At 40.3% G+C, this 121896-nt stretch overlaps 2 protein-coding genes and 1 pseudogene across 5 annotated transcripts; 2 read left to right on the top strand and 1 right to left on the bottom strand.

The window, feature by feature from the left end:
- Positions 1–4188: 4188 nt before the first annotated feature.
- On the top strand, positions 4189–5680 carry LOC309818612 (poly(rC)-binding protein 2-like; annotated as a pseudogene). The gene has a single exon. The product of its transcript is annotated as a poly(rC)-binding protein 2-like (transcript).
- A 5305-nt stretch (positions 5681–10985) lies between these two features.
- Positions 10986–48210, bottom strand: CHP1 (calcineurin like EF-hand protein 1; the record flags this gene model as incomplete). 2 transcript variants are annotated; one of them, XM_082648817.1, is made up of 7 exons in its annotated part: positions 47919–48210; positions 40045–40117; positions 29389–29469; positions 25686–25813; positions 17301–17362; positions 13081–13203; positions 10986–12937 (listed from the first exon to the last, which is right to left on the bottom strand). In XM_082648817.1, exons 1-7 carry the CDS (start codon positions 47983–47985, stop codon positions 12884–12886), a joined length of 588 nt encoding a protein of 195 aa, XP_082504943.1. In that variant the 5' UTR covers positions 47986–48210. The 2 variants fall into 2 exon arrangements, with proteins under 2 accessions (XP_082504943.1, XP_082504942.1); XM_082648816.1 differs by lacking the exon at positions 10986–12937 and having other exon boundaries at positions 13003–13203.
- A 3504-nt stretch (positions 48211–51714) lies between these two features.
- EXD1 (exonuclease 3'-5' domain containing 1) lies at positions 51715–87095 on the top strand (the record flags this gene model as incomplete). Of its 2 annotated transcripts, XM_082649333.1 has the most annotated exons (11): positions 51715–51847; positions 55189–55257; positions 58163–58220; positions 58491–58618; positions 62254–62312; positions 65094–65180; positions 78125–78229; positions 78312–78392; positions 80553–80696; positions 81390–81581; positions 86378–87095. In XM_082649333.1, the coding sequence occupies 11 exons, from the start codon at positions 51715–51717 to the stop codon at positions 87035–87037; spliced, it is 1716 nt and encodes a 571-aa protein (XP_082505459.1). In that variant the 3' UTR covers positions 87038–87095. The 2 variants fall into 2 exon arrangements, with proteins under 2 accessions (XP_082505459.1, XP_082505460.1); XM_082649334.1 differs by lacking the exon at positions 55189–55257.
- Positions 87096–121896: the final 34801 nt, after the last annotated feature.

Here is a 121896-nt window from a genome sequence, read left to right as displayed (position 1 = left end):
CTTCAGTGATTCTTCCAGGAAAGGCAGGGAGTGTAATTGGGAGCTCCTCTAACGGCGCGCGACAAGCGATGGGCAGTATAGGTCCTCAAACACCATCAAGGCTGTCATCTGAGCTGCTTCCTAGAAGTACAGATTCCCTACGACTGCAGCTCTCCGAGATCCACTTCCCTAAGTCTTCAGATGAGGCCAAGGAATCTTATTTTTACAGAAGCTTATGATAAAGGACATCTAAACCTACAGCTAATATCACATTTAATGGTGAGACAATACTTTGCCTTTAAGATCAGAAACAAGGTAAGGACGCAGTCTCCCACCACCTCTACTCTACATTGTACTGGAGGGTGTAGCCAGTGTGAAAAGGCAAATAAACAAAAGGCATCCAGATTGGAAGAAATAAAACTGCTTTCATTGGCAGATGACATGATCCTTTGTAGAAAGTCATAAGGAAAACACAGACACAGCAAAAACAAAAACAAAACAAACTACTAGAACTTACATGTTTAGCAAGGTTGTAGGATACAAGATTAGTATACAAAAAATCAACTTTATGCTCTACACTAATAACAAAAGTGAAATTAAGAAAACAACTGCGTTGGGGGACTTCCCTGGTGGTGCAGTGGATGGGACTCCACGCTCCCAATGCAGGGGGCCTGGGTTCGATCCCTGGTCAGGGAACTAGATGCCACATGCACGCTGCAACTAAAAGTTTGAATACCGGAACTAAGGAGCCCTCTTGCCGCAACTAAGACCCAGCGCAACCAAATAAATAAATATTTTTAAAAAAACTGCATTCACAATAGCATCAAAAACGATAAATTCTTAGGAAAAATTTAATAAGTCCTTTGTAGATATTTAAGTCCTTTGCAGATATTCTTATGTGTATTCCTAAAAACAAAAACAAATACAAAGGGAATTCCCTGGTGGTGCAGCAGTTAAGAATCCGCCTGCCAAAATAAATAAATAAATAAATAAATAATTAAAAAAAGAATCCGCCTGCCAATGCAGGGGACACGGGTTCGATGCCTTATCTGGGAAGATCCCACATGCCGCAGAGCAGCTAAGCCCGTGCACCACAACTACTGAGCCTGTGCTCTAGAGCCCGCGAGCCACAACTACTGAGCCCACGTGCCACAACTACTGAAGCCTGCAAGCCTAGAGCCCGAGCTCTGCAACAAGAGAAGCCACCTCAGTAAGCCTGCGTGTGGCAACGAAGAGTAGCCCCTGCTTGCCGCAACTGGAGAAAGCCCGTGCACAGCAACAAAGACCTCAACGCAGCCAAAAATAAATAAATAAATATTTATTTATTTAACAAAAAACAAATACAAAACATTTTCTGTAAAATACTGTTATAGCTACTTAGAGAACCTAGTAATCATATTATGAATTAACATGCAGGAATTCTAGATCATCTAGATAAACCTGTATTGTAATTTAGGGATTCTGCAAGATTGCTGACAGAAGTGTTCATTCAAGATTTTGCTTAAGCAGTTCTAGCAACTAAGGGCTAGGGAATGCACTAGTTTGAGGAACATCCTGTTCCTCATTTGAACAGTTATAATTATTAGGAAATTCTTCCTTAGAATAAGCTGGAATCTATCAACCTATCACTTCCACTCGTTAATAAAACTGATATAATGCTTAGCATGTGTCAGGCACTCATTTAATCCTCACAGCAACCTATGATGTTGGTAGTGTTATCATTATCATCATAATCCTCATTTTACAGTTAAGGAAGAAGACACAGAAGAATTACCCAAGTTCATGTGCCTGGTTAAGTGGTAATGCCAGATCTGAACCCACCCAATCTGTTTCCAAAGTCCATGCTTTCAAACTCTACATTAAACCACCTAATTCTGTCCTCCGGAAAAAAACAAAATAGAGCCTTTCAAGGACAGGTCCTTAGCTGTATGAATAATATAGATACTAAATATTTTAATATAACTACTTTCTTTTCTCTAGATTAAAGCCTTAGTTCCTATACTTGCACAAGGTAGTAAGTTGCCCTGAACACTTCACCATTTTGCTTCTTGGGGATACATCATTTTGACAATGTCCTTAAAAGATGATGGTCTTCAAATTTTTGATATCTTAAAATACACAGGTGTCTCTTGCTTGCCATCTCTTCTTTTTAGTTTAAATACAGGAATTTACATCTATCTTTGTTAAAAATAAAGGTTGTTGGAGAGTGAAATGATTAAGAGCATGGACTGTGCAGAGTTCCTGGGCTTGAATCCAGGCTCTACCACTAACTAGGTGTGACTTTGATCTTGGGAGAAAAAATCATATAGCCTCTCTGGGGCTTAATACCCTCACCTGTAAAATTGTGATAATAACTGTACCTGCCTCCTAAGGTTGCTGTGAGGATTAGAATTAATATTTGTCAAGCACACAAAACAGTGCCTTGCATATAGTAAATGCCACATAAATGTTAGCTATTATTGGGCTTCCCTGGTGGCGCAGTGGTTAAGAGTCTGCCTGCCAATGCAAGGGACACGGGTTCATAGCCCTGGCCTGGGAAGATCCCACATGCCTCAGAGTAGCTAAGCCCGTGCACCACAACTACTGAGCCTGAGCTCTAGAGCCTGCAAGCCACAACTACTGAGCCCACGTGCCACAACTGTGGAAGCCTGTGCACCTAGAGCCTGTGCTCCGCAGCAAGAGAAGCCACAACAATGAGAAGCCCACGCACCGCAACGAAGAGTAGCCCCCGCTCACCGCAACTAAAGAAAGCCTGTTCACAACAATGAAGACCCAACACAGCCAAAAATAAATAAAATTATTATTTTTTAATATTAGCTATTATTGATTGAACGCAAATTATTAAGATAATTTAGCCTCTATTCTCCCATGGAGGGACTACTATTAACTATTTTTATGGCATTATGTTACTTTAAAAAATTAATAAACACTACTTTTATGCTTTGTCTTGGGATGTTGAAAAGGACTGAATACTGACAGTAAATCCCTTGGCATGTCATGGAAGGTTTTCCTTAAGTCTGACACTGATCTTTTATTTTTTTAATTTTTATTTATTTTTATTTTTTATTTTTTGGCCACACTGCACAGCTGGCAGGATCTTAGTTCCCCTGACCAGTGATTGAACTCACAACCTCAGCAGTGAAAGTGTAGAGTCCTAACCACTGGACTGCCAGGGGATTCCCACTGATTTCCCCCCCCCCCCACTGATCTTTTATTTAAAGTTATATTGAGGGACTTCCCTGGTGGTCCAGAGGTTAAGAATCCGCCTTCCCATGCAGGGGACTCAGGTTCAATCCCTGGTGGGGGACCTAAGATCCCACGTGCTGTGGGGCAACTAAGCCCTTGGGCCACACACAGCTAGAGAGCCTGCATTCTGCAGCTACAGAGCCCACGCGCTCTGGAGCCGGCTGCCACAACTAGAGAGAAGCCAGCGCGCCGCAACAAAAAAAGATCCCGCATGCCACAGCTAAGACCTGATCCAGCCAAAGATTAAAATAAATAAATAAATAAATAAATAAATAAATAGTTATACTGAGGTATAATTCAAATGTCATATAATTCATCCATTTGATATGTACCATTCAATGGCTTTTGGTATAGTCACAAAATTATACATCCATCAACACGATTTTAGAACATTTCATTAATACAAAAAAAGAAACCTCACACCCCTTAGCTATCACTCCCTAATCTCCCATTCCTCCAGGCCCTGGAATCATACAGTATTTGTCCTTTAGTGATGGGCTTCTTTTACTTAGCATAATATCTTTAGGGTTCATTCATGTTGTAGCATGGGTCAAAATTTCCTTCCATTTTAAGGCTGAATGATATATCACTGTATGTATATACCACATTTTGGTTTTCCATTCATGTGTCAGTGGATGTTTAGGTTGCTTCCACCTTTGGCTATTGTGAACAGTGCTGCTATGAACATAGGTATACAAATACCTCTTTAAGACCCTACTCTCCCAGACCAGCTGAGGCAGCAGCCAGAGCATGCTCTCTCCCGCCTGCCCACCCTCCGCTGCCCTCCACTCGCCCCGGGGTCTCTTTCGCCCTTCCTCCCCACTATCCTCTCCCTCCCCCCTCCCCCTCCCCCTCCTCCTTCTCCCCCCCTCCCCCCACCCCCCCAACTCCCGCACCCACCCCCGCTCCGGAGGGGCCCCCTTGCCTTCCCGCCAGCCCCTATTGTTCCGCCCCAGCCTCCCGCCCTTCCCCTTCCCGAAGATTCCTTTTTTCCCCTCAGTCGTCTCGCGCCTGCAGTTTTTGGCTTTCACCCCCACCAGTGACCAAAGACTTGACCACTCAGAGTCCAGCTCCTCAGAACACTGCTCGACATGGACACCGGTGTGAATGAAGGTGGATTAAATGTCACTCTCACCATCTGGCTACTTATGCATGGAAAGGAAGTTGGCAGTATCATCGGGAAAGAAAGGAGAATCAGTTAGGAAGATGCGCGAGGAGAGTGGTGCACGTATCAACATCTCAGGAGGGAATTGTCCTGAGAGGATTATCACTTTGGCTGGACCCACTAATGCCATCTTCAAAGCCTTTGTTATGATCATTGACAAACTGGAAGAGGACATCAGCAGCTCTATGACCAGTAGCACAGCTGCCAGTAGAGCCCCAGTCACCCTGAGGCTGGTGGCCCCTGCTGGTCAATGTAGCTCTCATTGGGAAAGGTGGTTGCAAGATCAAGGAAATAGGAGAGAGTACAGGGGCTCAGGTCCAGGTGGCAGGGGATATGCTCCCCAGCTCGACTGAACAGGCCATCACTCTTATTGGCATTCCGCAATCCATCACTGAGGGTGTGAAACAGATCTGCGTGGTCATGTTGGAGACTCTCTCCCAGTCCCCCCCCACCAAAGGGTGTGACCATCCCATACTGGCCCAAGCCTCCAGTTCTCCGGTCATCTTTGCAGGTGGTCAGGACAGGTACAGCACAGACAGGGACAGTGTGAGCTCCCCACACCACCCCGTCCATGTGCCTCAACGCTGACCTAGAGGGACTGCCTCTAGAGGCCTATGCCATTCAAGGACAGTATGCCATTCCACAGCCAGATTTGACCAAGCTGCTCCAGTTGGCAATGCAACAGTCTCATTTTCCCATGACACATGGCAACACCGGATTCAGTGGTTTGGATGCATCTGCTCACACTACTTTTCATGAACTCACAGTTCCCAATGATTTGATTGGCTGCATAATCGGGCATCAAGGCGCCAAAATCAATGAGATCCGTCAGATATCTGGGGTGCAGATCAAAATTGTGAACCCAGTGGAAGGATCTACTGATAAGCAGGTTACCATCACTGGATCTGCTGCCAGCATTAGCCTGGCTCAATGTCTAATAAATGTCAGGCTTTCCTCGGAGACAGGTGGCATGAGGAGCATCTAGAACAATGCAGATTCATCCATAATCCCTTTCTACTGTTCATCACTACCCATGATCCATCTGAGTACAGTCAGCGATTCCAGGTTTTAAATAGTTTGTAAATTTTCAGTTTCTACACACTTTATCATCCACTCGTGATTTTTTAGTTAAAGCATTTAAATTCCTTTCTCTGTTCAGCTGCTAATGCTGAGATCCATATTTAGTTTTATAAGCTTCTCCTTGTTTTTTGTTTTTTGTGTTTTTTTGGCTCATGAACTTTTTGTCTGTTTGTCATGTAAATGTGAGTGGAATATTAATACATTTCAGTTTAGTTCTGTAATGTCAGGAATTTTTCAAAAAAAGTTTAAAAGATGGACTGGAGCTTTTTCTTTGTGAATAGAAACTGGATGCTACAGTGGTTAAAAAAAAAAAAAAAAGGACCCTGCTTTCAATTCTTTTGGGTGTATACCCAAAAGTGGGATTTCTGGATCATATGGTAATTCTATTTTTAATTTTTTGAGGAACAGCCATACTGTTTTCCACAGTGGCTCTACCATCTTACATACCCAGCAACAGTGCCCAAGGGTTGCATAATTGGGTTGTCTTTTTATTGTTGAGATGTAATTCATATAATGTGGGTACAAGTCCCTTAACAGGATATGATTTGCAAGTATTTTCTCCCACTCTATAGATTATCTTTTCACTTTCTTGAACAACAAAAGTTAAAATTTTTTTTCATGCCACGTGGCTTGTGGGATCTTTGTTCTCTGACCACGGATCGAACTCATGCCCCTGCAGTGGAAGTGCAGAGTCTTAACCACTGGACTGCCAGGGAAGTCCCAAAAGTTTTAAATTTTGATGATGTCCAGTTTACCTATTTTTTATTTTGTTGATTGTGCTTTTGGTATCATATTTAAGAAACCACTGCCTAACCCAAGGTCATGAAGATTTATGCCTATGTTTTCTTCTATAAGTTTTGTAACTTTAGCTCTTACATAGTCTTTCATACATTTTTAAAAGTCATTTGATTTTTTGTTGTTGTTGTTTGCATATGGTGTGAGGTAGGGGTCCAACTTCATTCGTTTGCATAAGGATATCCAATTGCCCCAGTTGTATCGAAAGACTACTGTTTCCCCCACCAGTTTGCTTTGGCATCCTTGTCAAAGATCAGCTGACCACAAATGTGAGGATTTATTTCTAGACTCATGATTCTAGTCCATTGCTCTATGGACTAGAGCATGAGGCAGTCTATCCTCATGCCTTGATTACCGTAGCTTTGTAGTAAGCAAATTTTGAAATTGGGAAGTGTGATTCCAATTCTGTCCCTCTTTTTCAAGACTGCTGATACTGATCTTTTAGATTTTTGGTGTATGGTTATTCAGCTACCATCCTCAAATACATCAACTGTAATCCAACACAATTTTCTCCATCTTAACCTTATGAATACTATGAGAGACCCAGTCATATGTTTTGCTGAAAACAACACTCTAGGGGACTTCCCTGGTGGCGCAGTGGTTAAGAATCTGCCTGCCAAGGCAGGCGACACGGGTTCGAGCCCTGGTCCAGGAAGATCCCACATGCCGCGGAGCAACTAAGCCCACGTGCCACAACTACTGAGCTGGTGCTCTAGAGCCCGTGAGCCACAACTACTGAGCCTGTGTGCCACAACTACTGAAGCCCGTGTGCCTAGAGCCTGTGCTCTGCAACAAGAGAAGCCACTGCAATGAGAAGCCTGCGCACCGCAAGGAAGAGTAGCCCCCGCTCGCTGCAACTAGAGAAAGCCCGCGCACACCAACGAAGACCCAACGCAGCCAAAAATAACTAAATGAATAAATAAATTTTAAAAAAGCAACACTCTGCCTATTTCACTGATCTGACACACAAATTTAATAAACCTTTGAAATAAGTGAGAGGAATTCTGCCTACTTAATTCTTTGCCAAAAACATCAGCATCCTGGTGATCATCAAATTCTTTTCCATGTCTTCACAACCATGTAGTGACTTATTCTAAAATTCTGCTGGGGAATAATGTCAAACAAATGAGTGGATCATTTCTGAAATTTGCCCTTTTCCCCTTTTGCAAACTTTGCTAGTATCTGCCTCTTTCTGTTCTCTAACCATCTCGCAATATCGATGATGTCTCTGTGACTACGAAGCTACCAGAATTGCCCCTAATTTCATGCGCACAGAGGAGGAGCTCACAGAATGCAGAGTCATGTTTTACAAACACGGATTGTATGCTATCTCAGGTTTGTGATTCGGCTCCACATCTGCCAGAAGGATGTAGGAGGCAGCACAAAATCATTTATAGTACAGCATGTGCATTCTGCGAAAGTTGAAAGTTTTTATACAGAGATTGAGTCTGTTCTGAGAAGATGTTTCATCAGATCATGAGGGTCTCCATGGCAGCCTTCTCCCCAAAGAGATATCCTGCAGAGGATAATTTAATAACAGCTAGAAATCTGCTATACCCAAGTTGACAGAGAAAAGCTAACACCTACCCGCAAGAAACATAGTGTCATAGAGAATAATGCTTTTTCTCTCCACAGCCCATAAGGTTGTTTGCAGATACGTCTCTAAGCCATGCCACCACTTGAAGTCACCATCAACCATTGCTTTTTACAAAATGCTAAGAAAAAAGATGTAGAAAAGGAAAAGGAAAAACCAGGCAGGAATTACTGAGATCGACCAGGACAAATAGTATTGAGTTACACAGATCTAGGTGCAGCCTGAATTACATGTAATAGCATTTAATTTTTTAGTATTATCAGGGATGTTTCACCTAAGTAAACTTCTATTTTATTGAAGCTTAAACTTATAAGCACCAGCACATTTTAGACCTTTTCTTGATGACTTGAGGTCTTTTCTATAAACACATGCTGTTGAAATGCCTTCAGGTTTAATGAACTGCTTAGGATTATCTGGTCTACACTAGAATGTCTACTGAGTTACTTGGTTTTTCATATTGTCTCCTCCTTTGTCAGCTGCCCTTCTTGGTTATCAGCATACCAGTTTCTAGTAGTGCCTGTTAATTTAACTACTTCCAATTTGTTATGGGCTGGATGACCATATCACGAGGTTTATTAGAATTTATCAGATTTATTTCTAAAGAATATCTGTGTGTGTGTGTGTGTGTGTGTGTGTGTGTTTTAGGGAATACGAGATTTTCTTGTGAATAAAACACAAACTCTGGTTAATGGTGCTTGATATCTACTGTGGTAGCCCGGAGACTTTCTTTGATCAATTCTTATTTCTCCAGCCACATTCAGGTACGAGATATAACAATTCACTTACCTGCTTCAGTTCTTGAATAGACTGCAAAGGTGGTTGGAAGTGTCAGGACCATGCCGCCTCCAAACAAACAGCCTTGCTAGTTTTGATGAGAGATCAGAATCTAGTGCTTGGAGACTTAAGAGCTTAGAGAAGAAAACTGAGTCTTGGCATCTCAAGACCATGTCCTTGATCAGCTTATACATTAGGTAAAGATGTCAGGCCAGTTACTTACTCCAAAAGCACTGAGTCCTAACCACTGGACTGCCAGGGAATTCCCTACTTACTCCATCTTAAAAGACACGAGACTCTTCATTGCTATCTGCTCCCTCTCAGTTCCCTCTCAGAAACAGCCTGCAGTACCTCACAAACTTACCAGGTAAATCTCTCATCACTGCTTGGCATAGAGGAAAAGAAAATGAAAATCTCAAAACTGGAGTTTCTATTAAGCTAGATGTTAAACGGTCTGTACTGGCAAATCAGCCATCTTCAGTTTTTTTTTTTTTTTTTTTTTTTTGCGGTACGCAGGCCTCTCACTGTTGTGGCCTCTCCCGTTGCAGAGCACAGGCTCCGGATGCGCAGGCTCAGTGGCCATGGCTCACGGGCCCAGCCACTCCGCGGCATATGGGATCTTCCCGGACTGGGGCACGAACCCGTGTCCCCTGCATTGGCAGGCAGACTCTCAATCACTGCACCACCAGGGAAGCCCAGCCATCTTCAGTTTGAATCACTAGTTGACTCAAATCTCAGTCAAAGGAATGTGAATTTAGGGAATTTCAGTCCAGTAATGATGACTTCCTTCCAAGCAATTCTGCTTTCAGTGTTTGGGGAACAGGATAAACACCTGGCTTGTAGCTTAAGAAATGCAGTTTGTAAAGACAGTCCTCCATGAGGCGTCTCTACAGTAAATACCTGCTCTAAATCCCAATCAAGACAATCTATTCTAATAGTGTTTTAAATACAAAATTTGACAGGATTCTATAATCAATTTGAAAAAATAGGTGACCATGAAGAACATTCTAAAAAGAATACTGAAGGTAAAAAGAGTAATTTGATTGCTTCCAGCATTCTCTTGAAGCCTATCAAAAGCTGTAAGTAAATGCCTAAAGTCTGCTCTAGTAATCCCACTCCCACAAAATTTTTTCAAAGAAAAAAGAAAGTTATATGCAAAAAGGCATTCATTGTACCATTATTTTATAACATAAAATTGGAAACAATGAGCAAATAAAGTAATGGGACTTCCCTGGTGGTCCAATGGTTAAGACTCTGTGCTTCCACCGCAGGCGGACGTGAGTTTGATCTCTGGTCGGGGAAGATCCCACATGCCACGTAAGGTAATGGTTAAGTAAATATTACATCAAGTTGGTAAAATATTATGTAACTGTTGATACAAACAAGGAAGAACAGTTAACATGGGGAAATATTACAATATGTTAATTTCTAAAAGCTGTTATCATCTCATGTTATGTTTCATTTACTTTAGAAATATGTAATGCATGGGTAGACCAGAAGGGAGCAAGGGAAATAAAATTAGTTAAGGGGATTCTCTTCAAACTGCAGGTAATGTTGTAATATTCTTAAATTTTTTTTTTTACAGTATCAATGAACGTCTTATTTTAGTCACAGACTGGTATACCTATGGCCATGGTCAGTAACATTAAGCTTCCTCCAAAACTGACAGCATGGTCACTCCATCTGTTTGTCACTTTCTCCAAATCCTAAAGTTACACTCAAAATGAAGCAAAGCTGAAACAGTGCAAGTCATTTTGAATGGACTTTTGAGGCACAGGGACCGGAAAAGAAGAGGGTATTGTGTTAGAATTCATAGGATGACTCTAGCTATTACTCTTTTGAGTCTTGTGGCGTGACACTAAACCTTAAAATAAGAAGAGGTACTCATACCCTACATAGCAGACTGAAACGTGAAGATGTGAAAAGCCATGTAACAATAGCTGGGTACAATATGTCATTGAGACTGTACGTACATGAGGGGGTAGACAACTTATTAACAAGCAATAGACAGATACCCTATTTTAGACCTCTTCTACATTTAAGGAGTCAGAGAGTCAAGAACAGAAATGGAATCCTACCTGGAGCAAGTGGGCAGTGGCTAAGGCTGTCAAAGTGTTAGTGTTGGCCCCTAAATGAACGCTTCCACCTGTTATGTCCAGGCAGCAGCAGATATGAAAGCCGATAGAATCTCATGTCACGTTCCAATTACGTTCAAATAAAGGCATTTGATAGCACAGACATAAACCCGAGTAAGTGAGACACACTGTGATTTCAAACTTGAAGAAGGGGACTGAGTTATGTAAAATTCTTGTAAAACAAAGGGACAAAAATCACCCAAGTTATTTTGTTTTAACCACAAGTATTTATGGATGGATCAAAGAATACAATTTTAATGAAACAATAAGGCACAACTGTGGATTAAAACAGATTGCTATACAGCCAAAAGGAGCAAAAAGCCGTAATCTTAGGAACTTTAAATATGCAGGTCAAGGAGCCTCTGAAGTACCTCTCTAACAGACCAGTGTCAGACAATTCTTCCCTTTTATACAATTCCTATATTACATCACTTGATCACAAAGTAAGACTGATACTTCACCAAGAATTCCTCAGTCATTTATACTTGAGTCATCCAGCCTGGCCACTCTTTCTTCTCCACTCTTCCTAATCCCTCTGCAGTGTTTTTTTTTTTTTTTTTTAAAGTAATTTCCTTCCTAAAGTATTGTGTATACATCTTGGATAGCCTTCCAAAGCAAGGAAACAGCAAGCAAGCAATGAGTCAGAGAAAGTCAGCCAAGGACAGATATGGATGAAGAGACTCATAAAGACAGATGTTAGGATAATAACAGCCTGATTCAATGAGGTCTATACTAAGCTGACTTAGGCAGAAAAGTTGCTCTGGTTCATGCAAAGGCCTATTATGCCACCTCAGGTCGTGCCACCAGTGCCAGAGCCCTTGTTCCTAAGGGATTAGCAGTGGTCTAAGAGAGGAGCTAGGATGTCATTGTAACCAGGCAGCTAATGATACGATACATTCAATGCTTTGGACCTGTATTAGGAGCTGACTATGGCTTCCAGCAGTAACATGTGCCAGGTGTAAAATTCATAGAGAATTCTGTGTAAAACCTCAAGACACTGAGGACAATCTTTAAATCTTGTGGACTGGGATAAGTTAGGCACTTATCTTTCTACTTGGAAATGTGAAGAGAAAAACATTCCAGGGCACACAGCACTGAGGCATAAACCATGCTGCAGAGGTGGGAATACTTTTAGGGTGCCCAGTCTCCTTGTTCAAGCAGCCATGAGAAACACCCCTGACAAGCATACTGTCAGAGCAGCTATTCTGGTGGTGACAGCATCCTCAAACTAAGCAAGCCTGCAGGCATATGGCTAATTTGTGGAGAGTCAACACTGTACTAACAGGAGCAGCCACGTAGGTATGTATGTTGAGAATCGGAGGCCAGAGGTAGAGCGACCTGGGCAAGCCACCCAGAAGACTTGTCTCTATAACCCTTATCTTTCAAGAACATCTCCAACCAACAGCCCTTTGGTGACAGAGCAGAGGGGACCAAGAGATGGTCAAGACATTCTTCCGAGAGAAGTATTGACCGAAAAGCTCCTGAAGAGGCAACATCCCAAAGACCCATTTAAGAGTAAAAGTAGATTAAAAACCGCCAGACCACTGAACTATACTGCCAAGTCAGAAATACATTTAACAGGCATAGCTTGGGGTGCCAAGTAGAACAGAGGGGACTGAAGCTTAATAAAAAGCAGGGACACTGAAAGATTAAGTGAATGGTAGATTGGGTGAAAGAGAAGTAGGAAGCAAAGGACGTATAAAAAAGGATGAAGGAGCATGCCAGACCCAAGCTGGGGGGAAGGCAGCATAGCTACGGTCCACATCCAGTCAAAGAGCTTTGCTGGCTGGTTCTTGGCATGAATCCCTCTCACTTCTCAGACTGGATGGACACGTGGCACTCAGCAGCAGAATAGGGGGAGATGATATTTAGAAATGGAGATATCCAGCGAATGATACTGAACAGAATTAGGCGGGGTGTACCATTCTGTAATGCCCTGTTTATACACCAAAGGCAGGTTTGTGTTGATGGAACATATTTGGGGTTGTCATGCAACAGCAGTAGTACTTTGGGAGAAGGGGAATGATGGGATGGAGGTGGGGCTGGTGTACAGGAGGACTTTCAAGTTCCAGTTCTTAAATACTAGAAAGCAAGGAACAGTTTGGTCTCAGTCCTTTAGTGAAGAAATCGGATGCTCATTTTCTGTTCTACGTCCACCTTCTCCAAAACCTGTTAAAAAGAACAAACCCAACGACAGTTATGAAGGTCACAACAGGAGATACTGTCTCAAGCTCTTATGTGAATAATGTTTTTCTCCCTCCCTCCTGTGTAGTAGGATTTAACTTCTTCAAACCAAGAGGTAAGTGACTGACCTTAACAAATTCTGTGAAAGATATGGCGCTGTCCCCATCCTGATCAGCCTCCTGGATGGTCCTGTCTGCGATGCTGCCCAGCTGCTCGTCTGAGATATTCACTCCGACCATCATGCGTAGCACCTGCAGGACCAACAGCCAGGAATTACTGGAGACTTGGGGGTGAGCAGGACTCTTCTGCTAAAATTAAAGATAAAAGCCACCCCCACCCTCCTTTCCTTTGATGTCCTCAAATATAACAGCCAAAAAGCTGAAACCCTTATCTTCTCACCTAGGCCATTCTAGACAATGATGTGAGCAGAACTCTCTGGCAAGGTCACTGAATAGGAAGGCAAAGCCTCATTTCAGGGAGAATCCTTTGCATTTTGGTCCTCCCCATTCTTCCTGCCCGGAACGTAGATATGATGCTTAGTGGTACAGCAGCCATCCTGGGACCGTGAGGTGAAAGTCAAATGTGCTATGGATGCCAGAGCAAGAAGAAGTCTGGCTCCTGGACATCATTTAGGTACTGTACCAACCTGGACAATCTATCCCCAGGCTTCTTGTTGCATGAGGCAAACTAGTCCCTTATAGGTTTAAGTCAGTTTGGTAGGGCTTTCTGGAATCTCACCCGAATGCAGTCCTCTTTGAGGCAGTGCATTAGCCCAGATATTCCTAAAGTATGGTCGAGAAACATAAAGATCCTTGAAGAGTTAAATACTAAATCCCCCCTTTTAGAAAAATGACAAGCACATTTAAAGGGTTGCGAGAACTGTGGAAAAAGAATTAAACACTGTTTCTCCAAATTTGTTCTCAGATTTAACAAAGAGATCGCCTGCTCCCCACTTATTCTGCTAACATCTTTAGGGTGTGAATATACATTGAAAACTGCTACCTTAAGCAAAACAAGCAACTCTAATGACATGGCTCTTAGACAATATGAAATGGGGGACAGGGTGCTTTTATGATGCCTTGCGTTGCCCTAGTTAACCACCTCTGTCTTCAACAGGTTAAGAGCTGAGCTTTACCCAAGGAAAGCAAGGCCTTCTAGCCCAGCTGTTCACAGGACTCCCTTTCCCCTATTCCTTTACATCCTTCCCCAATCTCTTGAAACAGATTTTTAAAAGTATATTATAGGATTTTCTGAAAAGAAAAAAAGAGCTGAAATATTGATCTGTATCAAGACTGTTCCCCCCACCCCTGACCCACAAATCAATTCTTGAAAATCGGAAGTTGTACATTTGGGTAGAAATGTATACAAACTGAAGGATAAATAAAAAGTGGCAATGCTAACAAAAATATTAAACGGCCAAGCCATTTGCCATCTTCCCTGACTGTGTGTGGCCAACTAGACAAATCCATCCTCAAACAGCAGCTTCTTCAGGTCCCAGTCTAATTATTCTCTGAAGTGTTTTATTTTTAGAATTATAGAACTAATTGTGCATGTGTGCTGTGTGTATACAGTGGGGTGGGGACAGGAGTGGTGGTGTCTTAAAAATCACTCATCCAGTCTGTCAATGAGGACATAAAGGTCCAGAAGTGCCTGGACACAGGTCCCAACAGCCACTAGCCCGAGCCACCTGCCCGGGCCTCCACACCTGGCCAATGCTCTTTCCACCTCTCCATGGTGTCACTTTTAGTTCCAGTCAGAAGTTTATTAGCAAATGGAACTTTTCTTATTACTATTTTTTTAATGCATGGTGAGGTTTTTTTATATATACCCTTCAATGGTTTAAGAAAGCTCCCGTCTCTATTTTTCTAAGACTTTAAAAAAAAATCATGAATTGGTTGGGGTGATAAATTGGGAGACTGGGATTGATATATACACACTACTATATATAAAACAGATAACTAATAAGGACCTACTGTACAGCACAGGGAACTCTAGTCAATACCCCGTAATGACCTATACGGGAAAAGAGTCTAATAAGAGTGGGCCTATGTGTATATATAACTGATTCACTTTGCTGTACAGCAGAAACTAACACAACATTGTAAATCAACTGTACTCCAATAAAAATTTAAAAAGTCAGGATGCAAGGGACACAGGTTCGTGCCCCGGTCCGGGAAGATCCTACATGCCGCGGAGCGGCTGGGCCCATGAGCCATGGCCACTGAGCCTGCGCGTCCGGAGCCTGTGCTCCGCAACGGGAGAGGCCACAACAGTGAGAGGCCCGCGTACCGCAAAAAAAAAAAAAAGTCAACATTGCTACCTTAAAAAAATCATGAATGGAAGATGAATTTTATTAAAATTCTATGGAAAAGACCATTCAACTTTTCTTCTTTAATCTGCTACCATGGAGAAATACTATTGATTGGTTTTCTAATTTGAATTCTTTGAATTCCTGGTATAAAGCCACTTGGCTATAATATAGTATCCTTTTTATATATTGCTGGATTCGACGTATTAATATTTTGTTTTGGATTTTTACATCTATGTGAGTGAAGGAGACCGCGCTGTAATTTTCTTACAGTCTTTAGAAGGTTTTCATGTCCGAGTTATGCTGGCCTCATAAAATGTGTATAGCAACTATCTTTATTGAAGTATAATTGATATACAGTAAAATGTACACATTTAAAATGTACAATCTGATAAGTTCTGACATCTGTTCACACTTGTAAAACCATCACCCCGATCAAGATAATAAACATATCCATGACCCCCAAAAGTTCAACCAGAATTTTTTTTTTTTTTTTTTGCAGTACGCGGGCCTCTCACTGCCGTGGTCTCTCCCACCACAGAGCACAGGCTCCGGATGCGCAGGCTCAGGGGCCATGGTTCACGGGCCCCGCCGCTCCGCGGCATGTGGGATCTTCCCGGACCAGGGCATGAACCCGTGTCCCCTGCATCGGCAGGCGGACTCTCAACCACTGCGCCACCAGGGAAGCCCCCAGATGTAGCAATTTTAAATAAAGTAAATTCTTCTTACTGAAGAAAGATGTCCCCGGGGCTTCCCTGGTGGCGCAATGCTTAAGAATCTGCCTGACAATGCAGGGGACACAGGTTCCAGCCCTGGTCCGGGAAGATCCCACATGCTGTGGAGCAGCTGAGCCCGTGTGCCACAACTACTGAAGCCCGCGCACCTAGAGCCCGTGCTCCACAACAAGAGAAGCCACCGCAGTGAGAAGCCCACACACCGCAACGAAGAGTAGCCCCCGCTCGCCGCAACTAGAGAAAGCCCGCGCACAGCAACAAAGACCCAACACAGCCAAAAATAAATAAATAAATTTATTTAAAAAAAAAAAAAAGAAAGATGCCCTCAATTCAAAAGCAAAGGACACTATCATTGACCTGCAGGCTGTTTTGGTTTTTACTCAGACACAGAAATGTAGGAGTACCCTGGGTTGGTCCTTAACCTCAACTTAGAAGACTTCTCAAGGCAATGAGTTCAGACTTACTTCAGGGTGAGTAGAAACCACTTTACTTTTTAGTTTTATCTTGAAATAGAGAAATCTCCCCATGGAAATTCCTGAATGTTTTTGCCCCCTAGGGTCCTCAAGATTCATAAATATTTTTTAATACCTTTAATTAATTAATTAACTTATTTATTTATTTATTGCCACACCGCGCAGCATGCGGGATCTTAGTTCCCTGATGAGGGATCGAACCTGTGTCCCTGCAGTGGAAGCGTGGATTCTTAACTACTGGACCGCCAGAAGTCCCTCAAGATTCATAAATATTAAAAGAAGAAAAGAAAAAAGGAGAATTTTCTCCCTACCTAAACTTGTATTTAGGGAAGGGGGAGCAGGGAGAAAGAGAACGGCAATGCTAATAGGATGAAATGCCAGTCACTGCTATTAGAACAGGGAATTATCTAGGGGGAGCAACAAAGGCGAGTGAGTAGTGGCTCAGCTACACTGTCCCAGAAGCAGTTCCTTGACCCTTACATCAGGCCTAAGGACATACAAAACAGCAGCATTAACTTTCGTGTCATCAGAATTACCAGTAAGCTGACAATAAATGAACTATCTGATCTAAATCATCTCACATATTTTAGTGCCAGTCTGCACTTAAATGACATTTAGTTAGCTTTCAAATAGTGGAGACATCTGTGAGAACTCAAGACGCCATTTCAAGTTTCCCCAGGTCATCTGCTCTGCTTTATATCTAGGACAGGACTCTGCATACAGCAGGTGTTAAATAAATGCTTACTCAAGGAAAGAACAATTCCTGCCCACAAAAATAAGCTGGCAGGGCCCAAACACAAGTTATTCGTGTGCATGGGAACTCTCCCACATACCTGTAACAGCTCATCACGGGAGATCTTGTCATCTTTATCCAAGTCATACAGTCGAAAAGCAACTGGTAGGAAAAAACAAGAATTTAGTGGAAATTTAAAAGTGTTTTGCCCCTTCTCAAGGAACTAAATATATAAAGGACACCTGACAGAAAACTGACAATGAATTAATAGTTTTTCCAAGAGCAACTGCAATTACTTGTAGAGCTTTTAAAGACATTGTAACATTTAAGAAACTGGGATGCATCTCATAATTGATGGCATCCTAGCTTGGATGAAGTATGGCCCCTTTATTGCACAAATCAATAACGTAATAAGTCGAATGTCCTTTTTCTTAACTTAGAATGTTTAAAAAAAAAAATCCAAAACCCGTAAGTGGCTCTGTCAGTTAGGCCATCTCACACAGCCCAAGTCTACCGTGCACCGCACTCAGGGGGAGCCAACAACAGGAGCCACAGAGGCAACCAAACAGCTGACTACACAAAGTATTACTCTGGAAAAATGATCACTTCAGCAAATTCATGTCAAATTTCAAATAATACTCAACTACTTGGGAATCCTGAAGGTAAAGAACTTCAGTGTCAAATAGAAATGCCAAGAATCTGATGGTGTCCTGGCCTTCTCATGCTTCTCCCTCTTTAACAATAGGTAAGTCTTTTAGAAACTAGGATATCTGAGAGAGAGAATTCAGAAGAGCAAAAATCATTCAGACAGTGCCATTTTCCTGAAGGGCCACCAAGTGAAAAGTATGGTAACACTGGATGATTTTTTGGCACTGTGACAAATCACACTGAGGAAGTGACTACCTTACACTTAGAGCTGAATATACTGTGGTTTTGAGGCTTTGAATCATTTCAAGTATGTCAGTAAGATTTTTGGTTTTCAGTAGGTACTGCCAATATTAAAAGGCCCAAATCCAGCTTTAGAGTTATTAAGATATACAGATTTAGATCTCGTCCTTGGAACCCACAGCCTAGTAGAGGAAAGCAACACACACTACGCACTTTAATACAGTCCAAGTGTTATCATACATATGAAATACCAGGGAACAAAGCAAATAGCAGACGTGCCTTTCTGGTTCAAGCAACATTTGAACAAGGTCTTGAAAGACAAACAGAAATCTGATGAAGGGTGGCATTCCAGGCAGAACTAATACTAGGTACAAGGGCAAGAGAACGTGGATGAATATCTAAAAGTTTAAACATCACTCCTTGCCTCCACCAAAAGAAAAAAAAGGTGGGGGGGGCGGCGTGCTGAGTTCACTAAAAGTCTAAGTAAAACTTTTAGAAAAATCTAATTTACTTTTTGTAAGGCACAATATTAAAATTCTGGAAGGGGGAGTAACTAGGAGAGACTTTCTCTGATGTTTGTCTGTTTTCTTTAATTTGGTTAGTTGAGTAACTAACTTTATCAAATTTGAGACTTTATATGCTTAGGAGGTTTGGATTCCAAGGGGAAGGAGACAAGGATCATAAGTGTTCCTAAAGGAATGTGTGTTTAATATATTCCCAATTTGAAAAAGAATAGGTATATGTATAATTGAATCACTTTGATGTACACCTGTACACTAACACAACATTGTAAATCAGCTACAGTCCAATATAAAATAAAAATAAAACAGATGAATGGAAAAAATATATATATATTCCCCAAACTAAACACACATACACACACACACACACACACTCTCTCTCTCTTCTGCATATGCTGTCATCTTTCTAATATACCATAAAATGTGTTATTTACTAAAGATTTTGCAATGGAAATCTGTTTGCTATATAACCCATAAATATCTGTTTCTGAATTTCTTAATTGGGGGGTAACTGTAATAAACACTTACATCCCTTTCTGCCAAAGTATTTACAGAAAGCTGAAAAGCTAATTTTTGAAACCTAACTGCAATGGACTGAATGTTTGTATCTCCCCCAGAATTCCTATGTTGGAACCATAACTTATCCACAATGTGCTATTAGGAGGTGGAATCTTTGGGAAGTAATTAGGGTTAGATTAGGTCATGAGGGTGAGGCCCTCATGATAGGATTAATGCCCTTATAAAAAGAGGAGACAGGAGATCTCTTTATCCTTCTCTCTTTCTGTTTCCACCTCCCTCCCAACGTGAGAATACAGCAAGAAGAAGACTGTGAACCTGAAGGGGGGCCCTCACCAAGAACCCGACCATGTTGGCACTCTGATCTCAGAGTCCAGTCTCCAGAACTGTGAGAAATGTCTGCTTAAGTCACCCAGTCTATGGTATCCTGTTATAGCAGCCTGAGCAGACTAAGACACCAGCAGAGCCATCACACGATAGGGTCTTTTAGAAAAAACTACAGCAACAGTAGTTATTTCTTAACTGACTTGGATTCCTGTCACTCAGCTCTGGTCCTGAACCAGTAGAAACCAGCATTTTCCCCGAGATAATGAATGGTCAAATGCCAAATGACTGAGCCATTCTGTTAGCTTCTCTCTCTTTCCTCTCCTCCTGTCCCTTTCCCCCCATTCTTAATCCAGGAGACTTGGACTCTCCTGTCTCCAGAGCTGTCATCTCTCATCTCCAGTCCCAGGGCTTTAAATGCCATCTAATGTTGATGACTCCCAAATGTGCATCTCCAGCTTGGACCCCTCCTCTGAGCTCCTGCTGTTGACGGCAGAGCAATACAGTACAGTGGTTAAGACTCTAACTCTGCCGAGTCCTGTCCGACCGCTTACTAGCTATGTCTACGTGAGCAAGTTACTTAATCTCTCTGTGCCTCAGTTGCCCAAGAGGTGCAAGATGAGAGTAACAGAATCCACCTCATAGGGTTGTGAGGACTGAATGAGTTAGTACACAAAAGGCACTTTAAACAGTGCCTGGCACACAGGAAGAGCTCGATCAGTGTCATCTACCCGCCGTCACCTCTCTGCCCTCCTCTCCTACCACTCACTTCTTTCTTGATAATGCTGCTTTGTTCTCTGAACACCAAGCACTCATTTCTACCCAAGGACCTTTACACCAGTCGTCCCCTCTGCCTAGAGCACTCTTCTGCTATTCTTGGCATGATTGGCTCATTCTTAGGGTTTCAACTCCTCAGAGAGGTTTCCCTGACCACTCATTCTAAAGCAGTGACACCCTCCCCCATCACTCTCTCATCTTACCTTATTCATTTCCTTCACAAAACTTGCCACGATCATAAGTCCTGTTTATTCGTCTTTTTCCATATAGTCTATCTCCCTTATTACATTGTAAGATCTCTGAAAGCAAAGACTTTATCTGATTTATGCACCATTGTATCCTGGGCCTAAAATAGTGCCTGGCATACAGGAGTTGCTCAAACATTTGCTTAATGAAAGACCAAATGAATGATCTCAGTCAAACCTTTACATTTTAATCACGGTTACTTCCTTAAAAAAAAACCAAAACACTATAGTGAAATAAACATAAAATTTAAGTGTACAGTTGAGTACTTTCACACTGTTGTGTAACCATCACCACCATCCATCTCCAGAACTTCTTCATCTTCCCCAGTTGAAATTTTGACCCATTAATAAGTCCCCATTTCCCCCTGCCTCTAGGCCCTGGCAACTTTCTATGAATTTGACTACTCTAGGAACCTCACAGAGGAGGAATCAAATAATATTCACCCTTTTGTGTCTGGCTTATTGTTATTTAGCATAAGTAAATTTTTCTATATTGTAGCATGTGACAGAATTTCCTTTTTTAAGGCCGAATAATATTTCATTGTATGTATATACCACATTTTGTGTATCCTTTCATGTTGACGGACACTTGGGTTGCTCCCACCTTTTGGCTGTTGTGAATAATGCTGCTCAGTTTCTTCTTGGCTACTCTCCCAAACTCCACATCACCAATATTCCTCATCGTCCAGATAAAATATCTTCATGCAGACTCATTTCCCACATTACTCATTATGTGTTATAAAAAACGTAAACTATTTAAGAGGACAATCAGAACATCAAAAAGGAAGCTTACCATGCCCTGGAGCATTCTAAGTTGGGTTGTACCTTCCACATCAGACTTTATAACCTCACTGACCTGAAGAGGAGAACAATAAGGAAACCACTCCTGGGAGACAAACAGAGCAGTAGTACTATGTGTGCTTGGGCCTGTGCCTACATAGGTACAGTTCAGCCTTGCTGATTGTCCTTGACATTCTTTCACTGTGGCATAAAAAAGAAATAGGACAAAGCATGCTCTCAGAGTCCCTGAAGAGACTGTTCTCTGAGGAAGATGGACTATAAACAAATTTGCCTTAGTGGCAAATGTGTTGCTAGGTGTATGATGTTCAGTTGCTCTCAGTCTACAACAAGAAGTGCTGTCTTACTGCTTCCACAGCTCTGTGGGAAATTCAGAGAAAACCAAAATACAGACAGAGAAGAAGACATCCAGGACTCCTCTGTAGCTCTGGTTTCACTGGTCTACTTACATGAATGTGATCCTAACATACAGGATGCAACAGAATTCGAATTCATGTTCAGCTTCCTATAAAAGTTGATCTGAAAGCCAAGACTAAAGTAATGGTAAAAACCATGCATAACTTGCACAGCACTTACTATTCTATCTCACCCTAAAGTCTGCCATTTCGGTGGCATTCAGGCCTTCTTTCTTCCTAAAAGAAGCTCATCCATGGCTTCAGGGGGCATTCTGTCTCTCTGCCTCTGTCTTTCTTTCCCCACTGTCAGATATGAATAGGGAAGCGCATAGCCCAGCTGCCACTGAAAGCCACCATGTGACCATGAGGAGCCACGCCTTTGGATGAAACAGACCCGAAGGATGGCAGAGCAGAGCAATAGGAAAAACCTGGGTCCTTGACAACACAATCAACCCTGACGCTTGCCCCACCTCACTCGTTAAGTGAGATAATACATCTCCTTACTGTTGAAGTCAGCTGAGTCAGCTGAAGGCATCCTCACTGATACACTAAGTAACTACCAAATCCCCTAATGTTACCTGGAATATTTTCTTTAGGGTCAATGTGAATTAATGAATTTGCTTATCCGTTCACTCATTGATGAACACTTGGGTTACTTTCTTGTTTTAGCTATTGTGAATAATGCCACCATGAACGTGGGTGTACAAATATCTCCTCAAGACTTTGCATATACCCTTCACCCCAGCCTCTCCTGATGGTAGCATCTTGCATAACTATAATACACCATCAAAACCAGGAAACTGACAGAGGTACAATCCACAGAGTTTATTCGGATTTCACCATGTGTGTATGTGCATGTGTGTGTAGTTCTATGCAATTTTATCACCTATGTAGTTTCATGTAACCACCACCACATTCAAGACACAGAGCTGCTCCATAGCCACAGGGATCCAATGTCATATCCTGTTATTTAGTGTATAATAAAGAAACACCTTTATTACTGTATCACAAAGTTGTTTTGACATTTTGTTCATTGTATTTCAATATAATTGGTTTCCTTTATAATCCTATGTATTTCATTTTATGCATTCACAAACATTCCGAGATGGGATCGACAGGATTCACCAGACTGCCAAGGGAATTCGTGACTTGAAAAAAGTAGAGCCCAGGCTGTAGAGGGAATTCAGGTAACAGGTCTGTGTTATACCTGATAACCTTTAAAGCCTCCTCTAATCCTCGATTAGAAAAGCAAGCATAGTTTCGTAGAGCACAGAATGTTGTCTTTTTTATAAATTTATTTATTTATTTATTTATTTATTTATTTATGGCTGCCTTGGGTCTTCGTTGCTGCGCACAGGCTTTCTCTAGTTGTGGCGAGCAGGGGCTACTCTTCGTTGCAATGTGCAGGCTCTAGGTGCACAGGCTCAGTAGTTCTGGTGCACAGGCTTAGTTGCTCTGCGGCATGTGGGATCTTCCCAGACCAGGGCTCAAACCCGTGTCCTCTGCATTAGCAGGCGGATTCTTAACCACTGCGCCACCAGGGAAGTCCCTAGCACACAATGTTTCTTAACTGTCTTCTTAACCGACTCACTGGATTCACAGATGCTCCCCCTCCCCTCTGCAAATCGTTCTAGCTGATATGGCAGCACACTGCATAGTTGTAGCCAATGGGCGACTCTGGAGTGCCTACTCCACCTGCTGAGTTGGATGCTTACCGAGAGTCAGGTGTGTCAACTGTCCTAGAACTGTGCTATTTGTACTTTTCATAAAACTACATAATTTTAGAAGAAATGAAATGTGTGAAAATAAAGTTATTTTTAAATGAATATTAGATTGACTGCTTTTGAAAGGCTCAATATTAAGGCACTGAAGAAAAAAACCCCACCAAACTGTTGCTAAAGTATGTGTGGCAGGACAACTGCAAAAGATCAAGGAAAAAATGTTAACAGCAGGAAGATTCTATTCTCAGAATGCTTTATAAGTACCTTTAAGTTCTCTTTCCACTGAAAAGAAACTGCAACTAGAAACCTTAGACTATACATTATAGATGTGTTCTACACAAAAATGTCACACACCTCCCATCAACAGAACTTTACCAAAACAAAACAAAACAACTCTTGGTCCTACATCTAAAGACTGGCCAGTGAATGTGTTTTTAAATAATATAAGGTAAATTAAAATGTTAAACCATGTATCCTTTTCTATGATTCTATGCTTTAGCTGACTTTTTCAATTACTGATCAACTCCTGGTCTGACAACATTTTAAATGAGAAAATTTCTACTACATTAATGCCAGCATCAGGCAAACATGTAATAAATATATACTAAAGCTCATAAAACATTAAGACACAAGGCTTTGTCTCAAACAGTATTTAGTCTTGAAAGAAGAAAGTGAAATTCACTAATAAACATAAAGTATCCAATAAATTTGAGAACAATTCATTAGAATTCTATTTTCTTTTATATTTAGTTTTCTTTGTACTTAAATTTTCCACTCTTCATTAAGGTATATGATATTGTGGTAAAGAAAAGCAGTGTTTTATTATTTTGGTTCAAAAATCTTCCCTGTCTTATAGAACAAAACTTATTTTAGTATTTCTCAAACTCTTTACCTGAAATACAGAGGAGTGAACTCACACTCCTATAAGCAAGGGAGATCTGTGGATATGGCCCAAGCGCTACAAATTAAAAGTTTAAGTTTCATGTACTATCTTTCAAATGTATGTAAATCTGGCATTATATTCTATAGTTTATCTATATTTGTTTCAATATTAAAAAGCCTTTTAATTTTTCTTTAAATCGTTCAGTAAAAACTTGATGGGCATAAATTAATTAATTAAAAAACAAAAACAAAAAAACTTGATGGGCCCCATTTATTCTGTGGCTTCATAGACTTCACTGTGCACCCAAGCAAGAGAAGCTAGGGCTCAATCAATTCAATACAATTTCTTTTCTTTTCTTTTCTTTTTTTTGGCTGTGCCACGTGGAGTACGGAATCTTAGTTCCCCGACCAGGGATCAAACTCATGCCCCCTGCAGTGGAAACGCGGAGTCTTAACCACTGGACTACCAGGGAAGTCCCCAGTTCAATACAATTTCAGTTTCAACTTGTGTTGAATGAAAAGAGAAATTTAAATTTAATTTCTTGGAGAAGTATTGTAAGGGATTAGGCAATATCATACATGAACCAACAAAGGGCAGAGGGAAATTAACAAATATCCAAGGAAAGGCGGCAAGAGGCATGGAGACAAAAATTAAGTCTTGCACTAACCTAGCTGTCCACCCCTACTTAAGTCATATCCCAGTATCTATCAAATTCTAAGGTGGGATGGGTCTTTCTCACTGTTGTCACTCTAGCACTTATCACAGTACCTGGCACACAGGATATATTAGCAGCTAACTCTTATTGCCTTCAAACCTTCCTGTTTGAAACCCCTTAATATCTCATTTTACAGAAAAGGAAACTGAGGCCCAAAGATTTTAAGTAACTTGCCCAAAGACACAGGGCCAAAAAGTGGCAGAGCTGGGATTCAAATCCAGCCAGTTGGGACTTCCCTGGTGGCACAGTGGTTAAAAATCCACCTGCCAATGCAGGGGACACGGATTCGATCCCTGGTCCGGGAAGATCCCACACGCTGTGGAGCAACTAAGCCCGTGCGTCACAGCTACTAAGCCTGCGCTCTAGAGCCCGTGTGCCACAACTACTGCAGCCTGCGCACCTAGAGCCCATGCTCCACAAAAAGAGAAGCCACTGCAATGAGAAGCCCGTGCACCGCAACAAAGAGTAGCCCCTGCTCGCCGCAACTAGAGAAAGCCGGTGCATGGCAATGAAGACCCAATGCAGCCAAAAATAAATAGATAAATTAATTAATTAAATCAAATCCAGCCAGTTTAGCTCCAGGGTCTGAGCTCTTAACCACTATGTTAGAATAAATGCTTGTTCAGTGAATGAATGAGTAAATAAATGATTTGTGAGAAATGAAAAGCAAATATTTTAAGCCAGAAGACTTTATCTCCTTACAGTGCAGTTTGTTGCTTCGGCTGTTGAGTGGTTCTGGTCCATTCACATCTTTGCTCTTTTCATTATCCTCAATGGGTCGGAAATGAGCCAAGGTCCTCATGAATCCGCGGAAGTTTACCTGGTCCTCTCTGATCAGGAAAGATAACAAAAAGAACATCTTGTCAGTCAAGGCAAGGTGATTATTTCTTATGAATTCAATACATTAACAGGTTTAGCTAGAGTGGCCTGAAAGTCCATTTAATGAGGTCTCTTTCCATACACATGGTACTTTAGGGCTCATAAAATATCTTCAGTTAAGTCTTGCCACAAGCTTGTGAGGTTTTATTCTTACTTTACAAATTATTAACCAGACTTAGAGAGGTAACAGGACTTACCAGTCAGTTACCTATTGAATTTACTTCTCTTTTCCCAAAGAGGATTTTAAGTAGCAGCAGGGCTGTGCTATCAGACAAGCCAGAACTTGAACTCACTGGCTTCAGACTCTGCAGCAAACAGCAAGTTAAGTCATTTCAACCCAGTGTCTCCCTAACCACCTCTCATGTCTCCCCTGCAGTCACACGTACCTAGTGATATTTTAACGTTAAGGCATATTATGTAAAAGCTGCTTTTGAAATAAAGTTTATTTAGTTATAGAAGCAATAAATACATTTTTGGAAATATGATAAAAAGAAAAGAGAAAAATACCACTTCTAGTTCTACCAATCAATCACAATCATTGTTAATATATCTCCCAGTAATTTTTCTATGTTTTTTGGATAATTGTGAACATACTGCATAATTTTGTAGCTTGCTTTTTTTAAACTTTTAGGCATGTCTACAATCAGTATAAACACTTTGAAACATTTAAACCATCTGCATAATAATTGTGTGGCTGTATCATGATTTTATTATTCCCTCATAATTGGATAGATATTTTCCTCATGTTTTGAAAGACCTTTGTGTATAAAGCTTTTTGGGTACTTAAGATTAGAGAAAATCTTTTTATCACACCACAGGCTAATCAGTAACCCTATAAGAAATAATTCTAAAACTTGAATGAATAAAGAATGTTTTTAATATTAAAAGAGAATGTCCCATGTGACATAGCTATTTATCTAAGGCAGTCATGGAAAGAACAGGTTGCCTGGTTCCTGTGGCTACCTAAAAATACATCTGAGTCTTTGCTCCCATTGAATAGATGTGGTATGTCGGGTCTCCTAAGTGCCAGCAAACACAGAGATCAGAGACCTTGTAAAGGCAGAGTTCAAAGGCTAGCTTGTGAGCCGCTTGTACCCAAAGGAATGACCTTTCACTCTTTAAGGTAGCTATACTGCTAATGGAGCGTTATCTCTAAAAAATGTGAGTAAGGGCTGAGGAATCAAGGAATGTGTAATAAGATCTGAGTCACATGCTAGAACAAACAGATAAATGAGTACATATATCACTAGCATGTCTCTGAGTAAAAGGGAACTAAATACCAATGTCTTACTTTCAAATCTCATTCTTTAAAAACAAATTGAACCTAAATATGACCAGAGAAAAACAAAAAACCCAGAAGCCAAATATCTGTATCTGATTAGAGCAAGAAGTAGAGGTGCAGCATGCTAAGAGCCGAGCAGTGTAGTCCAGCGCCATCCTCAGCCTCCTCATATATACCTCAAGTACATCAGCACACATTGTGTCCTTAGCAAGAAAGAGATCAGTGAAAAGGATGACAGACAACACTGTAGTCACAACAAAGGTGGTCTGGCCTTTACAAAACAGCTTTCCACAAGCTGCTTCTTCAAATAATCAATGGTGACTAGGGAACACTTAAAAAAAAAGCTGGCAAAATGACTCTACGGGGTTTACTTTTCATTGCAAAAGGTTTGGATACAAAAGAGCAGTGAAAGTTATCTCCAGACAGTTCTCTGCAAGGCCTAAAAAAAGGAAGTGAAAAAAGGCAAGAATTCAGCACTAAAACCACACCTGAAACAAACGGGCATTTCAGGGAGAGAAAAAAAAAATCAGAAAATGAGGAAGTGTAAGTGATTACTCATGGTCACCATGAATCTGAAAAGGGCAGGTCTCAGTCTGATTGAGTCCTATCTTCACATGAACTGGCTGCTAGTCTTCCCCTTTGACTGTCACTCAAATTTACTGAGTGATCGTCTTCTCAACTTGCAAATTCCTTTGCTCTCAATTCAGAGTTCTAAAATTTCCTCTCCACGTGTTTTATCTGATGGTGCACTTACTGACACTTAGTCTCATTACTAAGAACTGGCAAACATATAACATTTTAAAGTCCTCTGGGTCAAATAAACAAGTCACAAGGAACCAGGAAGACATTGTTAAAGAGATTACTTAAAACAAGATTATATGATAAGCTTTATTCAGGAAACCGTACCTAATTGAATCAGTAAATATTGACTCAGCACTTTGAAGGCAGTGTATTAGGTTAGTGAAGCATATCAAAAGCCTAGTTTTACATTACACAAACCTAAATCTGTTTGAGAGAGTGTGTGTGTGTTAGGGGAACTGTATCCATAGTTGATGTCGTAAAAGAAATGTAAAGCAATGTTCTGGATTAAAGGAGGCTAAAGAAATATGACAACTGAGCCAGACTGGGATCCTATACTGGAGGAATGGGACATGCTAAAAAGATTGTTGGATAAACTGATAAAATTGGACTATCAGTAATATATTAGAATACAATAGGTAATGAGGGAAATAGATGAAGGTGGTCAAAGGGTACAAACCTCTAGTTATAAGATGAATACATTCTGGGGACGAAATGTACAGCAAAGTGACTAGAGTTAACAACACTGCATTGTACCTTTGAAAGTTGCTAAGAGAGGTAAAAGTTCTCATCACAAGAAAAAGTAACTAAAAAATAAAAAGAAAATAAAGAAAAAAGTAACTGTGTGAGGTGATGAATGTGTTAATTAATATTATTGTGGCTATCATTTTTCAATATATACATGTATAAAATCACTATGTTGTATACCTTAAACTTATACAATGTTATATGTCAGTCACATCTCAATAAAGCTGGAAAAAAGAATACATAATATTTTATATTAATATTATTACAGCACTTGATAGGTGTGGTAAGTATAAATTACACACTAGATTTCAAAGACTTAATATGAAAAAGAATATACAATATAATAATACTTTTAAAATATTGATAACATATTGAATAATATTTTGGATATATCAGGCTAAATAAAATACATATTGCCAAAGTTAATTTAACTTGTTCATCCAAAATTAATGTAACGTGTTTATTTTTACTTTTTAAATGTGACTACTAGAAAATTTGTAGTAATTATGTATGTGGCCTGAATGAAGTTTTTATTAGCTAGGACTGAGACAGAGAGCATACACAAATGAGGCAAAATGTTAACAATACAACAGATGCTTCTGGGTAAAAGATGTACAGGTGTTCCTCATACTGTTTGCAAATTTTGCAACTTTTCTGTAAATTGAAATTATTTCCAAATAAAAGTTTTAAAAATGTTTAGTTTTACATCAAAGATAAACAGAGATTAAAGACAACTTTGAAGATGGGCTAATAGACCTATCTGAAGTTTAAAACAAGGATGAGGGTAGAGATATTTTAGATATGATCGAGTTAGAGAGGCCTAATGTAATCAGGAGGATCATGGTCTGAGATGACCCAACCGATAGCAACATTCCAGATTAGCCTCAGAAAGGAAGCCCAATAAATGCAGGGACTCACCCCTCTGGAAAGAAGGCATTGATGATCCGGTCCCCCAGTGGGTTGATGGCAAGTTCTGGAATCCGCTGAAAGTCTTCCCGGCTGCCAAGAGAATCACCTTGGGTTAGAGACCATTGGCCCTTAGCATGAACTCCTTCAGTCATGCTAGAGTACAACCTAGCAAGGATATTACCTCCTGGAATTTACTTCTGTGGCAAATTATACCAAATAACTGCAAAGAATAGCACTTTAATAGCTGCCAAGTGTTTCTTGCACCAGCTCTGGAGTGGAAGAAGCCAGGTTTGACTATGCCACATTCTAGTGAATTCAGCACACAGGTTATGTCAGTAAACCAACTGACAAGCAAATACTAAGCTGTCCCTGTAAATGATTCCTTGAACATTACTATTTTGTACTTAGTAAGTTTGGAGAATGAAGAGCAACTGCAAAGTATCAAACACTGCAGAGTTGAATATGGGAGGAAAAATTCAGAGGGCCCTCTGTACCCTTGATAAGAAGATATACAGCACTTATGAAATGCAAGGAATTCTTAGGTGATATTTACATCTAAGTAGAGAATAAAACACGACAGGGACTTCCCTGGTGATCCAGTGGTTAAGATTCCACACTCCCAGTGCAGGGGGCCTGAGTTCAATCCCTGGTCAGGGAACTAGATCCTGTATGCCGCAACTAAAAGATCCCACATGCTGCAACTAAACATCCCATGTGCCACAACTAAGGTCTGGTGCAGCTAAAAAAAAAAAAGCATAAAATATGACAACTAACTGACTGGGCTTTTCTCCATTGCCTTCTACAGACTAGAAGTATTTAACCACAGAATATGGCAAGAGCAGTCATCCTCTCAGAACTTGAAGTCTGCTGAAGTGAATATTGTTAGTTATCATTCACTGTATATACATTATGTGCCATTCTAACTCTGTTTATATACTTCATCTCATTTCTTTATGTCACCACTTTTAGAGCTGAGGAAATTGATTTTTTTTTTTTTTGGGCCGTGCCATGTGGCATGCGAGATCTTAGTTCCCTGACCAGGGATCGAACCCATGCCCCCTGCAATGGGAGCACAGTGTCTTAACCACTGGACTCCCAGGGAAGACCCAGAGCAGAGGAAATTGAGAGTCAGTGAGATAAAGTAACACGTCCAGTGCTACAGAGGTAAAAAGTGGCAGAACTGCAATTTAAATCTAAGTCTGTAAGTCAAAGCACATGTTCTTTTTCCTAAAAAACCACACTTCTTTCCCATAGTACATAAACTTTTTGAAAGGTGCTCTCCCAAAAAGTGTTCAGTAACTGTTTTTAAAAAAATTCTTTGGTTGATATTCTGTGCCAAAAATATAAAGCTACCTACAACAAAGACAATATATGTACAAAATATCAATGTCATAAAGGACAGAGAAAGGCAGAGCATTGTTCTAGATCAAAGAGGACTTAAGAGACATACAACTGAACTCAATGCATGATCCTAGACTAGGAAAAACAACTGTTATGAAGGACAATACTGAGCCAACAGGTAAAAATGGAATATGGACCATATAGAATATGGAATATTATATAATAGTACTGTATCAAAATGCTAAATTTCTTGATTTTGAAATGAGAATGTCCTTGTTATAAGGAATACACACTGAAGTATGTGGCAAAATGTTAACAAGTGGCAAATGTGGGTATCGAGTATATGAAGTTCTTTGCATTATTCTTGCAACTTTTCTGTAAGTTTGAAATTATTTCCAGATAAAAAGGGGGGAAAAGGAATACAAACTCAAAAGGTGATTCCTGCCTTCAAGACATTTACTAACAGAAGAGAGAAAACTTATTCCTTCACCCTCTTTGCACTAGAAGCTAATGAAATGTTCGTATTTTACCCAGGAGCCTTCAACTCTCTGGTCCTCTCGTGGTTTAACATTGACAGGGTGCTTAATTAATTCAACAAGCTCATCTCCACCACATCTGGTCATTTTCTACAGGCGTAGAAAATGACCCAGGGGACTAAGCACAAAGTTCTGGTACAATAACTCCAGATTCTAATCTTCTTTCATCATTTAGGGTAATAATTTTTATATCAGTTAATGAATTAGAAGAAGCCATTCATAAGATAACTAGTTTGCTTAAAATGATGAAAGAAAGAAAATTACTGAGGTCCTGATTGTTTAATTCAACAAACATGTACTAAGCTCTTATTATATAATGTGTTCTATAATACAAAGTCTACATTATCAACACAATGTAGTTCCTCTTTGACAGAGGTTAAGAAACAACAATTAGTCCCTTTTAAATGAAGATTAAGGCTGATTTGAATTGCAAGGCCACATACCTCAGTTTAATGTCTAATGAGCTTAAGTAATTTTAGCTGCAAAAAGATACAGTTTAAATACCAGGCCTAGTATCAGGTGCTGAGTCCACAACCTAGCCTAACCCCTTGGGTCTCAATGAAGAATCTAGTCGTGGACTTCCAATGTCAATAAGGACCTAAACCTTGTCTTACGACACTTTTAAACTTTACTCTTAGAATTTAGATTGTATATAAAATGGGGTCTATAAGATCAAGGGGAATACAGTTGAAAATATAAATATAAAAATGAAAGGGTATAAAAAATAGTTTATAAACTGTCAAACAATGTACAGTTTATTATTGCTGGTTGTTCTATAGTGGAATGGAGATCATCTGGACACTACCTCTAGAACTCAGCTTCTCAAATTTGTCTGCCAACACAAATCTAATGGAGAAAAAGAAATACTCCAAGCAGCTCACATACCACAAGTGTTATAATTCATTCAAAATGCAAATTTTTGTGTGCTCATTAAAAAACATACCAATATTATATTCTATCTCATAGTATACCTAGGAAAATCTTCCTTGAGGATTAAGACATTATTACTGGTAGTAGGCAGAACCATGTATAATGGCATTTTTTATGGCCAAAAAATTCACAATGAAGAATTGTTTTCCAGATATGTACAAGCACAGAGATGCTCTGGGAAACCAGTTTTAGAGACCTCAGTAACCAGAAATGCCAACCCTCTACACTGATCTTCACTGTGCAAGTTTTCTCTTATACAGAGATGTAACCTCATAGTTAACTTCTTATATTTTAAGGACCCAAGGTAGATGCCAAGTTCTTTCTCTTATACAGAGATGTAGCCTCAAAGTTAACTTCTTATATTTTAAGCACCCAGGGTAGATGCTTAGATAACATACATAATGAGGACATTAAAGTCTGCTAGTTGGACATACCTGTAGGAACACACGTTCAATTAAGAAAACAGTTTTCTGGGGACTTCCCTGGTGGCGCAGTGGATAAGACTCCACGCTCCCAATGCAGGGGGCCCGGGTTCGATCGCTGGTCAGGGAACTAGATCCTACATGCATGCTGCAACTAAGAGTTTGCATGCCACAACTAAGGAGGCCACCTGCTGCAACTAAGGAGGCCTGGAGCCGCAACTGGGACCTGGCACAACCAAATAAATAAAATAATTAATTAATTTTTAAAAAAAGTTTTCCACATTTTAGTATAATAGAGATAAATCATTTACTATTTGTAATTATTTATATTTATTAACATTGAAATGATAATAATTTCCGTTATCTAAAACATTTGATATTTTAAATTAAATTGATAAAAATGATTTTTTTTGTCTTGGTAATACAATTTTTTTTCAGGTTTGCCAGGTGAGGGAAGTAGCAGTTACAAAAACTAATTAAAGGAACTCTTAAGAATGGGTCAGCTGCCCACTGTTGCCAGGACCCATCCCAAGAATATAAAACCATTTGTCCCCAGGATAAAAATGGAGAACTGCTATGGAAAGAAACTGAAAGATCCACCTGGGCAGGGTTTCGGCCAAGTGTTGGAGGCTGGCTCCCCAGGAACACAGTCCTTTTATTTGGGGAAGAGAGTTGCAAATTTGTCCCCTTGCTCCCTGACCGTATGCCCTAAAGTGAGGTCTAGCAACTTACTGGCCCTGCTCAGAGTATAGAGGGCTTGAAGTCAGTCCTTCCATCCAGGCAAAGACCTGTGGAGAAAGCAACCACAAACAAGCCCATGCCAGTTTTCTACAGTAATCCATCCACACTTTTTCATAAATATGAATGGACAACCAACACTTACCGGCATTTTGGGAAAATCAATAACATAAAAAAGTAGGATCAAGATGAATAGAGATAATCATAATTCAGGGAACAAAAAGGAGTTCTGAAAGATTCTAGTAAGTAACGCAATAGATATTTGATAAGTTCTTGCATCTGTAAAACAAAAATAAGCTACTATGATAGAGCAGAGGTCAGAGAACGAGATAGTTTCTTGGAAATTAAAAATATGACTGTGGATAAGTTCATCAAAAGGTCTACAAAATAAATTCAAGGATATCTGTCAGAAAGCAATGGAAAAAAATCAGAAAATATGAGAGAAAACTGAGTCACGGTGGTCCAATAGCCAACCAACAGAAATGCCATGAAAATCAATAAAGAAATAAGAGGGGGAGGAAGTAAAGAAATAGCAGAAGAAAACTTTCCAGCTAAAGGACATATTTTTAACTTTTTTTTTGGCCATGCTGCATAGCATGTGGGATCTTAGTTTCCCAACCAGGGATTGAACCCTCGCCCCCTGCATTGGAAGCGTGGAGTCTTAACCACTGGACTGCCAGGGACATCCCTAAAGGATGTATTTTTAGATTGAGAAGGTTCACCTGATACTGAGCAATGAATAATGAAAAATAACCTACAAAAAGGTACAACTTTGTGAAATTTCAGAACATCAGGAGGAGATATTTGAAGGTTTCAGAGAGGAAAAAAAAAGATTATCTACTAAAAGAATGAGAATTAGACTGGCATCATGGTTCTGTGAAACTCCATTCTGGAATGACTGATACCATTGTGTACAAAGTAAGTGCTTATCCAGGATATTGAAATCATCTGCCCTCTTGGATGAAGTCAAAGAAGAAAATGAGTCTCAAAAGCACTTAGTTTTTAAGCAGATAAATGGCTATCATTCAGGAAACAATCTCTTAGAATTTATAGGTAATCTTATTTATTTATTTGTTTGTTTGTTTGTTTATTTATTTATTTCTGGCTGCACCTTGCGGCATTTGGGATCTTAGTTCCCCAACCAGGGAGTGAACCTGGGCCCCCGGCAGTGAAAGCGCTGAGTCCTAACCACTGGACCGCCAAGGAATTCCCTAGAGGTAATCTTTTTTAAAGTGATATATAACAACACAGCCAACTAGTAATTTCAGTAATAACTTTCTTGCAGAGTTTAACTGGTCTGTACTGTCCCCTGTAGTCAATTTAACCTGCATGGATTTACCATCCAGGAATAGTTTTCATCATGGTATTATCTGAGAAAAAGTATCTGACAAAAATCCAATATTAAAATTGCTCAAAAAAATTGCTCAATGCACAGGATATTTTTAAAATAAACTTTTAATGAAGTATAACATACATACAGGGAAGAGCAGAAATCACAAGCATTCGGTATGATGAATTTTCACCAAGTGAAGATTATAACCGGCACCCAAATCAAAAAATTGATTACTATCAGTACCCAGATACCTCCTTCATGTTCTTTTTGTCTCTATCTGCTCCCCTCCTCAAAGGGCAGTCATTATCCTGACATCTAACACAGATTAGATCAGCACCAAGGATACTTAAACAAAAGAAACCTTCTTTGTATCCAGATAACGACCAGGCTCTCACCCTGATCTGACCTACAAAGGACCATTTCAGGGCACCTTATAGGACCCAGCTGGCTTTTCAAAGACCAATTTCAATGGCAGTGGTAGAAATATTTCACTCAAAATAATGGCACCTGAAGTAAGTAAAATTTGTGAGGTTATAGTATATATTTATATTCTGTGAAATACCCATCTAAAGATTACCAATCATTTTAACTCAACACCTATTGGTAGGCCAAGGAACTAGTGTTCTATAAAACATACTTTGGGGGTAAATCTCTGAAAGCATTTTGCAGAAGCTCCATTTCTAACCAAAGCCTTCTATAGTTTCTGCTTCATGATCCCACTGAGACTGACACTTTAAAAAAAGGAGTTACAGGGGTTTCCCTGGTGGTGCAGTGGTTAAGAATCCACCTGCCAATGCAGGTGACACGGGTTCGAGCCCTGGTCCAGGAAGATCCCACATGCCGCGGAGGAACGAAGCCCGTGCGCCACAACTACTGAAGCCCGTGCGCCACAACGACTGAAGCCCGTGCGCCACAACTACTGAAGCCCGCGCACCTAGAGCCCGTGCTCCGCAACAAAAGAAGCCACCACAATGACAAGCCTGCGTACCACAACGAAGAGTAGCCCCTGCTCGCTGCAACTAGAGGAAAGCCTGCACACAGCAACGAAGACCCAACACAGGCAAAATAAATAAATAAATTAATTAATTAAATTAAATTTAAAAAAAAGGAGTACAGAAAGCCTTGGACAGTACACTATAGTCTCTCACTCTGCAGAATTTGGCTTCAAGCCGCAGACATAGAGCATCTTGGGAGAGGAAAGTGAAGAAAATGTGGAAGGAAAAATATTTCTCCTACTAACTTCCTTAGGAAAGTGGGGCATGTTAAAGGTAACAAAAAGACTGGAGGTAACTTATATTCGGCTGAGCACCCTGATGGGTTCTAGAAAGGTCAAGACAGGCCTTGAGCTGAGTCTGGTGGTAAAAGCTGGAGAGAGATAAATCACTCTATTACTATAAAAGAATTCTGAGTTTACCAGGTTATGTCTACGGCTGGAGGGAGTAGAAAAGATGGGGTTGGGGGAGAGGGGACGACAATCTATAACAAGATGGCCAGGGGCTGAGATGGCCATTGTCGGAGGCACAGCCACTGTGAAATCCCTGATATTGGGAGGGTCCAACAAAATGATTTATTGATATATACACAGTTGACCCTTGAACAACATGGATTTGAACTGTGTGGGTCCATCCACGCATGGATTTTTTTCAATAGTTAATACTTCAGTACTACAGGATCCATCATTGGTTGAATCTGCAGATGTGGAACCACGTACACTGAGGGCAGACTATAAGTTATTCTCGGATTTGACTGTGCAGAGGGTCACCACCTCTAACCCTTGCATTGTTCAAGGGTTAACTGTAACATGCTAGTTGTTTACTATGTAGTACAATGGGGTAATTTCTTCTTGCACTCAAGGTGGCTTGGGGCTTTTCCCGTATTTTAATCCAAACCATGATGGAGATCAAAGAACAGATTTCAGACCAACTGCTTTGTAATGCTGAATACAAAAGAATCAGCTAGACTCAGGTAACCATGAAATCAAAAGTTACCCTATCATTTCCTACCACCTCTTCCCCTACCAAGAATTTGTAGAAACCAGAACAGAAAGCAGTGCCTAGTGCATCATAGGTATTCAATAAATACCTATCAAATGAGTGAGTTAGTTCACTGGCTTTCCATAGAGTGTGAAATTATGTTTTAGGGGCAGAGCAAATCTTGCCTAGATTTTAAGGAGCAGGTAAGACTAACTGACACATGGAAAGTTTTCACCTCTTCTGAGGAGAAACAGCTCCTTTTACAAAAGATTTTCCATTGTTTTCCAGCAAACAATGAAAGTGATTAAAGCACACATTTACAAATCACCCTTTCTAGAAAGAAGAAAAGGACTCAAAACTAATGTGAAGGGTTTCCCTGGTGGTGCAGTGGTTGAGAGTCGCCTGCTGATGCAGGGGACACGGGTTCGTGCCCTGGTCCGGGAGGATCCCACATGCCGCAAAGCAGCTGGGCCTGCGTGTCCGGAGGCTGTGCTCCGCAGCGGGGGGGGGGGGGCCGCAGCAGTGAGAGGCCCGCGTACCGCAGGAAAAAAAAAAAAAACTAATGTGAATTCTATAGCTTCACTTAGTGGTTAAATCTGAATTTATGAGGAAGACGTAATCCCAAACTCAAGTAAATTATTCAAGTATTTGGGCTGAAGGAAAAATAGAAATTTCTAGTCTTGTTAATTTTTCTAATACAAATTTATATAGTCTCCTCAACAAATGGTGCTGGAACAGCTAGATATCCACAGGCCAAAAAATAAAGTCTGACTCTTACATTTCTATCTATTGTTACACACACACACATTTTGTTTTGTTTTGTTTTGTTTTGGCTGCACTGCGCGGCATGTAGGATCTTAGTTCCCCGACCAGGGATCGCACCCGCGCTCCCTGCAGTGGGTTAAGTGCACAGTCTTAACCACTGGACCACCAGGGAAGTCCCTTCTTTCTTTTTCATTTTGTATAAATATAACAAAAAATACATATATATATATTGTGTGTGTGTATACATATACATACAAAAAACTCAAAATGACAAACATCCAGTTAAAAAATAGGCAAAGGACTTGAATAGGCATTTCTCCAAAGAAGACATACAAATGGTCAACCAGCACATAGAAAAGATGCTCAACATCATTAGCCACTAGGGAACTGCAAATCAAAACCACAGTGATCTACCATTCACATCCACTAGAATAGCTAAAATCAAAAGAGAGATAATAAGTGCTGATGAGGATGTGGAGAAATTTGAACCCTCATTACATTGCTGGTGGGAATGTAAAACAGTACAGAGCTGTGCAAAAGAGTTTGGTGGGTCTTCAATAAATTAAGCATAAAATTACCATGTGACCCACAATTCTACCCCTAGGTATATGCCCAAGAGAATTAAAACATAAGTCCACACAAAAATGTTCATAGTAGCCAAAAGGTGTTAACAACTCAAAGCTCTACCATCTGACGAATAGATGAACAAAATGTGGTCTATGCATACAATGGAATATTATTCAGCCATAAAAAGGAAAGAAGTACTGATACACACTATAACATGGAAGAATCTTGAACATGTTAGGGGACTTCCCTGGTGGCACAGTGGTTACGAATCCGCCTGCCAATGCAGGGGACACGGGTTCAAGCCCTGGTCCGGGAAGATCCCACATGCCGTGGAGCAACAAAGCCCATGTGCCACAACTACTGAGCCTGTGCTCTAGAGCTCGTGAACCACAACTACTGAAGCCCACGCGCCTACAGCCTCTTCTCCACAACAAGAGAAGCCACTGCAATGAGAAGCCCACGCACTGCAACGAAGAGTAGCCCCCACTCAACGCAACTAGAGAAAGCCTGCCCACAGCAACCAAGACCCAAGGCAGCCAAAAATAAAATAAATTAATAAAAAAAAAAATCATGTTATATGAAAGAGTCAGTCACAAAAGGCCACATACTGCATGATTCCATTTATATGAAATGTCCATAGAGAGAGGAATGGGAAATGACTGCTCAATGGGTATGAGGTTTCCATCTGAGCTGATGAAACTGTTCTGCAACTAGACTGTGGTAATATATAAACGTATTATACAGTGTTGTGAATGTACTTAATGCCACTAAAATGTACACTTTGAAATGTGAAATATTATGTTATGTGTATTTTGCCTCAATTAAAAAAAGACAAAGAGGGGACTTCTCTGGCGGTCCAGTGGTTAAGACTCTGCGCTTCCACTGCAGGGGGCTCAGGTTCGATCACTGGCCGGGGAACTAAGATCCTGCATGCTGAGCAGTGTGGTAAAAAAAAAGAAAAAGTACTTAGTGTGGTCTTTGCACGTTATAGGTATTCCGTAGTCATTGACTTTAATGACTGGGCTGCATGGTTTTGGTCAATTCCAGCTTTCAGTGAAGCCAGATTTTGCCCTAAACAAACATGGCCCTATGGATTTATCAGCCATTTTCTAGCTCTTCTGCCTGAGGATTATGCACAAAGGCTCAGCAACTATATTCCTCTCCCTGTCATGCTACACCCCACACCTATGCTACAAGGCTTCTAAAGAAGTCCTCCATTGTTTCTTGACAGCAGCCAGAAAGGCAAAGAGCTTCATTCTATATCATTCAATCAAAGCTGAGGAACAACAGTAACAAAATGCTGCTACTGAGTTAGGTTGGGAGGTGGTGGTAAGGAGATATTTCATTTGACTATAAGACAATTACAAATATGAAATGATACAGCATTACATTACTCAGAAATCATATACTTACTCAAGACCAGTTTCTCAGCTGTGGCACTACTGACATTTAGGGGGGATTGTCCTGTGCATTTTAGGATGTTCAGCAGCATTCCTGGCCTCTACCCACTAGACATCAGTAGCATTCCCCAGCTGTGACAGTCAAAAATGTCTCCAGATATTTGGCCACCCAAGGGAAAATAGCCATCAGTTGAGAACCACTGCTCTAGACGAAAATACTGAACATCTTATCTAACATTAATACATATAAACTGATGTACCCTAGGAATATGGGTTGGGTTGGGAAATGAGAGGGGAAAGGACAAAACAACCTACACCATCTTGGATTGCTATGGGTCAGCCTCCTGAAAGCTAACATGTTTGGAAAAGAGCTGTGGGAAAACTCAAGCAGAGAGAGCCAAAATTCCCAAAGGTACATTCATAGGACCAGAGCAATGGCCACCCAAACTAAGGGGAGCTGGAGTAAAGTAGCAAGCACCTAGTGATAAATGTAAATTCATGGTTCTGCTTAGTATGTAAGTCCCCTGTGGATCAATGATACTCAAAGATGAGTGAAGAAATGGTCCCTGTTCTCTGCATTCCAGATGCCTATTGTGTCTGCTCTCTGGATAAAGGCAGCTATTCAGACGTTGTCAGAAAATAAAGAACGGAACTGCCTACCTGAGAGTCCCATTCTCTCCTTTGTCCAGGCTGGTGAACCGGCTGTAGAGGCGGGTGATCTGACTGTGGGAAACTAAAGAACACAAAATTAGTCCCAGTTGGAGAAGTTGCCCTCCACTCGAATTGAACCTGAATGTGGCCCTTCAGAAGCCAGCTGCTCTTCTGGTCCCAGGCCAACATTAAATGCTTCAAAGTCAGTAAAGTGGGCCGAAATCTCAACTCCAACTCACCTCTAGAGTGTCAAAGCAGGAAGAATGAAAGGAGTTAGAAAATAAACTAAATCAAGAGTAAACAAAATTGACTCTCAGGAATGAAGTCTAGGCTTAATTAAGACTGTGTTAAATGTCAGGTAGTTAAGATTTAACAAAACAAGGCCAAATTTAGTTTAAAAGGAAGTTGTGAAACTTTCACCTTTGAGTACCCTGACTTAGAGGCTATGAAAATGCATGCTTTGATTAAAAACGCATCTCTATTAATCAGTTTGATGTTTCAGGCTGCCACAGCTGGGTAGGTAACTTGTGTTGAATTAAAGATCGGGGCTGGAGTTCCCTGGTGGCACAGTGGTTGAGAGTCCGCCTGCCGATGCAGGGGACACAGGTTCGTGCCCCAGTCCGGGAGGATCCCACATGCCGCGGAGCAGCTGGGCCCGTGAGCCATGGCCACTGAGCCTGTGCGTCCGGAGCCTGTGCTCCGCAACGGGAGAGGCCACAACAGTGAGAGGCCTGCGTACCGCAAAAAAAAAAAAAAAAAAAGATTGGGTCTTGTGAAACAGATTGTATTTTAAAAATCTGATTTACTCCTACCCCAAGCATCAGTGGCTTTATCTTTTCCCTCAGGACTGATCTTCGGGTAAAAGATCACCACAGCCTTGGGTCAGCCTCTTCTCTGTGATGGCATGACCTCCACTGAGTTCCCAGTAAAGGAATGGGCTCCGAGAAAGGAAATTAGGTAATTTGTAAAATGGTCATGTTATCATCAGATGACATCTACAAGGAAGCTGTTTTGCTCCTCATTTTGGACTAACTCAGGCACAAGCTGACAATTATGAGGTAATAACTACAGGTAGACAATGAAACTTTGGAAATGGAAAAAGGAATTTCTGGGAAATAGTTCAGTCTCGTGGCAGATTGGAGGTAGGAGGAAAAAAAGAAGTTATCAAAGGAGAAAAGACAACAGCCAAAAAGCGTGTGGCAAGTGTGGACTTTGTCCTAGGCTGTACCTTCACGGGTAAAGGGGTGGCTGAGGGAGTCCTGGTAGTTGTCTTCCTCCCCCAGCTCAAGAAACAAAAATCCACCTGCAGTTTTAGGAACAATGGGATAAAATAAACAGGGCCACTGGCAGGAGAAACAGGAAGTGAGTGGCCCAGAGCTAGGAGGAGAAGACACACTGGGCAAAGCTGTGAATTCTTCAGCGTCAGGTTTCAGCGCAGGCTGGGCTCCGTTCTGTACGACTGGCTCTCTAAGGAGAGCAGAGAGCAGAGGAGGAGGCAGAACCATTCCCAGCCAGGGCAGAGCCAGCAGGGGGCCAGACACTGAAGCAGCTGTGGACCTTTCTGCTAGTCAGGCAGGTGTCAGTAGCTTGGTGTACACTCTTGTGAGAGTCAGGTTGACAGGTTCTGATTCCAATCACGGCACCACAGCTTACCAGTGAGGGGTGAGTGAGTGGGGTTGTGGAATGAACTAACAGAATCCAGGAGAGGAAAGCGCTTGGCAAAGGTCTGGCACTTGGTAAGCAGTCCAGGTTAGCTATTATCATCATTATCCTTACATTGTGAGCCTGCAGGTACAGTTTTACTGCTGTACTAATTAATCTCCAGCTTTCTCCTCATTCTGCCAGTCACAACTGTTTTCTTCAGGAACCTGACTAGGCTTTGGCCTCGGGCCTCAAAGGCTGCTCTAGAACTAAAGTTCCCTTTAGTTTTCACAAAATAAGTCAGTTAAAGAATGACTAACTTTCCCAAAGGATTTTTTGAAAAAACAAAATTCGTTCACCATCTCAACATCACTGCTTTCATTTCTTCATATATCATCTAACATGTCACTGTGTACTTTACATAAACATAATAGCTTATTTTTCATTTATTAATTCATAATTTTTCTATATTGGAGTCCTTTTTAATAACTGCATAATATTTAGTCCACTGAGTATTATATATTTCAGGTTACTTTTCTTTAACAAGGAACACATTCAAATTGCAGTTCTTTTTATACTAGTTTTTTTTTTTTTAATTTGAGAAAACAATCTATCCACATGGTAAAAATGGTACAAAAGTGATCATAGGGCTTCCCTGGTGGCGCAGTGGTTGAGAGTCTGCCTGCCGATGCAGGGGACATGGGTTTGTGCCCCGGTCCGGGAAGATCCCACGTGCCGCGGAGCGGCTGGGCCCGTGAGCCATGGCCGCTGAGCCTGCGCGTCTGGAGCCTGTGCTCCGCAATGGGAGAGGCCACAACAGGGAGAGCCCCCCACGTACCGCACAAAAAAAAAAAAAAAAAAGGTGATCATAACGAAAAGTCACCCTAACAACCGCATTCCTCAGTCTCCGTTGCCAGAGTCAAACACTATTACCAGTTTACTGTGAATCCTTCTAGAAATTCCGTATGTATGTATATATGAGTATGTACAGCAAGTTATAAAATTTTTAAGTTGGAAGAAATGTTGTCACCTTGTCCAACTTCTTCAACTAACAAGTGAGCCATCAGACATCTTTCTAATCTAGAACACCATCCAAAAGAAAGGGACACTGAAATCTTATAGTACGATTTTTAAAATTCCCTTAGTGAGTAATGGTATGACATTATATCCCATATTTCAGAAAAAGAGATCAGTTTATGGCTGAGTTCCTAATTTACCAATATGTTAAAAATAACTGTGTAAATAAGTATCCAAACAACCATAAAACTGCTATCTTCCAGGACAAACTGGGCTATGTGGAAATCAGGGGAGAAATGTACAACCAAATGCCAACTTTTAACACAACTCAGTATGGTTACATCTCAATCTACCTCCTAAATATCGGAACTAATGTTATAATGATATTGTTACAAAGAGCTCCGTTAGAACAGACGAAGAAGGAGGAGAAAGAGAAGAAGGAGAAGAAGCAGCAACAGTAGCAACAGCAAGTAAGCAGGCTTTAATTCAGGTGCTAAACTCACTATGACCAAGAATATAAAGCAAACTCCAAGGTGTATACCTCAGAGTAACTTCAAGGAGCAAAAAGGTATTGGAACTGCCACAGAGGAAGGCAGGACAAGTTTCCAGGAAACTATTCTCACCAGAAGGCGCTAGGTTAGCAGGACAAGTGCCCGAAACCTGCATCATTCTTGGTAACCCAAAGGAAGTCTCAGGAGTTGACAATTACTTTCAGAAAAGGCTGTGAATGTGGGCATATCTTGAACGAAGCTATATTTTTCTCCACTGATGGGCAAATAATTCGTTTCTATTGTTGAAAGTTTACTTAAAAGACACTGCTAATCTTCCTGACTAAAAGCCATTCTGACTATCATTACTGTGCTCAGAGAAAGAAGGCATTTCACAGAAATGCCAAGCACTAAGGAGGAAAAGCAAAGTGAGGAGTAAAAATGAAAAGGGAATAAGAAAAAAAGTCATTTTGCCCTTGCCTTTATCCTAAATCTTAACGCAGAAGAACAGATTAATAACCTAGGTAAAGCATATATGTGCAACCGAAGGTAACTCTCAAAAGATTGAGAGGTTGAAGCCTGCACCCCTAACCATTCCTCCTGAACACTCCATACCCCAATATTTCGCATTTCCTGTGGCAAGAGGACTTCAAGAGCTGGCCTACTCTCTCAGGAAACCTATAGATTAAGAGACTTAAAAGAGATTAAAAACAAAAACAAAAACTTTCTTATAACTGGGGATGTCTAAATATGGACTGAATGATAGATAATATTTATAGAATTATTGTCAACTTTCTTAGGTGTGATAATAGTATTCTAGTTATGTAGGGAAAAAAACCCCTATTCTCAGGAGATACATGCAGAATGCTTAAGGGGTGAAGGGTTCTAACATCTACAACTTTAAAATGGTTCACCAAAAATATATATATAGGGCTTCCCCGCTGGGCAGTGGCTAAGAACCCGCCTGCCAATGCAGGGGACACAGGTTCAAGCCCTGGTCTGGGAAGATCCCACATGCTGCAGAGCAACTAAGCCCGTGCGCCACAACTACTGAGCCTGCACTCTAGAGCCCACGAGCCACATCTACTGAGCCTACATGCCACAACTACTGAAGCCCACGCGCCTAGAGCCCGTGCTCCGCAACAAGAGAAACCACCGCAATGAGGAGCCCGTGCACCGCAACGAAGAGTAGCGCCCGCTTGTTGCAACTAGAGAAAACATGCCCACAGCAAAGAAGACCAACGCAGCCAAAAATAAAAAAATAGGAGCTGGAAGACAGCAGCAGGGTCTTCTGTAGTGACAGAACCTTCAGGCACTATGGCAAGGCAGATGAGGGCCATGAAGGGGTTCTGCATTTTGAGCAGGAGCAGTCTGAAGTTGAACTTCCACTTACATTCTAGCCCAGGAAATTATTCTCAAGCAATTGCCTTTGCCTGTCTTGTGCTCTTTGTTGCAACTACAGAGAAACCCACACTAGTTCTATCATCACTACACCCTTTCAAACAAACAAAACCTCACTGGCCTGTAAAACGTACTTCCCAAACCTGTTCAATATCTTTGCCATGTCACATGACACACACCAGAAGGTAGAGGCTAAAAATAAATCAATCGGCATTTATTACTACTCAGTTGGCATGAGTTGTTTCTCACAGATTATGTGGCTATTTCTTTTTAAAAGGTTTTAAGTAATTCCCAGCCAGGTTATTGCCACACAGTTAAGTGAACTAAAGGTGGAGCATACAGAAACTCCCAAGACACTTATGACCTTAATGACAACTTTTATTGAAATGATTTTAATTTATGGAAATGTTGACGAGTGAAAGAAGGTGATAGAACTAAGACAATATAGCAAATGTTTTACGCCAACACAAAGTGTTTTTAGACAGTGTTTTTCAAACAGAAAAAACAGGATTTCTACTCCTTTCAAAGTTTTATTTCCTTAGAATTGGGAAAACATGATTCCTAATCCAATACCCCCTGAAAATAGGAAAAGTGTAAAATGCCGTCACCTCTCCAGTTATATAGCTCTAGACAAAGTTTTTATAACTAGCATATGCTAATGGTATTTTCCCAATAAGATGATTGTTATCTGTGGTTCAAAAGGTAATAGCTAACACCTGGTGCTCATTACATACCTAGACACTATTCTAAGTAGTTTACATTTTTCTCATTTTATTCTCACTAGGAATCCTATAAAGTAGGTACTATTATTATTCCCATTTACAGATGACAAAGTTGAGGCTTACAAGGAATTCTTACTTAGAATTACTTTTCCAAACACTTAGAGATTAAATTTCAAATACCGGATAACCTAGTCATACATGAATTCTAATCAATTTAGACTTACGAATGCAAAGCTTTCATACTGAATATAAAGTCAGTTTTACTCAATCATGCTACATTTTCTTACTGGCAAAGCGAGTAAAGAAATGTCTTATACTTGTTCTTAACTTGAAGTGTTTCTGATTGATAGTTCCCCAAACTCTTAACAGAACAAGAAGCAGAGGAAAACAGGACTAATTCCACCTCTCTACCCAACCCTCAGGTATCCGTTGTTTTTATTCTTCTAAACCTTTTGCATCATGCTAAGATTAATGCTTCAAAAAATCAACTCTGCTGATCGGCACTAACTGGATAAATTGATGGCTCAACTCCCAGAGCAGAAGAATGACAGGTAGCATACTGGGGGAGAAAGCACCTGGAAGCCACCCAAAATGCCCTAGGTTAATTTATCCAAATCTAATCAATTCATGCATGAATCAAGGCCCAATTCCTGTCCTCCTCAAAGCCAGCTCACAAGGACTCTTCCCTGAGTTCTGAAAGAGGTGCCACACAATTTCAGGTACCCTATGTCCTGATGCTAATCCTAACTCCTGTGGGCTTATCTCTATGACAGGTTTGTGAGCATCTTTTGTCACCATCTGCTTTGAGTACCCAGTATCGTACTGAATATAGACATTGCAAAAATTCAATAAGTACTTGTTTCATTAGGCTTTCTGGCTCAATACATACATTTGTACTGGTTGTGGCTGAGACTCTCCCTCAGGCTTGATTCACTTTTCGGCAACTAGGAAAATAGTTCTGCAGGAGTACTCAGTTCTCACAAGGTCACACAGTAAAATATAATCCAGAGTCCTAAGGCAATTGAGGCCACTTTCATTTGGTCAAATGTAATAAAACCAGAATGAGATTATTGCTCCCTTCCTCTTGAGGTAAAAATAGCTTTTTCCCACCCTCACTCTGGTTTACACTCCCTCATTATGTGACTTTTAATTTTAAGCATGAATGCTTTAACTCTGGTGTCACCTTAGGCCCACAGTAGTTCTTATGTTCTCACAAGTGTGGCCAGAGGTCATAACCACAAAATGTAATAAAATGCTTGCTGAATCCAAACTGCCTACGTTTCTACTCTTGGAGTCAGGGTAAGTCATAAAATGACCATAAGGTCAAGTAGCCAAATAAGTACTGCACATTATAAACAGCTAACTACTTTCTGTCATTCATTCAAAATCATCAAAAGGACTACATTGGTAGGCGGTGAGGCCCTTAAAGTCTTTATGGAGAGGCTTAATGACGGTAAGTTAGGAGATGCTGAAAGCAGTAAACCAGTCTGACAAGGGATGAGGCTAGATAACACCCCTTCCAACTTGAAGATTCTAGAAAGTTGAACTTGTCAGAAAGCATGGGACAGCATTTAATTTATCTCAGGCCACCACTGCCTGAATAATTCTGAGGTTCCCCCAGCACTCAATATTATCTGCGAATGGACCACTGAGTTATTTACTGGTCATCTCATTATCAAAGACAGGTATCATGAAGACTCAGAGCCCGGATGTTTACATAACTCATGTAAAATACAAGAGTCATAATGAATTACTGAGAAGAGAAAATAATGTATGCATTATCAAGGATTACACAAATGTATGATGGTGTTTTACCGGGCTTCTGAATTCCCAAAACTCTGTTGCCCCTTTCCAGTTAATGAGGAAGAGACTGGACTGTAAAAAATCAGTTCCTAGTACAAATTCACACTGAGGTTTTTGGAGCATATCCAATTTCCACGGCGACTGCATGAAGTATCCCAGCATAGTAGAAATCAATAGATCTGAAATTAGGACAGCAAGCATCCTCACTGTAAATAAAAAACTGGTAGTCACAGTATCCGTGCTTTCTCTCCACAAGCTCAGAATGAAAGAAGTCTCATATTCAGACCCCTGATTCTTTAAGGTGTCCCGTCCTGTCTTCCAAAGCCTTACTGTACGATCTCACTTTCTGGATTTATTTTTCCGGTTGTGGCAAGAATTTGTTTGATTTCCCACAGTTGTCAGTGGTTTTAAATCCTTGCCCAGAAACATCACGGGAACGGACAGAAGGTTTTCTACAGAATCCATCCACAGTTCCTGAATTTGAGGTTGGTGCGAGGAAAGATAAAGGAAAAGAGTTCGGGGGGCTTTCAAGAGCAGGGGGAAGAGAAAAGAGCGGGATCAGTGATCTACGGGTGATCATGACTCCCGCCTTTGGTGGGAAGGACAGCCCCACAAGAGGCACTGCCCTGCTCCAGGTAGCTGTAGCTTAAGAACAGGTCCTCCATCATCCCCGAAGCTCCAGCGCTGGAGGCTGCCCAGGACTCCCCCCAACCTCCCGGGACCTCATCTCCAGACCTCAGCGACAGTCGCCCTTGGTCCTGAGGCCAACCGGAGGCGCTCGGCCGCCTTCCCACCCCCTGCCCGAACTCACAGCCAGTTTCCTTCTTGATCTCCTCGAGCTCTTCGTCCCGCAGTAACGTGGAGGCCCGGGACCCCATCACCGAGCCGGGAGCTCCTCCGGGAGCAGCGGCGCCAGAAACGACAGCGGCGGCGGTAGGGAGGGAAGAATGGGAGGAAGAGCCAGGGGTCAAGAAGGGAGAGGGCAGTGGTTCTACTGTGGACTGGGAAGGGAACCCAGGGGTGGCGCGCGGGGGAGGGCGGCCCGGAGGCCCAGCCAATTGGGAATGAGGCTGAGCTCAGCGCCGGAGCCGACGTCGACGTTCCTAGCTCCAGCCCCCGAATGAATCAGCCCAGCGCCCGGCCGGGTCTAGCTAAAGACGGGCCACGCCCCCGGAAACATGATGACACCGGTCTTAAAGGGGCAATTCTGACCCTAGCGCCCACAATTAAAAGGGCAACGCCATTGACCCACTGTTTTACAACACAATAACGTGTGGCAGGCGGTGTAGCCAACCTGTTTCTCACAGAACTCTTACACTAGAAATTCCACCCTACGGTTGGCATGGATTGCGGAGAGAAACAATAAAAACAGACAAAACGTCGCTTGAGTGAACGCTAGGGTGTGTCTCCCGGGAACTGCATGCTGGGAGTTGCACCTCCTGATTCTTCCTGGGGGCCCTCTCTCCTCTCGGCCGCAAGGGGCGCTCGAGAGCCAGCCTCGGGACCGAGCGCCGATTGGCTCCTCGGGAAACAGACGGGACCTCTGGTTCAGGCCGGCTGGCGTCCGACCTGTAGAGTGGGTTCCCAGCGCTACGTGCTTTAGTTTTCGGGACTGTCCTTTGATAACCGCCACCGCGGGCTTGGAACTCCCCGAGAGTTTTTTCTTAACAGCAGTCCCTCTTTTTTCACTTCAAGACTGAAGCTCGAGTAACTCACCATTTGGCTGAAATAGAGACAAGATTTCCCAAACTTTCGTCGGAGGAAAAAGAAAAACAAACCCAACGGCGGAGGAGAGAATTTCTAGCGTATGGCCCGCCGTTTATTTGAAGTTTCTTATTTTGCCTTAAAAACGAGGAAATTTGCATTTTGTTCCTGTGGCATATTTTTGTTTGTTTTCTTGAAAACATTTAAAGCCACCCGTTAAATTAGTACACCCTTTAAGATGAACCAGTTCTTTTCCTGTGGCTTCAGTGCCTTTACACCCCTTACCCACCCCTCGAGTGTTACTTTGTACAGAACTGGTTTGAGTTATGGAAGAACCAAATTCTGACCGCTATCACTTAGTACTTAAGCACTAGAACCCTGTATTAGCGAAATGGTCAAGTCAATTTAGGTTACTAGTTTTAAGCTTTACCTAAGGCTTTAACGGCTTAGCAAGGATACTGAGGTTCTAGTCTTACTGAATTGTTTTCACGATAGACTTACTTTTGTCTGACCTAATGATGTCTGCCTGAATAAGCAGAGTGTGACATGTTGGATATGCCCATCTAGGCCACAGGACCTTCTTTTTATTCTGAGAGCGTAAGTATGGTAGAAAAACCTGTGATGTCACCGAGGTGAATGTCCATTTTCTGAGTCTGTCTTGAAGCCCATCTCTAGGTCCTGACCTTACTCGCTCCTTCCTAATCTTGAATCTTTTTTTTTTTTTTTTTCTGCGGTATGCGGGCCTCTCACTGCTGTGGCCTCTCCCGTTGCGGAGCACAGGGTCCGGACGCCCAGGCTCAGCGGCCATGGCTCACGGGCTTAGCCGCTCCTGCGGCATGTGGGATCTTCCCGGACCGGGGCACGAACCTGTGTCCCCTGCAATCGGCAGGCGGACTCTCAACCACTGCGCCACCAGGGAAGCCCCTAATCTTGAATCTTAACCTTTTGCAACCATCCTCAGTCGGCGCTTTGCTTTGTGTTAATGTTTTTCTGATTTACTTTAACATTTCTTAAATTTCTTTATTATCCAGGCATTTCACAAGCTTATTTCTTATGTATCTTTTAAAAATATAAATTAATTTTTACCTCTATTAAGGACTGTTTTTTCCAGTTTTATGTTTTCTTTTATTTCTGTAAAAATTCCCCTTTTACCAGTTGGATTGACTTGAACAAAGAAGAATGATTTTTCCAGGCACTCTGGTGACTTGTTTTCTGTTCTTTCTGGATGCATAACACTTTGTCTTACACTAGACTGCACACATCCTCCACTAAGGACCTGGTTTTAGTTCAGGTTCCATTACCTTCTAGCTGTGTAACTTTGGGCAGGTGTCTTAAATCTTTAAGCCTCAGTTTCTACATCTGTAAATTAGGTAGTTGTTGTAGGCAACAAATAATAATTGTGAAGGCACTTGCTAGACCTTAAAATATTAAAGTGTAAGTTATTTATCTGGTTAAAAATGCTATGTAACGTCTCACCTCTTCCTAGTCAAATTGGGCCTTAGTTATTTAGTCAGTGTTTTATAGTTAAACTAAATTGCAAAATTCACTGGTTGACTATTCCAAGTGGGGCAAAGGCAAGCCACTTTTAAATTTAACCACTGTGGAGGAACACTTAGCTGAGCTTCTAAATACAAAGACATCCGAATAACAGGATTGTTCTAAAAGATACTTAGAGAAAAGGATTCATCTTTTTTTTTATCTTTTAATTTACAGTATTACACTGAGGATTATAAGAGTGTCTACTATGAATGATAGCTATTTCTGCAAGATAAAGTTTTTTCTTTGTACATTTCTGCATTGTTATCCTTTTTATAAGCATGCATCATTTTTACAAAAACAGTTGAATTTTACAAAACCAGTGTGTGGCATGTGTCAGTTAATCTGTCAGGCTGCACATGACTGGTGACATTACAGCAGCCCAGTCCCTGAGCTGTGGCCAGGGTCGGGTGGAATGGCCCTCACAGTGACATGGCAGCTGGATTGGTAATGCGTAAATTGTGATAGTTCTAAGTCACTTATTCTTTGGTTGGTTACAGTGTGAAACTCTGGAAATGTGATTAACCTAGAAGAGGCTTCATCTAGAAGAGGTTAGATCCCAGACGTTTCTGGGTAAACAGTTTATTGCAATGTGTTGGCAGGTGTTTGCCAATATCATTTTTTTTCATTTGTTCTTTTAGTTTTTTTGGTTGCTGTTAAAATGATGTATGCATGTGCTATTAAAAAGCCTCTAAATGTTCTTCTTATTCCATTTAGCTAAGGAAGGAAAAGTGACATTAGGCCATTTTATAGACAAAGACGTCAAACCCACCTTGCCTGAAGTCTTTTTTTTTTTAAGAAGATTTGGGGGTAGGAGTTTATTAATTAATTTATTTTTGCTGTGTTGGGTCTTCGTTTCTGTGTGAGGGCTTTCTCTGGTTGTGGCATGCGGGGTCCACTCTTCATCGTGGTGCGCAGGCCTCTCACTGTTGTGGCCTCTCTTGTTGTGGAGCACAGGCTCCAGACGCGCAGGCTCAGTAGTTGTGGCTCACGGGCCCAGTTGCTCCGCGGCACGTGGGATCCTCCCAGACCAGGACTCGAACCCGTGTCCCCTGCATTGGCAGGCAGATTCTCAACCATTCTCAAGGGCGCCACCAGGGAAGCCCTTGCCTGAAGTCATAACTTTTTAGTTTCCCATGTATAAATTAGAGTTGGTGCTTGCAATGATATTTTTCTCATTATCATTCTAAAAAGATGAACAGAATTGAATTTCTCTAATATTTTAATTTTTCTTATCCCAGGTATGGGGAAAGGAAAAATAACCTCATTTTCCCCAAAATATTTAAAAAATCATAGATCTCTTTTATTTTCAAGGGTTTGGATACTTAAAGAAGATTATTTGAAGACTCCTTCTGGAATCAAATAGCATGGATCCCACCAGTGACTACCATTTCCTCAATCAGATTTTGTGGAGAAGAGTGAAACTCACATTGGTTTGTGGCATCTTTGAGGGAGTGCTCCAGCATGTGGACCCTAACAAGATTGTTGTCCTGAAGAAAGGTCTCATTTTATTTCTCATAATCTCCTGCCTTTTAGGAGACTAATAACTCAGTTTGGGTGATGGTTCTGCGCTCGCTTAGCAACTGGGAGAGTGGCATTATTCCTATTTTAGGGAAAGGGTGGGAGGAGGATTAGAATGCTGTTTTCCCTAACAGAGCAACATGGCTGCATATGCTGGCTTGTCCCCGCTTCTATACTTTTATTGACATGATAGTGGAAATTTTCAATATAGAGAGTTTTTTTTAACTGGGTACTTCTTTTAATTTCTCTCCATATGCACCTTGAAATTAAAAATAACCACTGTATTAGAATTGCTTTTGGCTTCAACAGACAAATTCACAAAGACTGTAAGGGGTTAATTTTTCTCATGCAAAAAGAAGCCCAGAGGTAGACTACTGAGGAATAGTGCAGTGGCTGAAAGATGCCAGGAGGGATCAGGTGTCTTGTGCTCCTGCTCTGCCACCTCAGCGACCATGTGTTATCCTCCTGGTCACAAGGTAGCCTTTACACCTCCCAGTTTCAATTCCAATTCATTTTTAAAGGATAAAATTCAGGAACAGCCAGATGGAAGAGATTTATAGGGCAAGGTATGTGGGAAGGGGCTCAGAGTTTCTACCCTCTCTAGGCATGCCACCCTCTTAGTCTCCTCCATGTGCTCACCTTGAAGCCCCAATATATAGTTTTTATTCAGCTAGAATATTGACTTGTTAAGAGTAGTTGATTTCCTGGCACAGTAAATTTCAAGTTCACAGTTGAAACGTGTAAATGACATTTGAGAGATTAGTGTTACTGTTAAGCCATATTATGAGTTAAAATAGACTTTTGTAGGCTAGGATGGGACTATACCAGGCTTTTGCAATATTAATTCATTTGGTAATCATTTACTGAGTTTTATATCCCAGGCACTGTGCTGGGTACCAGGGATATGGATAAGAATAACATGGTCTCTGTCCTCAAAAAACTTTGTCTAGTAAGGAGACAGGTAAACAAGTAGAAAGGTGTAATGCAGTGTGATACCCTGTGTGATAGAGGGACGCACAAGATGCTGTGGAAACACAGAATTTCAGCTAATTTAGATCTGAGAATGGTAGGGTTAGGACAGTGGGGGAGGCTTCCCAAAGGAGGAGTTGATGGTAGAACTGTTACACCTGCTTACTAATTTATGTACCATTTGGACAAAGCAGGGAGTGACATCACTATGACAGCAGCATGAAGGAAGGTTTGAAGTAGCAATAAACTAGAGACAAGGAGAATAGACAGGGAACTATTCAGACAATCAAGGGACCCAATAAAGAGGAAATGATGGGAGTCAGAGCTAAGGTTTGGCAAGGAATGGAGTAGAGAAGACAGATTCTAGAAATGCTTAGGAGTGAGGATAAGTAACCTAGTAATCAATTAGATCAGGGGTCCCCAATCCCCCGACCACAGACCGGTACTGGTCCATGGCCTGTTAGGAACCGGGCTGCACAGCAGGAGGTGAATGGCAGGCGAGCGAGCAAAGCTTCATCAGTATTTACAGCCGCTCCCCATCACTTGCACTGCCTGAGCTCCACCTCCTGTCAGCATTATGGTGAGTTGTGTAATTATTTCATTATATATTACAATGTAATAATAATAGAAATAAAGTGCACAATAAATGTAATGTGCTTGAATCATCCCGAAACCATCCCCCCACCCCAGTCCATGGAAAAATTGTCTTCCACGAAACCGGTCCCTGGTGCCAAAAAGGTTGGGGACTGCTGAATTAGATAGTCAAAGAGCCTCCTACATTTATAACTCAGATTATGTGTATAATACTGTTATTAATTGATAGAAATGGGAAGAGGAACAGGTTTGTTGGTTAGTGGGAGAAGATAATGATCAATTTGAAAAATAATGCAGTAAGTCTGCTATTAGTTGAAAATGAGAGTGGAGCTCAGAGAAATAATCCATACTGGAGAAATAATGTATGTCAGGACAACTAGGAAGTTGATGTGATCATTCAAGGAGAAGGAAGAAGCATGAAGAATATCACCCTAGGGATTATCAATGTGTAAGGGGCAAGCGGTGGTGGCAGAGACAGCTAAGGAGACTGGAAGGAGGAAATCAGGGAGACAGTGGAACACTGGTTACAAGATGCTTATTAAAATCATTGAGGCCTGGTTTTGAATCCTGACTCTGTCTTTTACTAGTAGTGTGACCTTGAGCAGGTTATTCAACCTTTCTGAGCCTCAAATTCCTCCATAATGGAGATAGTGAAATACCTATCTCATTATGTTACTGGATAGTCAAACACAGGCAAATAATTAGCAAGATGCCTGGTTTGGAGTGGGTGCTCAGTGTGGTGGCTTTAGATAATTAGTAGGAAAAGAAATAAACACTAAGAGTGTCCTGTAGGGCTTCCCTGGTGGGCAGTAGTTGAGAGTCCGCCTGCCGATGCAGGGGATACGGGTTCGTGCCCCGGTCCACGAAGATCCCATGTGCCGCAGAGCGGCTGGGCCTGTGAGCCATGGCCGCTGAGCCTGCTCGTCCGGAGCCTGTACTCCGCAATGGGAGAGGCCACAACAGTGAGAGGCCCGCGTACCGCGCAAAAAAAAAAAAAGAGAGAGAGAAAAAAAAAAGAGTGTCCTGTAAGCCAAAGAAGAAAGGAGAGAACAGTATTGTCAGTGGATGCATGGGAACCAAGTATAAGATTGTAAACTTTTTTGGGGATTTGACAAATAGGCAGTTGGTGATCTTTGACCTATGTAAGAATATGTTCAGTGGACTAGTGAAGGTAAAACTCATTTGTTTTGGATTGCTGAGAAATGTGGAAATATACAGCTGCTGTGAGCACTGCCATCTAGAAAAAATTGACACTGTATTGTAAACATGACAAATAAACTTCTCCCAACTCCCTTACCTACTCATAGAAGAGCCTATAATTGGGCCAGGAGTTGGATTGTTGTCTCTGACAATTAATAGCTCAAGCATGTAGAGTGACATGAAACAGGGTGTGGACTCTAGAAGTAGTCAGATGACTTGTTTTTTTCTGGAGTTAGGTGGAGTAAAAATCAGTAGAAATATAAGTAGATAATCCTTAGCCCCAAAGGCCTTAGAATATTTTTGGAAGAAGTTTAAATTCAGTGTACTACTACTGCCCTTTTAGTGTATCTTGGACCATTCTGGTGTTCCCTCTGTTCTTTATACTACTTGTTTCAAGGTTATAGCTTTGTAATTTATTATTGACTTTTTATTCCTTGGGGAAGATAATTTAGGGATTTTTATAAAACTCAGATTTGGGCACTTTTGTGAGACATATTTTCTTATAGTTTTAGGGAATATTACTTTTTATCAACCAAATGAATTGTTTTCTATAACAGTGAAGAATGTGGAGACTGATCGAAGTGTCCCAGGAGTGAAGATGTTTTTTGGACACGAGATTGTGAATGGTGAGAACTTCATGTTCCCTAAATGCTGGTATTGGGATTTGCAGTAGCAATAAACTCATTGCTCTGCCTCATTTCAGTGTTTGGGGGTTGGAGGGAAAACTAAGATGTTATCTTGCATTTATGAACTCTTAAAGCTGGTATTTGGGAATTGTCCCTTATCTTACTGTTTCGGGAGGTACTATGAGCAGAACAGTCGTAGAGAATTTTAATCATGTTGGTTTTACAATGTGAGGACATCTGGTACTCAGTACTAGAGACTCAGCTCGCAGGCAGAGTTAGGAATCTGAACAGAAAGGAACTGTCGGACTTCCCTGGTGGCGCAGTGGTTAAGAATCCGCCTGCCAATGCAGGGGACACGGGTTTGATCCCTGGTCCGGGAAGATCCCACGTGCCATGGAGCAACTAAGCCCGTGCGCCACAACTACTGAGCCTGCGCTCTAGAGCCCGCGAGCCACAACTACTGAGCCCAGCCCTTGTGCCACAACAACTGAAGCCTGCAGTCCTAGAGCCCATGCACCTCAAGAAGAGAAGCCACCCCAGTGAGAAGCCTATGCACCTCAACGAAGAGTATCCCCCGCTCGCCACAACTAGGGAAAGCCCGTGCACGGCAACAAAGACCCAATGCAGCAAAAAAATAATAAATTAATTAAATAAATAAATTTAAAAAAAAAAAGAAAGAAAGGAACTGTCTTGCTCAGCAAGCGAATTTAACACCAGACACTCACAGTACATTCACAGTCCCTTATTTGAAACCTTGGGGCCAAATGTTTCAGATCTCAGGCTAGTTCTGGATTTTTCAAAAAGCTAACAAAGGGTATATACTGGTCATATTACATAACACCTCAAGTGGGTCTGGTCAGCACTCCGTAATAAAACACATTTCTACAGAGAAACAGATGGATAATCATATTAAGTGGAATAAAATAGGACTGTAAATAGTATGTCAGTTCAGGTTTTGCTGCCAAAAGAGTTACAAAGAATTTTTGGTTTTCAGACCTTTGGGGATTTTGGAATTGTGGGAAGTAGCCCTGTTCTTTATTTCTGCCAGCTAAAACAATTTAGCAAGAATAGATACAATTGTTTGCCTGAAGGAAGAGCTATAGAAGCTCATCTGGTCAGTGTGCTTCAGACAAGCCAAATGGGGTAAGAGAAAAGGGTTAGGAACAAGAACTATTCTTTCTTTCAAGAACTCAAAAGCAAAAAGCCTTCCAAGGAGGAGTGAATATCAGTGTGGGGTGGAGGGGGGTGGCGGAACGGGTGAGCTGGGACCTCATAGAACTGTGCATTTCTTACCGTTGGGGCAGATATGAGGAAAGGAAAGGACTTCTGCCAATCAAGACCTACTTTAAAGCAGACAAGTCCAGCCAGCTTTTTTTTTTTTTTTTTTTTTTTTTTTAGTATTTCTTTCTTTCTTTCTATGGCTACGTCAGGTCTTAGTTGTGGCATGCAGGATATTTTAGTTGTGGCATGCGTGATCTTTAGTTGCGGCATGTGGGATCTTTAGTTGAGGCCTGTGGGATCTAGTTCCCTGACCAGGGATTGAACCCAGGCCCCTCTGCTCTGGGAACGTGGAGTCTTAGCCACGGGACCACCAGGGAAGTCCCCAGCCAGCTTATATAACTGTCATTTCTTACTGAGTACGCTACTGTAAACACTCTTTGTCCCTTGAGCACCTTTTAAAAATGGCAGTGATGGTGGTGGAAGTAGAGCGATTGTTAATTGTGTGTTAACTGTTAGACTTTGCAGTAGAACAGAGCTCTGGACTGGAACAAAGCTAGGCTGTGGATGAGTTTGTAAAGAAAAATGAAGGAATTACTACTACTATTTCCTAACTCAGGAGAAGGCTGACCACTGACCAGCTTTGTGATCTGTACACATGGATTCATTTCTTCCTAAATTCATTCTCAGGACTTGGCCTTTGTTTATAATTTCTAGGCTCGAAGATGGCCTTCTTCTTCTTTCTTTGCCCTGTGGCTCAATCAGCCATAGAGGGTTCTCCCTGAAAAGCACCTTGAATAAGAATTATCAAGATAAAGGATAATAATTGATTAATCTGAGTTTTTAGTGAATTTTACTTTCTCTGACCCAGACTCAACACTTCTAGACAGTGTAGGAGAAAGAGACATTTGAAACATAGTTGCCCCTGAGAAACTTTTTCCATGAAAAGTACCTAAGGGTACTTAATTGAATCTTAGATGCCATTAATGACAATGTGCATTATTTCTTTTCCCACCCTAAGAAAGAAAAAGAAGCTGCCAATTAAACTATCATGTGCATTTACCGTAAATCATATCCAATTTCAGAGTTGTTTAAAATGTGCATCTTAGAATCAATGATATACAATATTTCCCTGTATTCCGTGAACTGTTAGGTTAAAAATAAATGGTTTCAGAGTCTCTGTGGAATGTTTCTCTCATATTTATTTTGTGATTTCCAGTCTAGCTTTTATTACCTTTCACATCACTGAACTGTTAATGCACCAGCCTGAGAAAGTGGAAGGGACAGTGTGAATGATTTGAGAGAAAACCCTCAAACAGTACATAGTGTGAAGGAAAATGCATTAGGATGGGAATAAATAGGAAAGAAAAGATATCTCTAGAACCATTCTGCATGACCACAAAGGTGTCCTGGAACAAAAAGGGTAAAGTGGATATGTAGAGAGGTTCCTAATCCTGCTAAATGATCAAGGAAGCTATGTAGGGATGTAAGATTAGGGGTCTTCAGTACTTTGGATAGTCTTTTCTGCTCTATTTATTGCTGGCCGATGAAGGCTCTATGGACTAACATTTCATTCCCAATTACTGTCTGTGTTACATAATCAAACTGTGGGTGTGGAGGGGACAGAGGGATAGTTAACTGCTTTCAGATTGGAAGCCCTGTTGGAAGCCGTTTGGTTATTTTACAGTGGAACTACTGGATGAAGAAGAACAAGGTGCAGTAAGAGAAAAGGCATCTTCTGTTAGGTATGATGGAATGATTTTCTTAATTATGATGTTACCCAGATGTACACATTAGGGTAGAAAGCCTTAACTGTAATTCACTAGCTGTGTAATTCCTAACATGAGAAGAAATAGGTGGATGTTTCCTTCCATCTTTAGATGGTATCTTCAAATCAGTGTAAACAGTGGATGAATGGGTTCTCTATGAAAGATCCAGAGTCCTTACCACTGATGTGTGTATGGTGTTAACAACAAAGAACAAGCTCACCTAAGTGTTGTTTTTTGTAAGCATAGTCTAAATACAGAAAGAAACAGGATGGATACAATAAAAGATGAAGACCTAAATGTATATAAGCCTGCTTCTCCTGCCTCTGAGGCACCAACCACTTCTCTGCTAAATGACCTCAAGTACAGCCCATCAGGTGAGTACCAGGGCTCTGAATTTTCTAGGCTCTCTTGTGGTTCAGAACTCTTCAGAGTTGGTATAACCCCGAGTCAAGGTTCTATGTGGAATTCTCAGCTAGGCTATTGTTTCTAGGGTCCGAATTAAGATAAAATACCATGATTCATTTGTTTATTTAATATTTGAGTGCACACTATATGCCAGACATTGGGGATACCAAAGTTTGGTATCTCTACCTTCATCGAGTTATGGTGCAGGAAACACACTAAATAAGATAAATTAGTATACTATATAGTATGCTGGTGCCACATGTTAAGTAGAAAAAAACAGAAGAAAAAGAAGAAATGTGAGGAGAGGGTGGTTTTACAATTTTTGAGTGTCCAGGACAGGTCTCACTGAAATAGTGACATTTGAAGTAAAGGCTTGAAGGAAGTGAGGGACCAAGATGTATGAATATCTGGGGGGAATGGTTTTTAGGCATAAAAAATTAGCAGATGCAAAGGCCTGAGAGAGGAACATGCCATGATCTTGAAGGGACAGCAAGGAGATGAGTGTAGCTGGAGCAAGGAGAGCAGTAGGGGATGAAGTGGGGTGAGTGGATCATGGAAGACTTTGTAGATCATTGAAAGGACTTGGCTTTTACTCTGCAGTGAGAAGAGAAGCCATTGGAGGTTGGTTGGTTGTTTTTTTCATTTCCCTAATGACTAAGGATGTTGAGGATTTTTTAATGTGCTTATTTGGCATGTGAATATCTTTGGTGAATGTCTATCCATATCTTTTGTTCATTTTCTTATTGGATTGTTCTCTTATTATTCAGTGTTGGGAGTTCTTTATATATTCTGGATACAAGTCTTTTCTCAAATATATGCTTTGCAAATATTTTCTCCAAGTCTGTGGTTTGTCTTTTCATTCTCTTAAAGCATCTCTTGAAGAGCAGACATTTAAAATTTTGATGGAGTACCATTTATCCATTTTCTTTCTTTTATGGATTGTGCTTTTGATGTCATATCTAAGTAACCTCTCCTAGCTCAGAGTCACAAAGATTTTCTCCTTTGTTTTCTTCTAGACATTTTAGGTTTTACATTTAGGTCTATGATCCACTTTTTTAAAATGTTTATATATACTTTTTTTAAACATCTTTATTGGAGTATAATTGCTTTAAAATGGTGTGTTAGTTTCTGCTTTATAACAAAGTGAATCAGCTATACATATATATATATCCCCGTATCTCCTCCCTCTTGCATCTCCTTCCCTCCCATCTTCCCTATCCCACCCCTCTAGGTGGTCACAAAGCACTGAGCTGATTTCCCTGTGCTATGCGGCTGCTTCGCACTAGCTATCTGTTTTACATTTGGTAGTGTATATATGTCCATGCCACTCTCTCACTTCGTCCCAGCTTACCCTTCCCCCTCCCCGTGTCCTCAAGTCCATTCACGACATCTGCGTCTTTATTCCTGTATGATCCATTTTTAACTTTTGTATATGATGTGATATGGACAAGGTTTTTTTTTTCCATATGGACATCCAATTATTCCAGCACCGTTTATTGAAAAGTCTGTATTTTCTCCCTTCAGTTACCTTTGCACCTTTGTCAAAAATCAGTTTTCTGTATGTATATAGGTTTATTTATTTATGGACACTCTATTCTGTTACATTGATCTAATTTTTCTATCTTTACACCAATACTAGACTGTTTTGTTTATTGTTGATTTATGATAGATCTTGAAAGCAGGTAGTATTAATTCTCCAACTTTGTTCTTTTTCAAAGTTGTTTCAGCTGTCCTTTGTTCTTTGCATTTCCCTATGAATTTTAGAATCAGCTTGTTAATTTCTACCAAAAAAGAAAAAACTGTGCTGGAATCTTTTTTGGGATTACAATGAATTGATAGATCAGTTTGGGGAATATTGACATCTTAACAGTATTGAGTATTCCATTCCATTAACCCAGTATACCTCTACATTTATTTAGATCTTTAATTTCTCAGTGTTTTGTAGTTCTCATTGTATGTCTTACACATCTTTTGCCATATTTATCCCTAAGTATTTCTATTTTTATACTATTATAGAAGGTTTTTGGGGTTTTTTGTTGTTGTTTTTTTGTGGTACGTGGGCCTCTCACTGTTGTGGACTCTCCCGTTGCGGAGCATAGGCTCCGGTCGCGCAGGCCCAGCGGCCATGGCTCACGGACCCAGCCGCTCCGCGGCATGTGGGATCTTCCCGGACTGGGGCACAAACCCATGTCCCCTGCATCGGCAGGCAGACTCTCAACCACTGCGCCACCAGAGAAGCCCTAGAAGGTATTTTTTAAAACTTCTATTTTCCATTGGAGAGTTTTGAGCAGAAGAAGCAGTATCACTCTGGATACTGTATAGATGCTGAGAGGAGGGCCAATGTAAGAGCATGAATACCAGTTAGGAGGCTACTGAAATAATTTTGTTTAGTGGGTATGGTGGTTTGGACCCTCATGGTGGCGATATGGTTGGTAGGAAGTGGTGGAATTCTTCATATATATTGAGGTGGAGCCAACACAATGTACTGACAGATTAGATGTGGTTGTGAAAGAAAAAGAGGAAACAAGGATGACTTCAGGGGTTTGGGCTTGAGCAGCCTGAAGTATGGGAAGGATTCTGGGTGGGAAAGGTTTTGGGGAGATGGTTAGGAGTTTAGTTTTGGTCAACCTCAGTTTGAGTGTAAGCTGAGAGATGAAGACAAAGATCTGAGGTGGAGATATAAATTCAAGATCTAGCCTATAAATGATATTTAAAGCCTTGAGACTAGATGAAATCACCAAGAGAGTAAGTATGGATAGAAAAAAGGAAGTGGCTTATGGACTATGTCCTGAGCCACTCCAGAGTTTTAAAGTTTGGGAGATGAAGAAGAACTATATGTTATGCTATACCTCTAATCTTTTAAATTACATAATTAGAAAAATAATTAATTTTCAGGATCCAGAGAATTCCAAACGTGTGGACATTGGTCCATCTCCAGGACTAATTTATTTTAAACTATTATTTTTTATTATGAATGTGCTTTTAGAAAATGCATGTCTTAAATACTGTATGATATCACTTATATGTGGAATCTAAAAAATACAACAAACTAGTGACTATAACAAAAAAGAAGCAGACTCACAGATACAGAGAACAGACTAGTGGTTCCCAGTGTGGGGGGGATATAGGGGTGGGGCAGTGGGAGTCACAAACTATTGGATATAAGATAGGCTACAAGGATGTATTGTACAATACCGGGGAATATGGCCAATATTTTCTAATAACTGTAAATGGAGAGTAACCTTCAAAAATTGTATTAACATTTTTTTAAAAGTACATGTCTTGAAGTATTCAAGACATAAACTTATGATGAAGGAAACATTACTGGATTATCAAAGGAAATGAGTAAATATTTTATTTTATAAGATATCATCAGTGGGGCTTTTGTTTATTCTCAACTGACAAATAGGATGCTAATAGCGTTCACTACGGGATGGGCTGATGCAGGTGATAATGAAATAGTTCTCAGTATTCTAGGCTTAGTCTCAGTAGTTCTAGACATTTGAGTTGCAAAGAGTAGGACTTTAGGATTATGGCTAAAATTAGTGGGAGGGCTATTCTATTGCCAAGGAAGATAAATATATATAATAATATTCTCCTGTAGAGGAAGAGGAAGTGACATACACAGTCATTGATCAGTTCCAGCAGAAATTTGGTGCTGCAGTAAGTATTGCCCTCAGTCATTCTCCGTATTGTCTGCAAATGGGTATCATGTCTATGTCTCATAAATTTCTCTCTTATTATAAGATCATTAGTGTTTTTCCTAATGAGTTAACAAAACATCCGAGAGCCGGCTATTTGCCAGGCATTGTTCTGAGGTCTGGGTTATAATAATAAGACAAAGTTCTAGCCCTGAAGGAGCTTATTTTAATGCAAGAAAATAAACACATAATTGTATATCAACTGGTGGTAAGTGCTATGAAAAAAAGTGTAGTATGGTGAATAGAATGACAGGGAGTTCCTATTTTATTTAGGGTAGACAGAGAAAACCTCTGTGAAGAGGTGACATTGGAACAGAGAGCTAAAAGAAGTAAGGGAGCTAACCATGTGGATATCTAGTAAAAAACTTAAAGAAGGCATAATTACAAGTGCAGAGGCCCTGAGGCTGAAGCACACTTGACTTGTGTGGAGGAACAGCAGGGAGGTCATTGTGGCAGGACCACAGTGAAAAAGAATGTTAGGGAATGGAAGGGGGCAGGAGGCAGGTCAGGTAGACATAAGGATTTTGAGTTCGACTTGAGTAAGATGGAGAGCCATTGGCAGTTTTAGAGGAGAGTCAAAAATTTTTTTACTTATATTTTTAAAAGACCAGTCTAGATGCTCTATTTAGGCAATTTCTCTATAATATTTTTTAAATTTGAGATATGGCAGTAACTAATTATTCAGCTAGGCTATGGTTCACAGTTAGACTTTAGGGAAGTCGTTAAGTTTTTTGTTTAGGAGCAAGCTTATGCTCGTGTATGCACAGATGTACTTTTTAAGAGAGGGTTAGCTTTCAGCAGATTCTTTGTTTTTCAAACAGCTTAATTGAGATATAATTCACATGCCATAAAATTTACCAATTTAAAATGTACACTTCACTGGATTTTAGCATATTCACAGAATTGTACATCCATCACCACAGTGAATTTTAGAACATTTTTAATACTCCAAAAGGAAACCCCATATTCCTTAGCTAACACCTCTAATCCCTTCTGAGTACCCCCAGCCCCTGGCAACCACTAATCTATTTTCTGCCTCTATGAATGTGCCTGTTTAGGACATTTCATATAAATGGGATCATACGATGTGTGGTCATTTGTGATTGGCTTGGCTTCTTTTGCGTAGCATAATATTTTCAAGGTTTATCTATGTTATAGCGTGTATCAGTATTTCACTTATTTTTGTTGCCAAATAATATTCCTTTGTATGGATATACCACATTTCATTTATCCTTTCACCATTTGATGGACATTTGGGTTGTTTCTACTTTTTGGCTATTATGAATAGTGCTGCTGTGAACATACATATACAAGTTTTTGTGTGGACACGTCTCCATTTCTCTTGGATAGATACTTACAAGTGGAATTGCTGGCTCATGTAATAACTCTGTGTTTAACTTTTTGAGGATTGGCCATACTGTTTTGCAAAGCGCTGCACCACTTTACTTTCCCACCAGCAGGGCGTGAGGGTTCCAATTTCTCCACATTCTTACCGACACTATTACCTGTCATTTTAATTATAGCCATCCTAGTGGTGTGAAGTAGTATCTCATTGTGGTTTTGATTTGCATTTCCCTGAAGGCTAATAGTGTTAAGCATATTTTCATGTGTTTATTGGCTATTTTTTTTCTTTTTAAAAAAAATTTTTGTTGGAGTATAGTTGATTTACAATGTTGTGTTAGTTTCAGGTGTACAGCAAAGTGAATCAGTTATACCTATACATATATCCACTCTTTTTTAGATTCTTTTCCCATATAGGCTTATTGGCTATTTGTACATCTTCTTTAGAGAAATATCTATTCATTTGCCATTTTAATTGAGTTACAAGAATTCTTTATATATCAACAGATGCTTTAAAGGGTCCATGACAACAACAACAAATAATAAGATAAGAACTTTTGCTCCGGAAATTTAAAGAGTTAGTTGGAAATTCTTATCAATAGGGAAATACAGCTTTTGTTCCCAGTTTTGCAGCCTTCTTGTTGATTGAGAATGGAACTGAAGTTCAGTCCCCATTTTTTATCATTGATGAAAGATACTCAGAATATAGAACACTTTATGCTCTGTAAAGGAAGATATTGTGCTAGTGTAAGTTACTTTGCCTTTCTATTCTTGAGTAATTTATCTACCTGTAAAATGGGGAGAATCTTGTGCCATGCAGATATTTTCATGGATTATGCAGTAAAGATTTTGGAATTGTATAATGTTTTGAAATATGATAAGAATATAGATAATAAGAGGACCAGCATATGTTTCCAGGATACCCCTATTTCAGTTTTGAATATTTTAATGAATCCAAGACTTTAAAGGACCTGTTAAGTCTGTGTTTTTCTCATTCTGAACAGTAGATACTGTGAGACTCAGCCACTGTGTGAGTTCCCTTTAGGTACAGTAAATTGCTGTTCTTTGCATGAGGAATCTTGCCATAAAGACTGGAAACCTTTTGCTGTAACACCAGTGGTAACAAAAGGTATCTGAGTTTTCAACTCTTATTAGCATTTGCAATATGAATGATTTATTTTCCAGTTGTGGAATAACTTTGTGAACCCTGAAAAGAGGATCAGAAGCATTCAGTGTGATTTGTGTGTGTGTGTGTGAAGCAGACATGTGTTTCGGATTTTGTAAGTGTAAAAAAATATGATCCACTTTGTTTATTTCTAGCCATTTTACTTGTGCCATTCATGATGTCATAATTGCAACATTTATTTCCTGGAGATTTTTATTTTCTTCCTTTTCTTACCAGATGCTCCACATCAAGAAGCAAAGTGTCCTGAGTGTGGCAGCAGAAGGAGCTAATGTGTGTCGTCATGGGAGACTATGTTGGCTTCAGGTAAAAGATTTCTTAAAACTTTTTATTTTGAAATAATTGTAGATTCACTGGTAAATTTATTTTAATTGTCTTTTTTATGTCACCCCAGTGTCACTGTCCTATAGCTTGTTTGGAATTCCTTTCAATTTTCTTGTACTCAGTTTATTATTTTCAAAGGAAAGAGCTTTAGGGACTTCCCTGGTGGTCCAGTGGTTAAGACTCCTTGCTTCTGGGACTTCCCTTGTGGCTCAGTGGTTAAGAATCTGCCTTCCAATGCAGGGGACACGGGTTCGAGCCCTGGTCAGGGAAGATCCCACATGCTGCAGAGCAACTAAGCCCATGTGCCACAACTACTAAGCCCGCGCTCTAGAACGCGAGCCACAACTAGTGAGCCCGCGTGCCACAACTACTGAAGCCCACGCGCCTAGAGCCCGTGCTCCGCAGGAAAAGCCACCACAATGAGAAGCCGGCGCTTGTCGCAACTAGAGAAAGCCTGCGCACAGCAATGAAGACCCAACGCAGCCAAAAATAAATTAAAAAAAAAAAAAAAGACTCCGTGCTTGTACTGCACAGGTTTGATCCCTGGTCGGGGAACTAAGATCCTGCATGCTGTGTGGTACGGCCGAAAAAAAAAAGGAAAGAGCTTTATAATCATCGTTGCTGTCTCCGCTGTCTCAGAGGCTCTACCTGACGTTTTCTTTCCCAGCTCTGTTCTCTTGCCTTAGACATATGGAGAATTTCTTTTTTTTTTTTTAAGATTTATTATTTATTTATTTATTGTATTTATTTTTCGCTCTGTCAGGTCTTAGTTGTGGGACATGGGACCTTCGCTTAGGCATGCAGGATCTTTCTTTGCGGTGCACGGGCTCCAGGCTGCGTGGGCTCTGTAGTTTGCGGCATGTGGGCTCTCTAGTTGAGGTGCACGAGCTCAGTAGCTGGTGCACGGGCTTAGTTGCCCCGCAGCATGTGGGATCTTAGTTCCCTGACCAGAGATTGAACCTGCGTCCCCTGCATTGTAAGGCAGATTCTTTACCACTGGACCACCAGGGAAGTCCCGAAATATGGAGAATTTCTTATCTTTCCTCTGGTTGGTAGATTTCCACAGTAGATTTCTGCCACATCATTCTCATTTTCCTGGATCAAGGAGATGTAGGTGAGGATATCCATTATATCCAAAGAACTTTGTAGCGAGCCTTGAATAGCTAGAGGATGGATAACCACCTTTGGATCAAACTCAGCATCATCAGTATTTAAGGGGGAGTGGGCCAAGAAAGCCAGCTGAATTCCCAATCGATGTCCTCCATCCTTTTTTTTTTTACCCGTGTTCCCTGCATCAGCAGGTGGACTCTCAACCACTGCATCACCAGGGAAGCCCCCTCCATCCTTTGAGTGAAGACCTACATCAGCCTACTGAGAGAATATTTTTATTAGGATTGGCAATCTGCCTTCTCGAACTCTTTCCTCTGGAATGTTTACTTTCTCAAAGGGTAAGGAATGGAGGTATCAAGCCCAGTTTTGCTCAGGGATTAAATTGCCTCCCTCTTGTTCCATGCACTTTCTCGGTAAACCTTAGCTTTTAGATGACTAGGTTAGAGTTAGCAGCACAAATGCAAATTATTTAAAACAAACCTCCACAAACAACAAAAGCAAAAATAAACAATTTGGACAACATCAAATTAAAAAGCTTGAGATTGGTTCAAGATGGTGGAGTAGAAGGACATGGTCTCACTCCCTCTTTTGAGAACACCAGAATCACAACTAACTGCTGAATAGTCATCAACCGAAAGACACTGGAACTCACCAAAAAAGATACCCCACATGCAAAGACAAAGGAGAAGCTGCAGTGAGACGGTAGGAGGGGTGCTATCACAATAAAATCAAATCCCATAACTGCTGGGTGGGTGACTCACAAACTGGAGAACACTTATACCCCAGAAGTCACCCACTGGAGTGAAGGTTCTGAGCCACATGTCAGGCTTCCCAACCTGAGGGTCTGGCAACGGAAGGAGGAATTCCTAGAGACTCAGACTTCGGCTAGCAAGATTTGATTGCAGGACTTTGGCAGGACTGGGGGAAACAGAGACTCCACTCTTGGAGGGCACACACAAAGTAGTGTGCACATTGGGACCCAGGGGAAGGAGAAGTGACCCCAGATGAGACTGAAGCAGACCTACCTGCTAATGTTGGAAGGTCTCCTGCAGAGGCAGGGGGCAGCTGTGGCTCACCAAGGGACAAGGACACTGGCAGCAGAAGTTGTGGGAAGTACCTCTTGGCATGAGCCCTCCCAGAGTCCGCCATCAGCCCCACCAAAGAGCCGGGTAGGCTCCAGTGTTGGGTTGCCTCAGGCCAAACAACCAACAGGGAGGGAACCCAGCCCCAACCATCAGCAGACAAGCAGATTAAAGTTTTACTGAGCTCTGCCCACCAGAGCAACAGCCAGCTCTACCCACCACCAGTCCCTCCCATCAGGAAACTTTCACAAGCCTCTTGGCCTCATCCACCAGAGGGCAGACAGCAGAAGCAAGAACTACAATCCTGCAGCCTGTGGAACAAAAACCACATTCACAGAAAGATAGACAAGATGAAAAGGCAGAGGGCTATGTATCAGATGAAGGAACAAGATAAAACCCCAGAAAAACAATTAAATGAAATGGAGATAGGCAATCTTCCAGAAAAAGAATTCAGAATAATGATAGTGAAGATGATCCAGGACCTCGGAAAAAGAATGGAGGCAAAGACTGAGAAGATGCAAGAAATGTTTAACAAAGATCTAGGAGAATTAAAGAACAAACAGAGATGACTGATACAATAACTGAAATGAAAACTACACTAGAAGGAATCAATAGCAGAATAACTGAGGCAGAAGAATGGATAAGTGACCTGGAAGACAGAATGGTGGAATTCACTACTGTGGAACAGAATAAAGAAAAAAGAATGAAAAGAAATGAAGACAGCCTAAGAGACCTCTGGGACAACATTAAATGCAACAACATTCACATTATAGGGGTCCCAGAAGGAGAAGAGAGAGAGGAAGGATGCAAGAAAATATTTGAAGAGATTATAGTCGAAAACTTCCCTAACATGGGAAAGGAAATAGCCACCCAAGTCCAGGAAGTGCAGCGAGTCCCATACAGGATAAACCCAAGGAGAAACACACCGAGACACATAGAAATCAAATTGGCAAAAATTAAAGACAAAGAAAAATTATTGAAAGCAGCAAGGGAAAAACGACAAATAACATACAAGGGAACTCCCATAAGGTTAACAGCTGATTTCTCAGAAGAAACTCTACAAGCCAGAAAGGAGTGGCATGATATACTTAAAGTGATGAAAGGGAAGAAGCTACAACCAAGATTACTCTATCCAGCAAGGATCTCATTCAGATTCGATGGAGAAATCAAAAGCTTTACAGACAAACAAAAGCTAAGAGAATTCAGCACCACCAAACCAGCTCTACAACAAATGCTAAAGAAACTTCTCTAAGTGGGAAGCACAAGAGAAGAAAAGGACCTAGAAAAACAAACCCAAAACAATTAAGAAAATGGTAATAGGAACATACATATCGATAAGTACCTTAAACATGAACAGATTAAATGCTCCAACCAAAAGACACAGGCTTGCTGAATGGATACAACACCCATATATATGCTGTCTACAAGAGACCCACTTCAGACCTAGAGACACATACAGACTGAAAGTGAGGGGATGGAAAAAGATATTCCATGCAAATGAAAATCAAAAGAAAGCTGGAGTAGCAATACTCATATCAGATAAAATAGACTTTAAAATAAAGAATGTTACAAGAGACAAGGAAGGACACTACGTAATGATCAAGGGATCAATCCAAGAAGAAGATATAGCAATAATAAATATATATGCACCCAACATAGGAGCACCTCAATACATAAGGCAACTGCTAACAGCTCTAAAAGAGGAAATCGACAGTAACACAATAATAGTGGGGGACTTTAACACCTCACTTACACCAATGGACAGATCATCCAAACGGAAAATTAATAAGGAAACAGAAGCTTTAAATGACACAATAGACCAGATATATTTAATTGATATTTATAGGACATTCCATCCAAAAACAGCAGGTTACACTTTCTTCTCAAGTGCTCATGGAACATTCTCCAGGATAGATCACATCTTGGATCACAAATGAAGCCTCAGTAAATTTAAGAAAATTGAAATCATATCAAGCATCTTTTCTGACCACAATGCTATGAGATTAGAAATCAGTTACAGGGAAAAAAATGTAAAAAACACAAACACATGGAGGCCAAACAATACGTTACTAAATAACCAAGAGATCACTGAAGAAATCAAAGAGGAAATCAAAAAATACCTACAGACAAATGACAGTGAAAACACAATGCTCCAAAACCTATGGGATGCAGCAAAAGCAGTTCTAAGAGAAGTTTATAGCTATACAAGCCTACCTCAAGAAACGAGAAAAATCTGAAATAAACAATCTAACCTTACACCTAAAGGAACTAGAGAAAGAAGAACAAACAAAACCCAAAGTTAGCAGAAGGAAAGAAATCATAAAGATCAGAGCAGAAATGAATGAAATAGAAACAAAGAAAACAACAGCAAAGATCAACAAAACTAAAAGCTGGTTCTTTGAGAAGATAAACCAAATTGATAAACCATTAGCCAGACTCATCAAGAAAAAGAGGGAGAGGACTCAAATCAATAAAATTAGAAATGAAAAAGGAGAAGTTACAACAGACACAGCAGAAATACAAAGCATCCTATGAGACAACTACAGGCAACTCTATGCCAATAAAATGAACAACCTGGAAGAAATGGACAAATTCTTAGAAAGGTATAACCTTCCAAGACTGAACCAGGAAGAAACAGAAAATATGAACAGACCATTCACAAGTAATGAAATTGAAACTGTGATTAAAAATCTTCCAACAAACAAAAGCCCAGGACCAGATGGCTTCACAGGCGAATTCTATCAAACATTTAGAGGAGAGCTAACACCCACCCTTCTCAAACTCTTCCAAAAAATTGCAGAGGAAGGAATGCCCCCAAACTCATTCTATGAGGCCACCATCACCCTGATACCAAAACCAGACAAAGATACTACAAAATAAGAAAATTACAGACCAATATCACTGATGAATATAGATGCAAAAATCCTCAACAAAATACTAGCAAACGGAATCCAACAACACATTAAAAGGATCATACACCATGATCGAGTGGGATGTATCCCAGGGATGCAAGGATTCTTCAATATACGCAAATCAATCGATGTGATACACCATATTAACAAATTGAAGAATAAAAACCATATGATCATCTCAATAGATGCGGAAAAAGCTTTTGACAAAATTCAACACCCATTTATGATAAAAACTCTCCAGAAAGTGGGCAAAGAAGGAACCTACCTCAACATAATAAAGGCCATATACAACAAACGCACAGCAAACATCATTCTCAATGGTGAAAAACTGAAAGCATTTCCTCTAAGATCAGGAACAAGAAAGGATGTCCACTCTCACCACCATTATTCAACATAGTTTTGGAAGTCCTAGACACGGCAATCAGAGAAGAGAAAGAAATAAAAACAATACAAATTGGAAAAGAAGAAGTAAAACTGTCACTGTTTGCAGATGACATGATACCTATACACAGAGAATCCTAAAGATGCCACCAGGAAACTACTAGAGCTAATCAATGAATTTGGTAAAGTTGCAGGATACAAAATTAATGCACAGAAATCTCTTGCATTCCTATACACTAATGATGAAAAATCTGAAGGAGAAATTAAGGAAACACTCCCATTTACCACTGAAACAAAAAGAATAAAATACCTAGGAATAAATCTACCTAGGGAGAGAAAAGACCTGTATGCAGAAAACTATAAGACACTGATGAAAGAAATTAAAGATGATACAAATAGATGGAGAGATATACCATGTTCTTGGATTGGAAGAATCAATATTGTGAAAATGACTGTACTACCCAAAGCAATCTACAGATTCAATGCAATCCCTATCAAATTACCAATGGCATTTTTTACAGAACTAGAACAAAAAACCTTAAAATTTGTACGGAGACACGAAAGACCCCGAATAGCCAAAGCAGTCTTGAGGGAAAAAAACGGAGCTGGAGGAATCAGACTCCCTGACTTCAGACTATACTACAAAGCTACAGTAATCAAGACAGTATGGTACTGGCACAAAAACAGAAATATAGATCAATGGAACAGGATAGAAATCCCAGAGATAAACCCATGCACCTATGGTCAACTAATCTATGACAAAGGAGGCAAGGATATACAGTGGAGAAAAGACAGTCTCTTCAATAAGTGGTGCTGGGAAAACTAGACAGCTACATGTAAAAGAATGAAATTAAAACGCTCCCTAGCACCATACACAATAATAAACTCAAAATAGATTAGAGACCTAAATGTAAGACTGGGCACTATAAAACTCTTAGAGGAAAACATAGGAAGAACACTCTTTGACATAAATCACAGCAGGATATTTTTTGACCCACCTCCTAGAGTAATGGAAATAAAAACAAATATAAAAATGGGGGACCTCATGAAACTTAAAAGCTTTTGCACAGCAAAGGAAAATATAAACAAGATGAAAAGACAACCCTCAGAATGGGAGAAAATATTTGCAAATGAATCATCGGACAAAGGATTAATCTCCAAAATATATAAACAGCTCATGCAGCTCAATAGTAAAAAAACAAACAACCCAATCCAAAAATGGGCAGAAGACCTAAATAGACATTTCTCCAAAGAAGACATACAGATGGCCAAGAAGCACATGAAAAGCTGCTCAACATCACTATTAGAGAAATGCAAATCAAAACTACAGTGAGGTATCACCTCACACCAGTTTGAATGGGCATCATCAGAAAATCTACAAACAACAAATGCTGGAGAGGGTGTGGAGAAAAGGGAACCGTCTTGCACTGTTGGTTGGAATGTAAATTGATAGAGCCACTATGGAGGTTCCTTAAAGAACTAAAAATAGAATTACCATATGACCCAGCAATCCCACTACTGGACGTATACCCAGAGAAAACCATAATTCAAAAAGACACACGCGGGGCTTCCCTGGTGGCGCAGTGGTTGAGAGTCCATCTGCCGATGCAGGGGACGTGGGTTTGTGCCCCAGTCCGGGAAGATCCCACATGCCGTGGAGCGGCTGGGCCCGTGAGCCATGGCTGCTGAGCCTGTGCATCCGGAGCCTGTGCTTCACAACGGGAGAGGCCACAACAGCGAGAGGCCCGCATACCACAAAAAAAAATAAAGTAAAATTAGAAATAAAACAACATGTGGTCCAGCAATCCCACTTCTGGGTATATATCCAAAGGAAATGAAAACAGGATCTCAAAGAGATAACTGTATTCCCATGTTCATATTGCAGCATTATTTACAATAACCAATACATGGAAACAACCAAGTGTCCATAGATGGATGAATAGATAAAGTAAATGTGATATATATGTACAATGGAATATTATTCTGCCATAAAAAAGAAGGAAATTCTGCCATTTGTGATGACATGGATGAACCTGGAGGGATTCAGCTAAGTAAAATAAGTTAGACAGAGAAAGACAAATACCGTATGCTCTCACTTATATGCAGAATCAAAAAAACCAAACTCATAGAAACAGAGAGCAGAGTAGTGGTTCCAGGAGTGGGGGAATGGGGGAAATGGATGAAGGTAGTCAAAAGGTACAACTTCCAGTTATAAGATAAATAGGTTATGGGAATGTAATGCACAGCACGGTAATTATAGATAACAATACTGTATTGTATACTTAAAAGCTGCTAAGAGAGTAGATCTTAAAAGTTCTCACCACACACAGATAACCATGTGAGGTAATAGATATGTTAACTACCCTCATCATAGTAATCCTTTTGCAGTATATACTTACATCAAATTATCATGTTATATACCTTAAACTTACACAATGTTATATGCTAATTTTATCTCAATAAAGCTGGGTAGGGAGGAAGAAACCAAACCAAAACCTCTCTCTACCAAAACAAAAGGGTTGACTTCCTGGTAATGCAGGCCTGAGCACCTCTAGGTTATTTCCTAATTTGTCCCTTTTTGTTGTATAGATACCAGAGGGGACATCCAGTTGGTTACAAATATCATCTTTGTGACTGGAAGCAAATCAATGGGCACGTTTTCTCCCACCAGGTCCTTGGACTTGTATGTTTAATTTTTTAAATCAAAGTATCACATGCCCTATGTATTAAAAGCAAAAAACAAAAATGCTAAAAGGCTTATGAGGACAGAAAAATCCTCACTCCATTTCTCTCTTCAGAGGTGGTGCTTTTGTTTTTTTTAAGAATCCAGTAACAAGGTTGTTAAAGTACATGTGTACAGCACTTTACAGTTGACAAAGTACTTTGACAAACATTATTTCATTTACATTTTTCATTTCATTCTCCTTATAGGAGACCTGTGATGCAAGTGTTAGTCCATGTGATGCTGTTCCATAAGACTTTAAGCTATCTTTACTTTTTTCATTGTTTTTTCTTTTTGCTGCTCTGAATGGGTGAGTTCCACTGCCTTGTCTTTGAGTTGACTGATCCTTTCTTCTGCTTTATCTAGTCTGCTAGTGAACCCATCTAGTGTATTTTTCAGTTCAATTATTATATTCTTTAGGTCTGTGACTTCTATTTGGTACTTTCTTACATTTCCATCTCTTTGTTGAAGTGCTCACTGTGTTCATCCATTCTTCTCCCCAGTTTGGTGAGCATCTTTATAGACCATTATTTGAACTCTTTATCAGGTAAATTATTTATCTCCATTTTATTAAGTTTTTTTTCCTGAGGTTGACTCTCTGTGTTGGTTTCTATATAGTAGATGAAACAGCCACTCCTCCCAGTGTTGAAGGAGTGGCCTCATGTAGGAGATGAACCTTGTCATTCAACCCTGCCTCAGCTCCTGGTTGTCTTTCAAACCTCTTGGCCTTGTCCAAGCAGCCTATTATATTTTTAATAGCTCCCAGTAGTTGAGGATGTGCCAAGACCTGTCAGTGTCCTAAAGGGGAGAATCTCAGCACATAGACTCAGGGTGACTGGAAGTGAGACCCTCAGGCATCAGTTTTTTAAGTATGCAAATATGTACATTCCTGTGGGACCACAAGCATAAACCTTGCTGGCCACCAGAGCCAGGCAATCTGGAGGTGTCCCCTGAGCAGCAGTTGCAGAAATCAGGGCTCCAGATGAGTGTCAAAGCTCTTTTCTGGGTGATATAGGTGAGCTGGAGCAAGGGAGAGCGTCAAGATGGAGTCCACAGCTTATGTTCCTTGAGAGCAACTCCATAGGCCACTAATGTGTACCAATCCTGAAGCCTGCCTCTCAGGCTGAAGCTCCAGGATGAGCGAAGAGCCCTCCTTCACAAAAAGACTGGAGAGTGTGCCCCAGTCCACTGTCTGTGCAGTGCCCTAGGGGTGGTAGCCTGCCAAGAACTGTCCCTCCGATTGCCACAGTCCCACGAGACCCAGGAATACAAGCCACCCTGGCCACCAGAGCCATGCCATCAAGGGGTGTCCTCTGGTAGCATCCTCAAAACCCAGGGAACCAGACACAAAAAAGTACAGAGGCAACTACTTTTAACATGTTGAAATGTGTCTATTTTCATTTTTTGATAATATGCTTATTGCTCTCTCTTTATTCATCAGTTTTACAAATTATTAACTTTTATTATACTAAACAAAGATTTTGCTCACTTACAGCACCCACACCTCCCTAGAGCCTCCCAATTTAGTTATATCCCAATTTTAAAAGATTTTATTTTTATACAATTTTTAAAGGTTACTTTCCACTTACCGTTATCACAAAATTGTTGGCGGTATTCCCCATGTTGTACAATACATCCTTGAGCCTATATTACACCCAATAGTTTGTACCTCCCACTGCCTCACCCCTATATTCCCCCCACCACTGGTAACCACTAGTTTGTTCTCTGTATCTGTGAGTTGGCTTCTTTTTTGTTATATTCACTCATTTGTTGTATTTTTTAGATTCCACATATAAGTGATATCCTACGGTATTTTTCTTTCTCTATCTGACTTATTTCACATAGCATAATGTCCTCCAAGTCCATCCATGTTACTGCAAACGGCAAAATTTCATTCTTTTTTATGGATGAGTTGTATTCCATTGTATATATACACCACATCTTCTTTATCCCTTCATCTGCTGATGAACACTTAGGTAGTTTCCATGTCTTGGCTATTGTAAATAATGCCGCTATGAACATTGGGGTGCATGTATGTTTTCAAATTAGTGTTTTTGGGTTTTTTGGGGGGGAAGTTATATCCCAATGTTTGGTTAAGACAGGATTCAGGCTATATGTGATTATGGCTATGTAACCATTACTCCTTGTTGGTCCAGTAAGATTGTTTCTTTTCTTGCCCAACTTTTTGTTTTTCATAGAATTGATAATTGCCTCATCTTACTAGCTTTGTTTTCCTTTCATTTGTGACAAAGCCTTCCCATATTTTCCCCTCAATGTAGTTTTTCACATGCTTACATCTATCTTGATAATCTGTGCTTCATCTTTGTCTTGAAGCCATCTTCCCTGGAGCCCTCTATCCTCCTGTTCCAATACAGGCTGGTGGTATCAAGCTGGAAGCTACAAGGGAAAAGGTCTGGAGGCTCACAATTGTGTGCAGACTCATTTTTCAGTCCATTACCAAACCTCTGCCCTCTTCTATATCTTATATTCCCAACTCTAGAGCCTCCCTTGTTGGATTTATACAGAGAATATATCTTCTGTCCTCCGTGGGAGTGGGAAGGGATAACTTGGAGGCTTACTTCTTCACATACAGACCTCAAGCCTATCCCTCTATTTCCAGCTCCTCACTGTCCTCAGTATCTGTCACCTTTAATTCCTAAACCTTTATTTTCATTTTGTGTTTCCTTCTTTGTTCTGTTTTTTCTAATCTGCTTTCTTTCTGTCAGTATTTCCCACTGCTTTTCTTTTTTTTTTTTGGCTGCATTGGGTCATCATTGCTGCGCACGGGCTTTCTCTAGTTGAGGCGAGCTGGGGCTACTCTTCATTGCAGTGCGCGAGCTTCTCATTTGCGGTGGCTTCTCTTGTTGCAGAGCACAGGCTCTAGGTACGTGGGATTCAGTAGTTGTGGTGCATGGGCTCAGTAGTTGTGGCTCACGGGCTCTAGAGCGCAGGCTCAGTAGTTCTGGTATACGGGCTTAGTTGCTCTGTGGCATGTGGGATCTTCCCGGACCAGGGCTTGAACCCGTGTCCCCCACACTGGCAGGTGGATTCTTAACCACTGCGCCACCAGGGAAGTACCTCCCACTGCTTTTCTTTAACTTTAAATTATTTAAATGTTTAACCTTCATCTGTGGTCAGATATTTTCAGGTATAATATTATGTCTTAAGGTAGCAAATATTTTTTAAGAGTCTTAAAGGTTTTTTTTGTCCTTTGGCCTACTTCTCAGGGCTGTTTCTGGGAATCTATCCTAAATAATTCAAAACATGAAGAAAAATTTCTGTGAGAACCTATTCATTTTGGCATCATTTATAGTGGTGAAAAATCAGAAGCCACTTAGTTAACAGTAGCAGACATTACAGTACATTTGATAGATCTTATGTGGCTGTCAAAATCGATGACAAATGCAGCATAGAAAAATGTTTGAAAGTTTATGAAAAGAAGAAGTGGGATATAGATTTGAATGCATATTATTAGAGTGTTATGCATTTTTTATATGAACAAATGGAAGGGGGTGTTGTGTGGCATGATGCACTGATTCACTGAAGAGATGAATAACAGCTGTCCATGTGCCTCACTCTGTTCTAGTGGTTGCTTTAGTTACGAGTGGTGAATCTGACATAATCTCTTCTTTCACAGAGTTTACAGTCTAGCAGAGAATTATTTTCCAAACTTCTATAATGTGTCTATTCAATTTTTACAATTAAAGAGGTAGAGGAAAAGCAGGGATTGACTATTTCAGGTGTCAAATTTTGGCAAACAACATGAAAGAGCTGAGAATGGGTGCCTGGTAGGCCTGGTAATTGTAACTGTATCAATAGTTAGCTCTTGAAATGACAAAGATGGTATCTGACTGTCCTGTGGCTGGCTGTCTAGACCTATTTGGATCTGTTCTTGCCTTCATTCTTTGATTCAGTAGATTATCCAGCTGTATGGCCTCTGTGACTTTTATGATCAGAAACAACCTAGAATACTTATAATTGTATAAAATTGATCAAAATGACAGTATTTCACATCCTACCATTTGTGCCAGTGTGTTTGTTGCCTGTTTTAAACTGCTAGAGGACAGGGATCTTCTCTTATGAGTAATTTTATGTAACACCCAACACAATCATGTGTATTATGGAACTCAGAGAAATAGCCTTTGGTGTTATCGAGAGTGAAATATTGTTCATTTCCCTTAAACCTATAATCCCTGCATTTTAGAATGCCATAGGTGAGACATAAAACATTAAAGAAGAAAAAAGCTAGAGGCTAAACTACTAGCTTGTCCTTTTCTTTCCTTTTGAAAATCACAGTGATAGTGTTTTTGTGTTTTGTTTTTTTTTTTTACTTAAGGTAAATTTAAACCTGTTTTCCCTAAGAATCAATGAGTGCCTATTGTTTACTTTAAAGATGAGGCTGTTAAATATTTTTCACATGCCTTTCTTTGTTGTTGTTGTTGTTGTTGTTTTTTGCAGTACGTGGGCCTCTCACTGTTGTGGCCTCTCCCGTTGTGGAGCACAGGCTCCGGACGCACAGGCTCAGCGGCCATGGCTCACGGGCCCAGCCGCTCCACGGCATGTGGGATTTTCCCAGACTGGGGCACAAACCCATGTCCCCTGCATCGGCAGGCGGACTCTCAACCACTGCACCACCAGGGAAGCCCTCACATGCCTTTCTTGATCCTCAGATCCCCTTCCCTAGTTCTTTCTTATGTGTGTCTGGATGGTCTGTTGTAGGTGGCCACAAGTAGCCGAGTTTACTTATTTGACATTTTCCTTCTGGGAAGTCGTGTTTTCAGCAATGGACTTCAGATAGTATTAGAAGACAAGAGAATTTTGAAGGTGAGTGTGTAAGTTGATTCATCTGCTAGTAAGAATATCAGCCAGGTTCTAATAACTCTTTCTCTGTCTTCTGATTCCTTAGGTTATCCATGATTGTCGTTGGCTTTCTGATTGCCTCTCTCATCAGTACGGAATTTTGCTGAATAATGTCTTTGACACCCAGGTACATGCAGGGAAACACTGGAATCAATGCAGTGTATATAGCTCCTGTAGAAAATAGGCCTTATCTGATGAGTGATTGAAAGTCTTCTTGTGTGTGCCTCATTCCCGCCCACTTCTCATGTAAGATGTTTGTACAATATGTGAGAACATTTGGTGCACTGAAGAAGTACTGGAGAAAAGTTACTTGTAATTATTTAGGGTTTTTTCCCTTCATTTTGCTCCAGAAATTTTCAAATAAGAAGCAAGCTCCATACTCTGTAGCATTCAGAAACTCAAACAATTTTGGGGTCATTTGGAAATCTGACATGGATTCTTACTGTGAGGTGGACAGTCAGTCACGTCTATGCCTTTACCACATATGTATCAGTTAAGGCTGATGGCTAATTGGCATCTAGCTCAGGGATGCAGGTTGTCCTAGATGTTCCCCCAAAGCCTATACTGGCCCCAGATAGCCTGAAGATAAGCAGTTTTTCTCTGATCTAAAGGACCTAGAGAAATGAGAAATTCCCAGATTATACTAGATCTGGGTTTCTGGTTTGGCTGTGAGAGCCATAAACCCACTAGTTTTCATTATGTATTCTTTAAGTTCTTCTAGTCTTCTAGGTTAATGCCATGAAAGGGAGATCTTGAATATATAAACCTAGAGCCTTTGGAGAGGGGTTAAAATAATGAGTTAGCCAATTATTTTTTAACAGAAATTCCTAAAAGTTCAACTTTATGTTATTGTATGTGGTTTAAGTTTGCTCTTTATGTATCTGCTTGTAATGAACTTTGTGCCACTTCTCTTGTTTACATGTTCCTTTGGGTCTTCTTTCAAGAGCATTCACTATATAGAGATTGCTTCTATGCTTACTCCAAAATGTAACACAGTTGCTCATTGTTCCCTTGAGGCCATCAGGCTTCTTGATTAGACCTCGTATGTATTGTCTAATGAAGACATTGGCATATCTTTCCATATTTTTCTTTTCAGATTTTCATAGTACAAGAAGCAGGAATTCAGAATTATTTCAATTTGTTTTCCTTTAACACAGTGTATTAGTTTCCTATTGCTGTTGTAACTAATCACCACAAATTTTGTGGCTTAAAACATAAATTTAGGGCTTCCCTGGTGCCGCAGTGGTTGAGAGTCCGCCTGCCGAAGCAGGGGACACAGGTTCGTGCCCTGGTCTGGGAAGATCCCACATGCCGCGGAGCAGCTGGGCCTGTGAGCCATGGCCGCTGAGCCTGTGCGTCCGGAGCCTGTGCTCCGCAACAGGAGAGGCCACAACAGTGAGAGGCCCACGTACCGAAAAAACAAACAAACAAACAAACACAACACATAAATTTACTCTCTTACAGTTCTGGAGGTCAGACATCTGAAATCATTTGCACTGGGTGAAAGTCAAGGTGTCAGCAGGGCTGGTTTCTTCTGGAGGCTCTGAGAGGACAGTCTGTTTCCTTGCTTTTCAGCTTTCACCTGTGTTCTTTGGCTTGTGGCTCCTTCTATCTTCACAGTGCACCAATCTCTGCTTTCATCATCACATCACCTTCTCTTCTGGCTGTAGTAAAATCTCCCTCTGCCTCGTCTTATAAGAATACTTGTGATTACATTTAGGGCCCATCTGGATAATTCAAGTTAATCTCCCTATCTCGATATCCTTAACTAATCACAGCAGCAAAGTCCATTTCGCCATTTAAGATAACATTCACAGGTCCAGGAATTAGGATGTGGATATATTTGGGGGCTGTTATTTAGCCTACACAGACAAATAATGATTGCAATTCTTAATTTTATTAGCTTTCCTTACCAAAACTTTACCAGAGTTGCTAATAAGTAGAAGTAATTCTTTAATTTTATCTTCCTTTCCCCATTCCTTGAAGGCACCAAAGAGTAATAATCATAAGGCAGGCAAATAAAAGAAGTGGAAAAGAAAATAGACAGGGACACATTAAAGTTGGGTGATCCTTTTTCTTTTTCTTTTCTTTTTTTTTTTTCTAATTTTTCAGAATAAGATAACCTAACAACTTTAAATTTTCTAATGGCATTGTCTATCATGTGGGTCCTTGGGAAAAATGGTATTTAAAGATGTTTCTCTAAATGTATTTCTGCTATTTCTGTCATGAGATAGCTCTCTGTGTATATCCTACAGACTGGTCTGTTTGTCTTTTTTTAATGCCACAGGTAGCAGATGTCCTTCAATTTTCCATGGAAACAGGCGGCTTTCTTCCAAACTGCATTAGTACTTTACAGGAGAGTTTAATCAGACACCTTAAAATAGCCCCTAAATATCTCTCCTTTCTGGAAGAGAGACAAAAACGGATTCGGGTGAGTATTAACGTATGTCCCATATAACATTAATATTTTCAAGTGTCTTGTGAGTGGGATTATCAGCATATTATATAGAGAAATGACAGCTGCTGTGTAAGCGTATGAACATTGCCAAAATCTTAGTTGTTCCAAATGGGAACAGTTTGTTTGTGGTCTCAAGTGGAAAAAAGCCAGCATCCAGATTTGTTGGTTATCAATTAAAAAGTACTCTGAAATAAATTTTCAATTGGACAAGTGGGGATTTTATTGGGAATTTGGATTAAGGCAGTGGAACAAAAATCATGCCAATTATTTCTCCCAAAGTAAGATAGATTTTCTTCAGCTTCTAATAGCCTTGCTTGCAAACTTAGGTCATGACCGTATTGGCTGCAATTTTGGCCATATAATCTAATCAGTCCTGCTGCCTCCAGTTTTGAATGAGAAGCCCTGATCTCTCTCTCTCTCTTCTTCCCTCCCTCCCTCCCCACATCTTTCCCCCAACACATACACACACTCACTGTATACACACAATAAGTGTGTGTATGTGTATGTGTGTATATGCTCAGAAGGCTAGCCATAGTGTGAAAGTAGAAGGTAATAATTGAAGAAAATGACAGTAATGGTGATTTAAGTTAAGCAGCACTTAGATAAACCATTATTTTCTTTAAAGATTTGCTTACTATTCAGAGAAAATTGTTTTGGTGTCTCTAGGAAAACCCAGAACTATGGCTCACACGACCTCTTTCACCCTCTTTGCTAAAAATTTTGGCCTTGGAAGCTACCTACCTGCTGCCCCTTCGCTTGGTACTCCTAGATGAAATGATGTCTGATCTAACTACGCTGGTGGACGGGTACCTAAACACCTACCGAGAAGGGTCTGCAGACTGGCTGGGAGGCATGGAGGTAGGTGCCACTCTCTGTGGCTGTGTTTTCAGGACCTCTGTGTCCTCATGGGGGCCACAGTGATACCCACTGTTCACAGCTGCACCAAATTTCTTTCAGCAGATTTGATGATAAATATTCTTGAAGCGGCTATAGCTTGGGCTTAATTCAGCTCCTTAAGCACTTTTTTTCTATATATATATATATATTTTATGATCACTGACATTTATTTCATATGATGCAACTGGTGATGTGCATTTCAATAAAACTAAAAGTTGATGTGCTAGAAGTCCTAACTCCTTTCTTAAATATTGTACCAATTTTCTCACAATATTAAGTTATGTTTCCAGTAAATATATCTTTCAAAGAAAGGGTAAATTTCATTAGTTATTTTTATGAAGCCAGCACAATATAAGAAAACTTATATTGTTGGCAAACTATTGCATTAGGCCAAATCTGGCCCATGGCCTGTTTTTGTAAAACTCACAATCTAAGAATGATTTTTATAGTCTTAAAGGATTGTTAAAAAAAAAAAGTATGCTTGTGGCTTACAAAGCCTAAAATGTTTACTATTTGACTCCTTACATAAAAAGTTCACAGGCTACTGCTATAAACAGTTCTCATTTAGGAATACTGATGCAAAATCCTAAATAAAATAATAGCATTTTTGGTACAAACTCCACTTAGATATATTATACTTTTCTATTAATGTGTCTCTGGATTCTAGTTACAAGCATGGTTTAATATTATATTAATATTTATTAATATTTAATATTATATTAAATTCTGTATTTTATTGGGGCCAAGAAAGTCTTATGATTATCTCATAAATGCTGAAAAAGTTATTTTGTAACTTTTTTATATTTTGCTCTCACTGTTTAACAAGAAAAGATCAATGTAAAAATCCTTTCATAGTTTGCTTGATTGGAGAATTTTAATGTTTTTCATTTATCATTGTAAAGCCAAGGACAATTTTTTAGCTTTTTAATATTTTGTTCTCACTGCTTATTGCTGAAAAAATTTGATAATATTCTATATACATTATTGATTAAAGTTGGAATAGGTACTTTAACATGATAAAACATATATCTCAGGCAAGAAGACTACCTAATATTTGATTGGGAACATCAATATCAAGAAATATACAGAAATGGTGACTATCACCACTACTTTAGTAGTTTCTGAAGCTATTAGCCAGTGAGGTTAGAAAAAAAAAAAAGATGAACTATAAAAATTGAACAGGAGGAATAGGAATGATGACTTGCCTATAATATACCTGAATACTGAAGAGAATCAATTGAAAAAGATTGCCAAAAACAAAAAGGCAGTTTAGGGCTTCCCTGGTGGCGCGGTGGTTGAGAGTCCGCCTGCCGATGCAGGGGACACGGGTTCGTGCCCCGGCTCGGGAAGGTCCCACAAGCCGCGGAGCGGCTGGGCCGGTGAGCCATGGCCGCTGAGCCTGCGCGTCCGGAGCCTGTGCTCCACAATGGGAGAGGCCACAACAGTGAGAGGCCCGAGTACCGCAAAAAAAAAGGCAGTTTAGTAAAATAGGTACAAATATAACATAAAACTTAATAGCTTTCCTATATCCCTGTACACAACTACAGAATATAATGGGGGAAAAATTCATTTATAATTGTAACAAAAAATAGATTATCTAGAAATAAATCTAACAAGAAATGTGAAATATAGAGATGAAAAAAATGTTAAAGTATTACTGAATGGCATAAAAGAGGACTTAAATGAATGGGGACATTAAGTATTTTTGGCTATCAGTTATTCCTAAATTAACTTTAAAAAAAAATTAGTTTATTTATTATTTATTTTTTTGGTTGCACTGGGTCTTTGTTGCTGTGCACGGGCTTTCTCTAATTGCAGCAAGCGGGGGCTACGCTTCGTTGTGATGCGCGGGCTTCTCATTGCGGTGGCTTCTCTTGTTGTGGAGCACAGGCTCTAGGTGTGGGGGCTTCAGTAGTTGTGGCATGTGGGCTCAGTAGTTGTGGCTCACGGGCTTAATTGTTCCACGGCATGTAGGATCTTCCCGGGCCAGGGCTCAAACCCGTGTCCTCTTCATTGGCAGGTGGGTTCTTAACCACTGTGCCACCAGGGAAGCCCCCTAAATTAACTTTTAAATTTAACTTTCTTTTAAGAAAAATGCTAAAGCCATAATTACTTTGGCAAACTGTGATTATAGTGTTTATAGAGATAAATAAGCATAAATAAGAATAGTCCTGTCAGATATTAAAACATATGTCTACACTAAATATGAGCGGTACATGTATAGGCAGATCGATGGAATAGAGAACCCAGAAATAGATCTCATATATATCAGTAATGGTTGAGATAAAGGTAAAATTTCCAATCAATGAGAAAAAGATAAGTATTTAGTAAATGGCCTCAGGCAATTGACTAACCATTGTGGGGGAGGAGAATCAGAGTTGGATTGTTATCTCTTTCTGCTACACCAAAATAAATCCCATGGATCAAGTATTTATGTAAGAACTAGAATTATAAAAGTATTGGAGGGGCTTCTCTGGTGGTGCAGTGGTTGAGAGTCCGCCTGCTGATGCAGAGGACGTGGGTTTGTGCCCCGGTCCGGGAAGATCCCACATGCCGGGGAGCAGCTAGGCCCATGAGCCATGGCCGCTCAGCCTGCGCGTCCGGAGCCTGTGCTCCGCAACTGGAGAGGCCACAACAGTGAGAGGCCCGCGTAAAAAAAAAAAAAAAAGTATCGGAAAAAAAGTATTGGGACTTCCCTGGTGGTCCAGTGGCTAAGACTCCGCACTCCCAAAGCAGAGGGCCTGGGTTCCATCCCTGGTCAGGGAACTAGATCCCACATGTGGCAGTGAAGATCCCATGTGCTACAACTAAGACCCAGTGCAGCTAAATAAATAAGTAAATAAATATTTTTAAAAAGTATTAAAAGAAAATTATGTCACAGTAGGGAATATGTCCCCTCCCCCAACTTTACTGAGGAATAGTTGACAAAATTAATTGTGTATATTTAAAGTGTACATTGTGATGATTTGATATACATTGTGGAATGATTACCAAGATCAAGATAACTAACATCCATCACCTCATAGCTAACTTTTTTTTATGTAGTGAGAATGCTTAAGATCTACTCTCAGAAACTTTCAAGTATATAATACTGAACTATTAACTGCAGTAACCATGCTGTGCATTAGATCCTCAGAACTTATTCTTCTTATAACTGAAAGTTTGTGCCCTCTGACCTACATCTCCCCATTTTCCTCTCCCTCAACCCCTGGGAACCCCCATTCTATTCTCTGTTTTTATGAAATCAGATTTTTGTTTTTGTTTTTTAAGATTTCATATATAAGTGATACTGTGCAGTATTTGTCTTTGTCTGGCTTATTTCACTTAGCATAATACCCTCCAAGTTCAAACATATTGTTGCAGATGGCAGGACTGCCTTCTTTTTTATGGCTGAGTAATATTCTATTGTATGGACTATTGTATTGTATAATGTATATACATCACATCTTTATCCATTTATCTATTGATAGACACAGGTTGTTTACATATTGTGACTATTGTGAATTATGATGCAGTGAACAAGGGAATGTACATATCTCTTTGCGATCCTGTTTTCACATGCTTCAGATATGTACCCAGACGTGGGATTGCTGGACCATATAATAGTTCTATTTTTAATTTTTTGAGGAACATCCATGTTGTTTTCCACTGTTTTACATGGTAATGTAAATTGCATCAATTTACATTCCGATCAACAGCATATGAGTTCCCTTTTCTCCACATTCTCACCAACACTTGTTATCTGTCTTTTTGATAATAGCCATCTTAACAGGTGTCAGTAACACCTCATTGTGGTTTTGATTTGCATTTCTCTGATAACTAATGACTTCGAGCACCTTTTCATGTACCTGTTGGCCATCTAAATATCTTCTTTGGAAAATTATCTATTCAGGTCCTTTGCTCACTTTTAAATTAGAGTATTTGCATTTTTGCTATTGAGTTGTATGAGGAAATGCTTTTCTATGCAATACAGAAATACTCAGAACTCATAAAAGATGAATAAATATGACTTTAAAAATTTTGTATGGCGAAAATACTGTGAACAAAATCAAAGGGAAAGCAACCTAGGAAAAATTATTTGCCTCATGTAACAAAGAGGACATTTTCTTAATATATTCCTTATTGTAGCATTTATGTAATGACAAAATACTGAAGACAACCCAAATATCCATCCACAAGGGTTTGGTTAAACAAACTATTGTATATCGATACAGCCATTAAAATTGCCAATATGGAAAAATCTCCAAGACAGAATTTTTAGTTGGAAAAATCAAGAAGAAGAAGAATATATAATATTATGTAGCCATTTGTATAAAATAATTTTAGAAAGAGTTATTAAAATAAAAAGTTGGGGGAAAATAAAAATTGAAAAATATAATCCAATGAATAGATAAATATTTAGTAAGGGATCGTATATGCAAAGACTGTCTCTGGAGGCTACAGAAGAAGCTGCTTTTTAGAGGATGCACCTGCTAAGGCAGTTGGGGCGAGGTTGGAATGGACCCTTACTTTTCATTGTATAATCTTTATACATACACACGTGCACAACATACACACAAAATTGGATTAAAAATATTTAAATTACTTGAAAAATAGTACTACTATAGTTGAAGACACTAGAGGGTGCTATAAGAACACATTTGAATAGACCCTTGCTTGCCAAATACTAAGTGTAGTAGAAGTGATTTTAAAGTGATTTTAAGGACCATATTCAGAAGTTTAGTTATAGTAGACTTGTGTTCATTTTCTTTTCTTAGCGTACATGTATGGAGCTCCCAGAGGAACTGCTTCGACTGAAGGACTTCCAGAGACAGCGCAGAGAGAGAGCTGCAAAAGAATATAGAGTAAATGCGCAGGGACTCCTAATAAGGACAGTACTACATCCAAAGAAGTCTATGACAAAGACAGCAGGGAAAAAGGGAAAAGTAAGAGGTTTCTTACTTTGTAAAAATTCTAGGCTAGATAAAGCTCCAAATTTTACATCTCACAAGGATGTAAATTTGCTAAAAGAAGAATCTAAGAGTAAGCAAACCACAGCGGAATCTCAACATCTACCTCCCATAAGGGAAGAAGTCAGTGAAGATTCCAGTAACAAACGAATTTGCCCTGAGTCAGAGGGGTTTAAAGACCAGAGGATAACTCTAAAAGAATACCTCAAGATACCTAAACAAGAGTTTCAGACAAAGTTATCTTTGAAAGAGGAGATAGAACAGTTACTGATGGTGGAAAACAAGGAAGATCTAAAATGTACAAAACAAGATGTTTTAGTGTCTCCTTCCCTTCCTCAGGAAACCAGAGTGTCTCCAAGTGACATTTTTCATCCTTTTAGAAAAGCTGTGCTTCCCACACTTCCTCCCTGCCCAGCTTTGGAGAAGACTGATTCCTGGATAAATCCAGATTCTCCCAATCTGCCTTAGAGATCTGCAGTTTGTTCTTGAGGCCAATAAAGGTGGCTTATTTCCTCTGCCATCAAGGCCTTCCTCAGTGCTTAAGTTTCTTGTGCTGTAAATTAGTCACAGGCTTTGGGGGAAATTATATCCTCTTGCTTGCTCCTATATTCTTAGAATTTGATTAGAATGGGAATGAATAAGTTAAATAATGGAAGAAGTAAATGTTCTGATTATGTCACTGTGTAGAAATGTTCCCTGTGGCCAAACTGAATTATTTCTCATAATTTGGGTTTAAAGGATTTGAAGAAGGGAAAAATTTTGGACTTAGTGTCTGGAAGAATCTATACTTTAAATTTTTTGTTGTTTTTTCTGGTTTGAAGGATGTTGGTAAAACTCTTAGCCATAAGTTTAAAAATATTAGTACCTGACAACTTTACCTGTACTTTTTCCTTTTTAGAATATTAACTTTGTCAATTATACCTCAATAAAGATGAAAAATATTAACTTTATTTTTGAATTTTAAATGTTTGGTCTGTCTTATGTCATAGACAAACAATAGTTTATGTTATTACAGGAATCAATATCCCAGTTTTAATTTCTTTTCATTCCATTTACTTTTAGAGAGTTTTGTCCATTTCCCTAACAAAGCAGGGCCTTCTTTAGAGTATGTCTATTATGTAAACTTGAAGTTTGATTCCACTATATTTGCCTGGAGTTGGTATGCCTTCTTAGGGTGAAAGGAAGGTAGCCTGTACTGAGCCCTTTTTATGTTGAATACTTGCAAGTTGCTCATTCTTTTGTGTATAATAACCAGTAAACCTGGTTGGTATTAGGTTATCTCTCACTTTTCTTCATTGGGTCAGGGTAGGAATAAATTTGAATGTGTCTGCATTTCTAGGTCTAGAATCCAGTGAGAAATCTGTAACTTTTTTTTTTTTTTCCGGCCCTGCACGGCCTGTGGGATCCTAGTTCCTTGACCAGGGATGGAACCTGGGCCACCTCAGTGAAAGCACCGAGCCCTAACCATTGGACTGCCAGGGAATTCCCTAGAAATCTGTAATTTGACTGTTATACAGGCCTCTACTACTTAGGGGAGACAGCGACAGTCTATAATTAGGAACATCCTTGTCTGTGCTCATTGATTCTATCATGAGTACCACTGAAAGAACAGCTGTGTCTTCCAAATCCCAGAGCCCAGATCTGGTCTAAGCTTAAGATGAAGGCAGGACTAAGAGCAGTCAGCTCAGCCCTGCAGTTGCTGTCCCTCACTTTGTCCATAGTTTAGAAGGTCATTGGAGGCCAAGGTGGTTTCTGGTTCATTCTGGGTGAATGTGTTTTCAGGTTGAGCCCAGAAAGTGGTTAATCTAGGTTTACTCTGGGAAGGGCATGAATTTCTGTGAAATTCATAGAATTGATTTAGCTTCTTATGGAACCATACCACACACAATTTTTATACATACATACATGTAAATATACAGGCTACAAAGAAAAATGTGACGTTCTTCATATTAAAAAAAAAGGATTCTTCTTTCATTATGTATTTTGTGACTAATAAAGAACAGGATTCTGTTGGACCTTTGCTGTACTGCTCAATATGGTAGTTATATGTGGCTATTTAAAATTAAATTGATTAAAATGAAATAAAATTAAGAATTCAGTTCCTCAGTTGCACTTGCTATATGTCCAATACTCAATAGTTTCATGTACCCAGTGGCTACCATATTGAACATCACAGATATAGAACATTTCCATCATTCCAGAAAGTTCTATTGGACACTGCTATTTGAGAAGTACTTTGACTCTCAGAACTAAATGAGCCTTCCGAGTTTCATCACAATATTTTCTTAGTGAAACGGTCACATAACTGGAACTGCATTTTTCTCCATATTCTAGCCTGGAGTGCCTACCTAAATTCCATGTGGTCAGATCCAACCATGAACTTCTGTCCTTTGCTGGATAGAGTGAAAAAAAAATCCCTGGGTTCTTCAAGCCCTGCTGCTAGTGCTCTGTGCCATTACTTAGATTTCTTATCTAAATTTTGCTCAGATTTTGGAAAATCTTTGGTTCTTGACCCAACCAATTGTTGCGTTCTTGACCCAACCAATTGTTGAGTTCTTACTCTATATTTTTCTAGTTGAGAGTTTATAAACCATACTGCCTGCTTTACCAAACTCTTGGAGTCTTGCTTCAGTCTAGACTGAATTCCTGCATCTGTCCTACTCAGGTCTGACCTTTCTGTACATGATCTGCAGTTAGAGATTCTCACAAGCAATCTGATCCTTTTAATTTGGGAATTAGGAAACAGAGTTAAATGACTTCCCTGAAGAAAAGTGCTGCACTGAGAATAGAACCAGTGTTTCTTACTTCTTGGTCCATTCAGTGTTCTTTCAACTATAATATGAAAAATCATTACAGCAGCTTTGCCTCCAGTCTGGCTGTGAGCTTGATAAAGCCTAACATGACATAATATAATTTTAATACACTGGGACTTCCCTGGTGGCACAGTGGTTAAGAATCCACCTGCCAATGCAGGGGACATGGGTTCGATCCCTGGTCTGGGAAGATCCCATATGCCGTGGAGCAACTAAGCCCGTGCACTGCAACTACTGAAGCCCGCGCACACTAGAGCCCACGTGCCACAACTACTGAAGCCCATGCACCTAGAGCCTGTGCTCTGCAACAAGAGAAGCCACCACAATGAGAAGTCTGTGCACCCCAATGAAGAGTAGCCCCGGCTCGCCACAACTAGAGAAAGCTCACGCACAGCAACGAAGACCCAATGCAGCCAAAAAAAAAAAAAAGAATTTTAATACACTATAGCCCTGTCGTTGTTTTGACACAAGGCAAGTCACAGCAGCAAGCCAAGATAAGGCTTGGTGCATACTTGGGGAGCTGAGGGTGATTAGCCAGGTGTACTTATCAAAAAGGCATTTACTATAAAGGTAACATCAATAAATACCTTACAGGGTTTCCCTGGTGGCGCAGTGGTTGAGAGTCCGCCTGCCGATGCAGGGGACACGGATTCCTGCCCCGGTCCGGGAAGATCCCACATGCCATGGAGCGGCTAGGCCCATGAGCCATGGCCGCTGAACCTGCGCGTCCGGAGCCTGTGCTCCGCAACGGGAGAGGCCACAGCAGTGAGAGGCCCGCATACCGCAAATAATAATAATAATAATAAATAAATAAATACCTTACAGAAAAATTTAGAAAATAATGAGAAAAAAATACTCAACTATCATCCTACATTATACAACCCTTCCTAGCATTTTGGCACTTTTCTTTCAATTTTTCCTCTCTCATTCTCTATCTCTCTACACACACACCATCACAACCATACCATAAATACATTTATTGTGTTTTTTATATCAAGTATTTCTCCATTTTATAATCCTAACAACCAACATTTTAAACAGATGTTTCATTTTTAAATTAATATGCTATTAAATAGAATTTGGAAAATAGAGGAAAATAAGAAAAAAATTACTCATTTCTCTAGGCCAACAGAAAAATCAGGTAATATTTTTGTTAATGTCAGTGTTTATGCATAGATTTTACCCTCTACATAGTTATATATATACACTCTACTTTATGAATGTTTTCCTATGCTGTTATACACCCTTTGTAAAGATTTTTAAAATATATTTTTTTTAATTTATTTTTGGCTGCGTTGGGTCTTCATTGGTGCGCGTGGGCTTCCTCTAGTTGCAGCGAGCGGGGGCTACTCTTCCTTGCAGTGTGCAGGAGGTGGCTTCTCTTGTTGTGGAGCTCTAGGCGTGTGGGCTTCAGTAGTTGTGGTGTGCAGGCTCAGTAGCTGTGGCTCACGGGCTCTAGAGCGCAGGCTCAGTAGTTGTGGCACACGGCCTTAGTTGCTCCATGGCATGTGGGATCTTCCCGGACCAGGACCAGGGATCGAACCCGTGTCCCCTGCATTGGCAGGTGGTTCTTAACCACTGTGCCACTAGGGAAGTACCAAGATTTTTTTTTTTTTCTGCACGGCTTGTGGGATCTTAGTTTCCTAACCAGGGATCAAACCTGGGCCCTCAGCAGTGAAAGCGCAGAGTCCCAACCACTGGACCGCCAGGGAATTCCCAAGATTTTTATGACTACATAATATTTCTAAGCGGATACACCATGGTTTACTTAGCTGTGTTTTGGTATATTCAGGGTGTTTCCATTCCTTATTTCCTGCATTTTCCATGTTTTGAATCATTTTGTCAGAATGAAATTCCAGAAGTAGGTCAAAGAGGTTTTCTTGGTTTTGTTTTTTACAGCTCTTGCTAAGTTACTTTTCAAAAGTGTTAACCAATTATATTGCCACTCCAATTTTTGTAGTAATGATGCACCATTGATAGCATTCGATTTTTTTCTTGAGAGGCATTGCATGTTTTTGACTTTCAAAATTCTAACTTCTTTATCCATAAACCTGAAAGGTTTCCTGTCATTTTTTGTAACTTACCTGCATTAGATACCATGAAGATTAATGAAAACATACATACTGGGAATATTTGAATTCTGATAAATGTCCCTGATCTCTAAGTAAGGACATTATTATGGGTAAAATATTTCAATCATATAAACCCTAAAATAAAACCAAAGTCTATATACTCATGATGAAAGACATCTTTGAAATGTCTTGGAACTCTCATCAGGGATGTCATAGAAAATGATATTTATTGTTATACAAAATGAGAAACAATCTTAGCTAAATTGCTAGGTTTACCCTAAGACAAAATTTAATACATTCTATTCCATATACTCAACAGGAGTTGAGCCTGTAACTCTATAATTTGGTAGATCTCCTTAAACATGAAAAGCTGTCAAATTGTAATCAGGGTATAATTAGCAACCCAATCTTAATATATATATTGCAAATAAAAAATGTCAAAAAAAATGTCGAAACTATGCTTCAATTTAGTCAGTCATGAACAGCATTTCTTAAACAATGGAATAGAATAGAGAATATCAGTGCATTATACATAGTAAAGAAAAGTATTTTGTGAAACTTTTTTTTCTCTGTTGTATGCTAGAGTATGTGTACTTTTACTATTGGTTGCAGTAAAAAGCAGCTCAAGATAAGCATAGAAAGAAACTTACATCTTTAAATACTTACACAATAAAACAAGAAAGATCTAAAACCATTGATCTCAGCTTCCATCTTAAGCTAGAAAAGGAAGAATAAATTAAACTTAGGCTAAGTAGGATGAAACAAATAATGATAAGAATAGAAATCAACGGGCTTCCCTGGTAGTGCAGTGGTTGAGAATCTGCCTGCCAATGCAGGGGACACGGGTTCGAGCCCTGGTCTGGGAAGATCCCACATGGCTCAGAGCAACTAGGCCCCTGAGCCACAATTACTGAGCCTGCGCGTCTGGAGCCTGTGCTCCGCAACAAGAGAGGCCGCGATAGTGAGAGGCCCGCGCACCGCGAGGAAGAGTGGCCCCCACTTGCCGCAACTAGAGAAAGCCCTTGCACAGAAACGAAGACCCAACACAGCCATAAATAAATAAATAAATAAAATTATTTTAAAAAGAATAGAAATCAATAAAATTAAAAGTGGAGAGGGCTTCCCTGGTGGCACAGTGGTTGAGAGTCTGCCTGCCGATGCAGGGGACACGGGTTCGTGCCCCGGTCCGGGAAGATCCCACATGCTGTGGAGTGGCTGGGCCCATGAGCCATGGCCGCTGTGCTCCGCAACGGGAGAGGCCACAACAGTGAGAGGCCTGCGTACCGCAAAAAAAAAAAAAAAAAAAAAACTGGAGAGAAAAAATCAATAAAACCAAAACCTGTAAGATCAGTAACATTGTTAAACTTTTACCCATACTGACCAAGATTTTTTTTTAAAAAGGCACAAATTACCAATATCAGAAATGAAAGATTATTATTACAGATCCTGTATATATATATATTAAAAGGATAGGGACTTCCCTGGTGGCGCAGTGGATAAGAATCCGCCTGCCAATGCAAGAGACACAGGTTCAAGCCCTGGTTCGGGAGGATCCCACATGCCATGGAGCAGCTAAGCCCGTGTGCCACAACTACTGAGCCTGTGCTCTAGAGCCTGCGAGCCACAGCTACTGAGCCCTTGTGTCACAACTACTGAACCCGGTGCACCTAGAGCCTGTGCTCCACAACAAGAGAAGCCACCACAATGAGAAGCCTGAGCACCGCAATGAAGAGTAGCCCCCACCCACCGCAACTAGAGAAAGCCCACGCGCAGCAACAAAGACCCAACGCAGCCAAAAATAAATAATAATACTAAAAAAAAAAAAGGATAACAAGGGACTACTGTGAACAATTCTATGCCCACAAATTGAAAAACTTAGTTGTAGTGGACAAATTCATTGAAAAACACAAAATACCAAAACTGATTCAAGAAGAAATAGAAAACCTGAATAGTCCAAAATCAACTAAATGCATTGAATTCATAATTTAAAACCTTCCCTAAAACAAACTTTGTTCCCAGATAGCTTTTCTGGTGAATTTCTATCTAAGGAAGCAATAATACTATTCCTTCCAGGAAAAAAAAAAGGAAGGGTCACTTCCCAACTCATTTTATGAGGCCAGCATTACCATATACCAAAAGCAGACAACAAAATTGCAAGAAAAGAAAACTACAGATAAATATATCTTATGAACATAGACACTAAAGTTGCAACAGTAACAAAATGTTGGCAATATAATCCAGAAATATATAAAAATAATAATACATCATGACCAAATGGAGTTTATCCCAGGAATGCAAGTGTGGTTTAATGTGAAAATGTAATACATCGAATTAACAGAATAAAGGAGAAAGACCATGTGATTATCTCAGTAGCTACTGAAAAAACTTTTTTGACAAAATTTTACATCCATTCATGGTAAAACAAAAAAACTGTCAGCAAACTAGGATTAGCAGGGGACTTACTCTACTTAATAAAGTTCTTTTTTAAAAAACCTACTACTGACACCAAAGTCACGGGCAAAAAAAGAAAAAATAGACAAACTGGATTTTGTGAAAATTGTAAAAATTTGTGCACGAAAAGACAATATTAAAAGAGTAAAGGGAATTCCCTGGTGGTCCAGTGGTTAGGACTCCGCACTTCCACTACAGGACTGCAGGGCAAACGTGTTCGAGAGTCATGGTTGGGGAACTAAGATCTCACATGCTGCTCAGCCAAAAAAAAAAAAAAAAGCATAAAAAGACAACCCACAGAATGGGAGAATATGTTTGCAAATCATGTATTTGATAAGGGATTCAAAGCCAGAATATATAGAGAACTCCTAAAATTCAGCAACAAAAAACCAAACAACCTGATTCAAAAACAAACAACAGACTTGAATAGACATTTCTCCAAAGAAGATATACAAATGGCCAATCAGCAAATGAAAAGATGCTCAACATCACTAATCATTAGAGAAATGCAAATCAAAACTACAATGAGATACCACCTCACACCCCTTAGAATGGCTACTATCAAAAAACAGAAAATAAATGTTTGAAAGGTTGTGGACAAATTGAAACACTTGTACACTGTTGGTGGGAATGTAAAATGGTGCACCTACTATGGAAAACAGCATGGTGTTCCTCAAAAAATTGAAAACAATTACCATATTATCCAGCAGTTCCACTTCTGGATATATACCCAAACGAACTGAAAACAGAGTGTTGAAGAGATATTTGTTTCCCATGTTCATAACAGTATTATTAACAATAGCCAAAAGGTGGAAGCAACCCAAGTGTCCATCAACAGATGAATGGATAAGTAAAATGTGGTATATGCATACAATGGAATGTTATTCAGCCTTAAAAAGGAAGGAAATTCTGCAATATGCTATGACGTGGATGAAACTTGAGTACATTATGGTTAATGAAATAGCCAGTCACAAAAAATAAATATGAGGTATCTAGAGTAATCAAAATTATAGAGACAGAAAGTAGAATGGTGGTTGCTTGGGCTGGGAGAAAGAAGTGGAGAGTTATTGTTTGTAGAGTTTCAATTTTGCAAGTTGAAAGAATTCTGGAGATTGATGGTTGCACAACAATATGAAGATACTTCATACCAGTGCACAGGACTTCCCTGGTGGCGCAGTGATTAAGAATCTGCCTGCCAATTCAGGGGACATGGGTTCGAGACCTGGTCTGGGAAGATCCCACATGCCGCGGACCAACTAAGCCCGTACGCCACAACTACTGAGCCTGCGCTCTAGAGCCCGTGCGCCACAACTACTGAAGCCTACGTGCCTAGTGTACGTGATCTGCAACAAGAGAAGCCACTGCAATGAGAAGCCCATGCACTGCAACGAAGCGTAGACCCCGCTCGCTGCAACAAAGACGCAATGCAGCCAAAAATAAAATGTAAATAAATAAATTTATTTTTAAAAATACCAGTGAACAGCACATTTAAAAATGAATGAGATGTTAATTTTTTTTTTTTTTTTTTTTCTGTACGCGGGCCTCTCACTGCTGTGGCCTCTCCCGTTGCGGAGCACAGGCTCCGGACGCGCAGGCTCAGCAGCCATGGCTCACGGGCCCAGCCGCTCCGCGGCACGTGGGATCTTCCCGGACCGGGGCACGAACCCGTGTCCCCTGCATTGGCAGGCGGACTCTCAACCACTGCGCCACCAGGGAAGCCCCCACATTTTTTTAAATTGGGGGAAAAAACTATTACGAACATCACACTTATAATGGTGAAAGTCTGAATGTTTCCCCTATATAACAGAGAACAAGAAAGGATAATTGCTCTCACTACTTCAATTCGAAATTGTACTGTAGGTACTAACTAGTGGAATAAAGCCAGAAAAAATAAAGAAAAAGCATATAGATTAGAAGTTTTAAAAGTAAAATTGTATTTTTACATGACGTGATCATGTGCATATAAAATCCTAAGGAATCTACAAAAAGCTACTAGGACCCATAAGTGAATTTAGCAATGTTACAGGGTATACTGCCAATATAAAAAAATGTGAGTATACAAAAAATACTAGCAATGGTCAATCAGTAACTGAAATTTTTTAAAATATCATTTACAATAATGTCCAAAAACATGATATCCTTAAGGATATGCTCAATAAAATACATGCAAGACTTGTGTATTGAAAACTACAAAATATTTCTGAAAGAAACTAAAGAAGATGTAAATAAATGGGAAATATACCATGGAAAGCTCATCATTGTTAAGATGTAAATTATCCCCAAATTGATGTATAGATTCATTACAATCACAGTCAAAATCCAAGCAGGCAGGACTTCCCTGGTGGTCCAGTGGTAAAGAATCCACCTTCTAAGGCAGGGGACACAGGTTCGATTCTTGGTCAGGGAACTAAGATCCCACATGATGCAGGGCAACTAAGCCTGCGCGCCACAACTATTGAGCCCGCTCACCTCAACGAGAGAGCCTGCATTCTGCAAACTACAGAGTCCACGTACTCTGGAGCCCATACGCCACAACTAGAGAAGAGAAAACCTGTGCACCACAACTAGAGAGAAGCCCAAGCGCAGCAACGAAGAGACCGTGCACCGTAACGAAAGATCCTGCATGCCTGAACGAAGACCCTGTGTGCCACACAGGGTCTTTTTTAATTAATTAAAAAAGAAACTAAAAACCACCTTTTAAAGTAAAATAAAATGTACAACCACTATAGAAAACAGTTTGCCAGTTTCACCCCCACAATCCACTCCTAGGGATTTATTCCAAGAGTAATGAAAGCATATATCTACACAAAAACTTGGACACAAATGCTCACGATGACTTTATTCTTTTTTTTTAAATTAATTAATTAATTTATTTTTGGCTGCGTTGGATCTTCGTTGCTGCGCGTGGGCTTTCTCTAGTTGCGGCGAGCAGGGGCTACTCTTCATTGAGTTGCTCCGGCTTCTCATTGCGGTGGCTTCTCTTGTTGCGGAGCACGGGCTCTAGGTGTGCAAGCTTCAATAGTTTTGGCACGCAGGCTCAGTAGTTGTGGTGCATGGGCCTAGTTGCTCCACGGCACGTGGGATCTTTCCAGACCAGGGATGGAACCCGTGTCCCCTGCGTTGGCAGGTGGCTTCTTAACCACTGCGCCACCAGGGAAGTCCCCACTTTATTCTTAATAGCCCTAAACTGGAATCCTAATTTCCAGCTACACGTGAATGGATAAACCAAAAGCAGTATATCCATACAGCAGACTAGTACTAAACAATAAAAAGGACAAACTATCATGCACATAACATGGACAAATCTGAAAAACTTTTGCTGAGCAAAAGATGCCAGATGCAAAAGAGTACATGCTGCATGATTCTATTATATGAAACTAGTAAAAACAAAACTAGTCTATGGTGACAGGAAAGCAGATGAGTGGTTGCCTGGGGCTAGGGAAAGGGGTTGGGGATTGACTGCAATAGGGCACAAGGGAATTTTTTTCAGGTGATATGAATGTTGTATATCTTGATTGTGGTGGTGGTTACACCAATGTATACATTTGTCAAAACTCATTGAAATGTATGTGCACTTTATTGTACATAAACTATGCCTCAATAAAGTTTATTTTAAAAACATTTGGAAGCCACTGGTCTACTGGGTGTGGGGGAAATAATCATTAGAGTTGCAACATTTTGTTAAATGATATTGTTACCAAGGCTGTAGCCCCAGAATCATAACCCTGCCCCTCCCTTGAATAGAAACTAATTACTCTTACTAAAGTTTTCGGAGGAAGGTGCAAAGAGAAAAAACGAGAACTGGTTAGAACCACCTAGGCCCAAGATGGTGGAAGATTTGACTTCCAGTAGACCTTGAGCCTTATTATACACTCATTGTAATACATTACCATGCTAAATGACACATCCACCAAAGCCATGACAGTTGACGATTGCCATGACCACAACCAGAGAAGCCCATACAAGGACTGAAAAGGAGAGTTGCATCAGTTCCAGGTCCAAACCACACCCCTGTTCTGGGATAACTCATGAATATTCCTCCCACTCTTTCCAATTCCCTCCTTTTTAACTCGACCTTCCTGTATATTTGATGTCTCCACAGAAATTGAGTTGAGAAGCTGCTTTGCAAACTAGGTTCTTTGCTTCTCCATTCTTTGGCCACTGAATAAAGCTTGTGCTATTTCAGCCTCAGCATCAGTTTCATTGTTGGCTGCATGACTCCAATCAGAAAAAAAACCCACCTGGCTGAGACAGGGGGTCTCTGCCCAAGCTAGGACCCCAGTGCAGGTCCAGTTGACTAATTTTGTTAGGGAAACCACTGATCGAAACTGCCCGCCTTGGCCAGGCCCAATAATTACCACTCACACGAGTTACCTTACAACAGGAGGTCCTGGTAAGGAAGACGTAACTAACAAGCTACCACCAACTCGAAGAATTCGGGAAAGGTCAAAAGCAGTTTGGACACCAGTCCATATGTCCTACCAGCCTCCCAGAATCCTTCTCGCTAGAATCCATCTTGGTTGAGTGATGTGTGCAGAGCCAGGAAGGACCCTGAGTCAGAATGATCAGCCAGAGACAACCCGGAAACTAACTCCATTACCATAAATTCCGAGACTGTGACCATGTGTCATAGAAGTTCTCTTGGGTTCCCTTACCCTCCTGCTCTCCACCCGGGTGCCCCTTCCCAATAAAGTCTCTTGCTTTGTCAACACCTGTGTCTCCTCGGACAATTCATTTCCGAGTGTTAGACGAGAGCCCACTCTCAGGCCCTGGAAGGGGTCCACCTTCCTGCAACAATTTGGTAACGATATCAACGGACAAAATAAGCAAATATGTGTTGCTAATATAGTCAGATAAAATTTAAACAAATTTTAAAAGAAACAGTAATATATGCCCATGGTTATAAAATAAATGATAGAGAAAGGCTTATGATGAAAATAAATATCCCTGCCCCATCCTTTCCTGACCTTAGTACTTTTCCCCAGAGGCATCCACTTTTAATATTTTATTTTCCCCTCTCTTTCCTCAATGAACTAGAGTGTAAACTGGTAGATATGGAGCAGTTGATGAAAAGCATTTAATTGTAATGTAAACCAGAAGAGCCAGTAACTTAAGCCCAATGCTGCTGATCTCTCCACATTGCAACAGTAGCCCCTCTGATTTATATGAGATATTTCCACATTCTGGAGTTCTCAAATTCCCCAAAGAGCATTACTGTTTATAACTTGAAAGGCACCTGATGGCTAAACCCTGAATGTTTTAAATAAAAGCTTTGTAATGGAAACACATTCTAAAGGAAACATTCCTTAAGAAGAGCCAAAATGGCAAGTTCCAGGAATGAGGGAGAAAAGAGAAAGAAATTCTCTTCATTATTGTGTAACTTGTTGGGATGCCATCCATAGTTTGCTTAATAATAGTTGTGTTTAAGGTGTACCAGTGAATTGCTGGTGGGGGTTGGGATGAAGGAGGCAGAGTAGCCTTGGAGAGGAGATAGCACTTGCCCTTGCAACTGTGTTGTGTGTCAAAGGGCTTTGAAAGAGGTAAGGGAAGGGTGCATTTTGGCTAAGAAAACTACAAGGAGTTCACTATTACAAGAGAGGAAAACATGTAGGGTGTATTATGAGAGATAAGGCTGGGAAATAGGGTCCATGTTTCTGTTATGGTTTTTTGGTCATAAGCAAAAAAACTGACTTGGCTAATGTAAACAAAAAGGATTTATTGGAAAGATGAGTGGCTCACAGAATTGATGGGAAAGCTGGAGAACTAGGCTTGGAATTAGGATCAAGGGCAGCTGCAGAACTCTAGGCAGCAGGAACTATTCAACTTTCTGTCAGAGTGACTTGAGTGCCAGTACTTTTTTTTTTTTTCCATCCCCGCATAATTTGACTCAGGATTCAAAATTCTGAGAGGGCATAATTGACTTTATCTCATAAACCCACCCATCCAGGGCACCTTGATTTATCGTCCTACTGAGGCAGGCAACACTGTCCACAGTGGGGAAAATGTAATTCCCAAAGGAATGTAAGCGCACTGAGGATATGTCTTGTTGAGTTTATGTTTTACCCTATAGACTAAAGGAGACCATTGAAGAATTATGAATAAGAAACTAAGATGATCAGAAATGTAGATTTTAGATAATCCTGGTTTAAATTGGAGGATGGACTGAAAGGGGGCAAGAATAGTATGAGGGAGACTTGTACAAAAACTCTTGCATTGATTTGGGGGAGATGTTGAATGCTTGCATTTGACAGGGATATGGAAGTTGGTAATCTGAAGAGGAATACATTTTTGAAAGATATTTAGTAAGTAGAATGAATCAAAAGACCAATTGAATATGGGTGGTAAAGAAGAGGAAGAGTCTTGGTTGATTCCCAGGTTTCTGTTTTGAACATCTGTTTGAAAGTTGGTGCCATTTATAGACAGGTTGCACTGAGAGGTCAATTAGAGGAACAGTGATTCCATAGGAAGTTGAATTTTACATGTTTCCCATTAAGGATACATTTGGAATTTTGAAATGGATGTATCTAATAGGCAGTTGGATATATGTGGATATAGAGCAAGAAAAAGATCTGAGCTAGAGAGATTTGGAATGTATCACTATGTAAATGGTCTTTGAAGTCATGGACATGTACCATATTTTCAAGGCTTTGAGTATGGAGTATAAGAGAAAAGGAATGTGAATAACATTCCAAAAGGAGGGTAAGGAGAAAGAGATACGCATAGATACCAAGAAGGAGCAGACAAATAGGAAGAACATTCATGTAAACCAGAAGATAATTCACTGTGGTTTGATGAACACATTGTGAAGATATCAACCACAAACTATTTTTAAGAGCTTTACTAAGATATAATTGACATACCATACAATTCACCCATTTAATAGTATACAATTCAGGGACTTCCCTGGCGGTCCAGTGGTTAAGAATCTGTTTCCACTGCAGGGGCCGCAGGTTCGATCCTTGGGGAACTATAGGATCCCTCATGCTGTGCGGCCAAATAAATAAATATACAATTCAGGTTTTATTTAGTATATTCTCAGGGTTGTGCAACCACCACCACAATCTAATTTTAGAACATCTTTTCTTTCCTGAAAGGAATACCATGCCCATTAGTTGTTACCCCGCACCTCCCTCATACCTCTCCCAGACCTAAACAACCAACAGTCTGAGTATTTCATTTAAATGGTATCATACACCACGTGTTATTTTGTGGCTGGCTTCTTTCACTTAGCATAAATTTTCAAGGGTCATACATGTTGTAGCATGTATCAGTACCTCATTCCTTTTTGTTGCTGTATCACATTGTATTATATAGATATCCCATGTTTTATTTGTCTATTCATCAGTTGATGGACATTTGGGTTGTTTCCACTTTTTGGCTACTATGAATAAAGCTGCTATGAACATTTGTGTGTAACTGCTATGAACATTTTGTGTGGACATGTCTTCATTACCTAAGTGTGGAATTGTGGGGTCATATGGTAACTATAACGTTTGAGGAGTGCCAAACTGTTTTTCAAAGTGACTGCATCATTAACCACAAATTATTTTAAATATTTCTTTAGCTAATACTTTGGATGTGTAATTACTTTTAGGAGATATATGTTTTTATAGCTTACTAAAATAAGGTGAACACTCTTTGTAGAAACCACCGAGGTCATGCAGTAGGACTTTGCCTACCATCTCAAAAGATCCTTCACACACCCCAACTCCATCACAGTCCCTAGCTTCTCTCTAAAAGTAAGCACAATCCTGATAATCATATTATATCTGTAGCTCTTCCACATAAAGAATTCTGGTTCTGAAAGATACAGAGGATGTTAGAATATCCTATAACTATTCCTTTGCTTTATCTACTTTATACATGCTGAAGTGTTATAATAGTGATACTAGTCATCACTAGTAATTATCACCACCAAGTTATGGTTACTGAAAAGAATTTTTTTCTGCATATATTGTCCCCATCCTCTCCACAATTTTTTTTTTAATATTTATTTATTTATTTAGGCTGCACCGGGTATTAGTTGCAGCATGTGGGGTCTTCGTTGTGGCATGCAGGATCCTTTGTTGCAGCGTGCAGGATCTTTTTTTTAGTTGCAGCATGCGGACTTGTCAGTTACGGCATGCAGGATCTAGTTCCCCAACCAGGGATTGAACCCGGGCCCCCTGCATTGGGAGCGCGGAGTCCTACCCACTGGACCACCAGGGAAGTCCTGTCTTCACAATTTTTGATAATCATATTATATCTGTATATTTGTGCTTTCTGCTTTCCCTGTTAGATCCTGACTGATATAGGGGTGTACCACATAGTTTTTGAGATATGTCCTAAGAGGGTACTGTAGTGCTTACCGCAATCATCTGTGATTTCTCCCAGAGACAGAAAATTACATTGCGTGGATTTGTGTGGTCTTATCTGTGTCCTGCCACCCATGTAATGCCTGGAGGTATAAGACAAACCTGTTTTCAGAGATGCAGTTGGAATTAGATGAGGAAAACTTGCAAGGATATTTTGGAAAATGGTATATTAATGAATTGTAACTGTAGGAAAGGAAGTGGTCTTTGGAGTGATATCTAATAAATAAAACTAGACAAAATTTGATAACCAAGGAGGAATTAGAAAATTAAAGTCAAGCAGATGACCGAAAAGCTGCATGTACATTGAAAATCTCCCTTCAGTAAAGGGGAGAAAAGGCCCAGTCACGATGAACTGCAAAGAGCAGTACTGTCGTATGACTCATTGCAAATGTTTAAAAAACAACATGGAGGGCTTCCCTGCTGGCGCAGTGGTTGAGAGTCCGCCTGCCGATGCAGGGGACGCGGGTTCGTGCCCCGGTCCGGGAGGATCCCGCATGCCACAGAGCTGCTGGGCCCGTGAGCCATGGCCGCTGAGCCTGCGCGTCCGGAGCCTGTGCTCTGCAAAGGGGGAGGCCACAACAGTGAGAGGCCCACGTAGCGCAAAAAACAAAACAAAACAAAACAAAAAAACATGGAAATCAAAGCATTGCCCATTAATAGTGCTTCTCATTATATGGCATGGGTTAAATATTCTCTTTGTTGTAATTTTTCTAAAATCTCAACAATATATCATTTTATTTTCATTCATCTCCATCTGTATTGCAGGCGCTGAATAAGTAATAGGAATTAGGGAAGAATGAGGAATAAATACATGAATTTCAAAAAATGTTCCTGGAAATCATCATGCAACTCTGATCTCAACCTTAAATAAAATAGTGGAATAAATATTTAAAAAGAAAAACTGTGTAAGCCTCTAAAGGATGAAGGAATTCTGACTAATCAACAGCAATGATAAATCATAAATAGTGGACCTTGCCAGATTGGCGTGAGTGGTTTTCTGGGGGGTTTTTGGATTTTAAATTCCAGGAACAAGAGAAGAAGAGAAGTATTAGATATTCTAGATTGGACTATCAGTAAAGCATTTTGAGCTAGCATCTTGTGAAATCTCAATTACGAGATTAATTTATAGTGATTTCCAGGTGAGAGTGGTAACTGGAAACTTTCAAAGGCTTAGAGGAACAAATGAGCAATGACAGGGAATTTTTTAAAACTTTTTTTTTTGTTGTGAAATATTCATAGACATGTATATAATGAAAATGCATTGTTTAAAGAAAACTCTAAAATGAACACCCAGTTCGAGAACTAAAGCATTGCCAGTAACATAGAACCTTACCTTGTATCATTTTCCATCACAACCCCCTTCTACTTCCCCACCCCCAGAGATAACCATTATTCTGACTTTTATGGGAATCATGTCCTTGCTTTTCTTTACAGTGTCACCATCTGCCTATGAATTCTCCAGCAGACGAGTAGCTTTGCCTGTTTTTGAACTTTATATACATGGAATCATACTGGATATATTCTTTTGTATATGGCTTTCTTTGTCCGTGCCATGCGGCTTGTGGGATCTCAGGGATTGAACTCCAGCCACGGCACTGAAAGCACTGAATCCTAACCACTAGACCACCAGGAAACTCCCATGTATCTGGCTTCTTTTTATTCAAAATTATTTTGTTGTTATATATTGTGTGTGTGTATGTCTCATTTTCATTGCTATATGGTATCCCATTTTTGGTATATACCACAATTTATCTATCCCATTTTTGTGTATTAGTTTTGCTGCAGTAAACAACTCTTTAATCTCACTGGCTTACAGTAACAAACATTTGTTTCTTGCTCTTGATACTTGTAAATTGTATCAGCTTTGGTTCTTTTCCATGTGTTTTCTCATTCCAGGACACAGAGTAAAGGAGCAAACTCTGGGACATGACTTTTTGTGGAAGAGGTAGAAGCAATAGCTCTGACAGAAACTCATGGATATAATATATATTATGTCTACTCTGCCCACAGTCTATTGGCCAAAGCATATGTTATGGCCAAATCAAAAGCTAATTAGGTGGTATGTATACGCCTCCCCCAGGAGGCATGACAAGTCACATGGTGGGGAAAGACATATAGTTCTTTGAAAAGGAAATGTGGTACAATTCATCACCACTATCAATGTTCCCATATTTGGTTGTCACAAACAGTGTTACTGTGAGTTTCCTTGTATATGTAGCCTGGTGCAAATGTGCATGAATTTCTCCAGGAGTGGAATTGCTAGTTATGTGTTTTCAACTTTACTAGGCATGCCTACTGTTTTTCAAAATGGTTTTACATACCTACCAACAGTGTACAAGAGTTCCAAATGTGCCACATCCTGACTGACTCTAGGTAAAAGTTTTTGAATTTTAGGTAACATAATATGGAAAGTAAATGGTTATAGCTCATTGTGGCTTTAATTTGCGTTTCCCTAAATACTAATGAGATTGAACACTGCTATACATACTAATTGACTAGGAATTTTTTTTATGCCTGTTCAGATCTTTTGCCCATTTTTCTCCTACTCTGTTGTTTCCTTTTTTGCTTATCAAGGTATCCTTTGATGAACAGAAGTTTTTAACTTTGATGATGTCCAGTATATCACTGTTTTCTTTCAGTTAGTGCTTTTTTGTCTTAAGAACGTTTTTACTCCAACTTTCTGAAGATATTTCCATTGTTATATCCTTTTGGTTTTGCCACTCACATTTAGGTCTATAATACACCCGGATTCACTTTTTATTTAATTTAATTTTATTATTTTTTTCATAATTAAAAAAATTTTATTTTTTTAATTTATTTTTGGTTGCTTTGGGTCTTCATTGCTGCGCATGGGCTTTCTCTAGTTGCAGTGAGTGGGGGGCTACTCTTCCTTGCGGTGCTCTGGCTTCTCACTGTGGTGGCTTCTCTTGTTGCGGAGCACGGGCTCTAGGTGCGTGGGCTTCAGTAGTTGTAGGATGCAGGCTCAGTAGTTGTGGCTTGCAGGCTCTAGAGGGCAGGCTCAGTAGTTGTGGCGCACGGGCTTAGTTGCTCTGCGGCATGTGGGATCTTCCCGGACCAGGGCTTGAACCCGTGTCCCCTGCATTGGCAGGCAGATTCTTAATCACTGTGCCACCAGGGAAGCTCATGGGATTGACTTTTAAATATAATATGAGGTATGGATCCAATTTTACTGGTTTTTTTAATACAGATTCCTGATTATTGGCACCATTTATTGGTAAGGCGCATTATTCCCACTATCAGATATCCAGTGTTGATATACTCTGTGCATCCAATGTCAATGTCTGTTGCTGAGTTCTCTCTTCAGTTTATCGGGGATTTGTCTGTCTTATGTCAATAACACACTGTCTTAATTATTATAGCTTTATAATAGATCTTGGTATTCCAAAACAACTCATTCTTGTTCTTCTTCAAAAGAATCTTTGCTCTTTTTGGCCTTTTGTATATCCATAAAAATGTTAAGATTGTAAGTGCCACAAAACTTTTAAGAGTGTTGATTGGGATTGCATTGAATCTACAAATTGCTTTAGGGAGAACTGACATTGTTACTAAATAATAAATTCTAAACCATGAATTTGGCATACCTCTCTATTTACGTTTTCTTTAACACCTCTCTAAAAAGGTTAATACTTCATCCCATAGAAGTCCTACACATCTTTTGTATCTAGAAGATTGTGTGGCCTATAAGAGGTACTCTGTGAATGTTTGTTGAATCAATGAATAGGTAGATCCACAGAGACAAAAAGTGGATTAGTGTTTGCCAGGGGCTCATGGGGAAGAAGAATCAGAAGTGACTGCTTACGGACACAGGGTTTCTTTTGGGGGTGATGAAAATGTTCAGGATTTAAATAGTGGTGATGATTGCACAACCTTGTGACTATACTAAAACCCATTGAATTATACATTGTAAAAGGGTGAATTTTATTTATATCTAAAATTTTTAATTTGAGAAGTCAACAATAATATGAGGTATAAAGATGTTTGAGCCCTTTGGTTCTGTAATTCTACTTTAAAAAATCAAATCTAAGAATTTAAACTGAAATGTAGGGCTTCCCTGGTGGCGCAGTGGTTAAGAATCCACCTGCCAATGCGGGGGACACGGGTTCAAGCCCTGGTCCAGGAAAATCCCACATGCCGCGGAGCAACTAAGCCCGTGTGCCACAACTAGTGAGCCTGTGCTCTAGAGCCTGCGAGCCACAACTACTGAGCCCACGTGCCACAACTACTGAAGCCAGCGCGCCTAGAGCCCATGCTCCACAATAACAGAAGCTACCCCAATGAGAAGCCCGCGCACTGCAACAAAGAGTAGCCCCCGCTGGCTACTAGAGAAAGCCCGCGTGCAGCAATGAAGACCCACCACAGCCAAAAATAAATAAATTAAAATAAATAAATTTTTTAAAAAAACTGAAATGTAGACACATGTGTTAACCACAGCATTATTTTTAATTATGAAAAATTTAGAAATAGCTTAGGCATTATAAGAAGAGTTAAATTAATTATGGTAAATCTACATGATGCATCTGTTAAAATGCTTATGAAGAATTTTTAATAATGTGGAAAAATACTCATACTACATTATGTTTTAGAAAGCAATAATCAGCATTACAAATTAAATTTGTTTTTGAAAATCTATAGTAAAACAAGATGGGAAGAAAATGCACCCGAACACTATCAGTGGTCATCTCTGTGTTGTGGGATTATGGCTGATTTTTTTTTTTTTAAGCTCTTTATCCAATTTTCAGTAATGAACACATAGTAATACTTTTTGAATTCGAAAAAGAGCAGTGTGTACTGAAAAAAAAATTCATGTCTCTTGCAGGTAGTGTTAAAACCTGGAAGGAAGTGTATAATGTCAAGTATGTATTCTTAGTTCCCCATTTCATTACATTCTGAGAAGGAATTCTTAAGTCATTGTAGAGTATGTTCCAGAGAGACCTCAGGATTGGAATTGCAGCTGTTCTCTTCTACACTTAGGATGTTTATGATGGCTGATTTGCTAATGTTTTTCAGGCTGGTAAGTCTCTTTATCTGGGTTGAGAGAACTGAGGTAGTTCTTGAGTGAGGGTGATATAGTTGGTTTTCTAAAGTGATTTCCCTGAGGAAGAGGGAGAACTGACAACTCCTACTCAGGTATTCTGTCCTTCAGGAGAACTCTGATGTCCTCCCCCACCACCACCCCAAACTGAGTTAGGAGTGTCACTTAGCTCCCCATGCTTATCACTATCTTTGCACTCACTGCATTGAGTCATACTGATTGGTTTTGGGGTCTGTCTTCCTCAAGCTGCAATCTTTAAGCAAGAACCAGGTCTTGCTCAACTTTGTAGGCCAGTTGTCTGGTACATGGTCAATATTTGATATGTTTGATGAATAAAGAGGGAGCGAATGAATGAATGATGAACAGGTTGTAGGAGATGGCAGGCTGGTACAGTGGAATGGGATTTGATGCTATATCAGAGAGGGGATTTGGCAGGTGGTCACACTGGGGAGTTAAGGGAATGTGTATCAGATTTTAGAGGTGAGACTCTCAGATGGACCAAATGACACAAGGGAAAGCATTCCTTGTGATGACGCCAGCCAAGAGGGAATGACAGGAATTTCTACTGGTGAAAAGATAATTTCTCAAGTCTGTGTTTTTCACAGTCTGTCCCAGCACTGCCAGCATCACAACCACTGTGTGCTGATTTATCATACAGATTTCTGGGCCTCCTGTCAAGCCCTTCCAGTTTTCAGAACTGGGCTTAAGGAATTTGCCTTTGAAAAGCTCCCCAGGTGGTACCCTAAAATGAGGGGGCTCTGGAGTAGGTGATTTAGTGCTAGCATCTGAGCCCCTGTAATAATTTGCTCTGTAAAACTGTGTGTGAAGCCCCTACCCATACAACAAACACTGTGATTTTACCCTCAGAGATTGCTCCTCAGTGAGTTTAGGGTGAATCCTGAGAATACATGTAGTTAAAAAGTAGGTGTAGGGACTCCCCTGGTGGCGCAGTGGTTAAGAATCCACCTGCCAGTGCAGGGGACACGGGTTTGATCCCTGGTCCAGGAAGATCCTACATACCACGGAGCAACTAAGCCCATGTGCTACAACTACTGAGCCTGCACTCTAGAGCCCGTGCTCCACAAACAAGAGCAGCCACCACAATGAGAAGCCCGTGCATTGCAACGAAGAGTAGCCCCTGCTTGACACAACTAGAGAAAGCCAGCTCGCAGCAATGGAGACCCAACGCAACCAAAAATAAAAGAAAAAAATTTTTTTAAAAAGGTGTAGGACTTCCCTGGCAGTCCAGTGGTTAAGACTCTGTGCTTCCACTGCAGGGGTTGCGGGTTTGATCCCTGGTTGGGGAGCTAGGATTCCACATGCCGCACAGAGCGGCACACACACACAAATAAAGTAGGTGCAAGCCCAGCAAGCACAGAATGTATTTGGACATACCTAGGTGTCCAGTTTGACTCGGGGTGAGAATTTTTTCCCAAGCAATTGATGAAAATATTCTCGGAACCCTCTAATTTGTTATATATTTTGGCCAGTCTGTGATTTATTTACTCTATGCAAAAAATGTGCTAAGTATTGTGAGAAATTAGACATAGCTTTTACGTTAAAGGCTCTTATAATTGGAAAAATAAGATGTGTGGAAATAATTGTTGTAATAACACAGCTCTCAGATTCACATGCTGGGACCTTCTAGTAAGGATCTAAGAATGGGGGAGATCAGGATCAAGCAGGGGGTGCTGGGATGAAGCCCCATCATTGAGTCCAAAGAACATAATTTTGGGGTTGATCTCTGAAGATCCCAAAGTGAGGGGTCAGGACATGGTTGCAGGATTTCTTATCAGTGCAGATACTGGCCAACAAGTAGAAAAGAGAGAATCATATAAGTCAGTGTAAGCAATACTGCAAGAAATGATAGTTTGAAACTGTGTAAGGGGTCAGAGCTTCGGCTGAGAAATATGCTCCAGGGGCAGGCTGCAACCCTGGCAGGAAACTGGAGTGAGAACCAGGGACCTAGGCCAGAAGTCTTTGTCTAGACTGCACATTGGAGGAGTAAACAGGAAGACTCAATTCAGTGTTCCTGCAGACATCCAAGACTGTTCACACAAGGCCGAGGGCAGAAGAAACATCCCTATTGGAGGAAAAGGAACAGAAATTGTGCCAGGCAAGGTCCTCATTAGTTTGGGGCTGGTGGGGCAAAGTCTGCAAGTAGCAGGCTCTCAGTGCCTACAAATGTTCAGGATGGGCTGGAACAAGCAGGAAGAAGTTCATGTAAGAATGGGACTTTTGCATAAGAGAGGTATAGATCCAATTTGACTGGAGTTAACAAGAGAGATGGGGGAATCAAAAAGAGTTTCACAGAGGAGTGAAAATTTGAAAAGAGCTTGAGAAATCAATGCTAAGTTTGAAAAATGAAACTTACTGGTCTGAGTTAACAAGGTCACATCTGGAGCCCTTCTTATGATTAAAATTATGTAGCAATTCATCAAAATTGTGGCCTAGTGACAGAGTTAAATTATTTTCATTATTTGTATGTAATTGAATCGTAGAATTTTTCAAAAACCTGAAACTGAGCAGGACCCCATGGGGCCCTCCTGGGTATAAATCCTCTCTGTGTTCCCCATTTCTTGTTGGAAATAGGCTTCAGCCCCCTAGACTTTCCCTGAGTTCCAAAGGGCAGATTCAAACAATTGCTAATCATGGAAGTGAAGGGATATAGAAACAAAGGAGGAGCAGTCAAGAAACAATAGTACATGATAGGGCAAGGTCGTGGTTCCTCCCAAACGAATATACCTAACAATATCTTTGAGTTCTGCAGCAACTAAGGCCCCCACCCAGGTGGAGGATGGTAACTTCAGGCTGAGCACAAGATTCCTGGAACACCGCCTTGTTACCTCACCACTAACCAATCAGAAGAAAGTCACACACACCCTGCAGCCCTCACCTCAAATTTTGCCTATAAAAACTCCTCCCTGAAAACCACTGGAGGCGTTTAGGTTTTGGGGGCCTGAGCCAACCATTCTCCTTGCTTGGCCCTGCAATAAACTTTTCTCTGCTCCAAACTCAGTTTGGACAGTTTGTTTGGCCTCACTGTGTAACACAAACTTCTGTTTGGTAACAATTTCTGAATATGTACTCTTTTATTCTAGTGACTTTTTTTTCCTGGTATAGAGACAGGAAGGAAGGGGGCAGGACACAACAGTTAAAAGAATGACACAGCTGCTGAGAATATGACAAAAACTGGTTAGAACCAACTAGGTCCAAGATGGCAGATTTGACTTCCAGTAGACCTTGAGACTCATTATAAGTTCACTGTAATATATTAGCATGGTAAATGACTCACCCACAGGTGCCATGACAGTTCCAAGGCTGACCATAAAAGGCCAAAAAGTGGGCGGTGGCCCAGTTGCTGGAAATCCCTGCCCCCTCCCCAAAATAGTTAAAATAATCCTCCCACTCGTTACTGTATGAAATTACCCAGCTCATAAAAACTAACAACCCCATATCCCAGGGCCCACTCTCACCTTCTGAGAGGGACCACATTCTGCCTATGGAAAGTGTATCTCTCTAAATAAACTTGCTTTCACTTTACTCTGGCTCGCTCTTTAATTCTTTCCTATGTGAAGTCAAGCACACCCTCACTTGGTGGCCCATCCCAGGAACTCACCTGAGACCTGGGAAATGACCATTCTTTCGCTCCCCCTTCTCCTGTAATAGTATCTTACTATAAAAATATCAAACATACACAAAAGTTATTTTACAATGAATACTACATCCACCACCTAGATTCTACAACTGCCACCTTATATATATATATATATGTGTATATATATATATATGTATATATATATATATATACACATATATATATATATTTTTTTTTTGTCTGCGTTGTGTCTTTGTTGCGGAGCACGGGCTGTAGGCACATGGGCTTCAGTAGTTGTGGCACATGGGCTCAGTAGTTGTGGCTCGCGGCTCTAGAGTGCAGGCTCAGTAATTGTGGCGTGTGGACTTAGTTGCTCCATGGCATGTGAGATCTGCCCGGACCAGGGCTCAAACTTGTGTCCCCTACATTGGCAGGCGAATCCTTCTCTTTTTTAAAAAATAAATAAATTATTTATTTATTTATTTATTTTTGGCTGCATTGGGTCTTCATTGCTGCACATGGGCTTTCTCTAGTTGTAGCCAGCGGGGGCTACCCTTCGTTGTGGAGTGCCAGCTTCTCACTGCGGTGGCTTCTCTTGTTGCGGAGAACGGGCTCTAGGTGTGTGGGCTTCAGTAGTTGTGGCATGCGGGCTCAGTGGTTGTGGCTCACAGGCTCTAGAGCACAGGCTCAGTAGTTGTGGCGCACAGGCTTAGTTGCTTCGCGGCATGTGGGATCTTCACAAACCAGGGCTCAAACCTGTGTCCCCTGCATTGGCAGGCGGATTCTTAACCACTGCGCCACCAGGGAAGCCCGCCACTTTATATTTTGATGGTTTTCAGAGTAAGTTAAAGACAACAGAACACTTCACCCCAAACACTTGAACATACATAATATTAAGCAGTGTTCAGCATTTGGTTATTTATTTATGTTTAGGTAAAATTTACATACCATGAAATGTACAATCATAAATGTACCATTTGATGAGTTACAGCAAATATGCACAACTATGCAACCAAAATCCTCTATCAAGATTCAGAAGATCCAGAGCATTAGTCCAGAAAGTTCCTTCATACACCTTCTCAGAAACATTGCCTCCACCTTGCAGAAGCAACTTCTGTTCTGTTTTTTCCATCAGCGATTAGTTTTGCCTATCCTAGAACTTCATGGAAACATATCATACAACATGTGCTCTTTTTTTTTTTAAAATGAATTTATTTTATTTATTTATTTATTTTGGCCGCATTGGGTCTTCATTGCTGCACACAGGCTTTCTCTAGTTGCGGTGAGCGGGGGCTACTCTTTGTTGTGGTACACAGGCTTCTCATTCTGGTGGCTTCTCTTGTTCCTGAGTACAGGCTCTAGGCATGTGGGCTTCAGTAGTTGTGGCATGCAGGCTCAGTAGTTGTGGCTCACGGGCTCTAGAGCGCAGGCTCAGTAGTTGTGGCACACGGGCTTAGTTGCTCCGTGGCATGTGGGATCTTCCCAGACCAGGGCTCAAGCCCGTGTTCCCTGCACTGGCAGGCAGATTCTTAACCACTGCGCCACCAGGGAAGCCCTATCATGTGCTCTTTTGTGTAAGGCTTCTTTCATTCAGTGTAACGTTTTTGAGATTTATACACGTTGTCCTATGTAATTTGTTGCTTTTTGTTGAAGAACAACATTTCATTCTATGTTTATACCACAGCTTATATTTTTTGATTTGAATGTTTTTTTATTTTGACATAATTTCAGATTATAGAAAAGTTGCAAGAGTAGTACAAAGAATTCTAGATATCCTTCATCCAGATTTTCCAAATGTTAACATTTACCTATACTTGCTTTATCCTTCTCTTTCGCTCTCTTTTTTTCTGAACCATGTCAAGTTGCAGACATGACATCCCTTTACTCCTGAATACTTCAGTGTATATTACCTAAAAACAAACAAGAAATTCTCTCATATAACCAGAGTGCATTTAACAAAATCAGGAGATGAGAGTAGTATAGTACTATTTTATAAGCTAAAGACTTTGTTCAAATTTTGCCAGTTGTCTTAGTAATATCTTTAATAGCAAAAGAAAATCTAAAAATGTGTGTAGCATTTGTTATCATGTCTTTTTAGTCTTCATTCTGGAACAATTCCTGAGTCTTTCTTCGTATTTCATGACATTGACAGCTTTTGAAGAATATAGGCAAGTTATTTTTAAATTAGGCTTTTATTTTGAGATAATTGTAGAGTTGCATCAGTTGTAAGGCATAATACAAAGAGATCCCATATATCCTTTACCCATCTGGCCCAATGGTAACATCTTGCAAAACTATAGCACAATATCAAAACCCAGATATTGACACTGATACAGTCAAGATACAGAACATTTCCAACATGAGGAAAGATCCCTCATGTTGCTCTTTTATAGCCACCCCCATTTCTCTCCCACCCCTACCCTGATAAGCAGTAATCTGTTCTCCGTTTCTATAATTTCATCATTTCAATGAGGTTATATAAATATAACTACTGTACATCGTATGCAGCCTTTTGGATTGGTCTTTTTCACACAGCATAGTTCTCTGGAGATTCATCCAGGTTGTTGTATGCATCAGTAGTTCCCTCTTGCTGAGTAGTGTTCCATGGTTTGGATCTACCACAGTTTGTTCAACCATTCACCTGTTGACAGACATCTGGGTGGTTTCCAATTTTTTTAATGTTATGAATAAAGCTGCTATAAACATTTGTGTTCAGGTTTTTATGTGAACATTAAGTCTTTACTTCTCTGGGATAAATGCCCAGGAGTGAAACTGCTGGGTCGTATGGCAATTACATATTTAGTTTTTTTTTTTTTATGACCGCACGGCATGTGGGATCTTAGTTCCCTGACCAGGGATCAAACCCGCGCCCCTTGCATCGGAAGTGCGGAGTCTTAACCACTGGACCACCAGGGAAGTCCCACATATTTTAGTTTTTGAAGAAACTGCCAGATTGTTGTTGAAAGTGGCTATACCATTTTGCTTTCCCAGCAGCAATGTATGAGTAATCCAAACTGTCAATAACACTTGGTACATACTGTCTGTAGTTTTTATTTCAGCAGTGTGAGTGGGGTGAGGTAGTACTTCATTGTGATTTTAGTTTGCACTTCCTTAATGGCTAGTGATGTTGGACATTGTTTCATGTGTTCATTTGCCATCTGTGTGACTTCTTGGTTGAAATGTCTCTTCATGTCTTTTGTCCATGGATTGTTTGCTATTTGGATTGTTTGCTTTTTACTGTGGAGTTTGTTGTTGTTGTAGGAAGAGCTAGCATTTTTTCTTTTGACTGGTAGATGTTTAGAATGATCCATTCAAGGAAGATTGTTTATTCCAGGTTGATGAAGTCCATATCCTTTGTGTACTGACGTAGACACTGGTGGGACACATGGTATTTCCAGATCAAACTATGCAGGTTTAGGGAGCCCAGCAGCAACAGTGAGAATCTTGGCTGAATTTTCATATGTAACTCCAGTAGAACTGCTGCCGACACATCTTGTTTTCATGGATGCAACAAGACAAAAGGCTACTGGTGGGTTTTGAGAATTTTTTTTATCGTCTAGGTACTTGTATTTGTCGGATATATGGTTTGTAAGTATTTTCTTACAGTCTGTAGCTTGTCTTTTCATCCTCTTAACAGGGTCTTTCATAGAGCAAAAGTTTTTCATTTTGATGAAGTAAAATTTAAGTTTATTTTATGGATAACAATTTTGGTTTAAAGTCTAAAAACTCTTTGTTTTATTTTATATCCCAAAGATTGTCAGCAATATTTTTTCCTAAAAATTGTATAGTTTTACAATTTACATTTGAGGGACTTCCCTGGTGGTCCAGTGGGTAAGACTCTGCACTCCCAATGTAGGGGGCCCAGGTTCAATCCCTGGTTGGGGGAACTAGATCCTGCACGCATGCCGCAACTAAGACCCAGCAAAGCCAAAATAAATAAATAATAAATAAATATTTTTTTAAAAACCAATTTACATTTGAGTCCATGATATACTTTATGTTAATTCTTTATGTGATGTGAAACTTAGGTCAAGGCTCGTTTTTCTACCTATGGATATCTAGTTACGCCAACATCATTTGTTGAAAAGACTCTTTCTTCCATTGATTTGCTTTTTGCAATTCAGTTGGTGTTTGTGATCTTGGATTAGGCAATGCTTGCCTAGATATCACACCAAAAGCACAAGCAACAAAAGAAAAAATATATAATAATTGGACTTTATCAAAATTAAAATCTTTTGTGTTTCATAGGATAAAATGCTAGATTTACACCCAAATATTTCTTTTTTTTTTTTTGAGTGGTTTAAATGGTATTGTATTTTAATTTCAGTGTCCATATGTTTATTGCTAGTATATAAAAATGCAGTTGAGTTTTTTATGGTTTTCTTGTATCCTGAAACCTTGATGACCTCACATATTGCTTCTTAGATTTTTTTTTTTTTGGAGATTCTTTGGTTTTTCTATATAGACAATCATGTCATCTCCAGTGGGACAGTTTTTTTTTTTTTTTTGTGGTACACGGACCTCTCACTGTTGTGGCCTCCCCCTTTGCAGAGCACAGGCTCGGCGGCCATGGCTCACAGGCCCAGCCGCTCCGTGGCATGTGGAATCTTCCTGGACTGGGGCACGAACCCGTGTCCCCTGCATTGGCAGGCGAACTCTCAACCACTGCCCCACCAATGAAGCCCCAGTGGGACAGTTTTATGTATTCCTTTCCAATTGGAATGCCTTTTATTTTCATTACTTGCCTTATTGCATTTCTTGAACTTCCAGCACTCTGTTGTCTTATATATTTCCTCTACATATATTTAGAACATCAGACAGTGATTGTCTTAGCCCATTTGTGCTGCTGTAAAAATATACCATAGACTGGGTGGCTTATAAACAACAGAAATTTATTTCTCACAGTTCTGGAGGCTGAAAGTCCAAGATCAGGGTGCCAGCATGGCTGGGATCTGGTGAAGACCCTCTTCTGGGTTGCAGACGCTGGTTTCTCACTGTGTCCTCCCATGGTGGAAGGGGCTAGAGAGCTCTTTTATAAAGTTTTTTTTTTTTTAAAGTATTTATTTATTTATTTAGGCTGCACTGTGTCTCAGTTGTGGCATGTGGGATCTTTTAAGTTGCGGCATGCAGACTTCTTAGTTGCGGCATGCGGGATCTAGTTCCCCGACCAGGGATCAGACCCAGGCCCCCTGCACTGGGAGCATGGAGTCTTACCCACTGGACCACCAGGGAAGTCCCTATAAAGGTTTTTATAGAGCTCTTTTATTCACAAGAGCTCCCCATCATGACCTAATCACCTTCTTCTGCTAGAGCCTAAAGACTCTACCTCCTAATACCATCAACTTGGGCATTAGGTTTTCAACATAAGAGTTTTGATAGTTTTATTTATTTATTTATTTACTTGGCTGCTCCAGGTCTTAGTTGTGGCATGTGGGATCTTCGTTGGAGCACTCAGGATCTTTAGTTGAGGCATGCGGGATCTAGTTCCCTGACCAGGGATCGAACCTGGGCCCCCTGCACTGGGAGCTCGGAGTCTTAACCACTGGACCACCAGGGAAGTCCCTCAACTTAAGAACTTTGGGGAGACACAAACATTCAGCCCATAGCAGTGATATAATTTTTGCTTCAACTGTGAAACATAATCAAGAGAAATATGTATGACAAACATACAACAAAAGCTGAGTCAAAATCAAGAGGAGAAAGAAAGCCTATTGTATTTACCTATATTTTTAATTATCATAGTTTTTTTCTTTTTCTTTCTGAGTTTCCACGTTTCCTTCTTTTATAATTTCCTTTGTTTAGAGAACTCCTTTACTCATTCTTTTAGGATAGGTCTGGTAACTACAAATTCTCTTAGTTTTTCTTCATCTGACAATGTCTTGATTTCCATTTCATTCCTGGAGGGCATTTTCACTGGGTATAGGATTCCCAAGTTGTCAATCTTTCATCGCTGGAAAAATATTGTACCACTTTCTTCTGGCCTCCACAGTTTCTGATAAGAAATCCACTCTCATTCGAATTATTTTTTTCTGAAAGGTAATGTGTCAACTCTGTCACCGTAGTGTTGGCTTCTATTGATTGTCTTTTTTTCATTCAGTTTGAGATCTTCTTGGTTCTTGGTGATTCTCCACTGAAACCTGGACATTTTCATATTATGTCTTTAAATATGATTCTGGGTCTTATGTAAACCTATTTTATTTTTTAAAATTTATTTTATTTATTTATTTATTTTTGGCTGTGTTGGGTCTTCGTTGCTGTGCTCAGGCTCTTCTCTGGCTGCGGTAAGCAGACTCTTCGTTGTGGTACACGGGCTTCTCATTATGGTGGCTTCTCTTGTTGTGGAACACAGGCTCTAGGCACACAGGCTTCAGTAGTTGTGGGTCACAGGCTTAGTTGCTCTGCAGCATGTGGGATCTTCCTGGACCAGGGCTCGAACCCGTGTTCCCTGCACTGGCAGGTGGATTCTTAACCACTGTGCCACCAGGGAAGCCCTAAATCTATTTTAGTTGGCCTTCTCTGACACCACTCCAGGAAGGGAACATAGGGGGTGCCATCTTGTTACCGCCAGGTGGAGGCAGAAATCCAGGTTCCTCACTTGGTTTCCATTGATATTAAATGAAGGGGCTCATCATTACTGCTGATTGGGGGGTTGGAGTTCCAGATCTTCTCACCGTCTCCACTGATGCCTTGGGGTAGTGATCCTTGTTATTCCCAGATGGGGATGAAAGTCCTGGCTCCCTACTTGGCTTTCTCTGATGTCACCCTACAGGGTTGTTGAGGCACCTTGTTACAGGCTGCAAGGGTGGAAGTCTAGACTCCCCACAGGCTTTGCTGGCAAGAATATAGGCCGGGCCACGGTTTTCTTCTGTGGTATTTGGCTGGAGTTAAATGGTTACTGCTTAAACATTTTCAGTCTTGCTAGGTGGCCCCTTTCCTGGTCCTTTAGCTACGAAGCAGGCTTTTGTTGGGTCTTTCTTATCTGCACCCATTGGTTTCACGGTTGCCAGCTTCTTCAGATCCATGTCTGATCCATGAGACAAAAAGAAAATCCAGGGAACTTGCCAACATGTCATTCCTTGGGTCCTGAGGTTCTCTCCACGTTTTAGAATCTTACGTTTGTTTTCTATATAGTGTTTAGGGGTTTTAGTTGTAATTAGTACAAGGAATAGGGAAATTTATCTATTCCACCTTTCTGGGAATCCAGTTATTTTGTGAGTTAATGTTTCTCTATCTGAGTTTCTCTGATATTCTCTCGTGATTACATTTGGGTTACACTAATTTAGCCACAGTTCCACAGAAGTGCATCACAGCAGAAGGCACATGCTGTCAATTAACATTGTTACCAGTGATACTAACTTTGTTAGCTTTGATCGGTTGGTTAAGGTGATGTTTGCCAGGCTTCTCCACTATGACATTACTTTTTTACTTTTTATACTTAATAAGTATTTTGTAGGGAGATATTTTGAGACTGTGTAAATATCTTCTTACTCTTCAAACTTTCACCAGCCAGTCTGAAAAACATACATTGATGACACTTGCCTGAATCAATTATTATGATGGGTTTTTAAAAAATGTTTATTGAAAAATAGGTGATTTAAAATGTGTTAGTTTCAGGTATACAGTAAAGTGATTCAGTTATACATATATATAAATATAAACATACATATATATTCTTTTTTACATTCTCTTCCTTTATAGGTTATTATAGATATTGAGTATAGTTCCCTGTGCTATACAGTAGGTCCTTGTTGGTAATCTATTTTATATATAGTAGTGTGTAATGATAGGTTTCAAATGATGATTTTCCAATTCTATCATTCTTTCTTCACTTATTAATTTACATTTAACTAAAGAAGAGCTTTCCCTTCTCCACCATTCATTCACTCATTCCCTCATTTATCTATGTATCCATTTATATCAGCTTATTTATTCTTATATTGTAAATAATAATCTCTCACTATTATTATTTATTTTGATGCTCAAATTGTCCCATATTTGACCAGTGGGATCCCCCCTTTAGTTACCTCCTGTCTCTCTGCGACGTATCTTTATTCAAAGACAACATGATTGTCTATGTAGAAAATCCCAAAGAATCTACCAAAAAGCTACTAGAACTATAAGTGAATATTACAGTGTTGTAGGACACAAGATTTATATATAAAAATCAATCATATTTCTATATAATAGCAATAAGCAACTGGAAATTAAAATGTTAAAAATACCATTTACAATAGCAAAAAATCACAGAATACTTAGGGATAAAACTAAGAAAATATATACAAGATTGGTATTTTGAAACTACATTAATGACAGAAATTAAAGAAGACTTAAATAAATGGAGAGACATACTTTGTTTATGTATTGGAAGAGTCAATATTGTTAAGCTGTTAATTCTTCCCAAATTTATCTATGGATTCAACATAAACCCTATCAAAATCCCAGGAGCCTTTTGGGATAGAAATTGGTAAGCTGACTCTAAAATTTAATATGAAAAAACAAAGGATCCAGAATATTGTGGAAACAATTGGAAATTCATATGCTAAAAAATAAACCTTGACCCTTGCCTTGCAACAGATCAAAACAAACAAACAATCTGATATTAAGAATGGGCAGAGGAGCTGAATAGACATTTTTCCAAAGAAGACATACAAATTATCAATAGGTTCATGAAAAGGTGCTCAACATCACTAATTAGCAGGAAAATACAAATCAAAACCACAGTGAGAGGCTTCCCTGGTGGCGCAGTAGTTAAGAATCTACTTGCCAACTCAGGGGACACGGGTTCGATCCCTGGTCTGGGAAGATCCCACATGCCGCGGAGCAACTAAGCCTGTGCGCCACAACTACTGAGCCTGCGCTCTAGAGCTCACGAGCCACAACTGCTGACCCCGCATGCCACAACTACTGAAGCCCGTGCACCTAGAGTCCATGCTCCGCAACAAGAGAAGCCACTGCAATGAGAAGCCCACGCACCGCAACGAAGAGTAGCCCCCGCTCACTGAAACCAGAGAAAGCCCGTGCACAGCAATGAAGACCCAACGCAGCCAAAAATAAAAATAAATAATAAAATTTAAAAATTAAAAAAAAAACACAGTGAGATATCATCTTACACGTTAGAATGATTATTATAAAAAAGACAAGAGCTAACAAGTGCTGGTAAGGGTGTGGAGGAAAGGGAATATGTGCACTGCTGGTGGGATCAGAAATTGGTACTGCCACTATGGAGGGGCTTCAAAAAATTAAAAATAGAACTATATTATCAGTAATCCCACTTCTGGGTATATTCCCAAGGGAAATGAAAATGGGATCTTGAAGGGATACCTGCATTCCCATGTTCAGTGGCATTATTCATAATAGCCAAGATATGGAAACAACCTAAGTGTTCGTTTGATATTTCCTCTTAGTTAGCTTAGTAGTCAGCTTACGAGTAGACAGAGAAAACTTTAAATGCCTTGAACCTATAATCCAGACCTTTCCAAAGGGCTGTGTGTGTGTTTTGAGGTATACCTCCAGTGTTCCAGCTTGGTCTTCTGGCTTACATACTGTCACTGGCAAAGCCCATTAACAATTTCCAGGAAATAAAAATAGAATCTGGGTAATAATATAAAACTAACTTTTTTTTCCCTTGTGCTTAGTCTAGTTTCACTTGCTCATTGTGTGCCATGTGCAGAGGCCTCCGTAAAGGGGACGTATACCTGGATGAGCCCTCCTTCTCCATCAGGGACCTGCCTCAAGGGGAATCCTGGAAGGTTGATGGACCCTGGCTGGGAATTTAGTCACACAAATACCACCAGATTCGACCCAAATAAGATTTCTGTTCGGGAGATTTGGAACCAGCCCCAAACTGTTAATGGATTGCTCAAAAGACCAAAATAAGAGCCATCCAAATGGTTCAGATCTGATATAGCTGGGGGTCTGCCTTGAATTTGTAACAGCCTGTGCTTAAGACAGTCCCTCCTCAGTCAGAATATCCCACAGGAGGTAAGATTGGACTGCCTCTGGTCCAGAGCAGCGTAGGCACGTTAGTTCCTAACCAACTTGGTCTGTTAGGGAGTGGCACAGCTCTCTGAATCAGGGGTCTTCTCTTTCCTCCTTTCAGCCAAAAAGAAGGTGTTTCAGACTTCCTACCAGGTGAAAGCTAAAAGCACGAGGGATTCCCATGGGGTACTCACCAGACCACTGGGGCAGCTGGTATTCTGTGCTGATACCAGGAGGAGAGCTCGTGGAACCTCGGTCGATAATCACCCAAGGTTCACCTCACAAGTTGCGGTGCGGGGGGGGGCAGTGGGTGTTTCTTGTTCTGGCCAGCAGCTCACAGGTCTTCCAGATATTGGGGGTTCTGGTCTTACAAAGGGCTCACAGGGCTCCCCTGCCTACTTCAGAGGAACTAGCACCAGGCAGTAGGAAAAAAACCTGTCAATTGGAATAAGATAAAGGAAATCATCAGGAGCCAACAGAAGACCTTTCAGCATTCCTAGAGTGCCTCAGGCAATGCCTCCAAATGTATACCACCACTGACCTTGAGTCACTGGAAGGGAATGCAATCCTGAGGTTCTATTCAATTTCTCAAAGTGACCTGGACATGAGGCGGCGTAAGCTTCAGAAACTGGAAATAGAACCATATAGCCCTGCCTCTCGCCTGGTCGGGGTTGCCTACCAGGTGTTTAATAACCAAGATACAGAGGAGGAAAAGTCAGAGGATAAAAAGGTCTGGAGGCAAGTCCACTTGCTGGCTGTTGCCCTCCAATGTCAACTGGTCTGGACTAACTGCCCTCAGAAACTCTCAACTCCAGTGAGTGACTGCTGGCCCACACGGAGGGATAGCAAGGCAAGGAAAGCAGACCCAATCAGTGTGCCATATGTAAACAAGAGGGACACTGGAAGGGAGAATAACCTCGCCGCCCCAAAAAGCGACAGAAATGCCAGGTACCAGCCATTACCTTCGAAGGCAGATGATCCAAATAGGTGAAGAATGATGGGGCCAGG

This window comes from Grampus griseus (genome assembly GCF_964374135.1).
Source record: "Grampus griseus genome assembly, chromosome: 2".
In the NCBI taxonomy this organism is placed as follows: Eukaryota; Metazoa; Chordata; class Mammalia; order Artiodactyla; family Delphinidae; genus Grampus; species Grampus griseus.
This window is presented reverse-complemented; position numbering and strand designations above follow the sequence as displayed.